Genomic DNA, 144,179 nt, shown 5'->3' with positions numbered 1-144,179 from the left:
TGGTGCAGGTTACTCAGTGACGCTGCGTCTGTATTACATGTACACCGGTAGCAGAGACGGCTGGATTAGGTGTTATACACAGCTATTAATCTGGAGCAGGTTACTCAGTGACGCTGCGTCTGTATTACATGTACACCGGTAGCAGAGACGGCTGGATTAGGTGTTATACACAGCTATTACTCTGGTGCAGGTTACTCAGTGATGCTGCGTCTGTATTACATGTACACTGGTAGCAGAGACGGCTGGATTAGGTGTTATACACAGCTGTTACTCTGGTGCAGGTTACGCAGTGACGCTGCGTCTGTATTACATGTACACCGGTAGCAGAGACAGCTGGATTAGATGTTATACACAGCTATTACTCTGGTGCAGGTTACTCAGCGACGCTGCGTCTGTATTACATGTACACCGGTAGCAGAGACGGCTGGATTAGGTGTTATACACAGCTATTACTCTGGTGCAGGTTACTCAGTGACGCTGCGTCTGTATTACATGTACACCGGTAGCAGAGACAGCTGGATTAGATGTTATACACAGCTATTAATCTGGAGCAGGTTACTCAGTGACGCTGCGTCTGTATTACATGTACACCGGTAGCAGTGATGGCTGAATTAGATGTTATACACAACTATTACTCTGGTACAGGTTACTCAGTGACGCTGCGTCTGTATTACATGTACACTGGTAGCAGAGACGGCTGGATTAGGTGTTATACACAGCTATTACTCTGGTGCAGGTTACTCAGTGACGCTGCGTCTGTATTACATGTACACCGGTAGCAGAGACAGCTGGATTAGATGTTATACACAGCTTTTACTCCGGTGCAGGTTACTCAGTGATGCTGCATCTGTATTACATGTACACCGGTAGCAGAGACGGCTGGATTAGGTGTTATACACAGCTATTACTCTGGTGCAGGTTACTCAGTGACGCTGCGTCTGTATTACATGTACACCGGTAGCAGAGACGGCTGGATTAGGTGTTATACACAGCTATTACTCTGGTGCAGGTTACTCAGCGATGCTGCGTCTGTATTACATGTACACCAGTAGCAGAGACGGCTGGATTAGGTGTTATACACAGCTATTACTCTGGCGCAGGCTACTCAGTGATTCTGCGTCTGTATTACATGTACACCGGTAGCAGAGACGGCTGGATTAGGTGTTATACACAGCTATTACTCTGGAGCAGGTTACTCAGTGACGCTCTGTATTACATGTACACTGGTAGCAGAGATGGCTGGATTAGGTGTTATACACGGCTATTACTCTGGTGTGGGTTACTCAGTGACACTGCGTCTGTATTACATGTACACCGGTAGCAGAGACGGCTGGATTAGGTGTTATACACAGCTATTACTCTGGTGCAGGTTACTCAGTGATGCTGCGTCTGTATTACATGTACACCGGTAACAGAGATGGCTGTATTAGGTGTTATACACAGCTATTAATCTGGTGCAGGTTACGCAGTGATGGTGTGTCTGTATTACATGTACACCGGTAACAGAGACGGCTGGATTAGGTGTTATACACAGGTGTTACTCTGGTGCAGGTTACTCAGTGACGCTGCGTCTGTATTACATGTACACCGGTAGCAGAGACAGCTGGATTAGATGTTATACACAGCTATTACTCTGGTGCAGGTTACTCAGCGACGCTGCGTCTGTATTACATGTACACCGGTAGCAGAGACGGCTGGATTAGGTGTTATACACAGCTATTACTCTGGTGCAGGTTACTCAGTGACGCTGCGTCTGTATTACATGTACACCGGTAGCAGAGACGGTTGGATTAGGTGTTATACACAGCTATTACTCTGGAGCAGGTTACTCAGTGACGCTGCGTCTGTATTACATGTACACCGGTAGCAGAGACGGCTGGATTAGGTGTTATACACAGCTATTACTCTGGTGCAGGTTACTCAGTGACGCTGCGTCTGTATTACATGTACACCAGTAGCAGAGACGGCTGGATTAGGTGTTATACACAGCTATTACTCTGGTAAAGGTTACTCAGTGACGCTGCGTCTGTATTACATGTACACCGGTAGCAGAGACGGCTGGATTAGGTGTTATACACAGCTATTACTCTGGTGCAGGTTACGCAGTGATGCTGCGTCTGTATTACATGTACACCGGTAGCAGAGACGGCTGGATTAGGTGTTATACGCAGCTATTACTCTGGTGCAGGTTACTCAGTGACGCTGCGTCTGTATTACATGTACACCGGTAGCAGAGACAGCTGGATTAGATGTTATTCACGGCTATTACTCTGGTGCAGGTTTCTCAGCGACGCTGCGTCTGTATTACATGTACACCGGTAGCAGAGACGGCTGGATTAGATGTTATACACAGCTATTACTCTGGTGCAGGTTACTCAGCGACGCTGCGTCTGTATTACATGTACACCGGTAGCAGAGACGGCTGGATTAGGTGTTATACACAGCTATTACTCTGGCGCAGGCTACTCAGTGATTCTGCGTCTGTATTACATGTACACCGGTAGCAGAGACGGCTGGATTAGGTGTTATACACAGCTATTACTCTGGTGCAGGTTACTCAGTGATGCTGCGTCTGTATTACATGTACACCGGTAGCAGAGACGGCTGGATTAGATATTATACACAGCTATTACTCTGGTGCAGGTAACTCAGTGACGCTGCGTCTGTATTACATGTACACCGGTAGCAGAGACAGCTGGATTAGGTGTTATACACAGCTATTACTCTGGTGCAGGTTACTCAGTGACGCTGCGTCTGTATTACATGTACACCGGTAGCAGAGACAGCTGGATTAGGTGTTATGCACAGCTATTACTCTGGTGCAGGTTACTCAGTGACGCTGCGTCTGTATTACATGTACACCAGTAGCAGAGACGGCTGGATTAGGTGTTATACACAGCTATTACTCTGGTGCAGGTTACTCAGTGACGCTGCGTCTGTATTACATGTACACCAGTAGCAGAGACGGCTGGATTAGGTGTTATACACAGCTATTACTCTGGTACAGGTTACTCAGTGACGCTGCGTCTGTATTACATGTACACCGGTAGCAGAGACGGCTGGATTAGATATTATACACAGCTATTACTCTGGCGCAGGTTACTCAGTGGCGCTACGTCTGTATTACATGTACACCGGTAGCAGAGACAGCTGGATTAGGTGTTATACACAGCTATTACTCTGGTGCAGGTTACTCAGTGACGCTGCGTCTGTATTACATGTACACCGGTAGTAGAGACGGCTGGATTAGGTGTTATACACAGCTATTACTCTGGTGCAGGTTACTCAGTGATGCTGCGTCTGCATTACATGTACACCGGTAGCAGAGACGGCTGGATTAGGTGTTATACACAGCTATTACTCTGGTGCAGGTTACTCAGTGATGCTGCATCTGTATTACATGTACACCGGTAGTAGAGACGGCTGGATTAGGTGTTATACACAGCTATTACTCTGGTGCAGGTTACTCAGTGACGCTACGTCTGTATTACATGTACGCCAGTAGCAGAGACGGCTGGATTAGGTGTTATACACAGCTATTACTCTGGTGCAGGTTACTCAGTGACGCTGCGTCTGTATTACATGTACACCGGTAGCAGAGACGGCTGGATTAGGTGTTATACACAGCTATTACTCTGGTGCAGGTTACTCAGTGATGCTGCGTCTGTATTACATGTACACCGGTAGCAGAGACGGCTGGATTAGGTGTTATACACAGCTATTACTCTGGTGCAGGTTACTCAGTGATTCTGCGTCTGTATTACATGTACACCGGTAGCAGAGACGGCTGGATTAGGTGTTATACACAGCTATTACTCTGGCGCAGGCTACTCAGTGATTCTGCGTCTGTATTACATGTACACCGGTAGCAGAGACGGCTGGATTAGGTGTTATACACAGCTATTACTCTGGTGCAGGTTACTCAGTGATTCTGCATCTGTATTACATGTACACCGGTAGCAGAGACGGCTGGATTAGGTGTTATACACAGCTATTACTCTGGCGCAGGCTACTCAGTGATTCTGCGTCTGTATTACATGTACACCGGTAACAGAGACGGCTGGATTAGGTGTTATACACAGCTATTACTCTGGTGCAGGTTACTCAGTGACGCTGCATCTGTATTACATGTATACCGGTAGTAGAGACGGCTGGATTAGGTGTTATACACAGCTATTACTCTGGTGTGGGTTACTCAGTGATTCTGCATCTGTATTACATGTACACCGGTAGCAGAGACGTCTGAATTAGGTGTTATACACAGCTATTACTCTGGTGCAGGTTACTCAGTGATGCTGCGTCTGTATTACATGTACACCGGTAGCAGAGACGGCTGGATTAGGTGTTATACACAGCTATTACTCTGGTGCAGGTTACGCAGTGATGCTGCGTCTGTTTTACATGTACACCGGTAACAGAGATGGCTGTATTAGGTGTTATACACAGCTATTAATCTGGTGCAGGTTACTCAGTGATGCTGTGTCTGTATTACATGTATACCGGTAGTAGAGACGGCTGGATTAGGTGTTATACACAGCTATTACTCTGGTGTGGGTTACTCAGTGATTCTGCATCTGTATTACATGTACACCGGTAGCAGAGACGTCTGAATTAGGTGTTATACACAGCTATTACTCTGGTGCAGGTTACGCAGTGATGCTGCGTCTGTTTTACATGTACACCGGTAACAGAGATGGCTGGATTAGGTGTTATACACAGCTATTACTCTGGTGCAGGTTACTCAGTGATGCTGTGTCTGTATTACATGTACACCGGTAACAGAGACGGCTGGATTAGGTGTTATACACAGGTGTTACTCTGGTGCAGGTTACTCAGTGACGCTGCGTCTGTATTACATGTACACCGGTAGCAGAGACGGCTGGATTAGATGTTAGACACAGGTGTTACTCTGGTGCAGGTTACTCAGTGATGCTGCGTCTGTATTACATGTACACCGGTAGCAGAGACGGCTGGATTAGGTGTTATACACAGCTATTACTCTGGTGCAGGTTACTCAGTGACGCATCATCTGTATTACATGTACACTGGTAGCAGAGACGGCTGGATTAGGTGTTATACACAGCTATTACTCTGGAGCAGGTTACTCAGTGACGCTGCGTCTGTATTACATGTACACCGGTAGCAGAGACAGCTGTATTAGTTGTTATACACAGCTATTACTCTGGTGCAGGTTACTCAGTGACGCTGCGTCTGTATTACATGTACACCGGTAGCAGAGACGGCTGGATTAGGTGTCATACACAGCTATTACTCTGGCGCAGGTTACTCAGTGATGCTGCGTCTGTATTACATGTACACCGGTAGCAGAGGCGGCTGGATTAGGTGTTATACACAGGTGTTACTCTGGTGCAGGTTACTCAGTGACGCTGCGTCTGTATTACATGTACACCGGTAGCAGAGGCGGCTGGATTAGGTGTTATACACAGGTATTTCTCTGGAGCAGGTTACTCAGTGACGCTGCGTCTGTATTACATGTACACCGGTAGCAGAGACGGCTGGATTAGGTGTTATACACAGCTATTACTCTGGTGCAGGTAGTCTCACCATGACGCTGTGTCTGTATTACATGTACACCGATAGCAGAGACGGCTGGATTAGGTGTTATACACAGCTATTACTCTGGTGCAGGTTACTCAGTGACGCTGCGTCTGTATTACATGTACACCGGTAGCAGAGACGGCTGGATTAGATGTTATACACAGCTATTACTCTGGTGCAGGTTACTCAGCGACGCTGCGTCTGTATTACATGTACACCGGTAGCAGAGACGTCTGGATTAGGTGTTATACACAGCTGTTACTCTGGAGCAGGTTACTCAGTGACGCTGCGTCTGTATTACATGTACACCGGTAGCAGAGACGGCTGGATTAGGTGTTATACACAGCTATTACTCTGGAGCAGGTTACTCAGTGACGCTGCGTCTGTATTACATGTACACCGGTAACAGAGACGGCTGGATTAAGTGTTATACACAGCTATTACTCTGGTGCAGGTTACTTAGTGATGCTGAGTCTGTATTACATGTACACCGGTAGCAGAGGCGGATGGATTAGGTGTTATACACAGGTGTTACTCTGGTGCAGGTTACTCAGTGACGCTGCGTCTGTATTACATGTACACCGGTAGCAGAGACGGCTGGATTAGGTGTTATACACAGCTATTAATCTGGAGCAGGTTACTCAGTGACGCTGCGTCTGTATTACATGTACACCGGTAGCAGAGACGGCTGGATTAGGTGTTATACACAGCTATTAATCTGGAGCAGGTTACTCAGTGACGCTGCGTCTGTATTACATGTACACCGGTAGCAGAGACGGCTGGATTAGGTGTTATACACAGCTATTACTCTGGTGCAGGTTACTCAGTGATGCTGCGTCTGTATTACATGTACACTGGTAGCAGAGACGGCTGGATTAGGTGTTATACACAGCTGTTACTCTGGTGCAGGTTACTCAGTGACGCTGCGTCTGTATTACATGTACACCGGTAGCAGAGACAGCTGGATTAGATGTTATACACAGCTATTACTCTGGTGCAGGTTACTCAGCGACGCTGCGTCTGTATTACATGTACACCGGTAGCAGAGACGGCTGGATTAGGTGTTATACACAGCTATTACTCTGGTGCAGGTTACTCAGTGACGCTGCGTCTGTATTACATGTACACCGGTAGCAGAGACAGCTGGATTAGATGTTATACACAGCTATTAATCTGGAGCAGGTTACTCAGTGACGCTGCGTCTGTATTACATGTACACCGGTAGCAGTGATGGCTGAATTAGGTGTTATACACAACTATTACTCTGGTACAGGTTACTCAGTGACGCTGCGTCTGTATTACATGTACACTGGTAGCAGAGACGGCTGGATTAGGTGTTATACACAGCTATTACTCTGGTGCAGGTTACTCAGTGACGCTGCGTCTGTATTACATGTACACCGGTAGCAGAGACAGCTGGATTAGATGTTATACACAGCTTTTACTCCGGTGCAGGTTACTCAGCGATGCTGCGTCTGTATTACATGTACACCAGTAGCAGAGACGGCTGGATTAGGTGTTATACACAGCTATTACTCTGGAGCAGGTTACTCAGTGACGCTCTGTATTACATGTACACTGGTAGCAGAGATGGCTGGATTAGGTGTTATACACGGCTATTACTCTGGTGTGGGTTACTCAGTGACACTGCGTCTGTATTACATGTACACCGGTAGCAGAGACGGCTGGATTAGGTGTTATACACAGCTATTACTCTGGTGCAGGTTACTCAGTGATGCTGCGTCTGTATTACATGTACACCGGTAGCAGAGACGGTTGGATTAGGTGTTATACACAGCTATTACTCTGGTGCAGGTTACTCAGTGACGCTGCGTCTGTATTACATGTACACCGGTAGCAGAGACGGCTGGATTAGATATTATACACAGCTATTACTCTGGCGCAGGTTACTCAGTGGCGCTACGTCTGTATTACATGTACACCGGTAGCAGAGACAGCTGGATTAGGTGTTATACACAGCTATTACTCTGGTGCAGGTTACTCAGTGACGCTGCGTCTGTATTACATGTACACCGGTAGCAGTGATGGCTGGATTAGGTGTTATACACAGCTATTACTCTGGTGCAGGTTACTCAGTGATGCTGCGTCTGCATTACATGTACACCGGTAGCAGAGACGGCTGGATTAGGTGTTATACACGGCTATTACTCTGGTGTGGGTTACTCAGTGACACTGCGTCTGTATTACATGTACACCGGTAGCAGAGACGGCTGGATTAGGTGTTATACACAGCTATTACTCTGGTGCAGGTTACTCAGTGATGCTGCGTCTGTATTACATGTACACCGGTAGCAGAGACGGTTGGATTAGGTGTTATACACAGCTATTACTCTGGTGCAGGTTACTCAGTGACGCTACGTCTGTATTACATGTACACCGGTAGCAGAGACGGCTGGATTAGGTGTTATACACAGCTATTACTCTGGTGCAGGTTACTCAGTGACGCTGCGTCTATATTACATGTACACCGGTAGCAGAGACGGCTGGATTAGGTGTTATACACAGCTATTACTCTGGTGCAGGTTACTCAGTGACGCTGCGTCTATATTACATGTACACCGGTAGCAGAGACGGCTGGATTAGGTGTTATACACAGCTATTACTCTGGTGCAGGTTACTCAGTGATGCTGCGTCTGTATTACATGTACACCGGTAGCGGAGACGGCTGGATTAGGTGTTATACACAGCTATTACTCTGGTGCAGGTTACTCAGTGATTCTGCGTCTGTATTACATGTACACCGGTAGCAGAGACGGCTGGATTAGGTGTTATACACAGCTATTACTCTGGCGCAGGCTACTCAGTGATTCTGCGTCTGTATTACATGTACACCGGTAGCAGAGACGGTTGGATTAGGTGTTATACACAGCTATTACTCTGGCGCAGGTTACTCAGTGACGCTGCGTCTGTATTACATGTACACCGGTAGCAGAGACGGCTGGATTAGGTGTTATACACAGCTATTACTCTGGTGCAGGTTACGCAGTGATGCTGCGTCTGTATTACATGTACACCGGTAGTAGAGACGGCTGGATTAGGTGTTATACACAGCTATTACTCTGGTGCAGGTTACGCAGTGATGCTGCGTCTGTATTACATGTACACCGGTAGCAGAGACGGCTGGATTAGGTGTTATACACAGCTATTACTCTGGCGCAGGTTACTCAGTGATGCTGCGTCTGTATTACATGTACACCGGTAGCAGAGGCGGCTGGATTAGGTGTTATACACAGGTGTTACTCTGGTGCAGGTTACTCAGTGACGCTGCGTCTGTATTACATGTACACCGGTAGCAGAGGCGGCTGGATTAGGTGTTATACACAGGTATTTCTCTGGAGCAGGTTACTCAGTGACGCTGCGTCTGTATTACATGTACACCGGTAGCAGAGACGGCTGGATTAGGTGTTATACACAGCTATTACTCTGGTGCAGGTAGTCTCACCATGACGCTGTGTCTGTATTACATGTACACCGATAGCAGAGACGGCTGGATTAGGTGTTATACACAGCTATTACTCTGGTGCAGGTTACTCAGTGACGCTGCGTCTGTATTACATGTACACCGGTAGCAGAGACGGCTGGATTAGATGTTATACACAGCTATTACTCTGGTGCAGGTTACTCAGTGACGCTGCGTCTGTATTACATGTACACCGGTAGCAGAGACTGCTGGATTAGGTGTTATACACAGCTATTACTCTGGTGCAGGTTACTCAGCGACGCTGCGTCTGTATTACATGTACACCGGTAGCAGAGACGTCTGGATTAGGTGTTATACACAGCTGTTACTCTGGAGCAGGTTACTCAGTGACGCTGCGTCTGTATTACATGTACACCGGTAGCAGAGACGGCTGGATTAGGTGTTATACACAGCTATTACTCTGGTGCAGGTTACTCAGTGATGCTGCGTCTGTATTACATGTACACTGGTAGCAGAGACGGCTGGATTAGGTGTTATACACAGCTGTTACTCTGGTGCAGGTTACGCAGTGACGCTGCGTCTGTATTACATGTACACCGGTAGCAGAGACAGCTGGATTAGATGTTATACACAGCTATTACTCTGGTGCAGGTTACTCAGCGACGCTGCGTCTGTATTACATGTACACCGGTAGCAGAGACGGCTGGATTAGGTGTTATACACAGCTATTACTCTGGTGCAGGTTACTCAGTGACGCTGCGTCTGTATTACATGTACACCGGTAGCAGAGACAGCTGGATTAGATGTTATACACAGCTATTAATCTGGAGCAGGTTACTCAGTGACGCTGCGTCTGTATTACATGTACACCGGTAGCAGTGATGGCTGAATTAGGTGTTATACACAACTATTACTCTGGTACAGGTTACTCAGTGACGCTGCGTCTGTATTACATGTACACTGGTAGCAGAGACGGCTGGATTAGGTGTTATACACAGCTATTACTCTGGTGCAGGTTACTCAGTGACGCTGCGTCTGTATTACATGTACACCGGTAGCAGAGACAGCTGGATTAGGTGTTATACACAGCTATTACTCTGGTGCAGGTTACTCAGTGATGCTGCGTCTGTATTACATGTACACCGGTAGTAGAGACGGCTGGATTAGATGTTATACACAGCTTTTACTCCGGTGCAGGTTACTCAGCGATGCTGCGTCTGTATTACATGTACACCAGTAGCAGAGACGGCTGGATTAGGTGTTATACACAGCTATTACTCTGGCGCAGGCTACTCAGTGATTCTGCGTCTGTATTACATGTACACCGGTAGCAGAGACGGCTGGATTAGGTGTTATACACAGCTATTACTCTGGAGCAGGTTACTCAGTGACGCTCTGTATTACATGTACACCGGTAGCAGAGACGGCTGGATTAGATATTATACACAGCTATTACTCTGGCGCAGGTTACTCAGTGGCGCTACGTCTGTATTACATGTACACCGGTAGCAGAGACAGCTGGATTAGGTGTTATACACAGCTATTACTCTGGTGCAGGTTACTCAGTGACGCTGCGTCTGTATTACATGTACACCGGTAACAGAGACGGCTGGATTAGGTGTTATACACAGCTATTACTCTGGTGCAGGTTACTCAGTGATGCTGCGTCTGTATTACATGTACACCGGTAACAGAGACGGCTGGATTAGGTGTTATACACAGCTATTACTCTGGTGCAGGTTACTCAGTGATGCTGCGTCTGCATTACATGTACACCGGTAGCAGAGACGGCTGGATTAGGTGTTATACACGGCTATTACTCTGGTGTGGGTTACTCAGTGACACTGCGTCTGTATTACATGTACACCGGTAGCAGAGACGGCTGGATTAGGTGTTATACACAGCTATTACTCTGGTGCAGGTTACTCAGTGATGCTGCGTCTGTATTACATGTACACCGGTAGCAGAGACGGTTGGATTAGGTGTTATACACAGCTATTACTCTGGTGCAGGTTACTCAGTGACGCTACGTCTGTATTACATGTACACCAGTAGCAGAGACGGCTGGATTAGGTGTTATACACAGCTATTACTCTGGTGCAGGTTACTCAGTGATGCTGCGTCTGTATTACATGTACACCGGTAGCGGAGACGGCTGGATTAGGTGTTATACACAGCTATTACTCTGGTGCAGGTTACTCAGTGATTCTGCGTCTGTATTACATGTACACCGGTAGCAGAGACGGCTGGATTAGGTGTTATACACAGCTATTACTCTGGCGCAGGCTACTCAGTGATTCTGCGTCTGTATTACATGTACACCGGTAGCAGAGACGGTTGGATTAGGTGTTATACACAGCTATTACTCTGGTGCAGGTTACTCAGTGATGCTGCGTCTGCATTACATGTACACCGGTAGCAGAGACGGCTGGATTAGGTGTTATACACGGCTATTACTCTGGTGCAGGTTACGCAGTGATGCTGCGTCTGTATTACATGTACACCGGTAGCAGAGACGGCTGGATTAGTTGTTATACACAGCTATTACTCTGGTGCAGGTAGTCTCACCATGACGCTGTGTCTGTATTACATGTACACCGATAGCAGAGGCGGCTGGATTAGGTGTTTATACACAGCTGTTACCCTAGTGCAGGTTTCTCAGCGACGCTGAAGCCGGGGATGAGAGATCCCAAAGTAATAGGAATAAAGAGCTTTGTTTCGAGTAACATAAAAGTGTGGATAACTCAGAATGTGATGCGTTTCAGTGCAGACCAGCACATTCCTCAGGGAGATTTATAGTCCTGTTCCAATGCCAATACTTAAGGATGACGGAAACAATCAACGTAATAACTTAATTCCAAATCACCTGCAAAAATGAAGCAATGTGCAGCCAGAAAATACCATATACAGCGATGAGTAACAAACACTTTCCCTCTTCCAGTCTCTGTTCCCATTATCTCACCAGTCACATTATTTCCCCTATGGTCAGTGCAGTCCGTTATTACATCTGTCAGTGCTTCTATTTTGCCCTTCTATTACATTGTTCCATCATCATATCTTCGTTATATACATCGAATCATACACTAATATATTGGCTCCTTCACCTTACCTCATTGGATGTAACTCAACAGTTTTCAATTTTTGATATTTGATTTTTTGTTTTGTTTTATTTTATGCATTTACTAAACTCAGGCGGATGTATATATTTTACGTACACTTTATCATGGCTTGTTTTTATAAGTAACTATCTACATACAGTAACTCTGTGATGGGCATCTGGATGTATACAGCCCTACAATATTCTAATCCACATCAACCTTCATTTAGAAAACAACTGAAAACTATTTTGGCAAACCCACATGAGTCATCCAAAAATGCCCCGTGCTTGCTCCAAAAAATCCCAACATGCCAACAAATACTCCCTCAGATCCAACAACTACTGTATACCATTAAGACCTATAAACATTCCTGCACAGACACGCTCTTGTATCACACAGATACCCCCATATGCCAATCAGTTCTTCCTTATGTGACTTCTCTGATGTTTAACAAGAGCTGAATTCTGTGTAAAACATTTCCCACACTCAGAACATGGAAATGGTTTCTCACCTGTGTGACTTCTCTGATGTAGAATAAGATGCGATTTCTGTATAAAACATTTCCCACACTCAGAACAGGGAAATGGCCTCTCATCTGTGTGAAGTCTTTGATGTACAATAAGATTTGATTTCTGTGTAAAACATTTTCCGCACTCAGCGCATGGATGTGGCCTCTCACCTGTGTGACTTCTCTGATGTGTAACAAGATCTGATTTCTGTGTATAACATTTCCCACACACATCACATGGAAATGGCCTCTCACCTGTGTGAGTTCTCTGATGTTTAACAAGATCGACTTTGTATGTAAAACATTTCCCACACTCATCACATGAAAATGGTTTCTCACCTGTGTGACTTCTCTGATGTTTAACAACATCTGTTTTCTGTGTAAAACATTTCCCACACTCACCACATGGAAATGGTTTCTCACCTCTGTGATTTCTCTGATGTCTAGTAAGATTTGATTTCTGACTAAAACTCTTCCCACACTCAGAGCATGGAAATGGCCTCTCACCTGTGTGATGTCTCTGATGTGTAACAAACGCTGACAGACATACAAAAATTTGTCCACATTCAGAGCAGGTAAAAACTGAATCACCTGTATGAGCAGCACTATGTGTAACAGTATTTGAGTTATCAAGAGAACATTCCCCATGATCAGATGGATCAGATGATATATCAGCGCTGGGATGTACAGGATGTATATTTAGAGTAATGGGGATGTCTCCAGGAGAATCCTGTGTGATGTTATCTTGTATTTTAATATCTGAAGACAAAATTAAATCTCCCTCTGAGGTCTTCCTGCTTGTGTCTCCATCTCCTGGAAATAAATGTATGACAATAGAATTTTGTTACCCTCAGGAGCAATTTATCATACTATTATACCCCTTTCAGACTGACAATAGCCGGGTCGCACCTGGGAATGTGTACACGGTGCTTCCCAGGTGCGACCCGGCTTGAGACCCCTTCAGACTTGTGGCCCGAGTTGGTGACGTCACCGCTGACGCTACCGGAGGCGGTGCTTTTAGATAATCATCTCCAAGCACCGCCTCCTCCTATGCAGAGAACGGGTGCCGGGTCGCCTTGACCTGGCTTACCCGTTCACACTGCACCGCATCTCGGGATTCAACCCATGTCGAGACCTGGGATGAAATGCCGGGACGCTCGACCCGGAATATTCTTTCAGGACCCTTTCACACTGAGCTAATTCCAGGGTTGATGCGCGTTCATGTGCAATAACCCAGGAAATATTCGTCAGTGTGAAAGGGGTATCAGTGAGTTCAAGATGTTCAGTTGTTTTACCAACTACAGGTTATTACAATTATACATGTACATACAGTAAATAGAACTCTATTGCTGCACATATAAAGCAGTGACTTAAAATAGAGCCGAATCCATCAGATAAGTGTGCGAGCTATCACACTTGTCCTAGTAGCCTCCAAGAAAGCCCAGGCTATGAGCTAAGGAGTTTTCCTTCATAAGTGGAAAGCAATATAGAAGGAGGCTCCTCACATGCTAGTATAGCTCTACATGTATCAGTGCCCAACTATCACAGTGCGGATGGTAGTTATGTGATACCGCTACTGCTTTATGTACAGAGGGGGCATCATCTTCATAGGTCCCATATGTCTCACAAATGGTGTCCACAAGTGATGGTGATCCCTTCATGGTGCAGATATTCCTACTATGAGAGCGGTTACACCATCACGTTTCTCTTGGTAGGAAGCATCCTCCTCCTCAGAAGCATATATGACTTATTTCTCTATGCCAGGGCTATAGGGAACGGAGAATGTGATACTGAGTAGTCTATGTTCTATTCTGGTACCATCTAGGTCTGATGAAGAAGCCCCCACTCCCTCAGGCCTCAGATATCACCAATATCCTCTTATACAGGATCATTACTCTGGGCAGTGAGATGTAGTTTCCCCTTACTGGCCCATGTTGTGCATAGTCCCTGATACATATGCTGCAGTGTCAGTATAGGTGTATTATATCACATGGCCTGGGACCTCACAGCTTCACATCACACACCCATAATGTGCATACTGTTACATAGATTGGCTTGGATTAAAAAAAAATAGGAATTTAATAACTACCGGCAATTCCTTTTCTCGTAGTCTGTAGTGGATACTGGGGAATGTACTTTAGAACCCCAGGGAAGTCCCAAAGCTCCCAAAACGGGTGGGAGAGAGCTAAGACCCCTGCAAAACCGCCTGACCAAACTGAAGGCCAAGGTGTCGAACCTGTAGAACTTTACAAACATGTTTGACCCAGACCAAGTGGCTGCACGGCACAACTGTAAGGCCGAGACACCCCGGGTAGCCGCCCAGGAAGAACCCACCGACCTTGTGGAGTGGGCCTGGATAGAAGCCGGCAGCAGCAATGCTGCCAAAGAATAAGCTTGTTGAATGGTCAACCTGAGCCAACGAGCAATGGACTGCTTAGAAGCAGGACGACCAATCTTGGTAGCGTCATAAAGGACAAACAGTGAGTCCGATTTTCTGTGACAAGCAGACCTCTTGATGTAAATTCTCAAAGCCCTCACCACATCCAATTATTTTGGAGCAACTGATGTGTCAGCCATCACTGGAACCACTATAGGTTGATACGTGAAAATCCAGTACTACTTTCGGCAAAAAATAAGATTTTACTTACCGGTAAATCTATTTCTCGTAGTCCGTAGTGGATGCTGGGGACTCCGTAAGGACCATGGGGAATAGACGGGCTCCGCAGGAGACATGGGCACTTTAAGAAAGAATTTAGATTCTGGTGTGCTCTGGCTCCTCCCTCTATGTCCCTCCTCCAGACCTCAGTTAGAGAAACTGTGCCCGGAAGAACTGACAGTACAAGGAAAGGATTTGGGAATCCAGGGTAAGACTCATACCAGCCACACCGTATAACTTGTGAAAACTTTACCCAGTTAACAGTATGAACAACAACAGAGCATCAGATCAACCCTGATGCAACTATAACATAACCCTTATTTAAGCAATAACTATATACAAGTATTGCAGAAGAAGTCCGCACTTGGGACGGGCGCCCAGCATCCACTACGGACTACGAGAAATAGATTTACCGGTAAGTAAAATCTTATTTTCTCCAACGTCCTAGTGGATGCTGGGGACTCCGTAAGGACCATGGGGATTATACCAAAGCTCCCAACCGGGCGGGAGAGTGCGGATGACTCTGCAGCACCGATTGAGCAAACATAAGGTCCTCCTCAGCCAGGGCATCAAACTTGTAGAACTTTGCAAAGGTGTTTGAACCTGACCAAGTAGCCGCTCGGCAAAGCTGTAATGCCGAGACCCCTCGGGCAGCCGCCCAAGAAGAGCCCACCTTCCTTGTGGAATGGACCTTAACTGATTTAGGCAGCGGCAACCCAGCCGCAGAATGAGCCTGCTGAATCGTGTTACAGATCCAGCGAGCAATAGTTTGCTTTGAAGCAGGCGCCCCAAGCTTGTTGGAAGCATACAGGATAAACAAAGATTCTGTTTTCCTGACCCTATCCGTTCTGGCTACATAAACCTTCAAAGCCCTGACCACATCCAGTAACTCGGAATCCTCCAAGTCAGTAGTAGCCACAGGCACCACAATAGGTTGGTTTATATGAAAGGATGAAACCACTTTCGGCAGAAATTGTGGGTGGGTCTGCAATTCTGCTCTATCCGCATGGAAAACCAGATAAGGGCTTTTATGTGACAAAGCCGCCAATTCTGACACACGCCTAGCCGAAGCCAAGGCTAGTAGCATGACCACCTTCCACGTGAGATATTTCAATTCCACCGTTTTGAGTGGTTCAAACCAGTGTGATTTCAGGAAACTCAACACCACGTTAAGATCCCAAGGTGCCACTGGAGGCACAAAAGGGGGATGAATATGCAGCACTCCCTTTACAAACGTCTGAACTTCAGGTAGAGAAGCCAGTTCTTTTTGAAAGAAAATGGATAGGGCCGAAATCTGGACCTTAATGGAACCCAATTTTAGGCCCAAAGTCACTCCCGACTGTAGGAAGTGAAGGAAACGGCCCAGCTGGAATTCCTCCGTAGGGGCATTCCTGGCCTCACACCAAGCCACATATTTTCGCCATATACAGTGATAATGTTGAGCCGTCACGTCCTTCCTATTCTTTATCAGCGTAGGAATAACTTCATCCGGAATGCCTTTTTCTGCTAGGATCCGGCGTTCAACCGCCATGCCGTCAAACGCAGCCGCGGTAAGTCTTGGAACAGACAGGGCCCCTGTTGCAACAAGTCCTGTCTTAGAGGCAGAGGCCACGGGTCCTCTGTGAGCATTTCTTACAGATATGGATACCAAGTCCTTCTTGGCCAATCCGGAACAATGAGTATTGTTCTCACTCCTCTTTCTTATGATTCTCAGCACCTTGGGTATGAGAGGAAGAGGAGGAAATACATAGACCGACTGGAACACCCAAGGCGTCACCAGTGCGTCCACAGCTATCGCCTGAGGGTCTCTTGACCTGGCCCAATACCTCTGTAGTTTTTTGTTGAGGCGGGATGCCATCATGTCCACCTGTGGCAGTTCCCACCGACTTGCAACCTGCGTGAAGACTTCTTGATGAAGTCCCCACTCTCCCGGGTGAGGTCGTGCCTGCTGAGGAAGTCTGCTTCCCAGTTGTCCACTCCCGGAATGAACACTGCTGACAGTGCGCTTACGTGATTCTCCGCCCAGCGAAGAATTCTGGTGGCTTCTACCATCGCCACCCTGCTCCTTGTGCCGCCTTGGCGGTTCACATGAGCCACTGCGGTGATGTTGTCTGACTGAATCAGAACCGGTTGGTCGCAAAGTAGGGACTCCGCTTGACGTAGGGCGTTGTATATGGCCCTTAGTTCCAGGATGTTGATGTGAAGGCAAGTCTCCTGACTTGACCACAGACCTTGGAAATTTCTTCCCTGTGTGACTGCCCCCCACCCTCTGAGGCTTGCATCCGTGGTCACCAGGACCCAGTCCTGAATGCCGAATCTGCGACCTTCGAGAAGGTGAGCACTCTGCAGCCACCACAGGAGACACACCCTGGCCCTGGGGGATAGGGTGATTAACCGATGCATCTGAAGATGTGATCCGGACCACTTGTCCAGTAGATCCCACTGAAAGGTCATCGCACGGAACCTGCCGAAGGGAATGGCCTCGTATGATGCCACCATCTTTCCCAGGACTCGCGGGCAGTGATGCATCGACACCTGTTTTGGTTTTAATAGGTCTCTGACCAGTGTCATGAGCTCCTGAGCCTTCTCCATTGGGAGATAAACCCTCTTCTAGTCTGTGTCCAGAATCATGCCCAGGAAAGGCAGACGAGTCGTAGGAATCAACTGCGACTTTGGAATATATAGAATCCAGCCGTGTTGTTGTAACACTTCCAAAGAGCGTGCTACGCTGATCAGCAACTGCTCTCTTGACCTCGCTTTTATGAGGAGATCGTCCAAGTATGGGATAATCGTGACCCCTTGCTTCCGCAGGAGTACCATCATTTCCGCCATTACCTTGGTAAATATTCTCGGTGCCGTGGACAGACCAAACGGCAACGTCTGGAATTGGTAATGACAACCCTGTACCACAAATCTGAGGTACGCCTGATGAGGTGGATAAATGGGGACATGAAGGTATGCATCCTTTATGTCCAGAGACACCATAAAATCCCCCCCTTCCAGGCTTGCGATGACCGCTCTGAGCGATTCCATCTTGAACTTGAACCTTTTCAGGTATATGTTCAGGGATTTTAAATTCAATATGGGTCTCACCGAACCGTCCGGTTTCGGTACCACAAACATGGTCGAATAATAACCCTTTCCTTGTTGAAGGAGGGGAACCTTGACCACCACCTGTTGAAGATACAATTTGTGAATTGCAGTTAACACTATTTCCCTCTCTAAGGGGGAAGCTGGCAGGGCCGATTTGAGGTAACGGTGAGGGAGCATCTCTTCGAACTCCAGCTTGTATCCCTGAGACACAATCTCTATTGCCCAGGGATCCAACTGGGAGTGTACCCGCTTGTGGCTGAAATTTCGGAGACGCGCCCCCACCGGGCCTAGCTCCGCCTGTGGAGCCCCAGCGTCATGCGGTGGATTTAGTGGAAGCCGGGGAGGACTTCTGTTCCTGGGAACTAGCTGCGTTGTGCAGCTTCCTTCCTCTGCCCCTGCCTCTGCCAAGAAAGGACGCACCTCGGACTTTCTTGCCTTTTTGTGATCGAAAGGACTGCATTTGGTAATACGGTGCTTTCTTAGGTTGTGAGGAAACATATGGCAAAAAATTTGACTTTCCAGCAGTAGCTGTGGAGACCCTCCCCAAACAATTCCTCACCCTTGTAAGGTAAAACCTCCATGTGCCTTTTTGAGTCGGCATCACCTGTCCATTGCCGAGTCCACAGGACCCTTCTGGCAGAAATCGACATAGCATTTATTCTAGAGCCCAGTAGACTAATGTCTCTTTGAGCATCTCTCATATATAGGACAGCGTCTTTTATATGCCCCAGGGTCATTAATATAGTATCCTTGTCTAAGGTATCAAGTTCCTCAGATAAGGTATCCGTCCATGCTGCTACAGCACTACACACCCAGGCCGACGCAATTGCCGGCCTTAGTAAGGTACCTGAATGTGTATAAATGGACTTCAGGGTACCCTCTTGCTTTCTATCCGCAGCATCTTTCAGGGTGGCCGTATCCTGTGACGGCAGGGCTACCCTCTTTGATAAGCGTGTTAAAGCTTTGTCCACCCTAGGGGAGGATTCCCAGCGTAACCTGTCCGTTGGCGGGAAAGGATACGCCACAAGCATCTGTTTAGAAATCTGCAGTTTTTTATCTGGAGATTCCCAAGCCTTTTCACATAACTCATTTAGCTCATTTAGCTCGTGTGAAGGGGGGAAGGTCACCACCTGCCTTTTTTCCCCATACATATGAACCCTCTTGTCAAGGACATCCTTAATTGCTATAATCATATAACGGATGGATTTAGCCAATTTAGGCTGTAACTTTGCATCATCGTAATTGACACTGGAGTCAGAATCCATGTCGGTATCAGTGTCAACAATTTGGGATAGTGGGCGCTTCTGAGACCCTGACGGCCTCTGCGACATAGGATCAGGCACGGGCTGAGACCCTGACTGTCCTAAGGCTTCAGCTTTATCCAACCTTTTATGCAAGGAATTAACATTATCATTTAAAACCTTCCACATATCCATCCAATCAGGTGTCGGCGCCGTCGGCGGAGACACCACATTCATTTGCTCCCGCTCTGTTTCCACCTAGCCTTCCTCGTCAAACATGTCGACACAAGCGTACCGACACACCACACACACAGGGGATGCTCTTTTTGAAGACAGTTCCCCCACAAGGCCCTTTGGAGAGACAGAGAGAGAGAGTATGCCAGCACACACCCCAGCGCTATATGTCCCAGGAATCACACAGTAACTTAATGTTAACCCAGTAGCTGCTGTTATAATGATTTTTGCGCCTAATTATGTGCCCCCCCTCTCTTTTTACCCTCTTCTACCGTGTATCTGCAGTGGAGAGCCTTTGTGAGCTTCCTCTCAGCGGAGCTGTGGAGAAAAAATGGCGCTGGTGAGTGCTGAGGAAGAAGCCCCGCCCCCTCAGCGGCAGGCTTCTGTCCCGCTTTAATGTACAATATTTTGGCGGGGGCTCATACATATATACAGTGCCCAACTGTATATATGCCAAACTTTTGCCAAGAGGTCCTAATTGCTGACCAGGGCGCCCCCCTGCGCCCTTACAGTGACCGGAGTATGTGGGTGTATGTGGGAGCAATGGCGCACAGCTGCAGTGCTGTGCGCTACCTCAGTGAAGACTGGAGTCTTCTGCCGCCGATTTCGAAGTCTTCTTGCTTCTTATGCTCACCCGGCTTCTGTCTTCCGGCTCTGCGAGGGGGACGGCAGCGCGGCTCTGGGATCGGACGACAAGGGTGAGATCCTGTGTACGATCCCTCTGGAGCTAATGGTGTCCAGTAGCCTAAGAAGCAGGACCTATCTGTAGAGAGTAGGGCTGCTTCTCTCCCCTCAGTCCCACGATGCAGGGAGTCTGTTGCCAGCAGAGCTCCCTGAAAATAATAAACCTAACAAAATACTTTCTTACAGCAAGCTCAGGAGAGCTCACTGAACAGCACCCAGCTCGTCCGGGCACAGATTCAAACTGAGGTCTGGAGGAGGGACATTGGACATACCTCCCAACTTTGTCCCCTTCCAAAGAGGGACACACGCGTGCTCCCGAAAAAAGGGGCGTGTCCTAAGTAAAGGGGGCATGGCTTCGCAGGAGGACCTGCGATCGCGAGACACGCCCCCGTTTTCGTCACTGAGGGGGCATGCCCAGCGCTCTGTGAGCCGCCGGCATGCCCCCTCTCCCTCTGACTTCAGTGAATAGACGCTGTGCGCATGCGCACAGCGTCTATTCACCGCTGCTCTGCTAAGCAGGGCAGCGACAGAGCCTCCCAACTGCCCCCCCCCCCCCCACCGCGGGACACTGCGGCCCGCGGGTGGGACAGCGGGACAGTCCCCCAAAAACGGGACTGTCCCGCGAAAATCGGGACAGTTGGGAGGTATGATAGAGGGAGGAGCCAGAGCACACCAGAATCTAAATTCTTTCTTAAAGTGCCCATGTCTCCTGCGGAGCCCGTCTATTCCCCATGGTCCTTACGGAGTCCCCAGCATCCACTAGGACGTTAGAGAAACGGTGGTTGAGTCGTGAGCTCCGCCCTATCCTCATGAAATATCAAATACGGCTCTTACAGGATAAGGCCCCCAATTCTGAGACACATCTTGCCGAGGCTAACACCAGCAACATGACAGTGGAGGGTGTAGGATAAGAGATTGCTGTAGTGACTGAGGAAGGAGAATATGTGATTTTTCTGTAATAAGTGTGTATTACTCACTTGTGCTGATATCATCTGTAGGGATTTTCTCCTCCTTACACTGCTGATCACCCCTCACATACGTCTCTTCTTCCTCTATATCTTCTGCCTTCATATCAGTCACATATGTCTCTTCTTCTCCCTCTATATCTTCTTCCTTCATATCAGTCACATACGTCTCTTCTTCTCCCTCTATATCTTCTGCCTTCATATCAGTCACATACGTCTCTTCTTCTCCCTCTATATCTTCTGCCTTCATATCAGTCACATACGTCTCTTCTTCTCCCTCTATATCTTCTTCCTTCATATCAGTCACATACGTCTCTTCTTCTCCCTCTATATCTTCTACCTTCATATCAGTCACATACGTCTCTTCTTCTCCCTCTATATCTTCTATCTTAAAACAAGTAATATACTCATCCTAATACAAAAAAAACCACATTAAAATAACATCTTACTAATAACGGTCATTGAGTTAAGCAGTAGAATTACACATCATATAGTGACAGTCACTTAGGTAGTTATTGAGACCAGAGACCATATGTAATGGAGTCAGAGTTGGCCAGAGGTACGGGTTTCTGGTCGAACTCGAACGTTTTTTTAAAGCGGAAATCATGTACAATCATGTACGTGTTTTCAGCTTTAAAACAACCTCAGAGTTTGGCCAGTAACCCGCACCTCCGGCCAACTCTGACTTCATTACATATGGCCCCTTAAAACCCACCTACCTGATGCTCCTGTGGGATCCTGTGATTCTTCTCTGTACAATCCTGGGAATACAGAGAACGGGGACATCTCTCTGGGGTATCTCTGTTACTGGGTCCATCTGTAGGAGACACACAGTGACCGAGTACAGTGTATATATGTGAGTATCAGGTGATGTGTATATATAGGGGCCCCCATACCTGCTCTCCCCTGTACAATACATGACAGTCTCCTCTTACCCAGTGATGTGAGGGGCCGATGATTCTCCATCATCACGTCCTTGTACAGACCCCTGTGTTCCTCTATATATTTCCACTCCTGCATGGAGAGAGAGACAGTGACATCCTGACACCTTATAGGAACCTGACACACACACAATAATACAGTCATCACACAGACACCTCCCCTGGTGTTACTGTATAATGCCCCGTTCCCAGCAGTCACCTCTCCAGTCAGCAGCTGAATGATCTTGTTGGTGAGTTCCAGGATCTTCTGGTCATTGTGCCTCTCATATATCAGTGAGTGAGGTGGAGGCACCGTGATGGGGCTCTGGGTCCTGCTCAGTCCTCCTGACACACGGGGTCGGCTGCTGGGTGTCTCACCGGATGTCTTCTTCACTACTGTGTAATCCTATGTATTGGGGGGAGACATCAACGAATAGCTGAGCTATCTATATGGAGTTGAAATTTTAGAAATTGTCCCTAATACACAAGAGACTCTTATACAATACAACCCCTCTTCCGTTTGTAACCAATTCCAATATACAGATATTAAAAGTTATGGCAGACCTACCCATGTTAACTCTATTTCTTTAAAGTCCATAGGGTCCACATGGATACCATGGGTTTGTTGGTTGGAAAGTTTCGGCACCAAACAGTTAAAGCTTTAGATCCCAGGATGTACTGGTTCTGCTCCCCTGTAACCCCGCCTCCAGCCCAGGCAGTATTGTGAACAAGCCCTAAGGCAGGAGCAGGCAGAGGAGAAGGAAGAATTGTACACTCAAGAAACACACTCACAGTAGAGGAGAACTTAGTGACCTAAAATAAATACCCATAGAAGCCAGGTGCATCAGGGTGGCTGCTCTGTGGATCCTATGGACTTTGAAGAAAAAGAGTTAACCAAAGGTAGGTTCTACCATCTAATTTTCTTCTTCTTCTTCAAGGTCCATAGGGAGTCCACGGGGATACCATGGAGATGTTCCAAAGCAGTTTCCCCTAAGGCTGGGGACGCGCCTGAGCCTGTAGAACTCATTTCCCAAAGGCAGCATCCTGAAAAGCAAATGTATCATAGGAGTAGATTCTAAGAAAAGTGTGGAGGGAAGACCATGTGGCGGGTCTGCACAACTGTTCAGCAAACTCCCCACGGCAAACTCCCCACGGCTAGCCAACCACGAAGACCCCACCGCTCGAGTGCTCTAAGAACAAGAAGATCCACTTCTACTGTATGTATGCCTGAGAGATGAGCATATGGATCCATCAAGCCAAGCTCAGCTTGCTAGCAGACCAGCCTCTGTCGTGAAAATCATTCAAAACAAAACATGAAAAAACATCAGATTTACGGGCAGACCTAGTATGCTCCACAAAAATTTTAAATGCTCGTACCTCATCCCCCAACACATAATTTGGATACCACCTTAGGAAGGTATCCAGACCTAGTCCTGGGGACAGCTCCGTCTGGATTCAAAATCAAAACAAGGAGAGCGACACAAAAGTGTTACTATATCAGAAGAGTGTCTTCTGCGTCAGCCACTTTAAATCCAGAGTACAATGGTTCCAACAGAGCTGCTTGTAGAACCAAAGACAAATCCCATGTAGTCACTGGAGGGACAACGGAGGCTGAGTGTGGAAATCCCCTGAAAGAAAGTTCTGATATTCAGTATAGGAGCAATTTTACTCTAGAACCTCACGTACAGGGCAAATACGTGTACCTTGAGGGACACCAGGTGAAGACCTAAGTCCAATCCTGCTTCTTGCAACTCTGAAAGCAGAAGGATTGTAACTTCTATTTGAATATCACTTGAAGTAAGTGTGCCAAATCCTGTAATAAATCCTTGCTGAAGCAGGCTTGCGGGCTTTAAGCATTGTCTGGACAACCGAGCTTGAGAAACCCTTATACTTTAAAAGGGATGTCTCAAGAAGCAAGCCGTCAAAGACAGCAGAGGTCCTGGTATAGACACAGAATCTGCATCAACAGATCTTGTCATAGAGGAAGTCTGAGAGGAGTGTCGATTGACAGACCCTTCAAGTCTACAAACCAAGGACATCGAGAGCTATAAGGAGCATGATGCCTCTTTTCTGCTTGAACTTGTAAAGCACTCTTGGAAGGAGTGGGAGGAAGGGAGATGTATGCCAGACTGAAGATCCACAGGACAAACAGAGCATCAACAAAGATGGCTGCAGGATCCCTGGTCCTGAACCCATATACTGGAAGTCTGTGGTTGCGGTGAGCTGCCATGAGATTCACATCTGGTAGGCCCCTCTTGCTGGTCCTGGACCCATATACTGGAAGTCTGTGGTTGTGGTGAGCTGCCATGAGATTCACATCTGGTAGGCCCCTCTTGTCCACCAGATCCTGAAAGGCTTCTGGATGTAGAGCCCACTCTCCTGAGTGGATGTCCTGTCGGTTTAGGAAGTCCGCTTTCCCAGTTGACAACTCCTGGATTGAACACTGCCGATACTGCTGGAAGATGATGCTCTGCACAAGTCAGGATGTGCGTCACTTCTCTCATGGTGGCTAGACCTCGCATGCCTCCCTGATGGTTGAGGTAGGCTATTGTAGTTGCGTTGTCATATTGGACCTGAACTGTCCTGTCCTGAAGAAGGTCCTGTGCCAGATTGAGAGCTTTGTACACTGCCCTAAGTTCCAGTATGTTGATGGGCAGGTGACTTTCGGGGACTGTTCAATGCCCCTGAAAAGACTGTTGGCTGTCACTGCTCCCCATCTGCGGATGCTGTATCCATGGTGAGTAGTACCCCATCTGAGAGCCAAAAAGGGACAGCCCTTGTCCCAGTGGGACATTTGTAGCCACCGTCAGAGGGAGAACCGAACCTCCAGTGACAACACCATTGTCTGAGAAGATAATGATGTCTATTCCCACGTGACAGAATCAGGTGATAAAGAGGTCTGGAGTGAAACTGCATACTCCATCCTGTCAAAGGTGGAGACCCTGAACACATAGGCTTCTAACGGTCTGACGTGGGAGTGAACCAAAAGCTGTTAGCAGGAGACAGGCATCCCAGATGCTGGACTATAGAGACACACGCCACCATGCCAGCTTCCGGAGAATCTAGGATGGATCCCAGATATAATATCCTTTGAGACAACAGGGTATATTTCTTCCTTCTTTTTAGTTGATGATCCAACCATGTCTGCAGGATGGCAATGGTCAGACGGAGATGTTGTTGCAGAACCTCTGGAGACTGAGCCATGATCAGTAGGTTGTCTAGGTATGGGAAAATGTGGACCCTGTGACGCCTAATATGTGCAGCCATGATTGCCATAATCATGGTAAAAGACCTGAGGAGCCACAGACAGTCCAAAGGGCAGAGCCCGGAACTGATCATGTTAGTGAAGAACAGCAAACCTGAGGTATCACCAATGGTTGGCCTTAATAGGTACAAACAGGGAAGCCATAAAGTCCCCAGGTTTTAATGCCAAGACACTGGAACTGAGGGTTTCCATGTGAAACTAGAGCACTCGTATAAATTTATTGATAGACCTGAGGTTGAGCATTGGTCGTGTTTGCAGGCCAGGAACAGTGTGGAGTAAAAGCCGGTCGGAACTGCCTGATTGTAAAAGGGCCTGAATTACCTGTTGCTGAGCCAAGGTGACAGGACACCTGTACAGAAAAATTGTTTCGGAAGATGTCTCTGAAAATGAGAGAGCATATCCGTGGTAAACCACTTCTCGTACCAAGGCATCTCGGTAGTCTGATGCCAGGTATCTGTAACTGAAGGAGTCGTCCTCCCACCCTGTGATCCCCTCTCTTCAGGCAGAGGACTTATCTCCCGTCCGACCTTCCTTTGCAGCCGGATATTTGGTAGCCCATGGCTGCTTGGAGCGAGGCTTGTACTTAAAAGAGCTGGTTTGTTTGGGAGCAGTCTCCGATTTTTCTGTCAGTTGCATCCTTGAGGGAGGATTCTGGTATCTGAAAATTGCTTGTTAGGCGTAACCCAGGCTTTATCGATATAACTGCCTGCACTAAAGCAGGAACATCAAGCTTTAAATTGTGTTTCTCAGATGAAGCAGACACAGACTCTAAAGCTTTGGTCTATGTGCCCTAGCCCCCTCCAGCCTTAAGGCTGGTAGGATCAAGGTAGTATAACCTGGCCAGAGAAGAGCGGTATACAGGAAGACAAAAAACCCACTTCTCCTGTGTCAAAGTCAGAAAAATATCCCTATACACGCTGCCATATTTGCACCTCATGCTGGTCCGTGCTGCGCATGCGTGCGCTTTCCCGTGATAGCGCATACCCGCTGATGCGTGCACCCGCTCGCATCGGTATGCGTATTTACGGTAAAGAGTATGTAGTCGTAGCGTGCGACCCAATCGTTACATATTTCCACAATTAATGTAGTTTGTAGATCATGGTCCCTTTGATAGATTCTGAAAGTTTGGTTAATATAGAATGTCCCTGACTGGAGGAATCCCTCTTTGTATTGTGCGAAGGGTCTAACAGGAATCATACAGCAGTGTTTGGTACCCATCGGAAGAGTATTTAATTAGCAATATTCCGGTGTTGGTTTGGAGCGTATTAATCGCTCGTGCGAATAGTTATGGACATAAGAAGTTTATGTCCATTACTATTATTTACGCATACTCAGGTATGCGGCGGGAAACCTAGTTTCCCACCCACCTGAGCTGTTTGAAATCGTCACAGCCCACCTGTATGAATCACCCTATGACCTTTTGTTATAGTGCAAAGCCGAATTCCTGTGTCCAATGGACGATCAGATTGTAGGGACCATTAGATTGCATTGTGTGTGGGGCATAAATAGGCAGGCCGACCACATCCAGCTCTCACTCTTCAACGGTTCTCATTGCTGAAAATCGGGTGCTGGATGTCCAGGCGCATGCGATCGTTTCCCCTTGTGCGTAAGTTTCACTCCGTAATCATATTGTCTTACTGTGAGCCAATCTCTCTCTTTCCGTCTCTCTCTCTCTCTCTCTCTCTCTCCTTTCTCTTTCTCTCGTATCTCCCATTGACTAGTATTGTATTAGATCAGCATAGTATTGTATTGTATTTCTTGTATAGTTATTTGGTTAGGAAGTCTCCGTTATATTGTAGTGTATCATTTGTACTGTGATTCCTTTTACAAGTATATTAGTTATAATACAGTTAATAGGCTTTGGACCCTAAACCAGTATCTGTGTATTTCCTATAGTTTCAAGTGTTCACTTGAGCGTCGGTGACGCTCAAGCAGCTTTGTAGTTAGTCAGGTTACACAAGGTTGCACTTACACCCTGTATTCACATTAAGGTATTCTGTGTATTTCATTAATAATAGGTTTAGACATAAAGGTATAGCGTTGTGAGCGTCTGCGCCGCTGGTGATCTCCTCGTGGTCTCGAGCGTCCGCTACGCCATAGCGAATCATTACTCTAGTCATCACCAATAACGTGCTGTCCTGTGATCACTGGGCCGTGAGCGAACGTGACGCTTGAGCGTCTCGCCTACGGCTAAGCGATCGTTACGCAACAAGCGTACCCTTACGGTACTTCTTAAGTAAACAGCGTACTGTGTTCTTAGACTTCATTAAGGGTTGTTTATACGACAAAGGAATTTAACATTGTCAATTGGGGACTCGTCCTGTCCTTCTCATATCTGCACTAGGTAGATCAGCAGACATTATCCCCCAGCAAAGGGTGGGAGGTTGTCTCACAGTGCTGACGGGATAAGCGTCTGCTTCACTTAGATAAAGAGTGCTGAAGGAATCCGGGAACCGGAAGTAAGAACAAAACGCTTGTGTCTTTTAAAACTGTTTATTTCTTTTCTGTCTTGCGTATACACGCACGCATACATATATATCTGCATTTCTTTTTCAAATTTTCGTATATCACTATTCCTGTTTGCCAATTTTTATAGTTGAAAGAAAAGTGCTAAAAGAGACTTGCTGTTATTTCATAGTTTAAGAATAGAGGTAATAGTTAAAAGTGTAAGACAAACACACAGGTTTGCCTGGGAGATAAGGCAAAGCCAGTGGGGTACGCGGTAGATGATCAGGGATCGTTTACATTGATAAAAGTATATTGTGTTACGGTGGATCTTTGTTTTGAGTACACGTGTCTCTAACAAAGACTAGCGTACGCAATCCAAAGGCCGACGCACGCAGCGTTCATTACGCAACGTGGCGTCCGGTTACGCCCACGTAGCTCAAGTCACGATAAGCGATAAGTAGCGCAAAGCGGTAGATAACGCGACGCGGTAAATAACACAAGTCTATTTTTGAAAAATTTGAAATTTAGTTTAACAGATCCTGCTCCTAATTGGTAACACAGCTGGGCTAAAGAAAATTTCTGCGCAGAAATAGATATAGAAACGAAAGTGTACATGTGTTGAGTGAGTGTGTTTTTATTACATAAGTTTATATAACTTAGAGGTTGAACCAATAGAAATCAGGTAGGACATACGTGTAAGTGACATATACGGTGGCTAAGGAGGCATCCTTGGTTAAATAAAATAAGAGCATTAGAGTATAGCGGACCACAAGGTAACAAGACCAGGAGGTCACAAGGTACAAGAAGGTCCGCTATAAAGGTACAAGAAGTACAACCCCGGGGGTTGGTGCTAAAACCCATAGAGGCCATTGGAAGCTCTGGCTGAAGGAATTCGCAGCCGCAATTTTCGATTCCACTGATCTCTCAGTACATAACAGGTAGTGCTTATGTACTGAACGATTGTACCGCACGTAATTGTGTGCAGTAGTTAGTAATCTGACCTAATACCATTAGAGTAAAGTGGTCACAAACGCTATCTGTACATTCTGACGTGATTTGTGTAATTTTTTATTTTTAAAGGGAAGTTCGCTGGTCACTCAGGAACTATCTAACAACCCCACCTTTATTGGAAAGAGTAAGTGTCCTGCGGGTAACCCTCATATGTTCCAGTAAACAGAAGGTTTTTCTGGTAGGGCCCTGTATCGAGTACGCCAGCACCATATCGGTGTGATCAGGTCGTATTGGTCGAGGTGGGCGAGTGAGTGGGGTACTCGGTAAACCGCCACCGCCGGCCTATTTTGAATAATTTGGTTTGCTGTAAGGGTTCGCTGAAGACCGTGATATAAAGATCAAAGGAGTAGTAAGCAACACCTGCAGATTATGGGGGCCAATTGTTCAGGTAGGGGGCGATCAACCTCGGTTCGGGTTGATTCAGTGGTCCGACCAATTGGGTCGGCCAGGTACATCATGTGTGAAAAATACGGAAGTCACACAGAGGTTTTATGTGATGAATGGGAGAGAATGACTGTACAAGACAGGGAGAAATTCCCAAGAATAGGTAGCTTCAGTCCAGAAGTGTTACAAAATTTAAGGAGGAGGATATGTCTCATAAAATCAACAAAGAGACGAATTCAGCATCATGATTATTTACAGTTGTGGCAACAGGAAGGTGAGATACAGAGAGGTTTGGCTCTGGCGGCGGGATCTGGGGCAGTCAGGAAACTGATCGCCACAGCCCCGCCACCACCATACATAGCAGGAGAGAAGTTGATTACGGAGAGAAACGCACTGGGTTGTAAAACACAAACACTTAGTAACCCTGTAAATGTTAATGATGTTAACCAAGTAACTCATGCAAGTATTAACCCGTGCAAGTTGTACCCTGTTTTGAACCTTCCTCAGGAGTGTGATCAAGAAGACGATCCGGCAACAATTTCAGCTCTCTCTCTCGCAGCCACCATAGCAGAGACCACAGTAGGCACAGCAACACCCACAAGATTAGCGAAGGCCCCTAGCGGAGGGATAGGTGAGGTCGTGTCAACGGGTAAGTACGGCACCATGTATTATACTGAAACAATTTCACCACAAGTTGTAGAATCTACACAGAATGAGGTTGTTAGAGTTAACCCTGTTAGAGTAATAGCAGTTCCCAATGGGAAAACAGATGTATCAGGAGCCACTCCCATAAGGAACATTGCCATGTACACTCCATTTTCCCGAATGGAATTAAGAACAATAGTGTCCGAATTTCCTGACCCCAGGAAAGACTTAGTTGCTAGCCAAAAATACATCAGGGATCTAGGTAACACTGTAGAACCCAACAACAAGGATTGGCAGATACTGCTAAGAGCTTGTTTACCTTCAAATGTCGACTCAGTTCAATTCTTAGCTGACTGTGGACTAGATAAAGATGTACCTCTTACAGATGTGTACAACCAAGATAATGTGAAAAGAATAAACTTGCAGCTAAAAGAATATTTCCCAGCAGTAGCAAAATGGAATAAGATATTCTCCATTAAACAGAAGGAGTCAGAGACAGCTGCAGAGTATTTTCACAGAGCATTATTAGAAATGGCAAAATACACAGGTATAGAGGACATTAAAACAGACACAAACCATCGGGAAGTAGCAGTATCGGTACTGATGGATGGTTTAAAAGAGTCATTGAAGACTAGGGTACAGACCACGCAACCTTGTTGGCGAGGTCTGTCTGTGGCTACTTTGAGAGAGGCTGCTATTGATCACGACAGGAACATCACTAGACACAGGGAGTCGCAAAGTGATAAGTTGATGTCAGAAAGTATACAGGCGCTGACCACAAGGCAGCCTGCGTATGTACCACCGAATCCTGTGGGTAAGTCAAGTGTAATAACATGTTTTTCTTGTAACAAACAGGGACACTATGCACGAGACTGTAGAACAAAGAGTGTACAAAGATCTTTTCAACCCCCTAGACAACGACACGACACACGACATTGGGAGCAGGGTCCACAGAAGCGGAGTTTTGAGCCACATACAGGGGAAACAAAAAGATACCCCCCGAACAGAGATTGGCATGCCTCTGGTAGTTCCCAGCTAACTCCCTCACAAGTAGTTGCTGCCAGCGGGATTCAGGGAGGTCAGCATACCCAATAGGGGTGTGGCCATACCTGTAATCTGCAGCCAGTTAAATTGATTGCCAGTCTTGGAAGTGAACCAGAGATTGCAATCAATGTAGCTGGTAAAACCTTAAACTTTCTTGTAGACACAGGGGCGGCCAAGTCAGTGATAAATTCGACAGTGGGCATGAGAACCACTGGTAGGACAGTTCCAGCCATGGGAGTAACAGGAGTAGTCCAGCACTACCCTGTTGGCAAACCAGCCGAGATTACAATAGGGCCTTTGCATACCAAGCATTCGTTTTTGCTAGCTGCATCGGCACCAACCAATCTCCTGGGAAGAGACTTACTATGTAAAATGGGTTGCGTCATTTATTGTACTCCTGAAGGTGTATTCTTGGACATTCCTGAGAATCACGCTCAGGAAGTACGAGACATGTTAGACTCTCCATCAAAATTAATGTCACATCCCATTATGACAAATAGGAATCCATCCCAAATAGAAGAGATGACATCTCAGATACCAGAGTCACTTTGGACAAAAGATGGACAGGACACTGGATTAATGGCAAACGTAGCTCCAGTAGTTGTACAAGTAAAAGATGGTAGGATAGCTCCAAAAATCCCACAGTATCCTCTGAAGCCAGAGGTGGAGTTAGGAGTTTTCCCAGTAATAGAGCGCTTGCTACAACAGGGCATTCTAGTAAGAACGTCCAGCACAGCAAATAGTCCCATCTTCCCTGTTAAAAAGAATGGGGGGAGGGGTTACAGGCTAGTGCAGGATCTAAGGGGGATTAACAAAATAGTTGAGAGTCAGTTCCCCGTAGTGCCTAATCCAGCTGTCATCCTAATGCAAATTCCTCCCACTGCCAAATTTTTCACTGTTATTGACCTCTGCTCCGCATTCTTTTCGGTACCTCTGCACCCTGACAGCCAATATTTGTTTGCATTCACATACAGAGGAGTCCAATACACGTGGACTCGATTGCCCCAAGGTTTCATAGATAGTCCAAGTATATTTTCTCAGGCTTTGCATGATTGTTTACAGTCTTTCCAACCAGACAGTGGATCAGTATTGATACAGTATGTGGACGATTTATTACTGTGTTCAGATTCACTGGAAGCATCTCTGAAGGATACGAAACAGCTCCTGTTTCATCTTTCAGACACCGGACACAAGGTGTCCAAAGACAAGTTGCAATTATGCCAAACTAAGGTAAAATATTTGGGACACTGTCTAACACAAGGACTGAGACACCTGACCGCTGATAGAATCCAAGCCATTAGAGACATGACACTGCCACAAACCCAGCAACAGATCAGGACGTTTTTAGGAATGTGTGGGTATTGCCGTAATTGGATCCCAGGGTTTTCCATATTGGCGTTACCTTTGCAGGAAATGGTCTCCTCAAACAAACCTGATAGGATCTCGCATACAGACGAATCCGAAACAGCATTTGAGAGACTCAAACAGTGCCTAACGCAGGCGCCAGCACTAGGTATGCCAGACTATGGGAAACCCTTTGAACTATACGGAACAGAAAGTGCTGGTTGCGCAGCAGGTGTACTAACCCAAAAACACGGTGATGCCAGCAGGCCAGTTGCATATTACAGCGCTCAGCTAGACACGGTAGCACGATCCCTCCCCACATGCTTGCGTAGCGTTGCGGCGATAGCATTGCTAGTGACAAAAAGCGAAGATGTCGTGCTAGGCCACAACCTCACAATCCATACACCACATGCGGTATCTGCCCTATTAAATTCTGCCCAAACCAGACACGTCTCATCAGCGAGGTTTACAAGATGGGAATTGGCACTAATGGCCCCAGTAAACATCACCATAAGGAGATGCAGCGCATTAAATCCTGCAACATTTCTCCCAGGTGTGCCTGGTCAGACACAAAGGGTGGAAGGTGAGAGTGATGGGGAAGGAGGATTTAATACAAAGGAAGATACACATGATTGTATGGAATATTTGACCCAAAATTTTACCGCAAGGCCTGACATCAGTGACAATCCACTGGAAGATGCAGAACTCACGTTCTACACGGACGGTAGTTGTCATAGACAGTCAGACTCGGGAGACTTGTGTACTGGATACGCAGTCGTAGATGACCAAGACACCATAGAAGCGGAACCGCTAGGTCCACCTCACTCAGCCCAGGTTGCTGAACTGGTCGCCCTAACCAGAGCATGTGAATTGGCTAAGGGTAAGTCAGCCAATATCTACACCGATTCTAGATACGCCTTCGGGGTAGTACATGATTTCGGAGCCCTATGGCGCCTCAGAAATTTCATGACGGCAGCTGGTACACCGATAGCGCATGCAGCTTATATAAAAAGGCTTCTAACAGCGATACAGGAACCCGACAGAGTGGCTGTTATCAAATGTAAAGCACACACATATAGTCAAGACCCGGTATCCCTTGGTAACAGCCGAGCAGACGAAGCCGCAAAGCTTGCAGCTGCTACCCCCATACAGACAGACACCACACAATTGATGGTATTTAATACCATCAACACACAGAAGTTGTGTGAGATGCAGAATTTGTGTTCCACACAGGAAAAGGCAGTCTGGAAGGCAAAGGGATATGGCCAGGAGTCCTCAGGGCTCTGGACGGATGGACATGGTAAACCAGTGGCCCCCAGGACATACCTTCCATGTCTGGCTGAAGCAGCTCACGGGCTGACTCATCTAGGCAGGGAGGGGATGTGCAAATTGGTAAGAGCATACTGGTGCGCCCCAGGATTCTCCTCTCATGCGGGTAAAAGAGCAATGTCATGCCTTACCTGTCTGAGAAAGAATATTGGAAAAGCAATACCTACAGAACCATCCCATGTCCCACCTGCCGGCGGCCCTTTCCAGGTAATACAAATTGACTTCATTCAATTACCCCCATGTCGAAATTTGAAATATGTACTTGTTTGTATAGATGTTTTCTCGAATTGGGTCGAAGCATTTCCAGCAGCTACAAATACCGCTATGTTTACAGCTAAGAAAATTGTGCAGGAATTTGTATGTAGATATGGTATCCCTAGAATCATTGAAAGTGATAGGGGTACCCATTTTACCGGTGATGTCTTTCAAGGAATGTGTAAACTAATGGGTATTGATAGCAAGCTGCACACTCCGTACCGTCCACAGGCGAGTGCGAAGGTCGAAAGAGTGAACAGCACTATTAAAAATAAATTGAGTAAAGTAATGGCAGAGACAGGATTGACGTGGCCAGAAGCTTTACCCATTGTTTTGTATAGCATCAGAACCACTCCCAGGTCCCCTCTTAACCTGTCCCCTTTTGAAATTCTGTTTGGTCGACAACCGCATGTCATGATTAACCCTCAGGATGATTTGAAATGTAACAATGAAGTGACTGTAAAATACTTGATTAACATGAGTAAGCAGTTGAGGAATCAAAATTATAATCTGAAGTTGGTGATTCCTGATTTACCAGATAGTAATTGTCATGACATTGAACCTGGGGATTATGTAATGATACGAAATTTTCTACGCTCAGGTTGTCTTATTGATAGATGGGAAGGACCATACCAGGTCTTATTGACTAGCACCACAGCATTGAAGGTTGCTGAGAGAGAGACTTGGGTCCATTCATCCCACTGCAAAAAGGTTGCTGATCCAGAGAAGTCCCGTGATAAGGAACAGACGGTAGAGGTTGTATCACTGGAGTGTCTGTTCCAGGAGGACTGAGGCGGCACCTGAGCCTTGAAGACCGAAAGCAGTTGTTGACTCCCTTCTCCCTTTTATTGTTTTCTCCACTTCCCATCCCCTCTCCCTTAAAAATTTCTTTTTCCCCCTTCTCATTCTTCTCTATTTCCTCCTCAAAGATGGACTTGCCCCAAGAGACTGTGATCCGGATTTTGATGTTAACCATGATGTTGACCAGAGCAGTCTGTTCCGGCGAGAGTACCATAGAGGTCGAGAGAGGTTCTGGAATGGGTTCCGATTATGATGATGGAGGCGCAGTTTTCCAAGATCAACCAAACCAACAAGCAAAGGCGAGTATCAGAAAACGATCCGATAGAAGAAATTGTGATGGATTGTTAGCTGAAGAAAACTGTATCTGTAGGCTCTGTGACAATTTGATTGAGGATGGGTGCATAAAGAAATGCCAATCCAGTTTTAATATCCATATGGACCGGCATCCATTGAGTGACTATCACTCCTTAGTGGGTAACGTATTAAACCAAACAGATTGTTGGGTATGCTCTCAAGTACCTCAGGGTCATAGCAAATCAGGGCTAGTGCCATTTCCTTTAACGTTAGGGGAGGTACTTGAGCTAAGTGGTGGGAGACCGGTGGACCGGAGGTTTAACATTTCCAGCCCTCCTAGTTTGAAGCTCCACCAATACCATGTGGATAGGTCCCTCTTATGTTTTAATATCTCCAATCCCCGTAAGCCGGGAAATTGGGAAGTGTCATGGAGCAACCTTACCATGACCTTTTCACACAGAGCAGATAGAATGCCTACAGATACAGAGCTTGTACGCCACATAGCCAGTAGAGGAAAATCTTTCCGGTATCGATATACCTTAGGAAATAGGATTACTAGAGTTGGAGAAGTATCACCAGGATACTGTGCACATATCGTACAAACCGATACGTGCATTAAGCAGATGGAAGAATTAGGGTCAGGAGAGTTCACCTGGAAGGTGTGTAATATGGTAATGTCCTTCTCTGTCCCATATGTTCTCCCCGATGATGCATATTTCATATGCGGGAGAAAGGCGTACAAGTGGCTTGCCCCAAACTCTGAAGGATTGTGTTATATTGGAAAAGTATTGCCTGAAGTGATGACTGTTACACATGACAAAATGAAGGACATACACCGTGGTGCCCAAGCTCCTTATACTCACACTCATTACGAGCACCGAGTTAAAAGACAACTGTCAGAAAGGTTAGAGCATCCGGCCTCTGATCTTATCCATGAATCCACCGGGATTCAGGTTCTGGTAGCGTTAGATTTCACTCGCACCGCTCGAGGAGTGATGAATTATAGATACATTTCCGCACTCGCCAATTTGTTAGATAATATCACTGAAATGTATGATGACACGTTCAGATACACTGGAAGAGAACTTCAAGCTTATAAAACAGAACTAGTTCAGCATAGGATGGTTCTTAATTATCTTACAGCAGTAACAGGCGGATATTGTGTTACATTGGCAACACAGTACGGCATAAAGTGTTGCACGTATATCACAAATAGCACCGAGGATCCGGTAGAGGTCATAGACCAAAAGATGGACGATATTCTCCAATTGAAGTGGGAATTTCGTCGAAAACACAATCTCACCCTTGCTGCTGTAGGTAATGAGCTGACTGGTTGGGTGTCATGGTTGAACCCGCGAAACTGGTTCTCCGGTTTAGGAGACTGGGCTCAAGGAGTCATAATGGATGTTGGAAAGTTCCTCCTATGTATCTTAGGTGTTGTTATATCTATTGGATTGATATTTAGATGCGGGCAGGCTTTAATGAGGTGCAAACAAAGTACAAAAGTGATGAGCTTGAGGAGTGAGGAAACTGTAATTAACCTGGATTTGATTTATGACCCAATGATAGAAACCAGGATGTGATGAAAAATGCGATTATACGGTCCGTTTCTTTCACCTGTTTTTCTGCTTTTCTCCAAGATACAAAGACCCCCTTGGACGAGGAAGTTGACGAGACGCTATACAGACAACAGACAAGCACCAAAGATGAAGTTTTGACCACTTGAGAAATGGACATTTGATGAACTTTGCCATGGATCCCCAGTTTCCCTAGTATTTTTAAACTCACGCTAGCCCAACATTTTTTGTAAATCTGATGGCACTGACAAAGCTATTTGCTCATGCCCAAGGAGCAATACAGCGCAAAGAAGACGACTCTCAACAGATACCGAACAAAACTTCAACGACAGATGTACATTTACCTGACATAGAATATCATTGCATTCCCCATAAGTGTTCTTTATCTTCATCTCTACAACCCTCAGGTAATAACACACATAGTAAAGGGAATACAGGCACAGGTATCAGCAATCACATATCCCCCCCATTCATGTATCATCAACTAAAATGTGCTCCCCATTTTGTTCAAAATCCGAAAAGAGCTCGGTAAAGTTTGACAGCCCATCCACAGACCCGTACCACGGGATAAGAAGGAATTCAAATGTATACTTCGCAATACCTCGAAGCTTGATTTACAACACGTACGGCACGATGATACATGACCCTCCAAACATGGACTCATACACACATGCTTCTGCTATCACACTAGGTCATACCCTCTTCACACCTACTCCTCTCTCCTCCCTCACCCAACCATGGAAATGAATTAACCCCTGACATATATTTTTCTCCTTTTGAAATGTTTTAGAAGGTGGCAGTTATTATTGACTGCCAAAGGGTGGACTGTCAAAGTCAGAAAAATATCCCTATACACGCTGCCATATTTGCACCTCATGCTGGTCCGTGCTGCGCATGCGTGCGCTTTCCCGTGATAGCGCATACCCGCTGATGCGTGCACCCGCTCGCATCGGTATGCGTATTTACGGTAAAGAGTATGTAGTCGTAGCGTGCGACCCAATCGTTACATATTTCCACAATTAATGTAGTTTGTAGATCATGGTCCCTTTGATAGATTCTGAAAGTTTGGTTAATATAGAATGTCCCTGACTGGAGGAATCCCTCTTTGTATTGTGCGAAGGGTCTAACAGGAATCATACAGCAGTGTTTGGTACCCATCGGAAGAGTATTTAATTAGCAATATTCCGGTGTTGGTTTGGAGCGTATTAATCGCTCGTGCGAATAGTTATGGACATAAGAAGTTTATGTCCATTACTATTATTTACGCATACTCAGGTATGCGGCGGGAAACCTAGTTTCCCACCCACCTGAGCTGTTTGAAATCGTCACAGCCCACCTGTATGAATCACCCTATGACCTTTTGTTATAGTGCAAAGCCAAATTCCTGTGTCCAATGGACGATCAGATTGTAGGGACCATTAGATTGCATTGTGTGTGGGGCATAAATAGGCAGGCCGACCACATCCAGCTCTCACTCTTCAACGGTTCTCATTGCTGAAAATCGGGTGCTGGATGTCCAGGCGCATGCGATCGTTTCCCCTTGTGCGTAAGTTTCACTCCGTAATCATATTGTCTTACTGTGAGCCAATCTCTCTCTTTCCGTCTCTCTCTCTCTCTCTCTCTCTCTCCTTTCTCTTTCTCTCGTATCTCCCATTGACTAGTATTGTATTGTATTAGATCAGCATAGTATTGTATTGTATTTCTTGTATAGTTATTTGGTTAGGAAGTCTCTGTTATATTGTAGTGTATCATTTGTACTGTGATTCCTTTTACAAGTATATTAGTTATAATACAGTTAATAGGCTTTGGACCCTAAACCAGTATCTGTGTATTTCCTATAGTTTCAAGTGTTCACTTGAGCGTCGGTGACGCTCAAGCAGCTTTGTAGTTAGTCAGGTTACACAAGGTTGCACTTACACCCTGTATTCACATTAAGGTATTCTGTGTATTTCATTAATAATAGGTTTAGACATAAAGGTATAGCGTTGTGAGCGTCTGCGCCGCTGGTGATCTCCTCGTGGTCTCGAGCGTCCGCTACGCCATAGCGAATCATTACTCTAGTCATCACCAATAACGTGCTGTCCTGTGATCACTGGGCCGTGAGCGAACGTGACGCTTGAGCGTCTCGCCTACGGCTAAGCGATCGTTACGCAACAAGCGTACCCTTACGGTACTTCTTAAGTAAACAGCGTACTGTGTTCTTAGACTTCATTAAGGGTTGTTTATACGACAAAGGAATTTAACATTGTCACCTGAGACCTGCTACAGCAGGCAGCTGAATGCAGTGAGCACCTGCTCTGACATACAAGTCATATTGAACAACACCCTGCTGAGATAAACCAGCTGAACAGGAGCTATCAAAACACTGGATCAACTACACAAGCCTGAAAGGCTGTTAGGATCACTGCAGTATAACCTGACCCTGGGGGAGAGGTATACAAGGAAGCAGAACCTGACTTCCGAGACCTGATACAGCAGGCAGCTGAATGCAATGGCTTCAAGCATATCATTTCACACACAAATCATCCTCCTGATGGGATAAACTAGCTGAACAGGGTTTGCATGCAATCAAGGAGGGAGCCTCAACCCCCTTCCCTTATACCGCTTTCAGATCGCAATAGTGGGTCGCACCCGGAACTTGTACACGGCTCCTTCCCCAGCAGATATATACATACTGTAAGTCACATATAATGCATAAATAATTTAGGCAATGAATCAACTATACAAGTCACTGGTAGGATTCATATGATGTATAAACCTCGTCCCCCCCCCTGGTGGCTGCTCTGCTCCTGAAACCTGCTGCAGGAAGCACATGCAGCAACTGAACGTCTCACTGGTGAGGATTCAAATACACAGCTCAAAAGGCAGGAAACCTCTGTGAGGATTGCGCTCTGAGCTGGGGGGAGGAGCTATCGGGGAAGAGCCTTCCTCCCCTTGCTTACATTAACACCATGGCTACTGGCCTCATATGATCACCGATGCCTTTTAAAACCTCTGGTGCTATAGTGGAACGAGCGGATGAACAGGGTGACCTTATCGGCGCCTCCAGTGGACTCCATACTGGAGGTCAAGGCTGCACATACCGCTTTACCTGCTCCCTGTTGATTAGCTGCAGCCTGAGCTTCTCGGTAGCGGTGCTGCGTTGACGCTTGCCGAAATCCCTGGACCAGTTACCAGCGTTGCGGACGCCGATGGGGAGTTGTCAGAGCAGCAGCGCCAGCGCCCTATGGACTGCCCAGCGCTGCTTGCTCAAAAAAACATACTAAAATTAAAATAAAGTATATGAGCTTGGGACTGCAAAGCAGTCCCCCTGTCTAAAGGTGCCTCTCCTGCCAGCACCAAACAAATACTGACTAGGCCTCTGGCTGCGGGTGTGGTTATAGGGGAGAGGGACAAGGGCATCCTGGGAGCTAAAATTTTAACTGTTTAGTGCCCAGACCTCACCCACCAACTGTACCTTTTTTTTTTTATGGTCTGTGCCTGCCAAAAAGGGCTTTGTACCGATTTTTGACTCTCCAAATGAACATTGAAAGTATAGAAAAGAGGGTGTGGTCCTAATTTGTACCAGTTTTCATGTGTAAAATGTTGGAGGGTATGCAACAACCCCATGGTTGTGGACTCTCTATGGACCCTGAAGAAGAAAAAGAGAGTGCATGCAACACCTCTCATGTCATCTTCATTTTATATGACAGAATAAAAACCGTACTGTGACCAATGTAATTTATCCTAGCTACAGTGAGGACTGAGGCACTCATACTATATCTGAGAGCGGCTCCCATTGGCTTGGTTACAGCTGTGCTGATGATTGGACTGAGGCGCTGATACTATATCTGAGAGCGGCTCCCAGCTGCCTGGTAACAGCTGTGCTGATGAGAGGACTGAGGCACTGATACCATATCTGAGAGCGGCTCCCTGCTGCCCGGTTACAGCTGTGCTGATGAGAGGACTGAGGTGCTGATACTATATCTGAGAGCGGCTCCCTGCTGCCCGGTTACAGCTGTGCTGATGAGGAGACTGAGGCACTGATACTATATCTGAGAGCGGCTCCCTGCTGCCCGGTTACAGCTGTGCTGATGAGAGGACTGAGGCACTGATACTATATCTGAGAGCGGCTCCCTGCTGCCTGGTTACAGCTGTGCTGATGAGAGGACTGAGGCACTGATACTATATCTGAGAGCGGCTCCCATCGGCTCGGTTACAGCTGTGCTGATGAGGAGAGTGAGGCACTGATATTATATCTGTGAGCGGCTCCCTGCTCCCCGGTTACAGCTGTACTGATGAGAGGACTGAGGCACTGATACTATATCTGAGAGCGCCTCCCTGCTGCCCGGCTACAGCTGTGCTGATGAGAGGACTGAGGTGCTGATACTATATCTGAGAGCGGTTCCCTGCTGCCTGGTTACAGCTGTGCTGATGAGACTGAGGCACTGATACTATATCTGAGAGCGGCTCCCTGCTGCCCGGTTACAGCTGTGCTGATGAGAGGACTGAGGTGCTGATACTATATCTGAGAGCGGCTCCCTGCTGCCTGGTTACAGCTGTGCTGATGAGAGGACTGAGGCACTGATACTATATCTGAGAGCGGTTCCCTGCTGCCCGGTTACAGCTGTGCTGATGAGACTGAGGCACTGATACTATATCTGAGAGAGCCTCCCTGCTGCCTGGTTACAGCTGTGCTGATGAGACTCAGGCAATGATACTATATCTGAGAGCGGCTCCCTGCTGCCCGGTTACAGCTGTGCTGATGAGAGGACTGAGGTGCTGATACTATATCTGAGAGCGGCTCCCTGCTGCCTGGTTACAGCTGTGCTGATGAGAGGACTGAGGCACTGATACTATATCTGAGAGCGGTTCCCTGCTGCCCGGTTACAGCTGTGCTGATGAGACTGAGGTACTGATACTATATCTGAGAGAGCCTCCCTGCTGCCCGGTTACAGCTGTGCTGATGAGGAGACTGAGGCACTAATACTATATCTGAGAGCAGCTCCCTGCTGCCCGGTTACAACTGTGCTGATGAGACTAAGGCACTGATACTATATCTGAGAGCGGCTCCCTGCTGCCTGGTTACAACTGTGCTGATGAGGAGACTGAGGCACTGATACTATATCTGAGAGCGGCTCCCTGCTGCCCGGTTACAGCTGTGCTGATGGGACTGAGGCACTGATACTATATCTGACCTAAAGGACCTCATAAAATAACACACATAATATTGGCAGATACACTCAAACTCCTGATATACAAAGTAGTTTCACAGTATCTTCTCTACACTTGGGTGTGGCCTCTCTGAGATCAGGAACACAGAACTCTCATAGGGCTGTCTCAGAGACAGTAATCACAAAGGGCGGAGTTCTCTCCCAGATCCCCTCACCTCCCCAATCATGTCCCTGTATTATTACTATAAAGTGATGTCACTGTGACGCTCCCAGATCCCCTCACCTCCACAGTCATGTCCCTGTATTATGACTATAGATAAGTGCTGACTGTGACACTCCCAAATCCCCCAACCTCCCCAGTCATGTTCCTGTATTATTACTATAGATATGTGACGTCACAGTGACGCTCCCAGATCCCCTCACCTCCCCAGTCATGTCCTTGTATTATTACTATAGATATAAGTGACGTCACAGTGACACTCCCAGATCCTCTCACCTCCCCAGTCATGTCCCTGTATTATTATTATTATAGATATAAGTGATGTCACTGTGACACTCCCAGATCGCCTCACCTCCTCAGTCATGTCCCTGTATTATTACTATAGATATAAGCGATGTCACTGTGACGCTCCCAGATCCCCTCACCTCCCCAGTCAGCAGGTAGATGATCTCCAGAGTGAGATGTATTATCCTCTCAGTCACAGTACCGCTGTCCATGTCCATCCTCAGTGAATCAGTGATTTATACAGGACAGGTTACACCCTCCTGTGATCCCCAGTAAACCAGGCTCTCGGTCCTCACTGCTAAGTAGTCTAGGAAGAAACAGAATTATTATTAGTATAATAAGAATCACAGATTACACTGAGTGACCATCAAATCTTATTTTCCTAGAGCCACAGAGCCCCGGTCAGCACTTCAAAGAAGTTTACCAGATCCAGGTTCATAGAACTGCTCAGTGACCATTACACAATGCTGTATTGTTTAAGGTAAAACCAATAAAACTCTTGTGGCTTTTTCTCTTTCCAATCCTCAGAGACTAGAGCTGGACTGGCTCACAGGTTATTGCAGGTATCCGCTGCCAGAAATACACAAACTAGATTTGCTGATCATTTTTATTTTATTACAGAAATTGAGATCATTTTGATCTAAAAAAAAAAAAATCACATCCACTCTGTATAGACCACATTGCTGCAGGAAGCAGTCAGGAGAAATTGACACCTTCTATATATGGGGACAGGCTATACAGTATGTAGCTTTCTCCAGCTAAAATACACTTTATGTATATACACCCCTCTGTCTGCTCGCCCATACCTTTGGTAAAGGTTTCCCTCCGACTCATACTAGCTTCAGCAGGTTTCCGTACCTTTGCTCATTGTTATCTGTACGACGCCCTAATCCCAACACAAAGTCACACATCCCAGTAATTATCGGTAATACCTTGCTCCCAGTATCAGTCCCACCCTCTCCCAGTACCAGTCACCCTTCTCCCAGTCACCCCCCCTCTCCCAGTACCAGTCCCCTCCTCTCCCAGTACCAGTCCCCTCCTCTCGCAGTACCAGTCACCCCCCCTCTCCCAGTACCAGTCACCCCTCTCCCAGTACCAGTTCCCTCCCTCTACCAGTATCAGTCCCCCCCTCTCCCAGTACCAGTCACCCTTCTCCCAGTCACCCCCCCTCTCCCAGTACCAGTCCCCTCCTCTCCCAGTATCAGTCCCCCCCCTCTCCCAGTATCAGTCACCCTTCTCCCAGTCACCCCCCCTCTCCCAGTACCAGGCCCCTCCTCTCCCAGTACCAGTCCCCCCCTCTCCCAGTACCAGTCCCCTCCTCTCCCAGTATCAGTCCCCCCCCTCTCCCAGTATCAGTCACCCTTCTCCCAGTCACCCTTCCTCTCCCAGTACCAGTCCCCTCCTCTCCCAGTATCAGTCCCACCTCTCCCAGTACCAGTAGTCCCCTCCTCTCCCAGTATCAGTCCTCTCCCCCCCTCTCCCAGTATCAGTCCTCTCCCCCCTCCCCTCTCTCCCAGTAGCAGGCAGACAGGGGACAGGCAGAGGAAGGACAGAACTCACTGTAGCAGAGGAGCCCGGTCACTGGCAGCAATCACCAGGCGGAGGAGAATGAGAGAGGTCAGAGGGCGCGCAGCTGGGAGCGAGGCTTGGCATACAGGAAGTGCGGGTCACGTGGGGGGGGGGGGAGTGGCGGCAGAAGCGAGGCTCGGCATACAGGAAGTGCGGGTCACTGTGGAGGAGTAACCATAGAGACGAGGCTGGGATACAGGGAGGGGGGGGGAGCAGCGGGTGATGGGGTGTATGTGCAGGAATAGCGGGTGAGATGGGAGCATGTAGCTGATGTGCGGTGACTGCTCCCCCCCTGCAGCCTGCCCGCTGCCCCCAGCTGCTGCGTGTCTCCCCATACAGGGGCTGCGGCTGCAGCAGGACAGGGAGGAGGAGGGCGGGACAGATATATGGAGATGCACAGATATATAGATAGATACAGGTCTATAGAGATATCTATAGACAGACATACAGGTATATAGGGCTATATATATATATATATATAGATAGATAGAGATACAGGTATATAGGGATATATATATATAGATCGAGATACAGGTATATAGAGATATCTAGATAGAGATACAGGTATGTAGAGATAGAGGAGGAGGGAGCTAAAGAGTAAGGGATACAGGTATATATAACAGACCCTCCAACATGACCCGCCCCACTAGGTACAAAATGCTCTGTTTCTGGACTTCCCTCTTAATTTATGATTTCCATCACCTGTGTTGAACTAGTTAAATGATAAGAAAGCTGTTTCTTCACAGGTGATGGCAATAATAAATTAAGAGGGAAGTCCAGAAACAGAGCATTTTGTACCTAGTGGGGCGGGTCATGTTGGAGGGTATGATATACTAGATTAGAATGATATGTATAGAGGCAGATAGATGCCTGTATCCTAATATGTATCTGTGGCTACAGGGAGAGAGATGTGTATAGATAGAGAGGGTTAATGAACTATATTCTATCCATGTGCATATTGCTGGTGAGCGAGCCGCCCCTTCGTTGTGATGTGTACCCAGGATCTGATGGGTCGATATATTGGCTGGGTCCACGTCACTCGGGGTGTACCTGGCTTTAGAGATTTTGAAGGGCTTCTATGAAAATCTTTATTCTAAGAGTCCAGTAATCTCACACAATAGGCTGTTTTCTGGGATGGCTTCCCCCGATGAACAATGCCCAGATGGATTACTCCTTGCTCCCATAGACAGGAGAGAAATCCTGCAGTCATTTAAACATTTAAGGTTCCATTCCTGATGGGTTCTCTGGAGAATTCTGTGTGATACTCTGCAAGAACTGCTCAGTAGTATTTCTAAGTCCCTTTTAAAAAAAATATTTATAAATTGAACTGCAAAAGAAAATATAATAAGAAACTTCCAAATGAAATAGGGAGACATTGTAGTATAAAATATATACCTCCAGAGTATACAATAGCAATAGTACCAAAACAATGGCAGTAACAGAGCTAGACAAATATAAACAATATAATAACACAATGTAGGGAGTGATTCAGACCTGAATGTAGATGTGCGGAAAAAAAACGCTCATCTACGATCAAATTCTTTGAATAGCGGGGTGACGCCCAGCACAGGGCAAGCCGGGTCCTCTTCCCTCCCTCCTGCAGACATGTGAAGGCAGATGGCTACCCGCCTTGTTTTGGGTCACAGCAGCTGCGTGTGATGTCACGCAGCTGCCGCAACCCACCCCAGCAACGGTCCGGACAAGCCTCCGTTGTCCGGACCGCATCCCTTAAACGGAGTGTTGACACCCACAAAACAAGTTTTCCCTTATGTCCTAGAGGATGCTGGGGTTCCATTTAGTACAATGGGGTATAGACGGGTCCACTAGGAGCCATGGGCACTTTAAGAGTTTGATAGTGTGGGCTGTCTCCTCCCTCTATGCCCCTCCTACCAGACTCAGTTTAGAAAATGTGCTCGGAGGAGCCGGTCACAGCTAGGGGAGCTCCTAGGAGTTTTCTTAGTTTTTTTGTTTTCAGAGTTAGGTTACAGGCAGGGCCAGCTCTACCATTAGGCAGCTTTAGGCGGCTGCCTAGGGGTGCCGGCCCTTGGGGGGCGCCACTGAATTAATTTAGCAAAAAACTGAAGGATGCCTCTGTATGCAGCCTCCTTTTACACTGTGCTGACCGCTGCTGTGGGTTTAATCTGGTGCAGCCACCACTATCAGGCTGTGCCACATAGTGCCTCAGCGCTTCCTCCATGCTGACATGTGTAACATCAAGTCATATGAAGCCACATAGGTGGTGAATGTAACTTGGCGCAACCCCGCGACATTGGCCTTGGTAACCTATATGATTCCTAACATGCGGGCTAGCATGTATACATAAAGATTAGACAGCACTCAAGGACTTTTAAAGTGAAAGTGTATTTGTTTTTCTCTTACGTCCCAGAGGATGCTGGGGACTCCAAAAGGACTTTGGGGTATAGACGGGATCAGCAGGAGACATGGGCACACTATAAGACTTTGAATGGGTGTGACATGGCTCCTCCCTCTATGCCCCTCCTCCAGACCTCAGTTAGATTCTGTGCCCAGAGAGACTGGACACACACTAGGGGAGCTCTACTGAGTTTCTCTAGAAAATACTTTATGTTAGGTTTTTTATTTTCAGGGAGACCTGCTGGCTAAAGGCTCCCTGCTTCGTGGGACTGAGGGGAGAGAAGTCAGACCTACTTCTTCTTAGTTCAAAGGCTCTGCTTCTTAGGCTACTGGACACCATTAGCTCCAGAGGGTTCGATCACTTGGTGCGCCTAGCTGCTTGTTCCCGGAGCCGCGCCGTCACCCCCTAACAGATGCCAGAAGAAAGAAGCCGGGTGAGTATTCAGAAGAAAGAAGACTTCAGTGATGGCAGAAAACTTCGGTAACGGAGGTACAGCGCATTGGTCGCGCTGCGCCCCATGCTCCCACACATACACCAACGGCACTCGCAGGGTGCAGGGGGGGGCGCCCTGGGCAGCAGTTACTAAAGTTTTTTTTTAAACTGGCAAAGAGTATATTTTAAGTGCCTAGGCACTAAATATAAGAACCCCGCCAGTATAAATATTTAAAATTGAGCGGGACTACAGCGTGCCGGAAGGGAGCGTGGCTTAGCCCTCACAGCTTACCAGCGCCATTTTCTCTCTTCACAGATACTGCAGAGATGCTGGCCCAGACCTCCACTCTCCTTAGCAAGTACAGGGAGCAAAACGGGGGGGGGGGGGGGGGGGGGGGGCACAGTCAATTGGTGCTATTTATGCAGCCCCTATTGCCAGTGTGTGTGTGTGTGTGTGTGTCGGTACAGTGTGTCGACATGTCTGAGGCTGAGTGCTCCTCCCCGGAGGAAGTTACTGGGGGCGCAGAGAAGGATTTGGGAGTGACTCTGTCAGCACAGCCGACTGCGGATTGGGTGGATATGTTGAGTACATTGAATGCAAATGTGGCGTTAGTGTCTAAGAGGCTGGATAAATCTGATTCTCAGACACAAACATGGAGAAAATCCATGGAGGGCGCCTTGTCTCAGGTACAGGCCCCCTCAGGGTCACAAAAGCGTTCATTCACCCAGATGGTGGATTCTGATACTGACACGGACTCTGATTCCAGTGTCGACTTTAGTGTGACCAGTTTACATCCAAAATTGGTTAAGAGTATTCAGTACATGATTGTGGCTATTAAAGATGTTTTACATATTTCTGAAGTGCCTGCTGTTCCAGATACGAGGGTTTTTTTGTATAAGGGAAAAAAGCCTGAGGTGACGTTTCCCCCCTCTCATGAACTGAACGCTCCTTGTGAAAAAGCTTGGAAATCGCCTGACAAAAGGTGGCACATTCCCAAGAGAATTTTTATGGCTTATCCTTTCCCCTCTGACGACAGGGAAAAGTGGGAGTTATCTCCCAATGTGGACAAGGCTCTGTCCCGACTGTCCAAGAAGGTGGTGCTTCCGTCTCCTGACACTGCTGACCTCAAGGATCCTGCGGATCATAAGCAGGAAACGACATTAAAGGCCATTTATGTCACTACGGGTGCGCTCCTCAGACCTGCCATGGCCTCGGCATAGGTGAGTAGTGCTATTGCTAAGTGGGGTGATAATTTGGCTTCTGACATGGATACCCTCGATAGGGATAACATTCTTTTGACTCTCGGTTATATCAGGGACGCTGCAGCTTACCTAAAGGATGCGGCGAGGGATATTGGACTCTTTTGGATCAAGGGCCAATGCCAGGGCAGTCTCAGCCAGGAGAGCGCTGTGGATTCATCAGTGGAATGCTGATGCCGACTCCAAGAAAGCTATGGAAGCTCTCCCTTATAAAGGTAGTGTCTTGTTTGGTGACAGCCTCGCTGACCTGGTGTCTACCGCTGCAGTGGGTAAGTCATCTTTTCTTCCTTATGTTCCAGCACAACAGAAAAAGGCACCCCATTATCAGATGCAGTCCTATCGGCCTAATAAATACAAAAAAGGAAGAGGATCGTCCTTCCTTGCTTCAAAAGGTAGAGGGAGAGGAAAAAGGTCGCCTGCTGTGTCAGGCTTCCAGGACCAAAAGTCCTCCCCGGCCTCTGCCAAGTCCACCGCATGACGCTGGGGCTCCCCTACGGGAGTCTGTGCCGGTGGGGGCCCGTCTCCGACTCTTCAGTCAGGTCTGGTTTCACTCGGGCCTAGATCCTTGGGTCTTAGACATAGTGTCCCAAGTGTACAAACTGGAGTTTCAGGAGATGCCCCCCCACCGATTTTTCAAATCTGCCTTGCCAGTTTCTATCCCAGAAAGGGAAGTAGTGAGTGCTGCGATACAAAAGTTGTGTCAACAGAGTGTCATTGTCCCGGTACCCCCGTCCCAACGGGGAGAAGGGTTTTATTCGAGCCTCTTTGTCGTGCCAAAGCCGGACGGCTCGATCAGACCGATCCTGAACCTAAAATCCCTCAATCTGTATTTGAAAACTTTAAAGTTCAAGATGGAATCTCTTTGAGCAGTGATCTCCAGTCTAGAAGGGGGGGATTTTTTGGCATCAGTCGACATAAAAGATGCCTACTTACACGTCCCGATATATCCTCCACATCATGCTTTCCTGAGTTTTGCGGTGCAGGATTGTCATTACCAATTTCAGACGTTGCCGTTTGGGCTTTCCACGGCCCCGAGGGTCTTCACCAAAGTCATGGCGGAAATGATGGTACTCCTACGCAAGCAGGGTGTCACAATTATCCCGTACTTGGACGATCTCCTGATAAAGGCGAGATCGAAGGAGCAGCTGCTAAGAAATGTGGAACTCTCCCTGACGGTTCTGCAACATCATGGTTGGATTCTAAATTTGCCAAAGTCTCAGTTGATTCCGACAACTCGGCTGCCTTTCTTGGGCATGATCCTGGACACGGAACTGCTGAGAGTGTTTCTTCTGGCGGAAAAAGCTCTGGAAATCCAATGCATGGTCAAAGAGATTCTGAAACCGGCAAGAGTGTCGATTCATCAATGCACTCGAGTTCTAGGGAAGATGGTTGCGGCGTACAAAGCCATTCCATTTGGCAGGTTTCATGCCCGGGTGTTTCAGTGGGACCTGCAGGACAAATGGTCCGGGTCTCACCTACACATGCACCGGAAAATAAGTCTATCTTCCAGGACCAGAATTTCTCTCCTATGGTGGCTGCAAAGTTCTCACCTTCTAGAGGGACGAAGGTTCGGGATCCAGGATTGGGTCCTGCTGACCACGGATGCATGTCTCTGAGGCTGGGGAGCAGTCACACAAGGAAAAAGTTTCCAGGGAAAATGGTCAAGCCAGGAAACTTGTCTCCACATGAACGTTCTGGAGTTAAGTGCCATTTACAACTTCCTTCTGCAAGCGGAACACCTTCTTCGAGGTCTACTCGTCCTGATTCAGTCGGACAACATAACAGCGGTGGCGTACGTAAACCGCCAGGGCGGAAGAAAGAGCGGCGATGGCGGAGGCCACAAGAGTTCTCCGCTGGGCGGAACAGCACGTGAGCGCTCTGTCAGCAGTCTTCCTTCCGGGCATTGATAACTGGGAAGCAGACTTCCTCAGCAGACACGATCTATCAAGGAGAGTGGGCTCTTCATCAAGAGGTATTTGCAGAAGTGACAAGACGTTGGGGAATTCCTCAAATAGACTTGATGGCGTCTTGCTTCAACAAGAAGCTTCCGAGGTATTGTTCCAGATCAAGGGACCCCCAAGCCAGTGCAGTGGACGTCCTGGTAACTCCGTGGGTGTTTCAGCCGGTATATGTGTTCCCTCCACTTCCTCTCATTCCAAAGGTGTGGAGGATCATAAGACGAACAAGGGTTCAGGCAATACTCGTCGTTCCAGATTGGCCACGGAGGGCCTGGTATCCGGATCTTCAGGAATTGCTCATATAAGATCCTTGGCCGCTTCCTCTCAGAGAGGACCTGTTACTGCAGGGTCCATGCGTATTTCAAGACTTACCATGGCTGCGTTTGACAGCGTGGAGGTTGAACGCCAAATCCTAGCTTGAAAGGGTATTCCCGGGGAAGTCATCCCCACTCTCCTTAAGGCTAGAAAGGAGGACACGGCGAAGCATTATCACTGTATTTGGAGGAAATATGTGTCGTGGTGTGATGCCAAGAAAGCTCCTGCGGAGGACTTTCAGCTGGGTCGTTTCCTCCATTTTTTGCAGGCAGGCGTGGATGCAGGCCTGAAATTGGGTTCCATCAAAGTGCAGATTTTGGCCTTATCTATTTTCTTTCTAAAATAATTGGCCGCCCTTCCTGAAGTTCAGACTTTCGTGAAGGGAGTGCTGCATATCCATCCTCCGTTTGTGCCACCGTGGGATCTTGACGTGGTGTTACAATTTCTTGTGTCTCACTGGTTTGAACCTTTGCGAAAGGTTCAGTTGAAATTTCTCACTTGGAAAGTGGTCATGCTTTTGGCCTTGGCGTCCGCAAGACGGGTGTCGGAATTGGCGGCTTTGTCTCACAAGAGCCCATATTTGATTTTTCATGTGGATAGAGCGGAATTGAGGACTCGTGAACAATTTCTGCCGAAGGTGGTTTCTTCATTTCACATAAATCAACCTATTGTGGTGCCTGTGGCTGCGGATGCCGTGACGGTGCCAAAATCTCTCGATGTCGTAAGAGCTTTGAAAATTTATGTCGCCAGAACGGCTCTGGTTAGGAAAATGGAGGCTCTGTTTGTTCTGTATGCTTCCAACAAGATTGGAAATCCTGCTTCCAAGCAGACTATTGCACGCTGGATTTGTAATACGATTCAGCACGCTCATTGTACGGCTGGATTGCCGTTGCCGAAGTCAGTGAAGGTCCATTCTACGAGGAAGGTGGGCTTATCTTGGGCGGCTGCCCGAGGGGTCTCGACACTTCAACTTTGCCGAGCAGCTACGTGGTCGGGTTCAAACACTTTTGCTAAGTTCTACAAGTTTGATACCCTGGCTGATGAGGACCTCATGTTTGCTCAGTCGGTGCTGCAGATTCGTCCGCACTCTCCCGCCCGGTCTGGAGCTTTGGTATAGACCCCATGGTCCTTTTGGAGTCCCCAGCATCCTCTAGGACGTAAGAGAAAATAGGATTTTAATACCTACCGGTAAATGCTTTTCTCCTAGTCCGTAGAGGATGCTGGGCGCCCATCCCAGTGCGAACTGTTACTTGCAGTTGTATTGTTAGTTGTTGTTTTCGGTTACACAAAGGTTGTGTATCGGTTATGTTCAGCTTGTTGCTGTTTTTCGTTCATACTGTTATCTGGGATTCCTGTTGATCCAGTTGTACGGTGTGTTTGCGGTGTGAGCTGGTATGTATCTCACCCTTAGTGTAACTAAAATCCTTTTCCTCGTAATGTCTGTCTCCCTGGGCACAGTTCTTATAACTGAGGTCTGGAGGAGGGGCATAGAGGAAGGAGCCAGTTCACACCCATTCAAAGTCTTATAGTGTGCCCATGTCTCCTGCGGATCGCGTCTATACCTCATGGTCCTTTTGGAGTACCCAGCATCCTCTACGGACTAGGAGAAAAGGATTTACCGGTAGGTATTAAAATCCTATTATTAAATACATTATCATTTTAAAAGTCCTTGAGAGTTGTCCCTTTTCTCTGTATATGTAATGATACAATTCATCCCAGTCCGCCTAGTGACCACTTGCATCTCCCCTCTGGGAGGTAGGTGTGTGTGTGTACACTGGTCACTGTTAGCAGAGGCAAATCCCACTGTTAACACACAAAATCCTCAGGCCAGTACAAAAAATTTGTGTGGGAAGCCGTGCGCCATTACAAGGGGAGGGGCTTCTTCTCAGAGTGGATCCAGCACTCACCAGTGCCATTTTCTCCCTGCAGATCACAGAACAAGGACGCTGACAAGGAACGCTGCCCTCCACATAACTCCAACACTACCTCTGCGGTACCAGGGTGTTACAGACAGGGGGGGAGTGTGATTATAGTACTAATTACCCTATTAAGGTTAGTCAGCGCTGGGCTTTCTCTAACGTCCTAGTAGATGCTGGGGACTCCGTAAGGACCATGGGGAATAGATGGGCTCCGCAGGAGACTGGGCACTCTAAGAAAGATTTAGTACTACTGTTGTGCACTGGCTCCTCCCTTTATGCCCCTCCTCCAGACCTCAGTTATAATCTGTGCCCGGCCAGAGTTGGGTGCTTTTAGTGGGCTCTCCTGAGCTTGCTAATAAGAAAGTATTTTAGTTAGTTTTTTTATTTTCAGAGAGCTTCTGCTGGCAACAGACTCTCTGCTACGTGGGACTGAGGGGAGAGAAGCAAACCTACTAACTGCAGCTAGGTTGCGCTTCTTAGGCTACTGGACACCATTAGCTCCAGAGGGATCAAACACAGGACCTGATCTTGTCGTCCGTTCCCGGAGCCGCGCCGCTGTCCCCCTCGCAGAGCCAGAAGACAGAAGCCGGCGGGTTGAAGCAAGAAGACGTCAAAATCGGCGGCAGAAGATTCCTGTCTTCATATGAGGTAGCGCACAGCACTGCAGCTGTGCGCCATTGCGCCCACACTAACCCACACACTCCGGTCACTGTAGGGTGCAGGGCGCAGGGGGGGGCGCCCTGGGCAGCAATTGATTACCTCCTGGCAAAAAGCAGCATATATACAGTTGGACACTGTTATATGCATGAGCCCCCGCCATTAATTTTACACAAAATCGTGGGAGAAGCCCGCCGCTGAGGGGGCGGGGCCTTCTTCCTCAGCACTCACCAGCGCCATTTTCTCTCCACAGCTCCGCTGAGAGGAAGCTCCCCAGGCTCTCCCCTGCAAGATAGGGAGGGAGAAAAAGAGAGGGGGGGGCACATAAATTTGGCGGAAAAACAATATATACAGCAGCTACTGGGTTAACACTAAGTTACTGTGTGATTCCTGGGTCATATAGCGCTGGGGTGTGTGCTGGCATACTCTCTCTCTGTCTCTTTAAAGGGCCTTGTGGGGGAACTGTCTTCAAATAGAACATCCCCTGTGTGTGTGGTGTGTCGGTACGTGTGTGTCGACATGTCTGAGGTAAAATGCTCCCCTAAGGAGGAGATAGAGCAAATATGTGTATGAGAGGGTGTCTCCGTCGACAACGCCGACACCTGTATGGATATGTGTAAGTGCTGAGGTGAATTTATTGCACAAAAGATTAGAGAACAGACAGAAAATCTACCCGTGTCTGTCCCTATGTCACAGAGACCTTCAGAGTCTCACAATGCTCACTATCCAAAATAATAAGTACTGATATCGACACAGAGTTTGACTCCAGTGTCGACTACGATAATGCAAAGTTACAGCCAAAATGGCTGAAAGGTATTCAATATATGATTATTGTAATAAAAGATGATTTGCATATCACTGAAGACTCATTTGTCCCTGATACAAGAGTACACATGTTAAGGGGAAGAAAGCTGAGGTAAATTTCCCTCCTCTCATGAGGAAAAAGAGCGGGAATCTCCAGACAAGAGACTGCAGCTTCCCACAAAAGATTCTCAGGCAGTATCCTTTCCCCACTAGGGCCAGGATATGTTGGGAATCTTCCCCTAGGGTGTCCTGTTTGCACAGAAGGTAGCACTAGCTATTCTCAGGGATCCTACAGATAGCGTGCACATTCTAGTATACTACTTAGACCGGCGATTGTGTCGGCATGGGTTTATAGCACTGTGGCAGCGTGGACAGGTACCTTATCAGCAGAGATTGAGACCCAAGTATGCATATATATATATATATACATAGATATATATGTATATATAGAGATATATATATATATATTAAAGATGCTGTCTTAAGTGATAGGTATATATATATATATATAAAAAACATGCCCAAAGAGACATGAGTATACTGGGTCCTAGAGTCAAAGCTATGTCGATTTCTGCTTGACGTGTCCTGTAGAATATGCAATGGACAGATGATGCCGACTTAAGAGGCATGTGGAAGGCTGAGGATTGTGTGGAGAAGGGTTCTCGGACCTGGTCTACACAGCTATAGCTGGTAATTCTGATATTTTGCCTTATATTCCTGCACAGCCTAGGAAAGCAAGACATTATCAAATGCAGCCTTTCGAATAAAGAAACAAGAAAGTCTGAGGTGCGTCCTTTCTTGCCAGAGGCGGGGGCAGAGGAAAGAAGCTGCACAACACAGCTAGTTCCCAGGAACAGAAGTCCTCCCCAGCCTCTACAAAAATTCACTGCATGTCGCTGGGGCTCCACAGGCGGAGCTAGGCACGGTGGGGGCACGCCTTCGTAAGTTCAGCCACAAGTGGGTTCACTCCCTGTTAGATCCCTGGGCAATAGATATTGTGTTTCAGGGATACAAGCTGGACTTTGAGAAGATGCCCCCCTCACCGACGGCCCTGCCGGCTTCCCCCCACGAGAGGGCAACAGTGTTAACTGCAATTCATAAATTGTATCTTCAACAGGTGGTGGTCAAGGTTCCCCTCCTTCAACAAGGAGGGGGTTATTATTCGACCATGTTGTAGTCCCGATACCAGAGGGTTTGGTCGGACCCATATTGAATTTAAAATCACTGAACATATACCTGTAAGGGTTCAAGTTCAAGATGGAATCGCTAAGAGCGGTTATTGCAAGCCTGAAACGGGGAGATTTTATGGTGACTCGGGACATAAAGGATGCATACCTTCATGTCCCCATTTATCCACCTCATCAGGCGTACCTCAGAATTGCGGTACAGGATGGTCATTACTAATTTCAGACGTTGCCGTTTGGTCTCTCCACGGCCTTGAGAATATTCACCACGGTAATGGCGGAAATGATGGTGCTCCTGCGGAAGCAAGGTGTCACTATTATCACGTACTTGGACGATCTCCTCATGAAAGCGAGATCAAGAGAGCAGTTGCTGAACAGCGTATCACTTTCTCTGGAAGTGAAACGGCAACACGGCTGGATTCTATGGGGTATATGCAATTCACGGCGAATCGCGGCAAATTATCGCCGTTTTTTAATTCGACACAATTCGACAGGTGAAATTCCGGCAGGTGGCTGCCGGAATTCACCATATTCAATGAAAAACGGATTCGACAGTCCCGCGGGCGAAAAACGTCCGATTTGCCGGATTTTGCCGCAATTTAAAAAAATGGGAAAAACGGGGGGAAAAAACGAAAAAAAATGGCGTGGGGTCCCCCCTTCAAAGCATAACCAGCCTCGGGCTCTTCGAGCTGGTCCTGGTTTTAAAAATCCGGGGAAAAAATTAACAGCGGATCCCCCGTATTTTTAAAACCAGCACCGGGCTCTGCGCCTGGTGCTGGTGCCAAAAATACGGGGGACAAAAAGAGTAGGGGTCCCCCGTATTTTTAACACCAGCATCGGGCTCCACTAGCTGGACAGATAATGCCACAGCCGGGGGTCACTTTTATGCAGTGCCCTGCAGCCGTGGCATTAAATATCCAACTAGTCACCCCTGGCCGGGGTACCCTGGGGGAGTGGGGACCCCTTCAATCAAGGGGTCCCCCCCCCCAGCCACCCAAGGGCCAGGGGTGAAGCCCGAGGCTGTCCCCCCCCATCCATTGGCTGCGGATGGGAGGCTGATAGCCTTGAGTAAAATGACAGAATATTGTTTTTCCCAGAAGAACTACAAGTCCCAGCAAGCCTCCCCCGCAAGCTGGTACTTGGAGAACCACAAGTACCAGCATGCGGGAGAAAAACAGGCCCGCTGGTACCTGTAGTTCTACTGGAAAAAAATACCCAAATAAAAACAGGACACACACACCGTGACAAGTAAAACTTTATTACATACTGCCGACACACACATACTTACCTATGTTCACACGCCGACATCGGTCCTCTTCTCCATGTAGAATCCACGGATACCTGAAAAGAAAAGATCAATATACTCACCTCAGCCAGGGTACAGAGATAAATCCACGGACTTGGCAAAAAAAAAAACCGGACACCCGTACCATGCCGAATTGAAAGGGGTCCCATGCTTACACATCAGACCCCTTTCACCGAATGCCGGGACACCACGTGACTCCTGTCACTGAAGTCCCTTCAGCCAATCAGGAAGCGCTACTTCCGTGGCGCTCACCTAATTGGCTGTGCGCTGTCTGTGCTGTGACAGCGCATCGCACAGCTCTCTCCATTACTTACAATGGTGAGAACTTTGCCGTCTGCGGGGGTTACCCGCGGTCAGCCGCTGACCGGCGGGTGACCTCACCACTAGCCGCAAAGTTCCCACCATTGAAAGTAATGGACGGAGCTGTGCGATGCGCTGTCTTGTGGTTCTCCAAGTACCAGCTTGCGGGGGAGGCTTGCTGGGACTTGTAGTTCTTCTGGGAAAAACAAGGGCCCTCATTCCGAGTTGTTCGCTCGGTATTTTTCATCGCATCGCAATGAAAATCCGCTTAGTACGCATGCGCAATGTTCGCACTGCGACTGCGCCAAGTAACTTTGCTATGTAGAAAGTAATTTTACTCACGGCTTTTTCATCGCTCCGGCGATCGTAATGTGATTGACAGGAAATGGGTGTTACTGGGCGGAAACACGGCGTTTCAGGGGCGTGTGGCTGAAAACGCTACCGTTTCCGGAAAAAACGCAGGAGTGGCCGGAGAAACGGTGGGAGTGCCTGGGCGAACGCTGGGTGTGTTTGTGACGTCAAACAGGAACGACAAGCACTGAACTGATCGCACAGGCAGAGTAAGTCTGAAGCTACTCTGAAACTGCTAAGTAGTTAGTAATCGCAATATTGCGAATACATCGGTCGCAATTTTAAGAAGCTAAGATTCACTCCCAGTAGGCGGCGGCTTAGCGTGTGTAACTCTGCTAAATTCGCCTTGCGACCGATCAACTCGGAATGAGGGCCAATATTCTGTCATTTTACTCAAGGCTATCAGCCTCCCATCCGCAGCCAATGGATGGGGGGGGACAGCCTCGGGTCCTGGGACATCATTCGAGGCCATTCCATTCGGGAGGTTCCATACGAGGACCTTCCAAGGGGACTTACTGGACAAGTGGTCCGGATCACATCTTCGGATGCATCGGTTAATCACCCTATCCCCCAGAGCCAGGGTGTCTCTCCTGTGGTGACTGCAGAGTGCTCACCTTCTCGAAGGTCACAGATTCGGCATTCAGGACTGGGTCCTGGTGACCATGGATGCAAGCCTCTGAGGGTGGGGGGCAGTCACACAGGGAAGAAATTGTGTCGGCATGGGTTTATAGCGCTGTGGCAGCGTGGACAGGTACCTTATCAGCAGAGATTGAGACCCTAGTATGCATATAGATATAAATATATTAAAGATGCTGTCTTAAGTGATAGATATATAATTATAAAGCATGCCCAAAGAGACATGAGTATACTGGGTCCTAGAGTCAAAGCTATGTCGATTTCTGCTTGACGTGTCCTGTAGAATATGAACAGATGATGCCGACTTAAGAGGCATATGGAAGGCTGAGGATTGTGTGGAGAAGGGTTCTCGGGCCTGGTCTCCACAGCTATAGCTGGTAATTCTGCTAGTTTGCCTTATATTCCTGCACAGCCTAGGAAAGCACGACATTATTAAATGCAGCTTTTCGAATAAAGAAACAAGAAAATCTGAGGTGCGTCCTTTCTTGCCAGAGGCGGGGACAGAGGAAAGAAGCTGCACAACACAGCTAGTTCCCAGGAACAGAAGTCCGCCCCGGTCTCTACAAAAATCCACTGCATGTCGCTGTGGCTCCACAGGCGGAGCTAGGCCCGGTGGGGACACGCCTTTCGGAAGTTCAGCCACAAGTGGGTTCACTCCCTGTTAGATCCCTGGGCAATAGATATCGTGTCTCAGGGATACAAGCTGGACTGTGAGTAGATGCCCCCCTCACCGACGGCCCTGCAGGCTTCCCCCCAAGAAAGGGAGCCAGTGTTAGCTGCAATTCACAAATTGTATCTTCAACAGGTGGTGGTCAAGGGTCCCCTCCTTCAACAAGAGGGTGTTATTATTTGACCATGTTGTAATCCCGAAACTAGACGGTTCGGTCAGACCCATATTGATTTAAAATCCCTGAACATATACCTGAGAAGGTTCAAGTTCAAGATGGAATCGCTAAGAGCGGTCATTGCAAGCCTGAAAAGGGGGAGACTTTATCGTGAATAGGGACATAAGGGATGCATACCTTCATGTCCCCATTTATCCACCTCATTAGGTGTACCTCAGAATTGCGGTACGGGATTGTCATTACCAATTTCAGACTTTGCTGTTTGGTCTCTCCACGGCCCCGAGAATATTCACCAAGGTATTGGCGGATATGATGGTGCTCCTGCGGAAGCAAGGTGTCACTATTATCACGTACTTGGACGATCTCCTCATAAAAGCGAGATCAAGAGAGCAGTTTCTGAACAGCGTATCACTTTCTCTGGAAGTGTAACGGCAACACGGCTGGATTCTATATTTTCCAAAGTCGCAGTTGGTTCCTACAGCTCATCTGCCTCTCCTAGGCATGATCCTAGACACAGACCATAAAAGGGTTTATCTCCCGATAGAGAGAGCTCAGGAGCTCATGACACTGGTCAGGAATCTATTAAAACCAAAACAGGTGTCAGTGCATCACTGCACTCGAGTCCTGGGAAGGATGGTGGCATCATAAGAGGCCATCCCCTTAGGCAGGTTCCATGCGAGGACCTTCCAATGGGACTTACTGGACAAGGGGTCCGGATCACATCTTCAGATGCATCGGTTAATCACCCTGTCCCCCAGAGCCAGGGTGTCACTCCTGTGGTGGCTGCAGAGTGCTCACCTTCTCGAGGGCCGCAGATTCGGCATTCAGGACTGGGTCCTGGTGACCACGGATGCAAGCCTCCGAGGGTGGGGGGCAGTTACACAGGGAAGAAATTTCCAAGGTCTGTGGTCAAGTCAACAGACTTGCCTTCACATCAATATCCTGGAACTAAGGGCCGTATACAACGCCCTAAGTCAAGCGGAGAGCCTGCTTCGCGACCAACCGGTTCTGATCCAGTCAGACCGCAGGGGCTCATGTAAACCGCCAAGGCGGCACAAGGAGCAGGGTGGCGAGGGTAAAAGCCACCAGAATTCTTTGCTTGGCGGAGAATCAAGTAAGCGCACTGTCAGCAGTGTTCGTTCCGGGAGTGGACAACTGGGAAGCAGACTTCCTCAGCAGGCACGACCTCCACCCGGGAGAGTGGGGACTTCATCAGGAAGTCTTCACGCAGTTTGCAAATTGATGGGAACTGCCTCAGGTGGACTAGATGGCGTCCCACCTCAGTAAAAAGCTAAAAAAGGTTTTACACCGGGTCAAGAAACTCTCAGGCGATAGCTGTGGTCGCACTAGTAACACAGTGGGTGTTCCAGTCGCTCTATGTATTCCCTCCTCTTCCTCTTATACCCAAGGGCTAAGAATTGTAATAAAAGGAGGAGTGAGAACAATATTCTTTGCTCCGGATTGGCCAAGAAGGACTCGGTACCCGGAACTGCAAGAAATGCTCTCAGAGGTCCCATGGCCTCTGCCTCTCAGACAGTACATGTTGCAACAGGGGCCCTGTCTGTTCCAAGACTTACCGCTGCTGCATTTGACGGCATGGCGGTTGAACGCCGGATCCTATCGGAAAAGGGCATTCCGGATGCAGTTGTTCCTATGCTGATAAAGGCTAGGAAAGACGTGACAGCAAGACTTTTTAACTGTATATGGCGAAAATAGGTTGCTTGGTGTGAGGCCGGGAAGGCCCTACAGAGGAATTCCAGCGGGGTCGATTCCTGCACTTCCTACAGTCAGGAGTGACTATGGGCCTAAAATTAGGATCCATAAAGGTTAAGATTTCGGCCCTATCCATTTTCTCTCAAAAAGAACTGGCTTCACTGCCTGAAGTTCAGACGTTGTTACGGGGGTGCTGCATATTCAGCCTCCCTTTGTACCACCAGTGGCACCTTGAGATCTTAATGTTGTGTAGGATTCCTGAAATCCCACTGGTTTGAGCCACTTAAGACCGTGGAGCTAAAATATCTCACGTGGAAAGTGGTCATGCTTTTGGCCTTAGCTTCGGCTAGGCGTGTCAGAATTGGCGGCTTTGTCATGTAAAAGCCCCTATCTGATCTTCCATATGGAAAGGGAAGAATTGAGGACTCGTCCCCAAGTTCTCCCTAAGGTGGTATCATCGTTTCATTTGAACCAACCTATTGTGGTGCCTGCGGCTACTAGGGACTTGGAGGATTCCAAGTTGCTGGACGTAGTCCGGGCTTTGAAAATTTATGTTTCCAGAACAGCGGGAGTCAGAAAGTCTGACTCGCTGTTTATTCTGTATGCAGCCAACAAGGTTGGCGCTCCTGCTTCAAAGCAGACTATTGCTCGCTGGATCTGTAGCACGATTCAGCTGGCTCACTCTGCGGCTGGATTGCCGCATCCAAAATCAGTAAAAGCCCATTCCACAAGGAAGGTGGGCTCTTCTTGGGTGGCTGCCCGAGGGGTCTCGGCTTTACAGCTTTGCCGAGCTGCTACTTGGTCGGGTTCAAAACACGTTGGCTAAGTTCTACAAGTTTGATACCCTGGCTGAGGAGGACCTTGAGTTTGCTCATGTGGTGCTGCAGAGTCATCCGCACTCTCCCGCCCGTTTGGGAGCTTTGGTATAATCCCCATGGTTCTTACGGAGTTCCCAGCATCAACTAGGACGTCAAAGAAAATAAGAATTTACTCACCGGTAATTCTATTTCTCGTCCGTAGTGGATGCTGGGCGCCCGTCCCAAGTGCGGACTCTCTGCAATACATGTATATAGTTATTGCTTAACTAAAGGGTTATTGTTATGAGCCATCCGTTAAATGAGGCTCAGTTGTTGTTCATACTGTTAACTGGGTATAGTTATCACAAGTTGTACAATGTGATTGGTGTGACTGGTATGTCAGCTCTTCCGGGCACAGTTTTCCTAACTGAGGTCTGGAGGAAGGGCATAGAGGGAGGAGCCAGTGCACACCAGATAGTACCTAATCTTTTCTTTTAGAGTGCCCAGTCTCCTGCGGAGCCCGTCTATTCCCCATGGTCCTTACGGAGTTCCCAGCATCCACTACGGACTACGAGAAATAGAATTACCGGTGAGTAAATTCTTATTTTCTAATAATAAAGAACATGTAGAGCAGAGGTTCTCAAACTCGGTCCTCTGGGGCACACACAGTGCATGTTTTGCAGGTCTCCTCACAGAATCACAAGTGAAATAATTAACTCTACCTGTGGACCTTTTAAAATGTGTCAGTGAGTAACTAATACACCTGTGCACCTGCTGGGTTACCTGCAAAACATGCACTGTGTGTGCCCCCGAGGACCGAGTTTGAGAACCTCTGATGTAGAGGATGTTCATTTGTTTTGGGCTGCGGCTAAGCCGGTAGTCAGAGGTCAGATTACAGACTGTGGCCAGGAAGCGTAAAAAGATGAATTTTCTTATAGCAGACTATAGTAGTAGATTAACGTCTTCATATGATGATCTGCTTTTAACCAATTCAGTTGATGCTCGAAAATCCTATTTGGATGCTAAGCATGCTTATGATACACTATGCACAGAGAGGGCCCAATTTACTCAGAATATTCAGTGTGACAAATATTTTCTTGGCTGTAATAAGTCAGGGCAGTTATTGGCCAATCTGGCGCACACCCAAACCACACCTTCACATATCCTAAAAATTGTCTACCCCTCAGGGTCCCTGGCTATGGACACACTGGAAATTTCAGAAGTGTTCCAGACTTATTACAAACATCTATATGAGGGTCAACCTCTTGAGGGTATGCAGTTCCTTCAGAAGGCTGATTTGCCGTCACTTACTGTTGAGGAGAGGGACTCGTTAAATTTGCCTGTGACCGAACAGGAATTAATTTCTATTATTAATGGTGATAATAATTAAAACATTAGGCGATATGCCGCAGAGGTGCCCGACGGTCGACCCAGCGGCGCGGGGGGGGGGGGGGGGTGAAGTTTCACAATGCATGCTAATATGGACGAGATTGTCTATATTGGACTGCATGTATATGCAGCCCAGTACCAACGATGAATGAGCGCGGGGCCGCGCATCGTTCATCGTTGGTGCCTACACACTGAAGGTTCTGAATATCTCGTTCATTAATGAACAAGATCGTCTAAATCTTTCAGTGAAATCGCCTAATGTGTAGGGCCTATAACTCTTTAGTTAAAGATAAATCCCCCAGAAAAGATGGCTTTGGGGCCGAATACTATCAAATGCTAAAAGACCATTTGCTCCCCTATCTCCTATCTTTTTATTTCACTTTACTCTCTGGAAATGTACCCCTCCCCCCGCACTTTCACTGAAGCTCGGATTGTGGTATTTCCAAAGCCAGGTACTCAGGTACAATCCTATGGGCCTATTTCTTTGCTAAGCCAAGATCTAAAAAATTGCCATGCACCAGCTCCGTCAACTTAGAAATAGGGAGGCTATTATTGTTAGCTGGACGTGGACAAAGCTTTTGATAGTGTCTCCTGGTCACATATTCTGAGAATACTACAAATCCAACAGTTTGGCCCTGATCTTATAGGGATATTTAAAATGTTGTATTCTTCTCCAGAGGCCCACGTTATGATTAATGGTCTGAACTCACCTTCTTTCCGTTTGTCTAGGGGAACCCGTCAAGGTTACCCCTGGTCTCCATTTTTGTTTAATTTGGCCCTTGGCCCCTTAATCCAAACTTTCTATCATGATGTCTCTTGGCAGGAAGTGGCACTGGACAATGTGGAAGTGAAGGTGTCGGCTTTCGCCAATGATTTCTTTTGTACTTTAGTAACCCGAAGTTAGATCTGCCTGGTCTACAAACTATGCTGAGAGCTTTTCATGATATCTCAGGCTTTTTTTGTTAATTTTCATAAAACGGAGGCGTTGGCGTTGTATCCAGATGCACAATTGGTATGGGGATCTTCGTTCCCTTTTTTACTGGGCTTCTGAGTTTTTGGTGTATTTAGGTCTGCTATTTCCCAGTAATGTCTTAGACCTTTACTCTGTAATTTTTTCTCATTTCATTTCTCAAATGCGGTCTGATTTTGATCAATCTAAGCATCTGCCACTTTCCTATTTTGGCCGTTGTCATTTGTTTAAGATGGTCTCCTTTCCCGGACTTCTCTATCTGGTCCAGATGCTGCCTTTTCTTCTGAGTAAACGTGATATTGCTGTTATTGAGAGGACTCTTGCCAAATTTATTTGGGCCAGCAAACGTCCCAGGATTTCGCTGTTGAAATTACAACAGGCGTTACTGCTAGGAGGTATTAACCTTCCGAGTATTCAAGATTATGCCCTGGCGTCAAATTTAAGGTATGCATTGGATTGGATAGGGGATGTGGATAATTATGTCTATAAGTCTTTGCATCAAGTCTTTCTCTTGGATATTACTTTGGATGCATTGCTACGTAAACCGATGGACTCCTTTCCGGTAGCGGTAAGAGATAATCCTTTGCTATTTACCCCTTTTCTCTAACGTCTTAAGTGGATGCTGGGGACTCCGTAAGGACCATGGGGAATAGCGGCTCCGCAGGAGACTGGGCACAAAAGTAAAGCTTTAGAACTACCTGGTGTGCACTGGCTCCTCCCCCTATGACCCTCCTCCAAGCCTCAGTTGAGATTTTGTGCCCGAACGAGAAGGGTGCACACTAGGTGGCTCTCCTGAGCTGCTTAGTGAAAAGTTTAGTTTTAGGTTTTTTATTTTCAGTGAGACCTGCTGGCAACAGGCTCACTGCATCGAGGGACTAAGGGGAGAAGAAGTGAACTCACCTGCGTGCAGAGTGGATTGGGCTTCTTAGGCTACTGGACATTAGCTCCAGAGGGACGATCACAGGCCCAGCCATGGATGGGTCCCAGAGCCGCGCCGCCGGCCCCCTTACAGAGCCAGAAGAGGTCCGGAAAATCGGCGGCAGAAGACGTCCTGTCTTCAACAAGGTAGCGCACAGCACTGCAGCTGTGCGCCATTGCTCTCAGCACACTTCACACTCCGGTCACTGAGGGTGCAGGGCGCTGGAGGGGGCGCCCTGAGACGCAATAAAAACACCTTGGATGGCAAAAAATGCATCACATATAGCTCCTGGGCTATATGGATGCATTTAACCCCTGCCAGAATACATAGAAAAACGGGAGATAAGGCCGCCGATAAGGGGGCGGAGCCTATCTCCTCAGCACACTGGCGCCATTTTCCCTCACAGCTCCGTTGGAGGGAAGCTCCCTGGCTCTCCCCTGCAGTCACTACACTACAGAAAGGGTTTAAAAAGAGAGGGGGGGGCACTAATTACGCGCAGTATTAAAGATACAGCAGCTATAAGGGGAAAAACACTTATATAAGGTTATCCCTGTATATATATAGCGCTCTGGTGTGTGCTGGCAAACTCTCCCTCTGTCTCCCCAAAGGGCTAGTGGGGTCCTGTCCTCTATCAGAGCATTCCCTGTGTGTGTGCTGTATGTCGGTACGTTTGTGTCGACATGTATGAGGAGAAAAATGATGTGGAGACGGAGCAGATTGCCTGTAATAGTGATGTCACCCCCTAGGGGGTCGACACCTGAGTGGATGAACTGTTGGAAGGAATTACGTGACAGTGTCAGCTCTGTATAAAAGACAGTGGTTGACATGAGACAGCCGACTACTCAGCTTGTGCCTGTCCAGACGTCTCATAGGCCGTCAGGGGCTCTAAAGCGCCCGTTACCTCAGATGGCAGATATAGACGCCGACACGGATACTGACTCCAGTGTCGACGGTGAAGAGACAAATGTGACTTCCAGTAGGGCCACACGTTACAGGATGGAGGCAATGAAAAATGTTTTACACATTTCTGATAATACGAGTACCACCAAAAAGGGGTATTATGTTCGGTGAGGAAAAACTACCTGTAGTTTTCCTGAATCTGAGAAATTAAATGAGGTGTGTGATGATGCGTGGGTTTCCCCCGATAACAACTGATAATTTCTAAAATGTTATTGGCATTATATCCTTTCCCGCCAGAGGTTAGGGTGCGTTGGGAAACACCCCCTAGGGTGGATAAAGCGCTCACACGCTTGTAAGGGCTCTACCCTCTCCTGAGATGGCCGCCCTTAAGGATCCTGCTGATAGAAAGCAGGAGGGTATCCTAAAATGTATTTACACACATACTGGTGTTATACTGCGACCAGCAATCGCCTCAGCCTGGATGTGCAGTGCTGGGTTGGCGTGGTCGGATTCCCTGACTGAAAATATTGATACCCTAGATAGGGACAGTATATTATTGCCTATAGAGCATTTAAAAGATGCATTTCTATATATGCGTGATGCACAGCGGAATATTTGCCGACTGGCATCAAGTCTACGTGCGTTGTCCATTTCTGCCAGTAGAGGGTTATGGACACGACAGTGGTCAGGTGATGCGGATTCCAAACGGCATTTGGAAGTATTGCCTTATTAAGGGGAGGAGTTATTTGGGGTCGGTCTTTCAGACCTGGTGGCCACGGCAACAGCTGGGAAATCCACGTTTGTACCCCAGGTCGCCTCTCAACATAAGAAGACGCCGTATTATCAGGCGCAGTCCTTTCATGGGCAAGCGGGCAAAAGGTTCCTCATTTCTGCCCCGTGACAGAGGGAGAGGAAAAAGGCTGCAGAAATCAGCCAGTTCCCAGGAACAGAAACCCTCTCCCGCCTCTGCCAAGCCCTCAGTATGACGGTGGGGCTTTACAAGCAGAATCAGGCACGGTGGGGGGCCCGTCTCAATGAATTTCAGCGCGCAGTGGGCTCACTCGCAAGTAGACCCCTGGATCCTTCAGGTGATATCTCAGGGGTACAAATTGGAATTCGAGACGTCTCCCCCTCGCCGTTTCCTAAAGTCGGCTTTACCGATGTCTCCTTCTGACAGGGAGACAGTTTTGGAAGCCATTCACAAGCTGTATTCCCAGCAGGTGATAATCAAGGTACCCCTCCTGCAACAGGGAACGGGGTATTATTCCACACTGTTGTGGTACCGAAGCCGGACGGCTCGGTGAGACCGATTCTAAATCTAAAATCTTTGAACACTTACATACAGAGGTTCAAATTCAAGATTGAGTCACTCAGAGCAGTGATTGCGAACCTGGAAGAAGGGGACTACATGATGTCTCGGGACATCGAGGATGCTTACCTTCATGTCCAAATTTACCCTTCTCACCAAGGGTACCTCAGGTTTATGGTACAGAACTGTCACTATCAGTTCAGACGCTGCCGTATGGATGGTCCACGGCACCCCGGGTCTTTACCAAGGTAATGACCGAAATGATGATATTCCTTCGAAGGAAGGGAATTTTAGTTATCCCTTACTTGGACGATTCCCTGATAAGGGTAAGATCCAGGGAACAGTTGGAGGTCGGTGTAGCACTATCTCAGGTAGTGTTGCGGCAGCACGATTGGATTCTCAATATTCCAAAATCGCAGCTGGTTCCGACGACTCGTCTTCTGTTCCTAGGGATGATCCTGGACACAGTCCAGAAAAAGGTGTTTCTCCCGGAGGAGAAAGCCAGGGAGTTATCCGAGCTAGTCAGGAACCTCCTAAAACCGAGCCAAGTCTCAGTGCATCAATGCACAAGGGTTCTGGGTAAAATGGTGGCTTCCTACGAAGCAATCCCATTCGGCAGATTCCACGCAAGAACTTTCCAGTGGGACCTGCTGGACAAATGGTCCGGGTCGCATCTTCAGATGCATCAGCGGATAACCCTGTCACCAAGAACAAGGGTGTCCCTCCTGTGTTGGTTGCAGAGTGCTCATCTTCTAGAGGGCCGCAGATTCGGCATTCAGGACTGGGTCCTGGTGACCACGGATGCCAGCCTGCGAGGCTGGGGAGCAGTCACACAGGGAAGGAATTTCCAGGGCTTATGGTCAAGCCTGGAGACATCACTTCACATAAATAATAAGAATTTACTTACCGATAATTCTATTTCTCGGAGTCCGTAGTGGATGCTGGGGTTCCTGAAAGGACCATGGAGAATAGCGGCTCCGCAGGAGACAGGGCACAAAAAGTAAAGCTTTAGGATCAGGTGGTGTGCACTGGCTCCTCCCCCTATGACCCTCCTCCAAGCCTCAGTTAGGATACTGTGCCCGGACGAGCGTACACAATAAGGAAGGATTTTGAATCCCGGGTAAGACTCATACCAGCCACACCAATCACACTGTACAACCTGTGATCTGAACCCAGTTAACAGTATGATAACAGCGGAGCCTCTGAAAAGATGGCTCACAACAATAATAACCCGATTTTTGTAACTATGTACAAGTATTGCAGATAATCCGCACTTGGGATGGGCGCCCAGCATCCACTACGGACTCCGAGAAATAGAATTATCGGTAAGTAAATTCTTATTTTCTCTATCGTCCTAGTGGATGCTGGGGTTCCTGAAAGGACCATGGGGATTATACCAAAGCTCCCAAACGGGCGGGAGAGTGCGGATGACTCTGCAGCACCGAATGAGAGAACTCCAGGTCCTCCTTAGCCAGGGTATCAAATTTGTAGGATTTTACAAACGTGTTTGCCCCTGACTAAATAGCCGCTCGGCAAGGTTGTAAAGCCGAGACCCCTCGGGCAGCCGCCCAAGATGAGCCCACCTTCCTTGTGGAATGGGCATTTACATATTTTGGCTATGGCAGGCCTGCCACAGAATGTGCAAGCTGAATTGTATTACACATCCAACTAGCAATAGTCTGCTTAGAAGCAAGAGCACCCATTTTGTTGGGTGCATACAGGATAACAGCAAGTCAGTTTTCCTGACTCCAGCCGTCCTGGAACCTATATTTTCAGGGCCCTGACAACATCCAGCAACTTGGAGTCCTCCAAGTCCCCAGTAGGCGCAAGGCACCACAATAAGCTGGTTCAGGTGAAACACTGACACCACCTTAGGGAGAGAACTGGGGACGAGTCCGCAGCTCTGCCCTGTCCAAATGGACAAACAGATATGGGCTTTTTTGAGAAAAAAACCACCAATTTGACACTCGCCTGGTCCAGGCCAGGGCCAAGAGCATGGTCACTTTTCATGTGAGATGCTTCAAATCCACAGATTTGACTGGTTTTAAACCAATGTGATTTGAGGAATCCCAGAACTACGTTGAGATCCCACAGTGCCACTGGAGGCACAAAAGGGGGGTTGTATATGCAATACTCCCTTGACAACTTCTGGACTTCAGGAACTGAAACCAATTCTTTCTGGAAGAAAATCGACAGGGCCGAAATTTGAACCTTAATGGACCCCAATTTGAGGCCCATAGACACTCCTGTTTGCAGGAAATGCAGGAATCGACCGAGTTGAAATTTCTTCGTGGGGCCTTTCTGGCCTCACACCACGCAACATATTTTTGCCACATGTGGTGATAATGTTGTGCGGTCACCTCCTTTCTGGCTTTGACCAGGGTAGGAATGACCTCTTCCGGAATGCCTTTTTCCCTTAGGATCCGGCGTTCCACCGCCATGCCGTCAAACGCAGCTGCGGTAAGTCTTGGAACAGACATGGTACTTGCTGAAACAAGTCCCTTCTTAGCGGCAGAGGCCATAAGTCCTCTGTGAGCATCTCTTGAAGTTCCGGGTACCAAGTCCTTCTTGGCCAATCCGGAGCCATGAGTATAGTTCTTACTCCTCTACGTCTTATAATTCTCAGTACCTTAGGTATGAGAAGCAGAGGATGGAACACATACACCGACTGGTACACCCACGGTGTTACCAGAACGTCCACAGCTATTGCCTGAGGGTCTCTTAACCTGGCGCAATACCTGTCCCGTTTTTTGTTCAGACGGGACGCCATCATGTCCACCTTTGGTATTTCCCAACGGTTTACAATCATGTGGAAAACTTCCCGATGAAGTTTCCACTCTGCCGGGTGGAGGTCGTGCCTGCTGAGGAAGTCTGCTTCCCAGTTTCCATTCCCGGAATGAAACACTGCTGACAGTGCTATCACATGATTTTCCGCCCAGCGAAAAGTCCTTGCAGTTTTTGCCATTGCCCTCCTGCTTCTTGTGCCGCCCTGTCTATTTACGTGGGCGACTGCCGTGATGTTTTTCCCACTGGATCAATACCGGCTGACCTTGAAGCAGAGGTCTTGCTAAGCTTAGAGCATTATAAATTTACCCTTAGCTCCAGTATATTTATGTGGAGAAAAGTCTCCAGACTTGATCACACTCCCTGGAAATTTTTTCCTTGTGTGACTGCTCCCCAGCCTCTCGGGCTGGCCTCCGTGGTCACCAGCATCCAATCCTGAATGCCGAATCTGCGGCCCTCTAGAAGATGAGCACTCTGTAACCACCACAGGAGAGACACCCTTGTCCTTGGATATAGGGTTATCCGCTGATGCATCTGAAGATGCGATCCGGACCATTTGTCCAGCAGATCCCACTGAAAAGTTCTTGCGTGAAATCTGCCGAATGGAATTGCTTCGTAGGAAGTCACCATTTTTACCAGGACCCTTGTGCAATGATGCACTGATTTTAGGAGGTTCCTGACTAGCTCGGATAACTCCCTGGCTTTCTCTTCCGGGAGAAACACCTTTTTCTGGACTGTGTCCAGAATCATCCCTAGGCACAGCAGACTTGTCGTCGGGATCAGCTGCGATTTTGGAATATTTAGAATCCACCCGTGCTGTTGTAGCAGTATTCGAGATAGTGCTACTCCGACCTCCAACTGTTCCCTGGACTTTGCCCTTATCAGGAGATCGTCCAAGTAAGGGATAATTAAGACGCCTTTTCTTCGAAGAAGAATCATCATTTCGGCCATTACCTTGGTAAAGACCCGGGGTGCCGTGGACAATCCAAACGGCAGCGTCTGAAACTGATAGTGACAGTTCTGTACCACGAACCTGAGGTACCCTTAGTGAGAAGGGCAAATTTGGGACATGGAGGTAAGCATCCCTGATGTCTCGGGACACTATATAGTCCCCTTCTTCCTGGTTCGTTATCACTGCTCTGAGTGACTCCAACTTGATTTGAACCTTTGTAAGTGTTCAAATTTTTTTAGATTTAGAATAGGTCTCACCTAGCCTTCTGGCTTCAGTACCACAATATAGTGTGGAATAATACCCCTTTTCTTGTTGTAGGAGGGGTAATTTGATTATCACCTGCTGGGAATACAGCTTGTGAATTGTTTCCCATACTGCCTCCTTGTCGGAGGGAGACCTTGGTAAAACAGACTTCAGGAGCCTGCGAAGGGGAAACGTCTCGACATTCCAATCTGTACCCCTGGGATACTACTTGTAGGATCCAGGGGTCCTGTACGGTCCCAGCGTCATGCTGAGAGCTTGGCAGAAGCGGTGGAACGCTTCTGTTCCTGGGAATGGGCTGCCTGCTGCAGTCTTTTTCCCTTTCCTCTATCCCTGGGCAGATATGACTCTTATAGGGACGAAAGGACTGAGGCTGAAAAGACGGTGTCTTTTTCTGCAGAGATGTGACTTAGGGTAAAAACGGTGGATTTTCCAGCAGTTGCCGTGGCCACCAGGTCCGATGGACCGACCCCAAATAACTCCTCTTCCTTTATACGGCAATACACCTTTGTGCCGTTTGGAATCTGCATCACCTGACCACTGTCATGTCCATAAACATCTTCTGGCAGATATGGACATCGCACTTACTCTTGATGCCAGAGTGCAAATATCCCTCTGTGCATCTCGCATATATAGAAATGCATCCTTTAAATGCTCTATAGTCAATAAAATACTGTCCCTGTCAAGGGTATCAATATTTTTAGTCAGGGAATCCGACCAAGCCACCCCAGCTCTGCACATCCAGGCTGAGGCGATCGCTGGTCGCAGTATAACACCAGTATGTGTGTATATACTTTTTATGATATTTTCCAGCCTCCTGTCAGCTGGCTCCTTGAGGACGGCCCTATCTATAGACGGTACCGCCACTTGTTTTGATAAGCGTGTGAGCGCCTTATCCACCCTAAGGGGTGTTTCCCAACGCGCCCTAACTTCTGGCGGGAAAGGGTATACCGCCAATAATTTTTTATCGGGGGGAACCCACGCATCATCACACACTTCATTTAATTTATCTGATTCAGGAAAAACTACGGTAGTTTTTTCACATCCCACATAATACCCTCTTTTGTGGTACTTGTAGTATCAGAAATATGTAACACCTCCTTCATTGCCCTTAACGTGTGGCCCTAATAAGGAATACGTTTGTTTATTCACCGTCGACACTGGATTCAGTGTCTGTGTCTGTGTCGACCGACTAAAGTAATTGGGCGTTTTAAAACCCCTGACGGTGTTTTTGAGACGTCTGGACCGGTACTAATTGTTTGTCGGCCGTCTCATGTCGTCAACCGACCTTGCAGCGTGTTGACATTATCACGTAATTCCCTAAATAAGCCATCCATTCCGGTGTCGACTCCCTAGAGAGTGACATCACCATTACAGGCAATTGCTCCGCCTCCTCACCAACATCGTCCTCATACATGTCGACACACACGTACCGACACACAGCACACACACAGGGAATGCTCTGATAGAGGACAGGACCCACTAGCCCTTTGGAGAGACAGAGGGAGAGTTTGCCAGCACACACCAAAAACGCTATAATTTTATAGGGACAACCTTATATAAGTGTTTTCCCTTATAGCATCTTTTTTATATATTTCTAACGCCAAATTAGTGCCCCCCCTCTCTGTTTTAACCCTGTTTCTGTAGTGCAGTGCAGGGGAGAGCCTGGGAGCCTTCCCTCCAGCCTTTCTGTGAGGGAAAATGGCGCTGTGTGCTGAGGAGATAGGCCCCGCCCCTTTTTCGGCGGGCTCGTCTCCCGCTCTTCAACGGATTCTGGCAGGGGTTAAATATCTCCATATAGCCCCCGGAGGCTATATGTGAGGTATTTTTTGCCAAAAAATAGGTTTACATTGCCTCCCAGGGCGCCCCCCTCCCAGCGCCCTGCACCCTCAGTGACTGCCGTGTGAAGTGTGCTGAGAGCAATGGCGCACAGCTGCAGTGCTGTGCGCTACCTTAAGAAGACTGAGGAGTCTTCTGCCGCCGATTCTGGACCTTCTTCTCTTTTCAGCATCTGCAAGGGGGCCGGCGGCGAGGCTCCGGTGACCATCCAGGCTGTACCTGTGATCGTCCCTCTGGAGCTAATGTCCAGTAGCCAAAGAAGCCAATCCATCCTGCACGCAGGTGAGTTCACTTCTTCTCCCCTAAGTCCCTCGTTGCAGTGATCCTGTTGCCAGCAGGACTCACTGTAAAATAAAAAACCTAAGCTAAACTTTTCTAAGCAGCTCTTTAGGAGAGCCACCTAGATTGCACCCTTCTCGGCCGGGCACAAAAATCTAACTGAGGCTTGGAGGAGGGTCATAGGGGGAGGAGCCAGTGCACACCACCTGATCCTAAAGCTTTACTTTTTGTGCCCTGTCTCCTGCGGAGCCGCTATTCCCCATGGTCCTTTCAGGAACCCCAGCATCCACTAGGACGATAGAGAAATCCTGAAGCTAAGGGCCATTTACAATGCTCTAAGCTTAGCAAGACCTCTGCTTCAAGGTCAGCCGGTGTTGATCCAGTCGGACAACATCACGGCAGTCACCCACGTAAACAGACAGGGTGGCACAAGAAGCAGGAGGGCAATGGCAGAAGCTGCAAGGATTCTTCGCTGGGCGGAAAATCATGTGATAGCACTGTCAGCAATTCCGGGAGTGGACAACTGGGAAGCAGACTTCCTCAGCAGACACGACCTCCACCCGGGAGAGTGGGGACTTCACCCAGAAGTCTTCCACATGATTATAAACCGTTGGGAAAAACTCGACAGGTATTGCGCCAGGTCAAGGGACCCTCAGGCAATAGCTGTAGACGCTCTGGTAACACCGTGGGTGTACCAGTCAGTGTATGTGTTCCCTCATCTGCCTCTCATACCCAAGGTACTGAGATTGATAAGATGGAGAGGAGTAAGCACTATATTCGTGGCTCCGGATTGGCCAAGAAGGACTTGGTAACCGGAACTTCAAGAGATGCTCACGGAGGATCCGTGGCCTCTACCTCTAAGAAGGGACCTGCTCCAGCAAGGACCCTGTCTGTTCCAAGACTTACCGCGGCTGCGTTTGACGGCATGGCGGTTGAACGCCGGATCCTGAAGGAAAAAAGGCATTCCGGATGAAGTCATCCCTATCCTGATCAAAGCCAGGAAGGATGTAACCGCAAAACATTATCACCGCATTTGGCGAAAATATGTTGCGTGGTGCGAGGCCAGTAAGGCCCGACGGAGGAAATTCAACTGGGTTGATTCCTACATTTCCTGCAAACAGGAGTGTCTATGGGCCTGAAATTGGGGTCCATTAAGGTTCAAATTTCGGCCCTGTCAATTTTCTTCCAAAAAGAACTAGCTTCAGTCCCTGAAGTTCAGACGTTGTAAAAGGGGTACTGCATATACAGCCTCCTTTTGTGCCTCCAGTGGCACCTTGAGATCTCAATGTAGTTTTTGGGTTCCAAAAGTCACATTGGTTTGAACCACTTAAATCTGTGGAGTTAAAATATCTCACATGGAAAGTGGTCATGCTGTTGGCCCTGGCCTGGGCCAGGCGCGTGTCAGAATTGGCGGCTTTATCCTGTAAAAGCCCTTATCTGATTTTCCATTCGGACAGGGCGGAATTGAGGACTTGTCCTCAGTTTCTCCCTAAGGTGGTTTCAGCGTTTCACCTGAACCAACCTATTATGGTGCCTGCGGCTACTAGGGACTTGGAGGACTCCAAGTTGCTAGACGTTATCAGGGCCCTGAAAATATATGTTTCCAGGACGGCTGGAGTCAGAAAATCTGACTCGCTGTTTATCCTGTATGCACCCAACAAGCTGGGTGCTCCTGCTTCTAAGCAGACTATTGCTCGTTGGATTTGTAGTACAATTCAGCTTGCACATTCTGTGGCAGGCCTGCCACAGCCAAAAATCTGTAAATGCCCACTCCACAAGGAAGATGGGCTCATCTTGGGCGGCTGCCCGAGGGGTCTCGGCTTTACAACTTTGCCGAGCAGCTACTTGGTCAGGAGCAAATACGTTTGTAAAATTCTACAAAATTGATACCCTGGCTGAGGAGGACCTGGAGTTCTCTCATTTGGTGCTGCAGAGTCATCCGCACTCTCCCGCCCGTTTGGGAGCTTTGGTATAATCCCCATGGTCCTTACGGAGTCCCCAGCATCCACTTAGGACGTTAGAGAAAATAAGAATTTACTTACCGATAATTCTATTTCTCGTAGTCCGTAGTGGATGCTGGGCGCCCATCCCAAGTGCGGATTGTCTGCAATACTGGTACATAGTTATTGTTACCAAAAAATCGGGTTATTGCTGTAGTGAGCCATCTTTTCTAGAGGCTCCTCTGTTATCATGCTGTTAACTAGGTTTAAATCACGAGTTGTACGGTGTGATTGGTGTGGCTGGTATGAGTCTTACCCGGGATTCAAAATCCTTCCTTATTGTGTACGCTCGTCCGGGCACAGTATCCTAACTGAGGCTTGGAGGAGGGTCATAGGGGGAGGAGCCAGTGCACACCAGGTAGTTCTAAAGCTTTACTTTTGTGCCCAGTCTCCTGCGGAGCCGCTATTCCCCATGGTCCTTACGGAGTCCCCAGCATCCACTACGGACTACGAGAAATAGAATTATCGGTAAGTAAATTCTTATTATTTGGCTTGGCGCATTTCTCATGAGAGATTGCACTTGTCTTGTACTAGATCTATTTTTTTGCCTTTGATTCATAATATTGAGTTTCAAGATGCAGTTGTTTTTACTACTTGGCACCTCCAGGGACTTCGTCTAATACATCAATCTTTGGTTGAGGATTGTTCCTTGGTCTTTGATCTGTCCAGCCTTAAGGAATTACATCTCCAGGTTCCCATCCCTTTATTTGCCTACTTTCAATCCCGTAGCTATATTTTGAAATTATTATTTGAACTCCCAGTGCAACCTGTGGCTCTTGAGCCGCATGCTGCTCTTTCTTTATTCAAATGTGGCTCCCGACACTCAGTCACCTGACCACAACAGATCCTGGAAACTGGTGCACTCCAACCAGACACACAGCAGCACTACGGCGAAATTGAGGGAGCCAGATACTGGGCTGTAGTGACATATGAGGGTGGGCTGGAGTGACACAGAAGGATCCTGGTAGGAGAAACATAATGGGGAAGCTGACTGGAGTGACACAGCAGGGGGCTGGCAAGAGTGACACAGGAGGGTGCTGGCAAGAGTGATACAATGTGGAGCTGGCTGGAGAGACACAGGAGGGTGCTGGCTGGAGTGACACATGGAGGAGCTGAAGTGTATTATGTGAATATGGTTTTTTCAATATATTTTATGTGGATCTGGATTTTTTAATTATTTTATGTGGAAGTGTCTTTTTCAATGTATTTTATGTTGATTCTGGCTTTAAAATGTATTTTCTCATACGTCCTAGAGCAGGGCTTGCCAAACCGGTCCTCGAGATCTACCAACAGTTCATGTTTTCCAGGCCTCCTGGAGACCTGTAGAATTGTCAGTTAGGAATGAATGCAGCACATCTTAATTAGTAATGACTACACCTGTGCAACAGCTAGGTGATCTGGAAAATGTGTACTGTTGGTAGATCTCGAGGACTGGTTTGGCCAGCCCTGTCCTAGAGGATGCTGGGGACACAATAAGAACCATGGGGCATAGACAGGATCCGCAGGAGACATGGGCACTTTAAGACTTTGAATGGGTGTGAACTGGCTCCTCCCTCTATGCCCCTCCTCCAGACTCCAGTTTAGAATCTGTGCCCAGGCAGACTGGATGCACTCTGAGGAGCTCTACTGAGTTTCTCGTAAAAGACTTTGTTAGGTTTTTTTATGTTCAGGGAGCATTGCTGGTAACTGTCTCCCTGCATCGTGGGACTTAGGGGAGAGAAGTCAGACCTACTTCTAGTGATTTTAAAGGATCTGCTTCTTGGCTACAGGACACTATTAGCTCCTGAGGGTTTGGAACACTAGGTACGCCTAGGGGTTCATTCCCAGAGCCCGCCGTCACCCCCCCCCCCCTTGCAGAGCCAGAAGTCAGGTGACTAGAAGAAGATAGAAGACTTCAGTGACGGCTTCTGAGGTACCGCACAGCGATCGCGCTGCGCACTATGCTCCCACACACAGCGGCACTACTGGGTGCAGGGTGTGGGGGGGGGGGGGGGGGGGGCGCCCTGGGCAGCATTAAAAAAACTCTTTTGAGACTGGCAAAGTGAAATTAGAGTGTTCTTACCCCCGCCAGTATAATTAGTTGAAAAATAGCGGGCTGAAGTGCGACATAAAGGGGGCGGGGCTTAGCCCTCACAGCTCTCATCAGCGCCATTTTCTCTTCACAGAGCTGCAGAGACGCTGGTCCTTCCTCACCACTGCTGTACAAGTAACAGGGTGCAAAACGGGGGAGGGGCACAGTAAATTTGGTGCTAAAATAAGTTATTATAAAAGCGCTGCAGGGTCTGAGGCATTATATTAAGGTTTCAGAACCAGGTTAAGCGCTGGGTTGTGAGCTGGCAAACTCCCTCTGTGTTTCTCTGACAGGCTTTACTGTGGGTCTGTCCCCTATTGGCCCAGTGTGTCTGTGGGTGTCAGTACACGTGTGTTGGCATGTCTGAGGCGGAGTGCTCTTCCCAGGAGGAGACTGTGTTAGGGGCAGAAACGGCTGTGGGAGTGATCCTGTCGGCACCGCCGACTCCTGATTGGGTAAATGTGTTGAATGCCTTGAATGCTAATGTGGCTCTTATTAATAAGAGATTAGATAAATCTGAGTCTCAAAACCAGGTATGGAAGAAATCTGTGGAGGATGTGTTGTCACAGGTTCAGACCACCTCGGGGTCACAGAAACGTTAGTTAGTTTGCTCAGTTGGCAGACACAGATACTGACACGGATACTGACACGGACTCCAGGGTCGACTATAGTGATACCAGATTAGACCCAAAATTGGCAAAGAGCATTCAGTACATGATTGTGGCAATAAAAGACGTGTTGCATTTCACCGAGGACCCTGCTGTTCCTGATACTAGGGTCTGTATGTATAAGGGAAAGAAACCTGAGGTAACGATTACTCCCTCTCATGAACTGAATACCCTTTTTGAAAAAATGTGGGAAAATCCTGACAAAAAGTTTCTGATTCCCAATAGGATTCAAATGGAGTATCCGTTCCCCTCTGGGGATAGAGAAAAGTGGGAGTCAACACCCATTGTGGACAAGGCGCTAACACGGCTGTCTAAAAAGGTGGCTTTACCGTCTCCTGACACGGCAGCCCTTAAGGATCCTGCGGATCGTAGACAGGAAAATACGTTAAAATCCATTTACGTCACCACATGTACACTACTCAGACCAACTATTGCATCTGCGTGGGTGAGTAGTGCTTTCAAAAAGTGGGCAGATAACTTGTCATCTGATATAGATACCCTAGATAGGGATAACATTCTTTTAACGCTGGGTTAAATCAGGGAAGCTGCAGCCTACCTAAAGGAAGCGGCGAGAGATATTGGCCTTTTGGGATCAAGGGCCAATGCCATGGCAGTCTCAGCTAGAAGAGCACTATGGATTCATCAATGGAATGCTGATGCTGACTCTAAGAAAGCTATGGAGTCTCTACCGTATAAAGGTGGTGTATTGTTTGGTGAAGGTCTCGCTGATTTGGTATCTACGGCTACCGCGAGTAAGTCTTAATGTTTGCCTTATGTTCCTCCACAGCAAAAGAAAGCACACCACTTGCAGTGCAGTCCTTTAAGCCATACAATACTTTTGATGCTTTAATATTGGGTCGTAAAGTGGGTCCTTTCCTTCTTTACTTTATGACCAGATTAGGAAAAAGCTTGACCTCTCACGGGTTACCCCTGGTTTGGCCAAATGGTGTGATGCATTTTCTGATCTTTCAATACAATCAATAATTAAGTCCCCAGTATTGTTAAATAAACAATTGATTGCAGCCTCCTTCATGGAAATGCAATATAAAATACTACATAGTGCTTATTTTTCCCCTAAACTTCGTTACATAATTGGTGTGTCAGAAAATTAGAATTGTTTTAAACGCTCGCTCCCAGACGCTGATATACATCACTGTTTGTGGTCTTGTGATAATGTCAAATTATTTTGGAATGAAGTACAGTCTTATATTAACAATTCCTTACGCATACCATTCACAGCGAATGTTTCTTGGGCTTTATGTAATCATTATCCCTCCTCATGACCCCTTGAGCCACCTATTTGTGTCCGTCACTTATTGGCCAAAGTAGCTGCGGTTGCTAAAAATTTTTTTTTTCTCAAAATGGATCCATACTGACCGTATATCCTTGCAGTGTATGCTTCCTAGACTTAACTATGTATACCAAATGGATTGGGTTGAGTGTTCATTAGATGTTGAATCACGAGCGCATACATTTTTTGATATTCGGCTGCCCTATATTGTTTCATTTCCTCGTGCTGAAAAGGATAGAATTAGGCAATATGTGCATCTTACTACTTGGTATAAATTGGCTGTTCTGGAGGGTGATAGACCTCCTTTTTAACCTTCTCGATTAAGGACTTTTTGTTACGCATGTTCTTGTATGAGGAGTTTTCTGACGTCTTTTATTGGCCTCATAACATTCCATATCTATCTTCGATCAGGACATCTGTATTCTGACTGCTCTATTTCGACTGACCCCATTTCCCTGTGTGGATTTTTTCGGCCTCGTTGCCATGCCATGTCTGTACCTATGGGGGTATATGTAATTGCAGTCGAAAGCTGCAGTCTGTTGGAAAGAAGGCAGTTTTCGACTTTTTTAGGTCGGAAGGGGTTCCGACCTATTCAATACACCCCAGAATTTTCCGACAAGTCGGCAATTCCAACTTGTCAGAAAGCACGTGGATCGGCGGAATACCCGCCGATCCGCGTGCTTCTGTTGGAAACGTGGCTAAATCCGGCAGGTTTAGGCCCCATTTCCGACCATCCCAATCCGACTTTAAAAAAAGTCGGATTGAGATGAGGGAGCTGAGGGGAGATGGGGCAAAGAAGCGGCTCCAGCAGCATAGCAGGAGAATGGGGCACCACCGCCACTCATGGCAGTGTCCACCCGGCTCCAGCAAACGAGGTCCTAGAGCCGGGTGGACGCTGCCGTGAGGTCTGGTGGCTGTGCCCCATTCTACTGCTACGCTGCTGTAGCCGCTTCTCTCCCCGTCTCCTCCTCTCAGCTCCCTCATTTCAATCCGACTCTTTTTAAGGTCGAATTCGGATGGTCGGGAATGGTCAAATCCGACTGTTCATTGAATAGGTCCTGTCGGATCTATTCTGACAAATTCATGACGGAATGGATCCGACTTTAATTATATACCCCTATGTCTTTGTGTCTTTCATTTTACCTGTACTGTTTGCATTTTCTCAATGAATATATTATTCAAAAATAGCTGAGAAAGGTTCACCACCCCCGAGCACTTCAGGGATTTCTATAAAATATATATATTTTTAAAAGATAGCAGAGCAGGTTAAAAAAAAAAAAAAAAACAATCAAGGAAAGTCACATTTAGGGCATAATATGGTAGATGTTTTGATCCAAACACTCAATTTATTTATTTTTAACAGCTGATGTAAAATCACATGTCCACTTCAGTGGACATCATGCAATACAAAGTTCTTTACTGTGTGCAAGACAACTGAATATTACATTTGGGCGCCCACAAAACATTTGAATTGGCCCCATTAGGTACATCACACACCAATATATAACCCACTTTAACTTACATCATTGGATGTAACCCAACAGTTTTCAAGTTTAGTTATTTGATCGGTTTTTGGTTTGTTTTATTTTACGCATTTACTACACCACAGGTTCTCAAACTCGGTCCTCAGGACCCCACACAGTGCATGTTTTGCAGGTCTCCTCACAAAATCACAAGTGAAATAATTAGCTCCACCTGTGGACCTTTTAAAAAGTGTCAGTGAGTAATTATTACACCTGTGCACCTGCTGGGTTACCTGCAAAACATGCACTGTGTGGGGTCCTGAGGACCGAGTTTGAGAACCCCTGCACTACACTATCAGACTGATGTATATATTTTACCTACTTTATCATGGCTCGTTTTTTATCATTAACTTTATACATACAGTAACTTTGTGATTTGCATCCGCACCATGTGTGGAATTCATTCAAAAGGCACATATACATCCCTTTATTTCAAAACTAAAGAAAAAAAACTGAAAACAACCTGGGCAAGCCCACGCCATTCATCCTAAAATGTCCCACACTTGCTCCAAAGTAGTCCAACATGCCATAAAATACACCCTCAGATCCCACAAGTACTAAAAAGCTCCATTAAGACATGAATATTCCTGCTCAGACACGCACTCCTACAACCCAGACACTACATGACAATCAGTTCTTCCTTATGTGGATTTTCTGATGTATAACAAGATTTGACTTCTGTGCAAAGTATTTCCCACACTCAGAGCATGGAAATGGTCTCACACCAGTGTGAGTTCCCTGATGCCTAACAAGAACACATTTCTGTTTAAATCTTTTCCCACACACATAACATGGAAATGGCCTCTCACCTGTGTGACTTCTCTGATGTTTAACAAGATCGGCTTTGTATGTAAAACATTTCCCACACTCAGTGCATAGAAACGGTTTCTCACCTGTGTGACCTCTCTGATGTGTAACAAGAGCTGAATTCTGTGTAAAACATTTCCCACACTCAGAGCATGCATATGGTTTCTCACCTGTGTGAGTTCTCTGGTGTAGAGTAAGATTTGTTTTCTGTATAAAGCATTTCCCACACTCAGAGCATGGAAATGGCCTCTCACCTGTGTGAAGTCTTTTATGTAGAATAAGATTTGATTTCTGTGTAAAACATTTCCCACACTCAGGACATGGAAAAGGCCTGTCACCTCTGTGACATCTCTGATGTCTAACCAACATTGACTGACGTACAAAACCTTTACCACATTCAGAACAGGTAAAGACTGAATCACCTGTAAGAGCAGCACTGTGTGTAACAGTATTTGAGTTATCGAGAGAACATTCCCCATGATTAAAGGGATCAGACGATATATCAGCACTATGAGTCGCAATAGTTGAGTTATCGGGAGAACATTCCTCATGATCAGAGGGATCAGATGATATATCAGTACTGAGAGGTACTGGATGTATATTTAGAGAAATTGGGATGTCTCCTAGAGAATCCTGTGTTATGATAGCTTGTATTTTAATATCTGGAAATAAAATGAGATCTTCCTCCGAGGTCTTCCAGCTTGTGCCTCCATCTGCTAGAAACAAATATATGACAATAGAATATTGTTACCTTGAGGAAAAAATTATCATACTATCAGTGAGTTCAAGATGCTCAGTTGTTTTATTTTAATCTTACAACGACAGGTTATTACAATTATACATGTACATACATAAATAGGACTCTATTGCTGCACAGATAAAACATTGACTTATAATAGAACTGGATCCACCTGATAAGTGTGTGAGCTACAACACTTGTCCTAGTGGCCTCTGAGAAACCCCAGGATATGAGCTAAGGACTTTTCACCATCAGTGGAAGCAATATAGCAGGAGGCTCCTCATACACTAATATAGATCTATATGTATCAGTGTCCAACTATCACAGAGCAGGTGAGTAGTGTGGGTGTTATGTGATAACTCATTGTGAACAGAGGGGGCATCAACTTCATAGGTTCCATGTGTCTTATAAATGGTGCCCACAAGCTGATGGTGATCCCATCATGGTGCAGACATTCCTACTATGAGAGCGGTAACACCATCACGTTTCTCTTGGTAGGAAGCAGAAAAACTAAGTCCTGACATCCTCATCAGAGTCCTATAATTTATCATCTCTCTATGCCAGGGCCATGGGGAAGGTAGAATGTGATACGGAGGAGTCTGGGAGTTTCTCTGCTTCCAGCTAGGTCTGATGTCAGGAAGCCCCCACTCCCTCAGGCATCAGATATCACCAATACCCTCTTATACAGGATCATTACTCTGGGCAGTGAGATGTAGTTTCCCCTTACTGGCCCATGTTGTGCATAGTCCCTGATACATATGCTGTAGTGTCAGTATAGGAGTATTATATCACATGGCCTGTGACCTCACAGCTTCACATCACACACCCATAATGTGCATACTGTTACATGTATTAACGTAGGCAGTCGAATTGCAAGTATATGGCTTGGATTTAAAAAAATGTTTTATACATTACATAGTACAGTATATATATATATATATATATATATACATACACACACACACACACTAGTGATGAGCGGGTTCGGTTCCTCGGAATCCGAACCCCCCCCGAATTTCACCCATTTTACACGGTTCTGAGGCAGACTCGGATCCTCCCACCTTGCTCGGTTAAACCGAGCGCGCCCGAACGTCATCATCCCGCTGTCGGATTCTCGCGAGATTTGTATTCTATATAAGGAGCCGCGCGTCGCCGCCATTTTCACTTGTGCATTGGAGATGATAGGGAGAGGACGTGCAGCGTTCTCTCAGTTTCTGTGTTCAGTGTGCTGCAAATATCTGTGCTCAGTGTGCTGCAAATATCTGTGCTCAGTGTGCTGCAAATATCTGTGCTCAGTGTGCTGCAAATATCTGTGCTCAGTGTGCTGCAAATATCTGTGCTTGTTATGCACACCAGTGCCAGCAGGAATGTACTGGTGTCTGAACGGAGAGGGATGCAAAACAAATGAACTCACAGACAGACTGGGGAATATGACATTACATACACAGAAGGTGATAGGGTAACAAAATAAACACAAAGTGAACAGAGAAGCCCAAAGGCTAAGAAACTGGGTGTCTCCCTAGTGTTAGGAATGCTCAGATGGAAAGAAGCGAGATGTAGTGATTTAATACGTAGAGAACCCGAAATGCTGTTGCTAAGGGCAACAGCAAAACCCTAAAGGGTTACCAACGGGTGTGGCAGTAAACTCCTTGGTCAGAGATGGAATAATAGACACAAGGAGAGTCTCCACAATCCTAGTCCTCACTTGCAGTGCACTGGTTCAGCTTACTGCCACTAAACTGACACCTGAACACCTTGCACAGTGAGAAAGGATTTTGGCAGGCAAGTCTGAGAATACAGCCGCAAACTTGCTAGGTTCACAGAGTAGCAAAAGAACCCCAGCAGGTTAAACGACTGACTCCAGTCTTACTGCTAGGTCTGGATTGGCAGAGTGTAATACCAAATCCCAAGGCCTATTTGCAGTAAGCAACAAACAAATACAAAGTTTACACAGTACTAGCTAGCTTTCAGGAACTGACTAACCAACAAAGATTCAGCAGCATCTGCCTAACCTGAGAAGAGGGTTTATATAGCAGGTGCTGTCCACGCCCCACTCAGACCTCACAGACTGTGAGCACAAAAACCAGCACCGGATCCCCTGCCGTGCACAGAGCCTGTAACCACTGCACAGCAAAAGACCCGAACCGGAGTATCAGCTACGCTCAGGTTACTCCGCTAGCACTTGTCTCCCGGTTGCCATGACGACGTGGCAGCACAGAGCAGGAGACCCTAACAGTGCTCAGTGTGCTTGCAAATATCTGTGCTCAGTGTGCTTGCAAATATCTACGTTCTCTGCCTGAAAAACGCTCCATATCTGTACTGCATTGTAGTATATAGTAGGAGGACAGTGCAGAATTTTGCTGACCAGTGACCACCAGTATTATATAGCAGTACGGTACAGTAGTCCACTGCTCTACCTACCTCTGTGTCGTCAAGTATACTATCCATCCATACCTGTGGTGCATTTTAGTTGTGCACAGTATATATAGTAAGAGGACAGTGCAGAATTTTGCTGACCACCAGTATATAATATATAGCAGTACGGTACAGTAGTCCACTGCTCTACCTACCTCTGTGTCGTCAAGTATACTATCCATCCATACCTGTGGTGCATTTAAGTTGTGCGCAGTATATATAGTAGGAGGACAGTGCAGAATTTTGCTGACCACCAGTATATAATATATAGCTGTACGGTACAGTAGTCCACTGCTCTACCTACCTCTGTGTCGTCAAGTATACTATCCATCCATACCTGTGGTGCATTTTAGTTGTGCGCAGTATATATATAGTAGGAGGACAGTGCAGAATTTTTCTGACCACCAGTATATAATATATAGCAGTACGGTACAGTAGGCCACTGCTCTACCTACCTCTGTGTCGTCAAGTATACTATCCATCCATACCTGTGGTGCATTTTAGTTGTGCGCAGTATATATAGTAGGAGGACAGTGCAGAATTTTGCTGACCACCAGTATATAATATATAGCAATACGGTACAGTAGGCCACTGCTCTACCTACCTCTGTGTCGTCAAGTATACTATCCATCCATACCTGTGGTGCATTTTAGTTGTGCGCAGTATATATAGTAGGAGGACAGTGCAGAATTTTGCTGACCACCAGTGTATAATATATAGCAGTACGGTACAGTAGGCCATTGCTATTGATATATTACTGGCATATAATTCCACACATTAAAAAATGGAGAACAAAAATGAGGGTAAAATAGGGAAAGATCAAGATCCACTTCCACCTCGTGCTGAAGCTGCTGCCACTAGTCATGGCCGAGACGATGAAATGCCATCAACGTCGTCTGCCAAGGCCGATGCCCAATGTCATAGTAGAGAGCATGTAAAATCCAAAAAACAAAAGTTCAGTAAAATGACCCAAAAATCAAAATTAAAAGCGTCTGATGAGAAGCGTAAACTTGCCAATATGCCATTTACGACACGGAGTGGCAAGGAACGGCTGAGGCCCTGGCCTATGTTCATGGCTAGTGGTTCAGATTCACGAGGATGGAAGCACTCATCCTCTCGCTAGAAAAATGAAAAGACTTAAGCTGCCAAAAGCACAGCAAAGAACTGTGCGTTCTTCTAAATCACAAATCCCCAAGAGAGTCCAATTGTGTCGGTTGCGATGCCTGACCTTCCCAACACTGGACGGGAAGAGGTGGCGCCTTCCACCATTTGCACACCCCCTGCAAGTGCTGGAAGGAGCACCCGCAGTCCAGTTCCTGATAGTCAAATTGAAGATGTCACTGTTGAAGTACACCAGGATGAGGATATGGGTGTTGCTAGCGCTGAGGAGGAAATTGACAAGGAGGATTCTGATGGTGAGGTGGTTTGTTTAAGTCAGGCACCCGGGGAGACACCTGTTGTCCATGGGACGAATATGGCCATTGACATGCCTGGTCAAATTACAAAAAAAATCACCTCGTCGGTGTGGGATTATTTTAACAGACATGCGGACAACATTTGTCAAGCCGTGTGTTGCCTTTGTCAAGCTGTAATAAGTAGGGGTAAGGACGTTAACCACCTAGGAACATCCTCCCTTATACGTCACCTGGAGCGCATTCATCAGAAGTCATTGACAAGTTCAAAAACTTTGGGTGACAGCGGAAGCAGTCCACTGCCAACTAAATCCCTTCCTCTAGTAACCAAGCTCCTGCAAACCACACCACCAACTCCCTCAGTGTCAATTTCCTCCTTAGACAGGAAAGACAATAGTCCTGCAGGCCATGTCACTGTCAAGTCTGACGAGTCCTCTCCTGCCTGGGATTCCTCCGATGCATCCTTGAGTGTAACGCCTACTGCTGCTGGCGCTGCTGTTGTTGCTGCTGGGAGTCGATCGTCATCCCAGAGGGGAAGTCTGAAGACCACTTGTACTACTTCCAGTAAGCAATTGACTGTCCAACAGTCCTTTGTGAGGAAGATGAAATATCACAGCAGTCATCCTGCTGCAAAGCAGATAACTCAGGCCTTGGCAGCCTGGATAGTGTTAAACGTGTGTCCGGTATCCACCGCTAATTCACAGGGAATTATAGAATTTCTTGAGGTAGTTTGTCCCCGGTACCAAATACCATCTAGGTTCCACTTCTCTAGGCAGGCGATACCGAGAATGTACACAGACCTCAGAAAAAGAGTCACCAGTGCCCTAAAAAATGTAGTTGTACCCAATGTCCACTTAACCACGGTCATGTGGACAAGTGGAGCAGGGCAGACTCAGGACTATATGACTGACAGCCCACTGGGTAGATGTATTGCCTCCCGCAGCACGAACAGCAGTGGCGGCACCAGTAGCAGCATCTCGCAAACGCCAACTCGTTCCTAGGCAGGCTACGCTTTGTATCACCGCTTTCCATAAGAGGCACACAGCTGACAACCTCTTACGGAAACTGAGGAACATTATCGCAGAATGGCTTACCCCAATTGGACTCTCCTGGGGATTTGTGACATCGGACAACGCCACCAATATTGTGCGTGCATTACACGTGGGCAAATTCCAGCACGTCCCATGTTTTGCACATACATTGAATTTGGTGGTGCAGAATTATTTAAAAAACGTCAGGGGCGTGCAAGAGATGCTGTCGGTGGCCCGAAGAATTGCGGGCCACTTTCGGCATTCAGCCACCGCGTGCCGAAGACTGGAACACCAGCAAACACTCCTGAACCTGCCCCGCCATCATCTGAAGCAAGAGGTGGTAACGAGGTGGAATTCAACACTCTATATGCTTCAGAAGATGGAGGAGCAGCAAAAGGCCATTCAAGCCTATACAGCTACCTACGATATAGGCAAAGGAGGGGGAATGCACCTGACTCAAGCGCAGTGCAGAATGATTTCAACGTTGTGCAAGGTTCTGCAACCCTTTGAACTTGCCACACGTGAAGTCAGTTCAGACACTGCCAGCCTGAGTCAGGTCATTCCCCTCATCAGGCTTTTGCAGAAGAAGCTGGAGAGATTGAAGGAGGAGCTAAAACAGAGCGATTCCGCTAGGCATGTGGGACTTGTGGATGGAGCCCTTAATTCGCTTAACCAGGATTCACGGGTGGTCAATCTGTTGAAATCAGAGCACTACATTTTGGCCACCGTGCTCGATCCTAGATTTAAAACCTACGTTGTATCTCTCTTTCCGGCAGACACAAGTCTGCAGAGGTTCAAAGACCTGCTGGTGAGAAAATTGTCAAGTCAAGCGGAACGTGACCCGTCAACAGCTCCTCCTTCACATTCTCCCGCAACTGGGGCTGCGAGGAAAAGGTTAAGAATTCCGAGCCCACCCGCTGGCGGTGATGCAGGGCAGTCTGGAGCGAGTGCTGACATCTGGTCCGGACTGAAGGACCTGCCAACGATTACTGACATGTCGTCTACTGTCACTGCATATGATTCTGTCACCATTGAAAGAATATTGGAGGATTATATGAGTGACCGCATCCAAGTAGGCACGTCAGACAGTCCGTACGTATACTGGCAGGAAAAAGAGGCAATTTGGAGGCCCTTGCAGAAACTGGCTTTATTTTACCTAAGTTGCCCCCCCCTCCAGTGTGTACTCCGAAAGAGTGTTTAGTGCAGCCGCTCACCTTGTCAGCAATCGGCGTACAAGGTTACTTCCAGAAAATGTGGAGATGATGATATTCATCAAAATGAATTATAATCAATTCCTCCATGGAGACATTCACCAGAAATTGCCTCCAGAAAGTACACAGGAACCTGAGATGGTGGATTCCAGTGGGGACGAATTAATAATCTGTGAGGAGGGGGATGTACACAGTGAAAGGGGTGAGGAATCGGACGATGAGGAGGAGGTGGACATCTTGCCTCTGTAGAGCCAGTTTGTGCAAGGAGAGATTGATTGCTTCTTTTTTGGTGGGGGCCCAAACCAACCAGTCATTTCAGTCACAGTCGTGTGGCAGACCCTGTCGCTGAAATGATGGGTTTGTTAAAGTGTGCATGTCCTGTTTATACAACATAAGGGTGGGTGGGAGGGCCCAAGGACAATTTCATCTTGCACCTTTTTTTTCTTTCATTTTTCTTTGCATCATGTGCTGTTTGGGGACTATTTTTTGAAGTGCCATCCTGTCTGACACTGCAGTGCCACTCCTAGATGGGCCAGGTGTTTGTGTCGGCCACTTGGGTCGCTTAGCTTAGCCATCCAGCGACCTTGGTGCACCTCTTTTTTTCTTTGCATCATGTGCTGTTTGGGGACAATTTTTTGAAGTGCCATCCTGTCTGACACTGCAGTGCCATTCCTAGATGGGCCAGGTGTTTGTGTCGGCCACTTGGGTTGCTTAGCTTAGCCATCCAGTGACCTTGGTGCACCTCTTTTTTTTCTTTGCATCATGTGCTGTTTGGGGACTATTTATTAAATCTGCCATCCTGTCTGACACTGCAGTGCCACTCCTAGATGGGCCAGGTGTTTGTGTCGGCCACTTGGGTCGCTTAGCTTAGTCATCCAGCGACCTCGGTGCAAATTTTAGGACTAAAAATAATATTGTGAGGTGTTCAGAATAGGCTGGAAATTAGTGGAAATTATGGTTATTGAGGTTAATAATACTATGGGATCAAAATGACCCCCAAATTCTATGATTTAAGCTGTTTGAGGGTTTTTTGTAAAAAAACACCCAAATCCAAAACACACCCGAATCCGACAAAAAAATTTCAGGGAGGTTTTGCCAAAACGCGTCCGAATCCAAAACACGGCCGCGAAACCGAATCCAAAACCAAAACCCGAAAAATTTCCGGTGCACATCACTTATATACACACACATACATATATTACTATTACTGCACAGCAAGAGTCACCCTACTGATCAGTCAAAATCACTATGGTGACGCTCCTTGTACTGATGTATGAGATACACCAGAGAGTGTGGGGAGGAGACTGGTCAGATCTCTGGGCTGGTAACACACAGTGACATGATGTCTGGGGGGTGCAGGAGTATAATAGGAGCTGATGGCTCCTGATGTATGAGATACACCAGAGAGTGCGGGGAGGAGACTGGTCAGATCTCTGGGCTGGTAACACACAGTGACATGATGTGAGGGGAGACCAGGAGTATAATAGGGGATGATGGTTGCTGATATATGAGATACACCAGAGAGTGTGGGGAAGACACTGGTCAGATCTCTGGGCTGGTAACACACAGTAACATGATGTGAGGGGGAGAGCAGGAGTATAATAGTGGTTGATGGCTCCTGATGTATGAGATACACCAGAGAGTGTGGGGAGGAGACTGGTCAGATCTCTGGGCTGGTAGCACACAGTGACATGATGTGAGGGGGAGAGCAGGACTATAATAGGGACTGATGGATCCTGACTCCCCTACTGGGCAGACACTTATCTTCATTAGTCTGTACTGACAGAGGAGGGTGTAGTATAAGAGATTGCTGCAGTGACTGAGCAAGGAGAATATGTGACACTTTTCTGTAATAAGTGATTACTACTCACCTGTGCTGATATCTGTAGGGATTTCCTCCTCCTTACACTGCCGATCACCTCTCACATATGTCTCTCTTTCTCGCTTAATATCTTCTGCCTTAATATAAGTGATATACTCACTTAATAAATACATAAAACTTTGAAACATTTAGCCACTAAGTTAAGCAGTAGAATATCACTGTATAAGACACACACAGACACATTGCAAATCATACAGTGACAGTCACTTTGTATTTGACGAGACCCTAAATCCCACCTACCGGATTCTCCTGTGGGATCCAGTGATTCTCCTCTGTACAGTCCTGGGAATACAGAGGACGGGAACATCTCTCTGGGGTATCTCTGTTATTGGGCCCATCTGTAGGAGACACACAGTGACTGAGTACAGTGTATATATGTGACTTTCAGATTATGTGTGTATATAGGGTGCCCCCAAACCTGCTCTCCCCTGAACAATACATGACAGTCTCCTCTTACCCAGTGATGTGAGGGGCCAGTGATTTTCCATCATCACGTCCTTGTACAGACCCCTGTATTCCTCTATGTACTCCTCCTCCTGCATGGAGAGATAGACAGAGACATCCTGAAACCTTATAGGAATCTGACACACACAGTGATACAGTCATCACCCAGACACATCCCCTGGTGTTACTGTATAATGTTCCATTCCCAGCAGTCACCTCTCCAGTCATCACCCGGACATGTTCCCTGGTGTTACTGTATAATGTCCCATTCCCAGCAGTCACCTCTCCAGTCATCAGCCAGACACGTCCCCTGGTGTTACTGTATAATGTCCCATTCCCAGCAGTCACCTCTCCAGTCATCACCCAAACACGTCCCCTGGTGTTACTGTATAATGCCCCATTCCCAGCAGTCACCTCTCCAGTCATCACCCAGACACATCCCCTGGTGTTACTGTATAATGTCCCATTCCCAGCAGTCACCTCTCCAGTCATCACCCAGACACGTCCCCTGGTGTTACCGTATAATGTCCCATTCCCAGCAGTCACCTCTCCAGTCATCACCCAGACACATCCCCTGGTGTTACTGTATAACGTCCCATTCCCAGCAGCCCCCTCTCCAGTCATCACCCAGACACGTCCCCTGGTGTTACTGTATAATGTCCCATTCCCAGCAGTCACCTCTCCAGTCATCACCCAGACATGTTCCTTGGTGTTATTGTATAATAACCCCATTTCCAGCAGTTACCTCTCCAGTCATCACCCAGACACATCCCTTGGTGTTACTGTATAATGTCCCATTCCCAGCAGTCACCTCTCCAGTTAGCAGCTGAATGATCTTGTTGGTGAGTTCCAGGATCTTTTGATCATTGTGTCTCTCATGTATCAGTGAGTGAGGGCGAGGCACCGTGATGCGGCTCTGGGACATCCTCAGTTCTCCTGACACACATGGTCGGTTGCTGGGTGTCTCACACTCACCGGATGTCTTCACTACTGTGTAATCCTGTGTATTGGGGAAGACATCAACATAAAAGATCCCAGATCCTCTCACCTCCTTAGTCATGCCCCTGTATTATTACTATAGATATAAGTGATGTCACTGTGACACTCCCAGATCCACTCACCTCCCCAGTCATGTCCCTGTATGATGTCACTGTGACACTCCCAGATCTCCTCACCTCCCCAGTCATGTCCCTGTATTATTACTATAGATATAAGTGTTGTCGCTGTGACACTCTCAGATCCTCTAACCTCCCCAGTCATGTTCCTGTATTAAAAATAAATAAATTATATAAGTACAGGTTGAGTATCCCATATCAAAATATTCTGAAATACGGAATATTCCGAAATACGGACTTTTTTGAGTGAGAGTGAGATAGTGAAACCTTTGTTTTTTAATGGCTCAATGTACACAAACTTTGTTTAATACACAAAGTTATTAAAAATATTGTATTAAATGACCTTCAGGCTGTGTGTATAAGGTGTATATGAAACATAAATGAATTGTGTGAATGTAGACACACTTTGTTTAATGCACAAAGTTATAAAAAATATTGGCTAAAATTACCTTCAGGCTGTGTGTATAAGGTGTATATGAAACATAAATGCATTCTGTTCTTAGATTTAGGTCCCATCACCATGATATCCCATTATGGTATGCAATTATTCCAAAATACGGAAAACTCCCATATCCAAAATACCTCTGGTCCCAAGCATGTTGGATAAGGGATACTCAACCTGTATATAAATGTCTGGCACACACACGAGCTGTCTCTCCTAGCAGCTGTTGTGGGAGATAGTCAGTCTCCCTAATAAGGGATAAGAGGAAGACCATCAATAAATTAACAAAGGAGACCTCTATAATAATTAAAAAGAGGCCGATAAAGGTGGTGGTCTGGTAATCAAAGATCGAGTGGACTATATAAAAGAAGCTACCAGACAACTAGATGATTTATCTTTCTATAAGAAACTTCCTAGTGACCCTACTGCCAACTTTCTGGTGGAATTACAACAACTATTATCAGCTAATCAAGATGGAGTCATCTCTAAAGAGGAGTTGCGGTTTCCTCTTCCTTCTTTTCCTTCTATTTCCATCTATTATCACCTTCCCGAAATACACAAGTCCATTACTTCAGCCCCCGGATGTCCCATTATATTGGGTGTTATCTCCTTAACTTCTAATCTTTCCTTCTATATGGATAGTTATCTACAACTCCATGTCTCTCTGTTGAGGTCACACATCCGCGATACAACACACTTCCTGCAACTTATTCATAATATTGCGTGGAAACCATCATATGCTTTAACATTGGACGTACAAAGTCTGCATTCAAACATTCCCCACCTGTTAGGTTTACAAGTGATTAAGGAATGTCTATTTTTGGACAATGACCTCTCAGAGAGACACAGGGATTTTCTGAACAGCCATGGGAACCAGATTCGCGCCAACCTCTACATGGGCACGGCTGAGGACCAACTCGTGTGTGTGTGTGTGTGGGGGGGGGGGGGGGGGGCGGGTTTGGCGGACATCTGGTTCTCTATGGTCGTTACATAGATGATCTATTTTTTATTTGGGATCGGGAACTTAACACAACTTTAGATTTTGTTTCTTTTCTCAACACCAACACCTTTAATTTGAATTTTACACATACTTATAACTCGTCTGAGATCACATTCCTGGACGTGACTCTAAAAATATTGGATGGTCATATATACACCTCCAACCATTTTAAGGAGGTTGGCAACAATGCCTATTTACATTATAAGAGCGCATACTATGCCCCTTGGAAGACAAATATTCCTAAGGGGCAATTTATGCGCATAAGGCGGAACTATTCCTCTGATGACATTTTTTAAAAACAGTCAGCAGATATGGTGGCCGCCTTTCAGACAAGAGGTTACCCCAAAAATGTATTACAAACTGCATTTGAGGAAGTTTTTACTAATGGGTTGAATACTGTTACTATATTCTGAACCAAAGAAAATCCCCATTGCAACACAAATAGATTTACCTTATATCTCAACATTTAAAAACCAGTCAGGAGAGATTAAATGTATTATTAGTAGGAACTATAAAAACCAAATGCACTACTTGTCATCATGTAATTAATTAATTAATTCCATCAGATCTAGCAAACAAAGAATACGCCATTACTAGCTTTATAAATTGTGAGTCAAGCTGGGTAGTGTACCTACTTATCTGTTGGTGTAACATGAAATATGTAGGTAGAACTAATAGATCATTAAAATCTCACTTCATGGAACATAGACGAAACATTATTAATAAAGTTCAGAACCAAACTATCCAAAGGCATTTCTTTAAATGTCACAATGGTGTCTCTAAAAATAGGATTTTGGTACTTACCAGGTAAATCCTTTTCTTTGAATCCATAGGGGGCACTGGAGTACTCTTGGGGATATGGACGGCTTCCACCGGAAGAAGGCACTGAATAAATTAATTTTTGAGACTACTCCTCCCCTCCATATCCTCGAGCACTTCAGTGTTTTTTACTGAGCCGAACAGGATCGATAGAGAGATTGACCAAAGGAGAATTACATATAATCTCACGGACAACAATAAAGTTGACACAAAACGTAACAGACAACTAAACAGTTGACACCATAACTGATTAACCCTTGTTAAATTTAAACCAGTCGTGAAAGTGTGTTACCATAAGAACCACTGAACTTCCTAAAACAGGTAAACTGCTCTGGGTGGGCGTCCAGTGCCCCCTATGGATTCAAAGAAAAGGATTTACCTGGTAAGTACCAAAATCCTATTTTCTTTATCATCCACTAGGGGTCACTGGAGTACTCTTGGGATGTACCAAAGTTTCCTCCGTGGTGGGAGAGCTGTTTGGCACTTGTAACATTAAACGGCCAAAGCTAGATGCTGATGCCGCGAAAGTATCAAACTTGTAAAAGCGCACAAACGTGTGCACTGAAGACCAAGTAGCCGCACGGCAAAGCTGTGTCGTAGAAGCCCCACGACTCGCTGCCCATGACGTTCCCACAGAACGTGTGGAATGAGCTGTTACTGAAGTAGGTGGCTGTAACCTAGCATAAAGGTAAGCCTGACGTATGGTCAGTTTGATCCATCTGGATAAGGTTTGCTTAGAGGCTGGCCAACCCCTCTTAGCCGCATCATAGAGAACAAACAACGTATCCGTTTTACGCACAGTAGACGTTCGGGATACATAGATGCGCAATGCGCGAACCACATCCAACGTTCCAGAATCTCCTGTTAACACAGGAACTACTATTGGTTGATTGATGTGAAAAGACGACACTACCTTTGGTAGAAAAGCGGGATTCGTCCGAAGTTCCGCTCTGTCATCATGAAAAACTAAATACGGTGACTTGCACGACAAGGCACCCAGATCTGAAACACGCCTAGCCGAAGCTAAGGCTAAAAGAAAAATCGTTTTCCAAGTGAGAAATTTAATATCCACTTGTCGTAAAGGTTCAAAGTAATCGGACTGTAAGAAATCTAAAACCAGATTCAAGTCCCATGGTGCTGTAGGTGGAATGAAAGGAGGCTGTATCCTCTTTACACCCTGTAAAAACGTATGTATTGACGGCAACGAGGCCAATTTCCTTTGAAAGAAAATTGACAACGCAGATACCTGCACCTTTAGTGTGGAAAGACGTAGTCCTCCATCTAACCCCATCTGTAAAAATAACAAAAGACGGGATAAATTAAAAGATGATGTCGGAAATTTCCGAGCTTCACACCAACTTATATAAGTACGCCAGATTCTGTAATAATGAGCTGCCGTAACCGGCTTCCTAGCTCGTACCATGGTTGGTATAACAGACTCAGGAATGCCCTCTCTTCTTAAGATGGCCTTTTCAACAGCCACCCCGTCAAACGCAGCCGCGCTAAATCGGGGTAAAGGAACGGACCCTGTTGTAACAGGTCCGGACGTAGTGGGAGTGGCCACGGATCGTCTGCGAGTAACCCGAGGAGATCCGAGAACCAAGCCCTCCGAGGCCAATGAGGCGCTATTAGTATGACTGTGACGGACCCTCTCTTGATCCGTTTTAGCAACAGCGGGAGCAGCGGAAACGGTGGAAACAGATACACAAGGCTGTACGGCCACGTGGCTGTGAGAGCATCCACCGCCACTGCCCCTGGATCTCTTGTTCTGGACATATATCGTGACACCTGATGATTGTGGCGGGATGCCATCAGATCCACCTGAGGGTACCCCCACTTCTGGATCAACATCTGAAATACTTCTGGATTTAATGCCCACTCTCCTGGATGAAAATCCCGACGACTGAGAAAATCTGCCTCCCAGTTGTCCACTCCCGGAATGAACACTGCCGACAATATCACCTGGTGATATTCGGCCCATCTGAGGATCCGAGCTACTTCCCGCATTGCCATGCGGCTTCTCGTTCCTCCTTGTTTGTTTATGTATGCGACTGCCGTCGCATTGTCTGACTGCACCTGAACAGTCTGAAAACGAAACATGTACACTGCTTGTCTTAGAGCATTGTAAATCGCCCTGAGTTCCAGAACATTTATGGATAGCGATCTTTCGTGATTTGCCCAGAGGCCCTGGAGCCGATGACTCTGAACTACAGCTCCCCAACCTCTGAGACTTGCGTCTGTTGTCAGAATTATCCAATTCACGACGCCGAATCGTCTCCCTGCAGATAGATTGTGTATTTTTAACCACCAGAGAAGAGACACCCTGACTTGTGGCGACAATCTCACCCTGTGGTGCAACTGCAGATGTGATCCCGACCATTGCGCTAACACCTCCAGTTGAAACGGACGTGAGTGAAACCTTCCGAACTGAAGTGCTTCGAAAGCCGCCACCATTGTGCCTAAAAGGCGAATGCACAAATGTACTGAGACTGTGCGTGGCTTGAGCACTAATTGCACCAGATGACGAATGACCTGTACTTTCTGTTGTGGCAGGTAAACCTTTTGTTTTACTGTATCGAGAATCATCCCTAGGAATTGAAGTCGCTGACACGGAATTAGATGTGATTTCTTTAAACTGACTATCCAACCGTGCTGAACTAGTACATTGTACGTTAGCAAAGCATGCTGGAGAAGCAATTGTTGAGACGGAGCCTTTATGAGTAGATCGTCCAAATACGGAACAATTATTACCCCTAGGGACCTGAGATGAGCTATCATCACGGACATTACCTTGGTGAATACCCGAGGCGCTGATGAGAGGCCAAACGGGAGAGCCTGAAACTGGTAATGGTCTCGCCTTATCGCAAACCTTAAGAAACTCTGGTGAGGTGGCCAAATCGGAATGTGTAAGTACGCATCCTTGAGATCCAGCGCAATCATGAATTCCTGCGGCTCTAACCCTGCAATTACTGACCTGAGAGATTCCATCTTGAATCTGTGGTAAGTGACGTAATGATTGAGACCTTTTAGGTTCAATATTGGCCTGACTGAGCCATCTGGTTTTGGTACCAGAAACAGACTGGAATAATAACCCTGCCCCTGTTCCTGCACGGGGACCGGAATTACAACTGCAGCATTCAGCAGAGACTGAATGGCAACCTGCAGAACTGCTTTCTTGTCGTCCGACACAGGCAGTCCTGTCGTGAAAAATCTTCCTGTCGGAAGATAATCGAACTCTATTTTGTAACCCTCTAATACTAACTTGCGGATCCACCCATCTGTGGACGTCTGCAGCCACGCCCCCTGAAAGCTCTGAAGGCGTGCTCCCACAATTGGAGATCCGAGATGGGCTGGGAGCCCGTCATGCCACTGGTTTGTTAGTGGTCTTAGTGTCTTGACGACTTGCATTGGATTGTCGAGCACTACGTCCCCGACCTCTTCTACCAGGCGTGACTGCTCCTGTGCCCTGCCCACGAAAGGGCTGAGTTCTAAAGGATTTGAACGCCGGACCAGAATATTTCCGTTTAGGTATAGTTGTAGGCGATGGAAGAAACACAGACTTTCCTCCAGTAGCCTCAGAAATCCATTTGTCCAATTCAGGACCGAAAAGCTTCTCGCCATCATAAGGCAATGCCTCTATACCTTTTTTAACCTCCGTCTCCGCCTGCCAAGAACGCAGCCAAAGTGCTCGTCGTACTATGACTAGCGATGAGGACAGGCGAGAAGTAAGCTGACAGACGTCAGTAGAAGCTGTACCTAGATATTCAGCAGCTTCCCAGATTTGATCCGCGAGAAGTATAAGATGGTCATCTTGCAGAGCCGACTTGAGCTCCTTTATCCATACCATTAAAGCTTTAGTAACCCAAATGCCAACCAACCCAGGTCTCAGCAGCACTCCAGCTGCTGTATACATGGACCTTAGCATAGCCTCTATTTTACGATCTGCAGGGTCTTTAAGCGTAGTAGCAGTTGGTACTGGTATGGTTAACTTCCTTGTAAGTTTGGATACGGATGAATCCACCAATGGTGGGTTCTCCCAAGTAGCTGTCATGGACTCTGGAAACGGGTAACTCGATTTAAATCTACGAGGAATAGAAAACCGTTTATCCGGATTTTTCCGTGATTCCAGTAACATTTTATTAAGAGATTCCGAAATAGGGAAACACATCGGAGATCTCTGTCGTTTAGTAAAAACTACCTCATCATTCGTCAGGGGCTCCTCAGTTTCCGTAAACTCCAGCGACTGACGTACTGCTCTGATGAGATTGTCAATACCTGGGCTGTCAAAATCGTCACTATCTGACTGTTGCCCTATTTCGCCCTCCTCATACTCCTGTTCAGTGAGGTCTAGTATCCCAGAGACTGGAGAATTATTAGGAAAAGGAAATTTATCTTTCCCACTCAAGGTGGGCCTCTGACCAGATTGAGACTCTGGTAACTCAAATGGTCTCATTTTAAACTCAGATCTTGCCGCCTCTCTTTCTTCACGAGAGGCGGCCAGCTCTGATTGTAAACCAACTAATACATCTGCAAGTAAAGCCCATGGAGGGTCCAGAGATGGTGGTTTTACTTCTGAAATCGTATTTATGGCTGTATTAACAACACATGCTGTACATGTGGTGGATCCATCAGGCAACACACTCTTACAGACATGACATGAAAAATGTTTCTTAGATTTTGCTGGTGTCTTACTCATTATAAAAGACAGACAATACAAACTACACACAGACAGACTGCACGACTCAGTAATAACACCAAAGTTCCTGGTATATATCAGGCAAGTGCAGTGCCTGCCAGCAATAAGAAAACTGACCCCAAAATTCCCCTAGTACCACTCTTAGCCGAGATGTAATAAAGGAAACCTGGAATAGACAGGAGAACATTAACATATTAAGCATGCCAAATACTGCCAATGTCTCCCCCCCCCCCCACTCCCACGACCTCCGTGTACAGCACCGGGTCGGGGCCTGTGGAAGTCTGCATAGGGCCGTGTGAGCGGCCTGTACCTGTAGGCCCAGGCAGCGGGAACTCCTCGGCTGCTGCGGGCGGATAGCGGAAGCAGCGAGCGTGCTGCATAGAGCCCTGGAGCGGCCTATGCACACGCGCTCCCGCCCGCCACACACATTTTGCGGAGTGTCTGTGTAGCCAGGCAGCGCTGCTGCGGCGCCGGGGAGCAGCGGTCTGGTATTTAAGATGCTGGGAGCGGAGAGTGAGAGCGCGCCGCATGGAGCCGTGACGCGGCCCATGCACACGCGCTCCGGGCAGCGGTGAGTACCCAATACAATCCCCAACAGTGGAGCGGCAGCAAGAGCTGACCGCCCCTAACATACCTGGACCGTGACCAAAGTCTATGACGGGGCTTCTCATCCAAGCTCCGTCCAGCTTTTTGCAGGCAGCCTGCAGGTGGAGTGAGGGAGCTCTTTACAGAGAGGTCCGACACTCACGGCTGTTCTCAGCCGCTTCCACTGTCCCTGACCCACGCCTGTTAGAAGGGGGGAAAGGACGTGGAAATCCTTGAAAAGAAGAAAAACTTAGGAACTAAAAAAAAAAATTCCAATACTTCGTGGACGAGCTCCACTATGCCTTCTAACTGTGTCGAGCACAGAAAAAACACTGAAGTGCTCGAGGATATGGAGGGGAGGAGTAGTCTCAAAAATTAATTTATTCAGTGCCTTCTTCCGGTGGAAGCCGTCCATATCCCCAAGAGTACTCCAGTGACCCCTAGTGGATGATAAAGAAAGGTTATTGGTTTAGAACACATTTTTTCTACAAAACGAGGCAGCAATAGATTCGTTAAACTCTGCAGGCAGGAATTATATTGGACCTTTCAGTTAAATACATTACACCCAGAGGGTCTAAACGAAGCCCTAGAACTTAATTCTGTACTGTAACAGTTTGTCACTCACGGCGTATGCTGGGGTTCCGACAACCGAGCTTTGACTGAAGGGACAGCTGCCTGTGAAGAGAGTAGACGAGGTGGCCGAAAGTAGTTCCTACTCATGGGGTGGAGGCCTTAGTATAAGAGAGAAGGAGGAGGACTCTGAAGGAGGGTAACTGTAGTTTTAATGAGAAGTAAACTATACACGGATACTTCAGAGATTGCAAGACACCGAATAAAAGAACTGGAGTCTATGGTTAATTATTTGAAAAGAGGTTGAAGAACTCTGGTTTAGAAGGACTGTAGACTGTGATAGTGATCAGAAAGACGAGGCTGAAAAACACTGGTTTTGTAGAATTGAAGACTGTGGCTTGTGATTGAAAGACGAGGCTGAAGAACTCTGACTTGAAAAAAACAAAGACTGTGGCTTGTAACTGAAAGACGTCCGTTGGAACCACCTTTAGCACCTGAAGCTTCCTCTACAGCCTGGGTCCCTGTGAGCACTCCACGAGTGGCGACAGGCTTTAAGCAATGGGACTGCAGTGGCGATAGATATCAGACAGACAATAGCAACCAGAACCAGGGCAACCTGGGAGCACAGAGCTAGAGCACTTTTCACAAGAAAGTAACTTGAAGCACTGGCATCCTCTTTCTGAGCCAGCCCCCCTTTTATAAGGGCGGACTACACTGGATTGGCTAGACACAGAGTGGGAATTCCCATTGGCAGAACACAGGTCTTCAACATGGCGGCCCCCAGCACAGGGGACATTCACAGCTGCAGCACACAGCTTATCCAGCTCCGGCTTCTGACTCCCGGAAGCTGCGTTTCCACCAGAGGACCCTGCTGCAGCAGCTCCCCTCCGCAGCACTCGGCTCTCCAGACCCCGGCCCCTGGAAGCCGCACACATGTCCTGGAGAACCCTGCCGAACCCCACCGCAGCCACGTCAACCACTGGGAAGGTAACCCCCGGGGGACAATGCCAGAGGTAAGACTCTGGATGCTGACAGTACCCCCCCTTTTTAGGGTGGACTCCAAACACCCTTGTGCTTTGGTCGGGTTCTTGGCATGAAAGGTCCGGACCAATCTTGGGGCATGGACGTCCTCTGCGGAAACCCAGGACCTTTCCTCCGGTCTATATCCCTTCCTATTGGAGACGACCATATCTTCTACGGGAGTTAAGAATCCTGTGGACCTCAAATTCCTCTCCTTGAGGACCTTGACTCTTGGGAGGTTTAGGAAGCGCAGCCCGAAATCGATTAAGCATGAGAGGCTTCAGTAAGGAAATGTGGAAAGCATTAGGGATTTTTAAGTAGGGAGGCAACGTTACCTTGTATGATACTGGATTCAATACTCTTTCTATAGGATTTAGGCTCTCATTCCGAGTTGATTGCTAGCTGCCGTTGTTCGCTGCGTAGCGATCATTTTAAAAAACGACAAAACTGCGCATGCGTATGAACCGCAATGCGCACGCGCGGCATACGGGTAAAAGAGCATCTTAGTTTTGCACAGGTTCTAGCGACGCTTTCAGTCGCACTGGCGAACGCATGGAGATTGACAGGTAGTGGGAGTTTCTGGGTGGCAACTGACCGTTTTCTGGGAGAGTTTGGAAAAAATAAGATTTTACTCACCGGTAAATCTATTTCTCGTAGTCCGTAGTGGATGCTGGGAACTCCGTAAGGACCATGGGGAATAGCGGCTCCGCAGGAGACTGGGCACAACTAAAGAAAGCTTTAGGACTACCTGGTGTGCACTGGCTCCTCCCTCTATGACCCTTCTCCAGACCTCAGTTAGGATACTGTGCCCGGAAGAGCTGACACAATAAGGAAAGGATTTTAAATCCCGGGTAAGACTCATGCCAGCCACACCAATCACACCGTATAACTCGTGATACTATACCCAGTTAACAGTATGAAATATAACTGAGCCTCTCAACAGATGGCTCAACAATAACCCTTTAGTTAAACAATAACTATATACAAGTATTGCAGACAATCCGCACTTGGGACGGGCGCCCAGCATCTACTACGGACTACGAGAAATAGATTTACCGGTGAGTAAAATCTTATTTTCTCCGACGTCCTAATGGATGCTGGGAACTCCGTAAGGACCATGGGGATTATACCAAAGCTCCCAAACGGGCGGGAGAGTGCGGATGACTCTGCAGCACCGAATGAGCGAACTCTAGGTCCTCCTCAGCCAGGGTATCAAACTTGTAGAATTTAGCAAATGTGTTTGACCCCGACCAAGTAGCTGCTCGGCAAAGTTGTAAAGCCGAGACCCCTCGGGCAGCCGCCCCAGAAGAGCCCACCTTCCTCGTGGAATGGGCTTTTACAGAATTAGGATGCGGCAGTCCAGCCGCAGAATGTGCAAGTTGAATCGTGCTACAGATCCAGCGAGCAATAGTCTGCTTTGAAGCAGGCGCACCCAACTTGTTGGGCGCACGCAGGATAAATAGCAAGTCAGTCTTTCTGACTCCAGCTGTTCTGGAAACATAGATTTTTAGGGCCCGGACTACGTCCAGCAACTTGGAGTCCTCCAAGTCACGAGTAGCCGCAGGCACCACAATAGGCTGGTTCAAATGAAACGCTGAAACAACCTTTGGGAGAAATTGGGGACGAGTCCTCAATTCCGCCCTATACATATGGAAAATCAGATAAGGGCTTTTACAAGACAAAGCCGCCAATTCTGATACACGCCTGGCCGAAGCCAAGGCCAACAGCATGACCACTTTCCACGTGAGATATTTTAGTTCCACGGTTTTAAGTGGTTCAAACCAATGCGACTTTAGGAAATCCAACACCACGTTGAGATCCCAAGGTGCCACTGGGGGCACAAAAGGGGGCTGAATATGCAGCACTCCCTTAACAAATGTCTGAACTTCAGGTAGTGAAGCCAGTTCTTTTTGGAAGAAAATCGATAGAACCGAAATCTGGACCTTAATGGAACCCAATTTTAGTCCCATAGTCACCCCTGACTGTAGGAAGTGCAGAAATCGACCTAGCTGAAATTCCTCCGTTGGGGCCTTCATGGCCTCACAGCACGCAACATATTTCCGCCATATGCGGTGATAATGGTTTGCGGTCACTTCTTTCCTAGCTTTAATTAGCGTAGGGATAACTTCCTCCGGAATGCCCTTTTCCTTCAGGATCCGGCGTTCAACCGCCATGCCGTCAAACGCAGCCGCGGTAAGTCTTGGAACAGACAGGGCCCCTGCTGCAGCAGATCCTGTCTGAGCGGCAGAGGCCATGGGTCCTCTGAGGTCATTTCTTGAAGTTCTGGGTACCAAGCTCTTCTTGGCCAATCCGGAACAATGAGTATAGTTCTTACTCCTCTCCTTCTTATTATTCTCAGTACCTTGGGTATGAGAGGCAGAGGAGGGAACACATACACCGACTGGTACACCCACGGTGTTACCAGAGCGTCCACAGCTATCGCCTGAGGGTCCCTTGACCTGGCGCAATATCTTTTTAGCTTTTTGTTGAGGCGGGACGCCATCATGTCCACCTGTGGCCTTTCCCACCGGTGTACAACCATTTGGAAGACTTCTGGATGAAGTCCCCACTCTCCCGGGTGGAGGTCGTGTCTGCTGAGAAAGTCTGCTTCCCAGTTGTCCACTCCGGGAATGAACACTGCTGACAGTGCTAACACATGATTTTCCGCCCATCGGAGAATCCTTGTGGCTTCTGCCATCGCCATCCTGCTTCTTGTGCCGCCCTGACGGTTTACATGGGCGACCGCCGTGATGTTGTCTGACTGGATCAGCACCGGCTAGTGTTGAAGCAGGGGTCTTGCCTGACTTAGGGCATTGTAAATGGCCCTTAGTTCCAGAATATTTATGTGTAGGGAAGTCTCCTGACTTGTCCATAGTCCTTGGAAGTTTCTTCCCTGTGTGACTGCCCCCCAACCTCGAAGGCTGGCATCCGTGGTCACCAGGACCCAGTCCTGTATGCCGAATCTGCGGCCCTCTAGAAGATGAGCACTCTGCAGCCACCACAACAGCGACACCCTGGTCCTTGGAGACAGGGTTATCAGCCGATGCATCTGAAGATGCGATCCGGACCACTTGTCCAACAGATCCCACTGAAAAAGATCCTTGCATGGAACCTTCCGAATGGAATTGCTTCGTAAGAAGCCACCATCTTTACCAGGACTCGCGTGCAGTGGTGCACCGACACCTGTTTTGGTTTAAGGAGGTCTCTGACTAGAGATGACAACTCCTTGGCCTTCTCCTCCGGGAGAAATACTTTTTTCTGTTCTGTGTCCAGAACCATCCCCAGGAACAGTAGACGCGTTGTAGGAACCAGCTGCGACTTTGGAATATTCAGGATCCAGCCGTGCTGTTGTAGCACTTCCCGAGCTAGTGCTACACCGATCAACAACTGTTCCCTGGACCTCGCCTTTATAAGGAGATCGTCCAAGTACGGGATAATTAAAACTCCCTTTCTCCGAAGGAGTATCATCATTTCGGCCATTACCTTGGTAAATACCCTCGGTGCCGTGGACAGACCAAACGGCAACGTCTGGAATTGGTAATGACAGTCCTGTACCACAAATCTGAGGTACTCCTGGTGAGGAGGGTAAATGGGGACATGCAGGTAAGCATCCTTGATGTCCAGTGATACCATGGAATCCCCTTCGTCCAGGCTTGCAATCACCGCCCTGAGCGATTCCATCTTGAACTTGAACTTTCTTATATAAGTGTTCAAGGATTTTAAATTTAAAATGGTCTCACCGAACCGTCCGGTTTCGGTACCACAAACATTGTGGAATAGTAACCCCGTCCTTGTTGAAGGAGGGGTACCTTGATTATCACCTGCTGAGAATACAGCTTGTGAATCGCCTCCAGCACTGCCTCCCTGTCCGGGGGAGCTGTCGGCAAGGCAGATTTGAGGAAACGGCGAGGGGGAGACGTCTCGAATTCCAGCTTGTACCCCTGAGATTCCACTTGTAGAATCCAGGGATCCACCCGTGAGCGAGCCCACTGGTCGCTGAAGTTCTTGAGACGGGCCCCCACCGTACCTGGCTCCGCCTGTGGAGCCCCAGCGTCATGCGGTGGACTTAGAGGAAGCGGGGGAGGACTTTTGTTCCTGGGAACTGGCTGTATGTTGCAGCTTTTTCCCTCTACCTCTGCCTCTGGGCAGGAAGGACGCGCCTCTAACCCGCTTGCCTTTTTGGGGCCGAAAGGACTGTACCTGATAATACGGTGCTTTCTTTGGCTGTAAGGGAACATGGGGTAAAAATGCTGACTTCCCAGCTGTCGCTGTGGAAACGAGGTCCGAGAGACCATCCCCAAACAACTCCTCACCCTTGTAAGGCAATACTTCCATGTGCCTTTTAGAATCTGCATCTCCTGTCCACTGCCGAGTCCACAATCCTCTCCTGGCAGAAATGGACATTGCGTTTATTTTAGATGCCAGCCGGCAAATATCCCTCTGTGCATCTCTCATGTACAAGACAGCGTCTTTAATATGCTCTACGGTTAGCAATATAGTGTCCCTGTCTAGGGTATCAATGTTTTCCGACAGGGAATCTGACCACGCAGCTGCAGCACTGCACATCCATGCTGAAGCAATAGCCGGTCTCAGTATAATACCTGAGTGTGTATATACAGACTTCGGGATAGCCTCCTGTTTTCTATCTGCAGGCTCCTTTAGGGCGGCCGTGTCCGGAGACGGTAGTGCCACCTTTTTTGACAGACGTGTGAGCGCTTTATCCACCCTAGGGGATGTCTCCCAACGTGACCTGTCCTCTGGCGGGAAAGGGTACGCCATTAGTAACTTTTTAGAAATTACCAGTTTCTTATCGGGGGAAGCCCACTCTTCTTCACACACTTCATTTAATTCATCAGATGGGGGAAAAACCACTGGTAGTTTTTTTCTCCCCAAACATAATACCCTTTTTTGTGGTACCTGGGGTAATATCAGAAATATGCAACACATTTTTCATTGCCGTAATCATGTAACAGGTGGCTCTATTGGAATGTACACTAGTCTCATCATCGTCGACACTGGAGTCAGTATCCGTGTCGACATCTGTGTCTGCCATCTGAGGTAGCGGGCGTTTTAGAGCCCCTGATGGCTTTAGAGACGTCTGGGCAGGCACAGGCTGAGAAGCCGGCTGTCCCACATCTGCTATGTCGTCAAACCTTTTATGTAAGGAGTCGACACTGTCGCGTAATTCCTTCCACATAACCATCCATTCAGGTGTCGACCCCGCAGGGGGTGACATCACATTTATCGGCACCTGCTCCGCCTCCACATAAGCCTCCTCATCAAACATGTCGACACAGCCGTACCGACACACCGCACACACACAGGGAATGCTCTGACTGAGGACAGGACCCCACAAAGCCCTTTGGGGAGACAGAGAGAGAGTATGCCAGCACACACCAACAGCGCTATATAACACAGGGATTAACACTATAACTGAGTGATTTTTCCCAATAGCTGCTTGTATACACAATATTGCGCCTAAATTTAGTGCCCCCCCCTCTCTTTTTTACCCTATGTAGTCTGGAAACTGCAGGGAAGAGCCTGGGAGCGATCCTTCCAGCGGAGCTGTGAGGGAAAATAGCGCCAGTGTGCTGAGGGAGATAGCCCCGCCCCTTTTTCGGCGGACTACTCCCGCTTTTTTCTATGTATATCTGGCAGGGGTATTTTACACATTTATAGTCTCTATGACTATATTATGTGTTATTTGCCAGCCAAGGTACTCAATATTGCAGCCCAGGGCGCCCCCCCCCCCCCCAGCGCCCTGCACCCATCAGTGACCGGAGTGTGAGGTGTGCATGGGAAGCAATGGCGCACAGCTGCAGTGCTGTGCGCTACCTTGATGAAGACCGAAGTCTTCTGCCGCTGATTTCCAGGACCCTCTTCTTGCTTCTGGCTCTGTAAGGGGGACGGCGGCGCGGCTCCGGGACCGGACGACCGAGGCTGGGCCTGTGTTCGATCCCTCTGGAGCTAATGGTGTCCAGTAGCCTAGAAGCCCAAGCTAGCTGCAAGCAGGTAGGTTCGCTTCTCTCCCCTTAGTCCCGCGTAGCAGTGAGTCTGTTGCCAGCAGATCTCACTGAAAATAAAAAACCTAAAATAAACTTTCTTTTTCTAAGAGCTCAGGAGAGCCCCTAGTGTGCATCCAGCTCAGCCGGGCACAAAATTCTAACTGAGGTCTGGAGGAGGGTCATAGAGGGAGGAGCCAGTGCACACCAGGTAGTCCTAAAGCTTTCTTTAGTTGTGCCCAGTCTCCTGCGGAGCCGCTATTCCCCATGGTCCTTACGGAGTTCCCAGCATCCACTAGGACGTCAGAAAAAAGCAGGCGTGGCCAGGCGTTTGCTGGGCGGATATCTGACGTCATTACCGGGACCTTCATCGCAGCAATCATCGCACAAAATAAGTAACTACAGGGCTGGTCTTGTTTTGCACAAACTTTCAATCCCCACTGTATGATCAGTGATTACAGAAACTGGATGCTGAGCTCCCTCCAGCAAGTATCTCCACTCTTCGAAGGCCAATTTTAAGGCCAGCAGTTCTTGTTCCCCAATAGCGTAGTTCTGCTCCGCTGGGGAGAATCTCCAGGAGAAATAGGCACATGGATGAGCTTTCTGGTCCCCGAAAAACTGGGATAAAACTGCTCCTACTCCTACCAAAAAAGCTTCTACCTCCACCTGGAAGGGGCGATTGAGATCAGGTTGTCGAAGGATTGGAGCAGACATGAAGGCCACTTTCAGAAATTAGAAAGCTTTTAGTGCCTCATGTGGCCAAGCCGGATTTGATCCTTTCTTTGTCAATGCAGTAATAGGAGCAATGATGGAGGAGTAATCGAAATTAGCAAAACCCAGAAAACATTGGATTCCTTTTAGAGTAGCAGGAAGGGTCCAATCTCTAATTGCTTTGACTTTGGCAGGATCCATCTGTAGTTCCCTTCCGGAGATGTTATAACCTAAAAAGGGAATGGAGGAAGCCTCAAACGTGCATTTCTCTAATTTGCAAAAGAGCCGATTCTTTCTTAGACGATTCAAGACTTCTTTGACTTGTTCGCGATGGACCTTCAGATCTTTGGAGAATATCAGTATATCGTCAAGATACAAATACAAACACTTGTAGTGAAGATCTCGAATAAAAGCTCATTGACATAATTCTGAAAGACCGCTGGAGCATTGCACAAACCTAAAGGCATTACCAGATATTCGTAATGCCCATCACAGGTGTTGAACGTGGTCTTCCACTTGTCTCCCGTGCGAATGCGTATAAGGTTGTAAGCCCCACGTAGGTCCAGTTTAGTGAAAATAGTAGCTCCCTTTACTCGGTCGAATAATTCCGGGATCAAGGGCAAGGGGTACTTGTTTTTAACTGTAACCTCATTGAGGCCCCGGTAATCAATGCAAGGCCGCAGGCCCCCGTCCTTCTTTTTGACGAAGAACCCTGCCTCAGCTGGAGAAGAGGAAGGTCGAAGGAATACTTTGGCCAAATTCTCCTGTATGTACTCAGACATCACTTGGGTTTCCAGGAGGGATAAAGGATAAGTTCGGCCTCTGGGAGGTGTCTTACCTGGCATTAAATCAATAGGACAGTCCCAACTGTGGTGGGGAGGAAAGGTATCCACCCCCTGCTTACTGAAGACGTCTAAGAAGAACTGGTAAGCGTCGGGAAGACTAGAAGAGTGTAGTGTAAGAAGTGGCTTGATGGTGGACAGAAAACTCTGGGATCACGACTCCCCCCCCCATGCGAGTACATCCATAGGTTGCCAATCCAAACGAGGATTGTGCTTCTGTAACCACGGGAATACGAGGATTATTTTTTTTGAGAGACTTTGGGAATTACCAGGAAAGAGATGGCTTCAGAATGGAGAATACAAACTTTCATCTTCAGAGGAACAGGGATATAACTTCCATCTACCGCGGTGATAGAAATGGCTCGCTCTAAACAAACTGTCGGTATTCCAGAGTGTTGGACTAAGGCCGAAGTAATGAAACTTTCAGCAGCTACAGAATCCAGAAGTGCGGCAACATGAAGAGAAGAAGACCGACAACAGTGACTTCTTCCTGGTAAGTGGTTCGGGAAATGCCCCTAGCTTAACCTCTCCTGCGTAAGCTAGAAGTGGGAGTTTCCCAGCCGTTGAATGCAAGACTTAATGAAGTGGTCGGCCGCCCCACAATACATAGAGGTTGCCTTGTCTGCGTCTTTGACGGTCCTCGTTGGTGAGTCGAGAACGGTTGACCTGCATGGGTTCTTCGGTAGGTGAGGATGGTCTTGGAGAGGGACTGGCCTGAGGTTTGGGTGGGTCAAACCTTGTTCGCTCAAGACAGCGCTCTTTATATCTCAGATCTAGTTTATTGCACAAAGAAATTAATTGGTCGAGCTTAGTCCGGACGTCTTGAGAGGCCAGATCATCTTTAATTCTGTCAGAGAGACCATTCCAGAAGGCAGCAATGAGAGCCTTCACATTCCAGCTCAGTTCATGAGAGGGTATGGAATTGGATCACGAACTGGCTAACGGAGCGGGTTCCTTGACGCAGACAAAGGATCTCCAGGGAAGCAGAGGTGGCCCGACCCGGCTCATCAAAGATTTTATGAAAAGTTGCCACAAATTCCAGGTAGTTCGAGAGTACAGGATCAGTTCTCTCCCACAATGGTGAAGCCCAGTCCAGAGCTAGTCCGGTTAGGAGTGATATAATGTATGTCATTTTCGTCCGATCAGTTGGGAAATTGGCGGACTGTAACTCGAACTGGATCTCACATTGATTAAGGAAACTTCTGCATTGCCTTGGACTTCTGTTGAATTTACTATCTCGCGGCAGTTGTAAACGAGGGACTGGTGTCAACACAGGTGGGTTAGATGCTGGAGGATTCGGAGCTGGAGCAGGTGTCTGAGATGAGGATATGGCAGCATGAAGAGAATCTAAACAAGCGGACATATTCTGCATGAATTGTACAATCTGGGTCTGCGTGGCCTCCTGCTTGCTTAAACGAGTCAGGATATCTGCAGTGGCTTCGTCCCCAGTAGCCTGTTCACTTGTCAGATCCATGTGGCCAGTGCTTACTGTCATGCTCGGCGTAAGTTGGGGTTCCAACAACCGAGCTTTGGTTGAAGGGACAGCTGCCTGTGAAGGGAGTAGACGAGGTGGCCGAATATAGTTCCAACTCATGGGGTGGTGGTCTTAGTGTAAGAGAAGGAGGACTCCGAAGGACGGTAACTGTAGTTTTAATGAGAAGTAAACGATACACTAATACTTGAATGATTGCAAGACACTGAATAAAAGAACTGGAGTCTATGGTTAATGATTTGGAAAGAGGTTGAAGAACTCAGGTTTAGAAGGACTGTAGACTGTGAAAGTGATCAGAAAGACGAGGCTGAAAAACATTGGTTTTGTAGAATTGAAGACTGTGGCTTGTGATTGAAAGACGAGGCTGAAGAACTCTGACTTGAAGAAACGGAGACTGTGGCTTGTAACTGAAAAACGTCCGTGGGAACCACCTTTAGCACCTGAAGCTTCCTCTACAGCAGAGATTTTTAACCTTTTACAACTCGCGTCACACTGAACAAGATTTAAATATTGCCAAGGCACACTCAAATATAATGGTGATGCATGGTGCAGTTGCGTGTCCTAGGATGTCATGTCACAGCTTCTCCATAGGTAGCCCCTGAGCCACATCTGAGAAAGCCAGAAGTGCCCAACACTGCCCAGGCCCAAAATTAGAACTCCCATTGGCAGAACACAGGTCTTCAACATGGCGACCCACAGCACAGGGGACATTCACAGCTGCAGCACAGAGCTTACCCAGCTCTGGCCTCTGACTCCCGGAAGCTGTGTTTCCGCCAGAGGACCCTGCTGCAGCAGCTCCCCACCACAGCACTCGGCTCTCCAGACCCCAGACCCTGGCCTCCGGAAGCCACACATATGTCCCAGAGAACGCTGCCGCAAGCAGCTCCCCGCCGCCGCAGCCACGTCAACCACCGGGAAGGTAACCCTCAGGGGACCATGACAGAGGTAAGACTCCGGATGCTGACATAGTTCATAAATTACATCTCCATTACACTGAAGATACTATGGGTTTGTACTAGAATGCTTTGACGGATATTATTGGGACCAAAATAGTGTACAATAGTTTTAGAAGTGAAACAGGTCCCACTTGAGGTTCATTTGAATGGTCGAAGATCCATTATTCCTCCTTGTTTTTAGTGATAGGAAAATTCTATGTAATATGAAATATAGATAAAAATAAGATTTTACTTACCAGTAAATCTATTTCTCATAGTCCGTAGTGGATGCAGGGGACTCCGTAAGGACCATGGGGAATAGACGGGCTCCGCAGGAGACAGGGCACTTTAAGAAAGAATTAGGAATACTGGTGTGCACTGGCTCTTCCCTCTATGTCCCTCCTCCAGACCTCAGTTAAGGAAACTGTACCCGGAAGAGCTGACAGTACAAGGAAAGGATTTTGGAATCCAGGGTAAGACTCATACCAGCCACACCAATCACACCGTATAACTCGTGATAAACTTACCCAGTTAACAGTATGAACAACAACAGAGCATCAGACAAACCTGATACAACCATAACATAACCCTTATGTAAGCAATAACTATATACAAGTATTGCAGAAGAAGTCCGCACTTGGGACGGGCGCCCAGCATCCACTACGGACTACGAGAAATAGATTTACCGGTAAGTAAAATCTTATTTTCTCTAACGTCCTAGTGGATGCTGGGGACTCCGTAAGGACCATGGGGATTATACCAAAGCTCCCAAACGGGCGGGAGAGTGCGGATGACTCTGCAGCACCGAATGAGCAAACACAAGGTCCTCCTCAGCCAGGGTGTCTTTGCAAAGGTGTTTGAGCCTGACCAAGTAGCCGCTCGGCAAAGCTGTAATGCCGAGACCCCTCGGGCAGCCGCCCAAGAAGAGCCCACCCTCCTTGTGAAGTGGGCTTTTACTGATTTTGGAAACGGCAATCCAGCCGCAGAATGAGCCTGCTGGATCGTGTTACAGATCCAGCGAGCAATAGTTTGCTTTGAAGCAGGAGCACCCAGCTTGTTGGATGCATACAGGATAAACAGCGACTCAGTTTTCCTGACTCTGGCCGTTCTGGCTACATAAACCTTCAAAGCCCTGACTACATCCAGTAACTCGGAATCCTCCAAGTCACGAGTAGCCACAGGCACCACAATAGGTTGGTTCATATGAAAAGATGACACCACATTTGGCAGAAATTGCGGACGAGTCTGCAATTTGGCCCTGTCCATATGGAAAACCAAATAGGGGCTTTTATGTGACAAAGCCGCCAATTCTGACACACGCCTAGCCGAAGCCAAGGCTAATAGCATGACCACCTTCCACGTGAGATATTTTAATTCCACGGTTTTAAGTGGCTCAAACCAGTGTGATTTCAGGAAATTCAACACCACGTAAAGATCCCAAGGTGCCACTGGGGGCACAAACGGGGGCTGAATATGCAGCACTCCCTTTACAGACGTCTGAACTTCAGGTAGAGAAGCTAGTTCTTTTTGAAAGAAAATCGATAGGGCCGGAATCCGGACCTTAATGGACCCCAATTTCAGGCCCAAAGTCACTCCCGACTGTAGGAAGTGAAAGAAACGGCCCAGCTGGAATTCCTCTGTAGGGGCATTCCTGGCCTCACACCAAGCAACATATTTTCGCCGTATACTGTGATAATGTTTAGCCGTCACGTCCTTCCTAGCCTTTATTAGCGTAGGAATAACCTCATCCGGAATCCCTTTTTCTACTAGGATCCGGCGTTCAACCGCCCTGCCGTCAAACGCAGCCGCGGTAAGTCTTGGAACAAACAAGGTCCCTGCTGCAACAGATCCTGCCTTAGAGGCAGAGGCCATGGGTCCTCAGCGAGCATTTCTTGCAGCTCTGGATACCAAGTCCCTCTAGGCTAATCCGGAACAATTAGTATTGTTCTCACTCCTCTTTTCCTTACGATTCTCAGCACCTTGGGTATGAGAGGAAGAGGAGGAAACACATAAACCGACTGGAACATCCACGGTGTCACCAGTGCGTCTACAGTTATCGCCTGAGGGTCTCTTGACCTGGCGCAATACCTCTGTAGCTTTTTGTTGAGGCGGGATGCCATCATGTCCACCTGTGGCAGTTCCCACCGACCTACATTCTGCGCAAAGACTTCTTGATGAAGTCCCCACTCTCCCGGGTGGAGGTCGTGCCTGCTGAGGAAGTCTGCTTCCCAGTTGTCCACTCCCGGAATGAACACTGCTGACAGTGCTCATACGTGATTCTCCGCCCATCGAAGAATTCTGGTGGCTTCCGCCATCGCCACCCTGCTCCTTGTGCCGCCTTGGCGGTTTACATGAGCCACTGCGGTGATATTGTCTGATTGAATCAGCACCGATTGGTTGCGAAGCAGGGTCTCCGCTTGACTTAGGGCGTTGTATATGGCCCTTAGTTCCAGGATATTGATGTGAAGGCAAGTCTCCTGACTTGACCACAGCCCTTGGAAACTTCTTCCCTGAGTGACTGCCCCCACCCTCGAAGGCTTGCATCCGTGGTCACCAGGACCCAGTCCTGAATGCTGAACCTGCGGCCCTCGAGAAGTTGAGTACTCTGCAGCCACCACAGAAGAGACACCCTGGCCCTGGGGGATAGGGTGATCAGCCGATGCATCTGTAAATGCGATCCGGACCACTTGTCCAACAGATCCCATTGAAAAGGTCCTCGCATGGAACCTGCCGAAGGGAATGGCCTCGTATGACGCCACCATCTTTTCCAGGACTCTAGTGCAGTGATGCATCGACACCTGTTTTGGTTTTAAGAGGTCTCTGACCAGTGTCATGAGTTCCTGAGCATTTTCCGTCGGGAGAAAAACCTTCTTCTGGTCTGTGTCCAGAATCATGCCCAGGAAGGGCAGACGCGTCGTAGGAATCAGCTGCGACTTTGGAATATTCAGAATCCAGCCGTGCTGTTGTAACACTTCCTGAGAGCGTGCTACACTAATCAGCAACTTCTCTCTGGACCTCGCCTTTATGAGGAGATCGTCCAAGTATGGGATAATTGTGACTCCTTGCTTTCGCAGGAGCACCATCATTACTGCCATTTACTTTGGTAAATATTCTCGGTGCCGTGGACAGACCAAACGGCAACGTCTGGAATTGGTAATGACAATCCTGTACCACAAATCTGAGGTACTCCTGATGAGGTGGATAAAAGGGGACATGAAGGTAAGCATCCTTTATGTCCAGAGACACCATAAAATCCCCCTCCCTTGCGATGACCGCTCTGAGCGATTCCATCTTGAACTTGAACTTTTTAAGTACATGTTCAGGGATTTTAAATTCAACATGGGTCTGACCGAACCATCTGGTTTCGGGACTACAACATGGTCGAATAATAACCCCCTCCTTGTTAAAGGAGGGGAACCTTGACCACCACCTGTGGAAGATACAATTTGTGAATTGCAGTTAACCCTGTTTCCCTCTCGGGAAGGGGGGGGGGGGGGGGGGGGGGGGAAGCCGGCAGGGCCTTCAGTGAGGAGGCATCTTCTCAAAGTCCAGCTTGTATCCCTGAGACACAATATCTATTGCCCAGGGATCTACCAGGGAGTGAACCCACTTGTGGCTTAACTTACGAAGGCGTGCCCCCACCGGGCCTAGCTCCGCCTGGATTTTCGTAGAGGCCGGGGAGGACTTCTGTTCCTGGGAACTAGCTGTGTTGTGCAGCTGGTTTCCTCTGCCCCCGCCTCTGGCAAGAAAGGACGCACCTCGGACTTTCTTGTTTCTTTGTTCGAAAGGCTGCAGTTGATAATGACGTGCTTTCCTAGGCTGTGCAGGAATATAAGGCAAAATATCAGAATTACCAGCTATAGCTGTGAAGACCAGGTCCGAGAACCCTTCTCCACACAATCCTCAGCCTTCCATATGCCACTTAAGTTGGCATCATCTGTCCATTGCATATTCTACAGGATACGTCAAGCAGAAATCGACATAGCTTTGCCTCTAGGACCCAGTATACTCATGTATCTTTGGGCATGTTTTATGATATATATCTCTTAAGACAGCATCATTAATATATCTATAAATATATCTCTACATATATATATATATATATATATATATATATATATACACACATACTAGGGTCTCAATTTCTGCTGATAAGGGGTACCTGTCCACGCTGCCACAGCGCTATAAACCCATGCCGACACAATCGCTGGTCTGAGTAGTGTACCAAAATGTGCACGCTATCTGCAGGATCCCTGAGGATAGCTGTTAAATCAGGGCTACCTTTTGGGCAAACGTGACACCCTAGGGGAACATTCCCATCACATCCTGGCCCTAGTGGGGAAAGGATACTGCCTGAGAATTCTATGTGGGAAGCTGCAGTCTCTTGTCTGGAGATTCACGCTCTTTTTCTTCATGAGAGGAGGGAAATTTACCTCAGCTTTCTTCCCCTTAAAATAAGATTTTACTCACCGGTAAATCTATTTCTCGTAGTCCGTAGTGGATGCTGGGACTCCGTAAGGACCATGGGGAATAGCGGCTCCGCAGGAGACTGGGCACAACTAAAAGAAAGCTTTTGGTCTAACTGGTGTGCACTGGCTCCTCCCTCTATGACCCTCCTCCAGACTTCAGTTAGGATACTGTGCCCGGAAGAGCAGACACAATAAGGAAGGATTTTGTATCCCGGGTAAGACTCATACCAGCCACACCAATCACACCGTATAACTCGTGATACAATACCCAGTTAACAGTTTGACTACAACTGAGCCTCTCAACAGATGGCTCAACAATAACCCTTTAGTTAAACAATAACTATATACAAGTATTGCAGACAATCCGCACTTGGGATGGGCGCCCAGCATCCACTACGGACTACGAGAAATAGATTTACCGGTGAGTAAAATCTTATTTTCGCTGACGTCCTAAGTGGATGCTGGGACTCCGTAAGGACCATGGGGATTATACCAAAGCTCCCAAACGGGCGGGAGAGTGCGGATGACTCTGCAGCACCGAATGGGCAAACTCTAGGTCCTCCTCAGCCAGGGTGTCAAACTTGTAGAATTTAGCAAATGTGTTTGACCCCGACCAAGTAGCTGCTCGGCAAAGTTGTAGAGCCGAGACCCCTCGGGCAGCCGCCCAAGAAGAGCCCACCTTCCTTGTGGAATGGGCTTTCACTGATTTAGGATGCGGCAGTCCAGCCGCAGAATGTGCAAGCTGAATCGTACTACAGATCCAGCGAGCAATAGTCTGCTTTTAAGCAGGTACACCCAACTTGTTGGGCGCATACAGGATAAATAGCGAGTCAGTCTTTCTGACTCCAGCTGTCCTGGAAACCTAAATTTTCAGGGCCCTGACTACGTCCAACAACTTGGAAGCCTCCAAGCCTTTTGTAGCCGCAGGCACCACGAAAGGTTGGTTCAGATGAAAAGCTGATACCACCTTTGGGAGAAACTGGGGACGAGTCCTCAATTCTGCCCTATCCATATGGAAAATCAGATAAGGGCTTTTACATGACAAAGCCGCCAATTCTGATACACGCCTGGCCGAGGCCAAGGCCAACAACATGACCACTTTCCACGTGAGATATTTCAATTCCACGGTTTTAAGTGGCTCAAACCAATGTGACTTTAGGAAATCCAACACCACGTTGAGATCCCAAGGTGCCACTGAAGGCACAAAAGGGGGCTGAATATGCAGCACTCCCTTAACAAAAGTCTGAACTTCAGGTAGTGAAGCCAGTTCTCTCTGGAAGAAAATCGATATAGCCGAAATCTGGACCTTAATGGAACCCAATTTGAGGCCCATAGTCACCCCTGACTGTAGGAAGTGCAGAAAACGGCCCAGCTGAAATTCCTCCGTTGGGGCCTTCCTGGCCTCACACCACGCAACATATTTTTGCCAAATGCTGTGATAATGGTTTGCGGTCACTTCTTTCCTAGCTTTAATCAGCGTAGGAATAACTTCCTCCGGAATGCCCTTTTCCTTCAGGATCCGGTGTTCAACCGCCATGCCGTCAAACGCAGCCGCGGTAAGTCTTGAATCAGACAGGGCCCCTGCTGCAGCAGGTCCTGTCTGAGCGGCAGAGGCCATGGGTCCTCTGAGATCAATTCTTGAAGTTCCGGGTACCAAGCTCTTCTTGGCCAATCCGGAACAATGAGTATAGTTCTTACTCCTCTTCTCCTTATTATCCTCAGTACCTTTGGTATGAGAGGAAGAGGAGGGAACACATAAACCGACCGGTACACCCACGGTGTCACTAGAGCGTCCACAGCTATCGCCTGAGGGTCTCTCGACCTGGCGCAATATCTTTCTAGCTTTTCGTTTAGGCGGGACGCCATCATGTCCACCTGTGGCTTTTCCCAACGGTTTACAATCAGTTGGAAGACTTCCGGATGAAGTCCCCACTCTCTCGGGTGGAGGTCGTGTCTGCTGAGGAAGTCAGCTTCCCAGTTGTCCACTCCCGGAATGAACACTGCTGACAGTGCTAACACGTGATTTTCCGCCCATCGGAGAATCCTTGTGGCTTCTGCCATCGCCGTCCTGCTTCTTGTGACGCCCTGCCGGTTTACATGGGCGACTGCCGTGATGTTGTCTGACTGGATCAGTACCGGCTGGTTTTGAAACAGGGGTTTTGCCTGACTTAGGGCATTGAAAATGGCCCTCAGTTCCAGAATATTTATGTGTAGGGAAGTCTCCTGACTTGACCAAAGTCCTTGGAAGTTTCTTCCCTGTGTGACTGCCCCCCAGCCTCGAAGGCTGGCATCCGTGGTCACCAGGACCCAGTCCTGTATGCCGAATCTGCGGCCCTCTTGAAGATGAGCACTTTGCAGCCACCACAGCAGAGACACCCTGGTCCTTGGAGACAGGGTTATCAGCCGATGCATCTGAAGATGCGAACCGGACCACTTGTCCAACAGGTCCCACTGAAAGGTTCTTGCATGGAACCTGCCGAATGGAATTGCTTTGTAGGAAGCTACCATCTTTCCCAGGATCCGCGTGCAGTGATGCACCGACACCTGTTTTGGTTTTAGGAGGCCTCTGACTAGAGATGACAGCTCCTTGGCCTTCTCCTCCGGGAGAAACACTTTTTTCTGTTCTGTGTCCAGAACCATCCTCAGGAACAGTAGACGTGTCGTAGGGACCAGCTGTGACTTTGGAATATTTAGAATCCAGCCGTGCTGTTGTAGCACCTCCCGAGATAGTGCTACCCCGACCAACAACTGCTCCCTGGACCTCGCCTTTATCAGGAGATCGTCCAAGTACGGGATAATTAAAACTCCCTTCTTTCGAAGGAGTATCATCATTTCGGCCATTACCTTGGTAAATACCCTCGGAGCCGTGGATAGACCAAACGGCAACGTCTGGAATTGGTAATGACAATCCTGTACCACAAATCTGAGGTACTCCTGGTGAGGATGGTAAATGGGGACATGCAGGTAAGCATCCTTGATGTCCAGTGATACCATGTAATCCCCCTCGTCCAGGCTTGCAATAACCGCCCTGAGCGATTCCATCTTGAACTTGAATTTTTTTATATATGTGTTCAAGGATTTCAAATTTAAAATGGGTCTCACCGAACCGTCCGGTTTCGGTACCACAAACATTGTGGAATAGTAACCCCGTCCTTGTTGAAGTAGGGGCACTTTGACTATCACCTGCTGGGAATACAGCTTGTGAATTGCCTCTAACACTGCCTCCCTGCCTGAGGGAGTTGTTGGCAAGGCAGATTTGAGGAAAAACGGCGGGGGGGAGACGTCTCGAATTCCAGCTTGTACCCCTGAGATACTACTTGAAGGATCCAGGGATCCACCCGTGAGCGAGCCCACTGATTGCTGAAGTTTTTGAGACGGGCCCCCACCGTACCTGGCTCCGCCTGTGGAGCCCCAGCGTCATGCGGTGGACTTGGAGGAAGCGGGGGAGGACTTTTGCTCCTGGGAACTGGTTGTATGCTGCAGCTTTTTCCCTCTACCTCTGCCTCTGGGCAGAAAGGACGCGCCTTTAACCCGCTTGCCCTTATGGGGCCGAAAGGACTGTACCTGATAATATGGTGCTTTCTTTGGCTGTGAGGGAACATGGGGTAAAAATGTAGACTTCCCAGCTGTTGCTGTGGAAACGAGGTCCGAGAGACCATCCCCGAACAACTCCTCACCCTTATAAGGCAAAACTTCCATGTGCCTTTTAGAATCTGCATCACCTGTCCACTGCCGAGTCCATAACCCTCTCCTGGCAGAAATGGACATTGCACTTATTTTAGATGCCAGCCGGCAAATATCCCTCTGTGCATCTCTCATGTATAAGACTGCGTCTTTAATATGCTCTACGGTTAGCAATATAGTGTCCCTGTCTAGGGTATCAATATTTTCCGACAGGGAATCTAACCACTGCACATCCATGCTGAAGCAATAGCTGGTCTCAGTAGAATACCTGTGTGTGTATATACAGACTTCAGGATAGCCTCCTGCTTTCTATCAGCAGGTTCCTTTAGGGCGGCCGTATCCGGAGACGGTAGTGCCACCTTCTTTGACAAGCGTGTGAGCGCTTTATCCACTCTAGGGGATGTTTCCCAACGTAACCTATCCTCTGGCGGGAAAGGGTACGCCATTAGTAACCTTTTAGAAATTACCAGTTTCTTATCGGAGGAAGCCCACGCTTCTTCACACACTTCATTTAATTCCTCAGATGGAGGAAAAACTACTGGTAGTTTTTTTTTTCTCCAAACATAATACCCTTTTTTGTGGTACCCGGGGTAACATCAGAAATATGCAACACATTTTTCATTGCCTCAATCATGTAACGTGTGGCCCTATTGGAAGTTACATTAGTCTCATCGTCGTCGACACTGGAGTCAGTATCCGTGTCGACATCTGTGTCTGCCATCTGAGGTAGCGGGCGTTTTAGAGCCCCTGATGGCTTTTGAGACGCCTGGGCAGGCACAGGCTGAGAAGCCGGCTGTCCCATATTTGGTATGTCGTCAAACCTTTTATGTAAGGAGTCGACACTGTCGCGTAATTCCTTCCACATAACCATCCACTCAGGTGTCGACCCCGCAGGGGGTGACATCACATTTATCACATTTATGTGATAATGACATCACATTTATCGGCATCTGCTCCGCCTCCACGTAAGCCTCCTCATCAAACATGTCGACACAGCCGTACCGACACACTGCACACACACAGGGAATGCTCTGACAGAGGACAGGACCCCACAAAGCCCTTTGGGGAGACAGAGAGAGAGAGTATGCCAGCACACACCAGAGCGCTATATAACACAGGGATTAACACTATAACTGAGTGTTTTCCCTTATAGCTGCTTATATATATATATATATATATATATATATATATATATATATATTTATATTTATTTATATATTGCTGCGCCTAAATATAGTGCCCTCTCTTTTTTACCCTTTTGAAGTTTGAAACTGCAGGGGAGAGCCTGGGAGCGATCCTTCCAGCGGAGCTGTGAGGGGAAAAATGGCGCCAGTGTGCTGAGGGAGATAGCCCCGCCCCTTTATCGGCTGACTTTTCTCCCGCTTTTTTTATGGATTCTTGCAGGGGTATTTATCACATATATAGCCTCTGGGACTATATATTGTGATTTTTTGCCAGCCAAGGTATGAATATTGCTGCTCAGGGCGCCCCCCCCCCCCCCCAGCGCCCTGCACCCATCAGTGACCGGAGTGTGAGGTGTGCATGAGGAGCAATGGCGCACAGCTGCAGTGCTGTGCGCCACCTTGTTGAAGACCAAAGTCTTCTGCCGCCGATTTCCAGGACCATCTTCATGCTTCTGGCTCTGTAAGGGGGACGGCGGCGCGGCTCCGGGACCGAACGATCGAGGTCGGGTCCTGTGTTCGATCCCTCTGGAGCTAATGGTGTCCAGTAGCCTAAGAAGCCCAAACTATCTCCAGTCAGGTAGGTTCGCTTCTCCCCTTAGTCCCTTGTAGCAGTGAGTCTGTTGCCAGCAGATCTCACTGAAAGTATGCCTTTAAAAGCCACTAGACATGTGGCAGGCATACATTAAACCTAGTGGGCATATTTGCAGTTATATTATATGTGATACAGTTGCCAGGTTTTAATTCTTTAGGCTTTGTGATAGTGTAGGACCTGCATGAAGGTGGGGTACCTTGAAAATCGGTATGCAGGCTTCCGTGCATTGGCCAATCCACCAACTAAACCCCCATCATTTATTTATTTATTGATGTTGTGAGGACAAGTGAGCTTGCTATGGTGAGTGCTGAATTCTCTATTTTGTATGTATTTGGGTAGGTGGCCATGGGCTGCATGCACCCCACCCTATGAGTGGTGAGTGCAGACACTGCACCCCGCTTCTGGGGTGGCGAGTGCTGTGATTTTCTATATTTGTTTGTATATTTTGGGGTTAATCTTTGGTTAACTCTTATTAACCATGGTCACAGGCCTTTTCACGCACCCCTGTGTAATCTTAATTGTTCTAAACCTGTGTCAGCTGCTCCTTAGTAATTTTTCGGCTGTGTCAGGTGACTAGTATGCCTTTAAAAGCCACTAGACATGTGGCAGGCATACATTAAACCTAGTGGGCATATTTGCAGTTATATTATATGTGATACAGTTGCCAGGTTTTAATTCTTTAGGCTTTGTGAAGGTGTAGGACCTGCATGAAGGTGGGGTACCTTGAAAATCGGTATGCAGGCTTCCGTGCATTGGCCAATCCACCAACTAAACCCCCATCATTTATTTATTTATTGATGTTGTGAGGACAAGTGAGCTTGCTATGGTGAGTGCTGAATTCTCTATTTTGTATGTATTTGGGTAGGTGGCCATGGGCTGCATGCACCCCACCCTATGAGTGGTGAGTGCAGACACTGCACCCCGCTTCTGGGGTGGCGAGTGCTGTGGTTTTCTATATTTGTTTGTATATTTTGGGGTTAATCTTTGGTTAACTCTTATTAACCATGGTCACAGGCCTTTTCACGCACCCCTGTGTAATCTTAATTGTTCTAAACCTGTGTCAGCTGCTCCTTAGTAATTTTTCGGCTGTGTCAGGTGACTAGTATGCCTTTAAAAGCCACTAGACATGTGGCAGGCATACATTAAACCTAGTTGGCATATTTGCAGTTATATTATATGTGATACAGTTGCCAGGTTTTAATTCTTTAGGCTTTGTGATAGTGTAGGACCTGCATGAAGGTGGGGTACCTTGAAAATCGGTATGCAGGCTTCCGTGCATTGGCCAATCCACCAACTAAACCCCCATCATTTATTTATTTATTGATGTTGTGAGGACAAGTGAGCTTGCTATGGTGAGTGCTGAATTCTCTATTTTGTATATATATATATATATATATATATATATATATATATATATATATATATATATATATATATATAGGTGTCCACGAAGGTGGCGGGCGCACTCTCACAAATGTACAGATTCTTAAGTAATATCAACTATTCTTTATTGTAGCCTCATAAATCGACGTTTCGATCCTTTCACAGGATCTTTTTCAAGAAAGGCAGTACGATGTCATTGTTTCATGATTTGCAATCATTAATTAATGCCTAAAAAGAATATACAAATGAGAAAAGACTCAGCCTCCCAGGCCCCTTAAAAATGGCAGAAAATCTATGTAAACAGGGCTTCAATTGCCCCATTCACATAGTGTCTATGGTGTAAAATCAATATGATTATCATAATATTTAATAAACACCTTCAACCAAAGTGCAACTTTTCACCAAAGTGTTCACAGGGACCACCACTGTCCCTACGGCAAAGGTAATAATCATCTTTACAACTCCGCTCCTTTTTAAACTCCCTCCCCAAATCCCAGGTTATTCGCCAACTCACCCCCTTGGAGCGTCTATGTATTTACTCCCCTATGAGGCAGGGTATTATCTCTATACTCTATGGTTTACTACGATCCCTGAAGGCAACAAGCACCCTCCCCCATGAACAGAGGTGGGAGCGGGACCTAGGCCCTCCACCTGATGAAGACTCATGGGAAACCATTAGACAAAAAGTAGCCCAATCATCAATTTCCTCTCTTGTGAAGGAAAACTCTTATAAAGTCTACACCAGATGGTATCGGGTCCCAGCAACAATGCATAAGATCTTCCCCGGGTCCTCCCCACTGTGCTGGCGTGGTTGTGGCCAGATTGGAGACTTTAAACACATCTGGTGGTCATGCCCCAAAATCCATACGTTCTGGTCTCAGGTGGAGGCGCTCTTAGGCTCTGTCTTTTGTTCACGGATAACTCTGGGTCCCTGGTCAGCTTTGCTGGGCCTACCCTTACCCAACCTAGACAGCCAAGCTAATAGCTTAGTGCTCCAAATCCTACATGCAGCTCGCTGTGTAGTAGCAAAAAATTGGAAAAACACCAATGCTCCCCCTAGGAGCATGCTAATAGCAAAAATCTGGCATATCTCCACGATGGAGAAAATCACAGCCTCCTTACATGACAGATCGGACAAATTTAGGAGGATATGGGAACCATGGTTCACCTATACTACGCCCCCCGCTACTGGAACCTGACGAGATGTGTCACACGGTGAGGCAGTTCTCTATACCATACAGGACCCAATAAACATAAGAGATGTAATACAGACCCTGGGGGTACAGATGGTATGATTTGTAGCTGGGAAGTATTACCCTCCCATCTTATGTATTCACTTAGACCGCTTCTCTGACGAACCACCATTTTCCCATCCCCCTCCCCCCCTCCCTTTCCTCTCTTTCCCCCCATTATTTTTCTCTCTTCTCTTCTCAGAACCTTTCTTATTATTTTATTATTATTTTCTTTTTCTTTTTTTCTGCTTGTTTGATGTTTAAACATAAAAAATTATGATGGTCGTGACATGCATATACTGGATATTGTTACAATTTACCCTTGTTTCTGTAATATTTGGTTACCCCCCTAGGGGATAACTTGTATATGATTAAGCATCTACTTGGAGCTGTCATCTCTTGTCTGTTCTGTACCTGCATGCTCGACTTTTCTTTAATAAAAATATTAATTAAAAAAAAAAAAAAAGGTAATAATCATCCACCTAAATGTGCCTAATGAGACCATGTGACCCACATGTGTTTAAAGACTCTCAAGAAAACCAGAGATCACTTACATGCAGGCTTAAAGACAGAGGGACAGTATCCAGGGCCAGAGGACTGCCAACAACATGTGTAATCCTATAGCAGCTGCATGTATAATATGAGACTGTTAGACAATTGCATAACTCCACAATTTCAAAAGGCACTAACAAAGTGAAATAGCTATTTACCTATAGCATCACAATCTGAATTTAATATATCCTGGGTTCGTAGAGGTTAAATACGGCTGCTGGGCCCAACCTAGTGGAACAATATGTCTTATTCAAAATGTGCAAATCTCACAACTCGACATACTATATGCATAAAATCAGTCCTTACCATGTGCTGGAGCCTGCCATGTAATCCCAGGAGACATGCTGTGGACAGCCTTGCCCCGGAAGTATATATACGCCCCCAAACCGGAAGTGCGTCCACAACGGAAAACAAGCTACTAAGTCCACTGTGTGATTAAAATGTGCATTCACTGCATACACTCACCTCAGATAGGTGATTCCGAACAGACGCTGCTTACTACCAGTCGCTAAAGCCCTCATGCTTTCACATTCGGCCGCGACTTGCGTTCCATTAACCGGACGTGAACGCAGTGTTCACGTCCGGGGTTTGGAACGCATTGCGTTCCACTTCCGGTTAATGGAACGCAAGTCGCGGCCGAATGTGAAAGCATGAGGGCTTTAGCGACTGGTAGTAAGCAGCGTCTGTTCGGAATCACCTATCTGAGGTGAGTGTATGCAGTGAATGCACATTTTAATCACACAGTGGACTTAGTAGCTTGTTTTCCGTTGTGGACGCACTTCCGGTTTGGGGGCGTATATATACTTCCGGGGCAAGGCTGTCCACAGCATGTCTCCTGGGATTACATGGCAGGCTCCAGCACATGGTAAGGACTGATTTTATGCATATAATATGTCGAGTTGTGAGATTTGCACATTTTGAATAAGACATATTGTTCCACTAGGTTGGGCCCAGCAGCCGTATTTAACCTCTACGAACCCAGGATATATTAAATTCAGATTGTGATGCTATAGGTAAATAGCTATTTCACTTTGTTAGTGCCTTTTGAAATTGTGGAGTTATGCAATTGTCTAACAGTCTCATATTATACATGCAGCTGCTATAGGATTACACATGTTGTTGGCAGTCCTCTCGCCCTGGATACTGTCCCTCTGTCTTTAAGCCTGCATGTAAGTGATCTCTGGTTTTCTTGAGAGTCTTTAAACACATGTGGGTCACATGGTCTCATTAGGCACATTTAGGTGGATGATTATTACCTTTGCCGTAGGGACAGTGGTGGTCCCTGTGAACACTTTGGTGAAAAGTTGCACTTTGGTTGAAGGTGTTTATTAAATATTATGATAATCATATTGATTTTACACCATAGACACTATGTGAATGGGGCAATTGAAGCCCTGTTTACATAGATTTTCTGCCATTTTTAAGGGGCCTGGGAGGCTGAGTCTTTTCTCATTTGTATATTCTTTTTAGGCATTAATTAATGATTGCAAATCATGAAACAATGACATCGTACTGCCTTTCTTGAAAAAGATCCTGTGGAAGGATCGAAACGTCGATTTATGAGGCTACAATAAAGAATAGTTGATATTACTAAAGAATCTGTACATTTGTGAGAGTGCGCCCGCCACCTTCGTGGACACCCATATATTCAGCGGACTTCGTTCTGTTGGGATAGCACCCACCCTGGAAGATTTGATGCGAGTACAGGACTTTCTTTGTATATATATATATATATATATATATATATATATATATATATATATATATATTATATATTTATTTATTTATATATTGCTGCGCCTAAATATAGTGCCCTCTCTTTTTTACCCTTTTGAAGTTTGAAACTGCAGGGGAGAGCCTGGGAGCGATCCTTCCAGCGGAGCTGTGAGGGGAAAAATGGCGCCAGTGTGCTGAGGGAGATAGCCCCGCCCCTTTATCGGCTGACTTTTCTCCCGCTTTTTTTATGGATTCTTGCAGGGGTATTTATCACATATATAGCCTCTGGGACTATATATTGTGATTTTTTGCCAGCCAAGGTATAAATATTGCTGCTCAGGGCGCCCCCCCCCCCCAGCGCCCTGCACCCATCAGTGACCGGAGTGTGAGGTGTGCATGAGGAGCAATGGCGCACAGCTGCAGTGCTGTGCGCCACCTTGTTGAAGACCGAAGTCTTCTGCCGCCGATTTCCAGGACCATCTTCATGCTTCTGGCTCTGTAAGGGGGACGGCGGCGCGGCTCCGGGACCGAACGATCGAGGTCGGGTCCTGTGTTCGATCCCTCTGGAGCGAATGGTGTCCAGTAGCCTAAGAAGCCCAAACTATCTCCAGTCAGGTAGGTTCGCTTCTCCCCTTAGTCCCTTGTAGCAGTGAGTCTGTTGCCAGCAGATCTCACTGAAAATAAAAAACCTAAAATATACTTTCTTTTCTAGGAGCTCAGGAGAGCCCCTAGTGTGCATCCAGCTCAGCCGGGCACAAGATTCTAACTGAAGTCTGGAGGAGGGTCATAGAGGGAGGAGCCAGTGCACACCAGTTTGACCAAAAGCTTTCTTTTAGTTGTGCCCAGTCTCCTGCGGAGCCGCTATTCCCCATGGTCCTTACGGAATCCCAGCATCCACTTAGGACGTCAGAGAAACATGTGTACCCTTGTGTCAGGGACAGATGAGTCATCAGTGATATGCAAATCATCTTTATTACAATAATCATATATTGAATACTTTTCTGCCATTTTGGCTGTAACTTTGCATTATCGTAGTCGACACTGGAGTCAAACTCCGTGTCGATATCAGTGTTTATTATTTTGGATAGTGAGCATTGTGAGACTCTGAAGGTCTCTGCGCCATAGGGACAAACATGGGTAGATTTCCTGTCTGTTCTCTAATCTTTTGTGCAATAAATTCACCTTAGCACTTACACATATCCAAACAGGCGTGGTCGACGGAGACACCCTCTCACACACATATTAGCTCCATCTCCCCCTTAGGGGAGCCTTTTACCACAGACATGTCGACACACATGTACCGACACACCACACACACAAGGGATGCTCTATTTGAAGACAGTTCCCCCACAAGGCCCTTTGGAGAGAAAGAGAGAGAGTATGCCAGCACACACCCCAGCGCTATATGACCCAGGAATCACACAGTAACTTAGTGTTAACCCAGTAGCTGCTGTATATTGTTTTTACGCCAAATTTGTGTGCCCCCCCCTCTCTTTTTCACCCTCTTCTATCATGCTTCTGCAGGTGAGAGCCTGGGGAGCTTCCTCTCAGCGGAGCTGTGGAGAGAAAATGGCGCTGGTGAGTGCTGAGGAAGAAGCCCCGCCCCCTCAGCGGCGGGCTTCTGTCCCGCGATTTTGTGTCAAATAATGGCGCGGGCTCATGCATATATACAGTACCCAACTGTATATATGCCCACTTTGCCAAGAGGTCTCTAATTCCTGCCCAAGGCGCCCCCCCCTGCACCCTACAGTGACCGGAGTGTGTGGGTGTAATGTGGGAGCAATGGCGCACAGCTGCAGTGCTGTGCGCTACCTCATATGAAGACAGGAGTCTTCTGCCGCAGATTTTGAAGTCTTCTTGCTTCTCTCGCCGGCTTCTGCCTTCTGGCTCTGCGAGGGGGACGGCGGCGCGGCTCCGGGATCGGACGACCAAGGGTGAGTTCCTGTGTTCGATCCCTCTGGAGCTAATGGTGTCCAGTAGCCTAAGAAGCACGACCTATCCGCAGTTAGTAGGTTTGCTTCTCTCCCCTCAGTCCCACGTAGCAGAGAGTCTGTTGCCAGCAGATCTCTCTGAAAATAAAAAACCTAACAAAATACTTTCTTATTAGCAAGCTCAGGAGAGCTCACTAAAGTGCACCCAGCTGTGTCCGGGCACAGATTCTAACTGAGGTCTGGAGGAGGGACATAGAGGGAGGAGCCAGTGCACACCAGTATTCCTAATTCTTTCTTAAAGTGCCCTGTCTCCTGCGGAGCCCGTCTATTCCCCATGGTCCTTACGGAGTCCCCAGCATCCACTAGGACGTTAGAGAAATAGGATTTTAATTACCTACCGGTAAATCCTTTTCTCGTAGTCCGTAGAGGATGCTGGGCGCCCGCCCAGTGCTAATTTTTCTTGCAGAATTACGTTTTATCTTTTTACACAGGTTCTCATGTGTTAAGATGTTCACAGCTGTTACGTTAGCATGTTAGCATGGTTTATGTTGAAATCCGTGTTAGGCGGCATGTTTTGTATGGTGTGAGCTGGTGTGAATCTCGCCACTAGTTTAATGTAAATTCTTCTCTCGAAGTTGTCAGTCTTCTGGCACAGTTCCTTTACTGAGGTCTGGAGGAGGGTCATAGAGGGAGGAGCCAGTTCACACTGTTGAAAAGTCTTAAAGTACCTAAGGCTCCTGCGGACCCGTCTATACCCCATGGTACTAAAATGGACCCCAGCATCCTCTACAGACTACGAGAAAAGGATTTACCGGTAGGTAATTAAAATCCTATTTTATCTATATTTCATATTACATAGAATTTTCCTATGTTAAAGAACAATGTAATATGAAATATAGATCGTATGGGACGACTTTGAAGAAGGTGTGCCGCTTGATGAAGGCTGTTGTACACAGCTCTCAATTCCAGAATGTTTATGTGAAGGAGTACTTCTTGACTTGACCATCGTCCTTGGAAGCTTTACCCTTGCATGATTGCTCCCCAACCTCGGAGGCTTGCATCTGTGGTCACCAGGATCCAAGTCTGAAACCCGAACCTGCGTCCCTCCAGGAGGTGAGAACTTTGAAGTCACCACAAGAGTGAAATTCTGGCTTTTGTTGACAGGATTATCCTCTGGTGCATGTGTAGGTGCGATCCGGACCACTTGTCCAGTAGGTCCCATTGGAACACCCTGGCGTGGAATCGGCCAAATTGTAGAGCCTCATAGGCCGCTACCATCTTCCCCAGCAGGCAGATGCACTGATGAATCAATACGCGTGCTGGTTTTAAAACTTGTTTGACCATCCTCTGGATCTCCAGAGCCTTTTCCACCGGTAGGAAAACTTTCTGTGCTTCCGTGTCCAATATCATTCCCAGAAATGATAACCTCCTTGTGGGTTCCAATTGTGATTTTAAAAGGTTTATGATCCAACCGTGCTGTTGAAGCACCGTCAGGGAAAGTGCAATGTTCTGCACTAGTTTCTCCCTGGATCTCGCTTTTATGAGGATATCGTCCAAGTATGGGATGACTTTGACTCCTTTCTTGTGAAGAAGAACCATCATCTCTGCCATCACCTTGGTGAATATTCTCGGAGGAAAAGGCAATGTTTGGAACTGGTAGTGGCAGTCCTGCACCGCAAACCTCAGGTATGCCTGATGCGGCGGGTAGATGGGAACATGTAAATAAGCATCTTTGATGTCCATCGATACCAGAAATTCCTTTTCCTCCAAGCTGGAGATCACCGCTCTCAGGGATTCCATCTTGAATTTGAACCTTTTCAAATAAAGGTTCAGAGTCTTTAGGTTTAAAATCGGTCTGACCAAGCCATCCGGTTTCGGCACTACAAACAGGCTTGAATAAAACCCTTTTTCCTGTTGTGACACAGGAACTAAGGAAATGACATTGTCTTGACATAATTTCTGTATTGCGTTCAGCACTTTTGCTCTGTCCTGAACAGAAGCTGGTAAGGCTGATTTGAAACATTGGCATGGGGAAAGGTCCTGATATTCCAATTTGTACCCTTGGAATACTATCTGCAATACCCAAGGATCCAGATCTGAGTGAACCCAGACCTGGCTGAAAGACCGTAGACTTGCCCCCACCCGATCGTACTCCCGCAGGGAAGCCCCAGCGTCATGTTGAGGTTTTAGCAGAAGTAGCTGTTGACTTCTGCTCCTGCGAGCCTGATGGTGTTGTAGATTTTTTACCCCTTCCTCGCCCTCTTACTACGAAGAAGGGGGTACCCTTTGACTTGTTGGGCTGAAAGGATTGCATCATATGAGAATGAAATCCTTTCCTAGGTGGAGCAGCTGCGGAAGGCAGAAATGCTGACTTGCCTGATGTAGTTGTTGAAATCATGGCATCCAGCTCGTCTCCAAAGAGGGCTTCTCCATTGTAAGGAAGCGCCTCAATGTTCTTTTTTTATTCCGCATCAGCATTCCATTTGCGGATCCACAGCGCCCTGCGGGCTGAAATCGCCATAGTGGAGGATCTTGAACTAAGCAACCCAATATCCTTCATAGCTTCTGTGACCGGACGGTCTCGTCCCCAGTACACAGAATGGATGCTTAGGTCACACGGGACCTGACCACATAGGGGATTCCCACTTACCGTCAGTAACCGCCTGTTACTGACTCCACCCACTGTGCTGTTTATGCTGCCACCACCAAACTCCTAACCTGCCGTGGCATTTGGAACCACGGTTCTGCTCTGTATGTGCCGACACGCTGCCTTACCACACCTGTGTGGTATTGACGAATCCCCACTAGTCCTCTAACGGTAGCTGGCGGAAGGCGGAACTTGGAGACGTTGGGGTGCTCACGGGACAGCCGGAGAACGGGGCTATGTTTTGCATAGGCCTGCAGGTCACAAGATGACGCAATCTTCTTGAGGCAGATGATGTTTTAATGCCAAAAAATAGTTCTAAAGAGAACTCTTCCCTATTGCTAGGGGAAACAGCATACAGCAAGATGTTCACAGCAGAAAGTAGTTGGTATAATACACTTTTCATGGGGCAACTGCCCTCCTTTTATCCTACTCCAATACACACTACCACAGGGGGTAAGCCCGCCCTGTGGTTTACAGCCAATCAATGTTTACCCATGGGCTGTGCATGCCTTGGTCACATGCACAGCTCCCATTGTCCTCTATGGACAGTGGGGAGTGGTCACTCTCCTTTGACTGTCCCATCCTGGAGGATCAGGATACGCCCCAGTGCCGCTCAGTGTAGGCTGGGGGAAGCTTTCCCGCCTAAACTGACTTCCAGAAACCTGCCCGGGACCTAGCCCACTGTCTGCAGCCTGGATTCGGGCTCCAGAGCTGGGCAGCCTGCACAGCCATGGATTCCCCCCTCCTGGGACACACAACCAAGTAAGTGCATTTTACCTTTAAATACATCACATTTAAAATACACTATACATTCCCCTTTAAATATACCCTGAGCCTGTGCCCTGCACAGGCTCCACATACCCAGGCACTGCAGTGCCTCATAACACAATATATATATTATTATGTTTGAATACATTACTTTGTTTTAATACTGTGCCCAGCACTCAGCGCTGGGCTCCTCTAGCCCTGCAGCCTGGCTGCTAGGGCTCTCTCAGCGCTGGAGGTATGGGACTAACTTCCCCCATCCTCCAGCCTGCCTGCCTGCCACTGGGGTCCAGGGAGCTGGCTCTCCCTTTCCCCCAGTGTGGCACTAACTTGATGGCCTCGCTGCACAGTGCGGCGCACCCCCCTGATCTGAAGCCCGGCGGCTCAGGACGCTTGTCCCAGCCGCCGTGGATCTGTGCCCTCTGTAGCGCTGAGGTGCCGGGAGCGTAGCTCCCGGACCCCAGCACTCACCAGCCTGATCCTCCCCCCGCCGCTAGGGAGCCGGCTAGCCCAGTCCCCCATGAGCGGCGCAGAACTATGTGGCCTTGCCGCAGCGTCCGGCGGTGATCCGGGCTGCAGCGCACCCCCCCTGCCACCCAGCAGCCCGGGACGTTCGTCCCGGCTGCCCACCTCCGCTGGTGCTGAGGCACCGGGAGCAGTGCTCCCGGCCCCCAGCAGAGGCACGCACAGAGCGCGCTGCAGCGGGAGCTGAGCTCCCAGCTGCAGCGGCTCACCCTTCTCCCCCGGCGCACACACGCGGCTCAGTGCGCCGGGTGCGGTGCTCACCGCTGCCGGGAGCAGAGCTCCCGGACTCCGGCGGTCAGCGTCTCACACAGATCGCTGCAGCGGGAGCTGATCTCCTGGCTGCAGCGTTTCCCCTCTCCCCCGGCGCGCACACTCTGCTCAGTGCGCTGGGGGATGCCCTCACTGCCGCGGTCGCCGGAGAGGTCTGGAACCGCGGCACACATCCAAGTACATTAATAAAGCACACTGCGCCTAGCGCCCAATACATTTAAAATTGGCGCCAAGCACCCAGGGTCCCTTAATATGGCGCCGGGCATTGAGGGTTAACCCCTTCAGTGCTGCGGCTGCCATTGTCCACGTGGGCTGGGGGTCTCTCCGGCCACAGCTTCAACTAAGTAACCTGCAGCATCTTTGATATGGCCGAGAGTTAGGACTATTTCATCCCTGTCAACTGTGTCTATGTTAACAAGCAAGTTGTCAGATCATTTTTCCACAGCGTTACCCACCCACGCACAAGCAATGGTGGACCTGAGTAGTGTACCGTTAGCCGTATATATGGATTTCAGGGTTGTTTCTAATTTACGGTCAGCCAGATCTTTTAAGGCGGCTGAACCAGGGGCAGGCAAAACAATTTTCTTAGACAGCCGAGAAACTGAGGTTTCTATCATTGGGGGAGTCTCCCATTTGTGCCCGTCTTCCTCAGGGAAAGGGTACGCTACACGTATCCTTCTGGGAAGGGTAAATTTCTTCTCTGGGTTAGCCCAGGATTCTTCAAAGAACACATTCAAATCCTTTGAAGGAGGAAAAGTCACAACCTGCTTTTTATTTAATTTAAAATAATCCTTTTCCTCAGGGACCAGTGTTGTTTCAGGAAACTCCAACACTTCCTTTATAGCAACTATCATACATTGTATGCTTTTGGCTAATTTGGGGTCTACCCCTCTCAAATCCCCAGTGTCGACGTCAGAGTCGGAATCTGTGTCTGTGTCCCCTTGCATTATCTGGGCCAGAGACCTTTTCTGGAAACTGGATGGGACCCGAGTGGATGATATGGAGGGGTCAGTAAACAGTGCATCCTCCACAGACTGCCTCTAATATTTAGTCTGTTGTTCAGACTCAGAGAATTTCTTTGCAAACATTGACATATTCTTTTGCAACATTCTCACCCACATTACCCTCTTGTGTATCTAAAATGGGTTCTTCCTGGGAAGAACCCTCCCCAATGTCTGACATGTTACACACTTGTACACACACACACACACACACCCCTATCACACAGGGGAGCTATTGGGGACAGACCCACACTAAAGTCTGTCAGAGACACAGGGGGATTTGCCAGTCCACACACTACGCCTTATTGTGAATTGTGGAAATATTACCCACTTACAGTGCATATATCAATAATAGGCCCACAGACCTAATTATAATGAACACTCTGCCCCTTCTATAACACCCTGTACTTGTATCAGCGTTGTCATGAGGAGAAACAGCGTTCAGGAGCTTCACACTGGAGTTTCTGCAGGAGAAAATGGCACCCAGTGAGTGTTCTGGCAAGTCTGAGGAGAAGCCCCGCCCTTTAGCCTCAGCAATGTAATATTTATACTTGGCTGGGGATGGCACATCAGCGGCTGTACATGTATGTACCCTTTTTGCCAGTGAGAGTAAGGTTTTAAAACATGCCCTCAGGGCGCGCCCCCCCTGCGCTCTGCACCCTTGTGCTGAGAGACATGGCGCGCAGCGTCCCACAGCTGCGTGTGTACCTGTATGCCGCCAACGATGACCGGAGGATCCCCTCTCTGCAGGACTCCGGTAATATACTCACCAGCCTTCTGACTTCTGGCTCTGTTAGGGGGTGGCGGCAGTGCTGTGGGAGTGAACGCTGGGCAGGCTTGAGCTGTGTTCAGTTCCCTTCAGGAGCTAATGGTGTCCTGTCAGCGGAAGCAGAACCATGAACTAATTGAGAAGTTGGTTCCTACTTCCCCCCCTAAGTCCCACGAAGCAGGGAAGCTGTTACCAGCAGCTTCCCTGTAAAATAAAAAACCTGAGAAAGTCTTTTTCCAGCAAAGCTCTGTAGAGCTCCACTAGTGTGCATCCAGTCTCCTGGGCACATTTTCTAAACTGAGGTCTGGAGGAGGGGCATAAAGGGAGGAGCCAGTTCACACTGTTGAAAAGTCTTAAAGTGCTGAAGGCTCCTGCGGAACCGTCTATACCCCATGGTACTAAAATGGACCCCAGCATCCTCTAGGACGTAAGAGAAATGGTATTACTGGACCTTCAGCTCTTCATTATACTGTTATAATGGGTATTTGATGGCTCCTCAAGTAATGCCAAGTATGATAAATATACCTATCTTTTATTTTCATTTTTGCCTAAACTGGTTGTATATCACCATATGTCAAAAGTACTTATTGTTACATTCTAGTTTTGATTATTCATATAGGTTATATATTTGTATGTGCTGCTTTGTATACATATACGGATCATGTGATGATCACATGACCTGGTCCAGTAATATAGGAAGAAGCGGCTGTGATCTATTAGCCACGGGGTTAACCAGTTATCATCTACTACAGTGGTTCTCAACCTCCGTGCTCAAGTTCCCCCAACAGTTCATGGTTTCCAGGTCTCCTCACAGGATTGCAACTGTGTCAGTGAGTAATGAATACCCCTGTTCAACTGCTAGGTGACCTGGAAAACATGAACTGTTGGGGGTACTTGAGGATCGAATTTGAGAACCACTGATCATCACATGCACAGAAGTCAAATGCTGCTAAGATTTATATCGAAAGAAACTTATGTCTACTACATCCCCCGGCCACGTGGTCGCGATCCCGTTCACGTGACCGAGGGTTGAGTGCTTTAACAAGCATTGTGTATTTTGTCAATTGTAAGGGTGGGAACAATAAAGTTACTATTCGACTACAACCGGATCACGTGACCGCCATTTTGGCCATGTTGTCAAGTGCTATATATTGTACTGACTTCCTGTAAGGCAAATCCGATCACGTGGCCGCGATCCCGTTCACGTGATCGAAAGCGGAATTTAGCTTTGCAAAGTATGATTGGCCCATGTGATTGCTTTCCCTGTAATGTGACCGTAATGAATATATACAGAAAAAGCCTTCTTTGTCTATCGCTTTATTACAAATTCTTTATTCATTTAGAAATAAATTAATTCTTTATTATATTTATTTTAAATGATTTATACTACTGTTTTTATTCTCATCTTAATATGAAATTAACGTTTCTAAGGATTTATGTATGGTAATTAATCATGGTCCCTAATTGATGACATAATTTCCCCTTTATAAAAGAGGAGTTAGTTGAATTGACAAACACCTTTGAAAAAGCTGCCTGGTGCAGCGAAATGTGTCAGACTTTATACACAAGGTACTGGACCTTTCCACCTAGCACAAACCACCGATTGAGGAACCATCATATGGACAACAATACCAGCAGCATTATCCACTGTGAACCGGGATCCTACACCTTGCTTGCCGTCGGTGTACGAGCTAAACTTCACTTGGACCCTCAATTGGAACACAGTTTGGAAGTATTATACAGCTGAGAAATATGTTCCATTATCACAACATTGCCATGTGTGAGTAAAAATCAATCTTACATCGGATATCCTCTAATAGGGAGTGTATTAATTGGTGGACTGTATCCAGAGACTTCATAATATACCTGTGTATTATCAACAGATAACAGAGGAAACCGCTGTACAAAAAAACGATGCACGGTATCAACACAGCTAAAATCTAGAAGCTGATGGTAACTATAAACTGAATAGCTATTCTGTGTTACAACAAAGGACGGTGAGCATGCTTGCAATTAACACATTACACTATCCATTTATAACATCCAATGGATGGTGAAAACTTTTAGGTCAACATTCTGATCTCTAAAGACTATGCTACTAACAACAGACTGTGCTTACAAAACCATCATTGTTACTAAACAACAGCTTCTTTCTGCTTACCTATATACAGTATTATACAGTATGTACCTTCTGCAAGGACTTCTAACACTAGGAAAAACACCATTCTTGATTTACACTTGATTTTATGTGGCAGTTGCCAGTTATGTGCACTTGATCTAACCAATATTATATTTTTTAAATAGACTCTTACCTTATGTTCTAATAAAACAAAGATTCTATATGCTACCTGTTTTTGCATGTGTGACCAATTAGGCGCTGTACTTCTTTGTTTATATGTCCCTGTATTATTACTATAAATATAAGTGATGTCACGGTGACACTCCCAGATCCCTTCACCTTGCCAGTCATGTCCCTGTATTATTACTATAGATATAAGTGATGTCACTGTGATGCTCCCAGACCCCCTCACCTCCCCAGTCAAGTCCCTATATTATTACTATATAGAGATGTGATGTCATAGTGATACTCCTAGATCCCCTCACCTCCCCAGTCATGTCCCTGTATTAATACTATAGATATAAGTGATGTCACAGTGATACACCCAGATCTCCTCACCTCCCCAGTCATGTCCCTGTATTATTACTATAGCTATAAAAGATATAAGTGATGTCACTGTGATGCTTCCAGATCCCCTCACTTCCCCAGTCATGTCCCTGTATTATTACTATAGATATGTGATGTCACTGTGATGCTCCCAGACCCCCTCAGCTCCCCAGTCATGTCCCTATATTATTACTATATAGATATAAGTGATGGCACAGTGACACTCCTAGATCCCCTCGCCTCCCCAGTCATGTCCCTGTATTATTACTATAGATATGTGATGTCACAGTGATACACCCAGATCTCCTCACCTCCCCAGTAAGCAGGTAGATGATCTCCAGGGTGAGACTTAGTATTCTCTCAGTCATGTGACTCCTGTCTATGTCCATCCTCAGTGACTGAGATTTATACAGGACAGTTCACACCCTGATGTGATTCTCAGTAAAACAGGCTCTTGGTCCTCACTGCACAGTAGTCTAGGAATAAATATAATAATTATTAATATTATAAGCATCACAGATACATGGAGTAACCTCCTTATTTCCTTCAGTCACAGACCCCTAGGTAATTTCCCAGAAGTTCCCCTGATTCAGCTGCATAACACCGCTCAGTGACCATCACACGGGATGCGGTCTCTAAGTCGACAGTAACTAGGTCGACAATGTCTAGGTCGACCACTATTGGTCGACAGGGTGTCTAGGTCGACAGGGTCTTTAGGTCGACATGTTCTAGGTCGACAGGTCAAAAGGTCGACATGAGTTTTTCACAAATTTTTTTTTTTTTTAACCTTTTCATACTTAACGATACACGTGGACTATGATTGGAACGGTAATCTGTGCCGAGCGAAGCGAAGGCACCATGCCCGAAGCATGGTGAGCAAAGCGAGCCATGCGAGGGGACGCGGTGCACTAATTGGGGTTCCCGGTCACTCTACGAAGAACACAACACCAAAATAACATAAAAAACTCATGTCGACCCTTTGACCTGTCGACCTAGAACATGTCGACCTAAAGACCCTGTCGACCTAGTTACTGTCGACCAATAGTGGTCGACCTAGACATTGTTGACCTAGTTACTGTCGACCTTCCATACCATACCCCCATCACACAATAGGGGTAATTCAGACCTGTTCGCTAGCAAGCAATGTTTTCACTCCTGCGATCAGATAGTCGCCGCCCATAGGGGAGTGTATTTTAGCTGTGCAAGTGTGGGAACTCATGTGCAGCCGAGCGGTACAAACAGATCTTGTGCAGTCTCTGAGTAGCCCAGGACTTACTCAGCTGCTGCGAACACTTCAGCCTGTCCGGGACCAGAACTGACGTCAGGAACCCTCCCTGCAAACGTTCGTAGTCGTACACGCCTGCGTTTTTACAACCACTCCCAGAAAACGGTCAGTTGCCACCCACAAACGCCTTCTTCCTGTCAATCTCCTTGCGATCGCCTGTGCGAATAGATTCTTCGCACAAACCCATCGCTGAGCGGCGATCCGCTTTATACCCGTGCGGCGTGCCTGCGCATTGCGGTGCATACACACGCGCAGTTTAGACCTGATCGCCCGCTGTACAAAAACGCAGCCTAGCAATTACCCCCTTAAGGCAGTGGTTCCCAAACTGTGTGCCGTGGCTCCCTGGGGTGCCTCTGGACACTTGCAGGGGTGCTTTGGATTGGTGGTCCAGGACCAATTCAAATTACTTATGGTCAATATAATAGGCAAAACTAGTGCTAGTAGCTGTCAGTCATAAAATATGGGGACAAACAGAAGCAAATCTTGTCCCTCACCACACAACTGACCCTAAGGATGACATATAAACACAATCTGCTTAATGTAATATTTCTTTCTAAATTTCTCAATAAGAAATATTTGGCCTAGGGGTGCTGTGAAAAAAATTCTGATATTCTAGGGCGCCATGATTCAAAAAAGTTTGGAAACCACTGGCTTACGGTAAAACCAATGGTCGTCTCATGGCCAAGAGTTTCTCGGTTCCCCCTCAATCTTCTGAGACCAGAGTTGGACCGGCTCACCGGGGTATCACTGGGACGCACTGCCAGAAATGCGCCACTTTTGAAATATGGGGTTAGTCTTTATTTGTCCTACACCCCAATCCCAGCACACGTCACACCTTCTTCCCAGTGGGTATGGGTCGTTGGGTCGACTAAACTTAGGTCGACACTCATTAGGTCGACATGCATTAGGTCGACATTGTCATTAGGTCGACATGTACTAGGTCGACAGGACAACCATGTCGACATTCAGTGGTCGACCTAACGACCGTATCCCTCCCCAGTATCAGTAAGTCCCTGTTCCCAGTTATCTCACAACACCAGTCCCCACTTCTCCTGGTACCAGGATACATTCAGCATGTCGGTGGTCGGGATGCAGGCAATCAAAATCCCGACACATGGGCAGAATACCGGCACCGGAACTCCAACATGACTCAAAATGCCAACTCTGGTATCCTGACTGCCGGCTTCCTGGGACTCTTAAGGTTAGGCTGCGGGGTGGAGGGGGGGGGGAGGGGGTAGGCTTAGGGTTGATTCTATTTCGGAGTGGGAGAAGGGACCTTCTGACGTATCTAGGGGAGGAGACACGTCACCAGGGGGAGGAGCTACAGGCGAACAGGGTACCCGAAAAGTACGCTCGCCATGCTTCGGGCTCGGTGGCTCGCTCCGCTCCGCTTCGCTCGCCACCTGATTACTAGAGGTAATAGTTGGTGGCGTGGATACTAGAGCAACTGTCCCGCTGGTGTAGCTCCTCCCCCTTGTGTTGTGACTCCTCCCCCTTACAGAAAAGGTCCCTTAGCCCACTTGATTCTAGCATCTACCGTAGGCTTAGGCTGCAGGGAAGGGAGGGTTAGCTTTAGGGACCACCGGGGAGGATTAGGATTAGACTGCGGGGAAGGTGGGGGTTAGGTTCAGGCTGCAGGGAAGGTTAGGTTTAGACACCACTGGGGAGGGTTAAGGTTAGGTTGCGGGGGTTACAGTTAGGTAGCGGAGAGAGTTAGATGGGTTGGTGGGGAAAGTAAGCATCGTAAAACATATCACACCCCTCTCCAGACACCAGTAACACACGTCTCCAGGTAACAGTCACCCCACTCTCAGAACTGGTCAACACTTTTTCCCTGTATGAGTCAACTTTATCTCATTACCAGTTAAATATCACTCCCAGTTTCACCTCCCTCCTGGTATTAGTAATCCCATACTACAGGTATCAGGCCCCTCCCACGGTACCAGTCACCCGTCTCCCTTTACAAGTCCCCTCCCCTCTCCCGGTACCAGTCCCCCCACCCTCTCTCGGTACCAGTCACCCCCCCTCGCCCATTCACTCCACCCTCTCCCAGTACAAGTCAACCCCCCCTCTCCCAGTACCAGTCTCAACCCCTTCTCCCGGTACCAGTCACTCCACCCTCTCCCGGTACTAGTCACCCCCCCTCTCCCAGTACCAATCAACCCCCCCTCCTAGTACCAGTCACCCCCTCTCCCAGTACCAGTCACCCCCCTCTCCCAGTACCAGTCACTCCCCTCTCCCAGTACCAGTCACTCCCCTCTCCCAGTACCAGTCACTCCCCTCTCCCAGTACTAGTGTATACACACAAATACGTCACAAGGTCCCTTCAGCCCCTCCGATATAGAACCAATCATACACACACACCTACCTACACCTTGCAAAGGAAGGACAGAACTTACTGTAGCAGGGTAGCCCGGTCACTGGCAGCAATCACCAGGGAAAGGTGAGTGAAAGAGGTCAGAGGGTGCGCAGCTGGGAGCGAGGCTTGGCATACAGGAAGTGCGGGTCACGTGAGGAGGAGTGGCGGCAGGTGCGAGGCTCGGCATACAGGAAGTGCGGGTCACGTGAGGGTAGTAGCCATAGAGACGAGGCTGGGATACAGGGAGGGGGGAGCAGCGGGTGATGGGTGTATGTGCAGGAATAGCGGGTGAGATGGGAGCATGTAGCTGATGTGCGGTGACTGCTCCCCCCCTGCAGCCTGGCAGGGGGAGAGATATATAAAGAGTGTCAGATATAGATTATACGTATATTTATAGAGATATAGCTCCAGAATATATATGTATAGAGCTAGTTACTTATATATAGAGAGGTATATAGATAGACATACAGGTATAGATAGATAGATAGATATAGGTATATAGAGATATATAGATAGAGATACAGGTATATAGAGAGAGAGATAGAGATACAGGTATATACAGATATATAGATAGAGATACAGGTATATACAGATATATAGAGAGAGATACAGGTATATAGATATACAGGTATATAGATAGAGATACAGGTATATAGATATACAGGTATATACAGATATATAGATAGAGATACAGGTATATGGAGAGATATAGAGAGGGATACAGGTATATATAGATATACAGATATATAGATAGAGATACAGGTATATATAGAGAAAGATACAGGTATATACAGATATATAGATAGAGATACAGGTATATAGAGAGAGATACAGGTATATACAGATATATAGAGAGAGATACAGGTATATACAGATATAGAGATACAGGTATATAGAGAGAGATACAGGTATATACAGATATAGAGATACAGGTATATCGATAGATAGAGATACAGGTGTATAGATAGAGATACAGGTATATACAGATATATATATAGAGATACAGGTATATGGAGAGATATAGAGAGGGATACAGGTATATATAGATATACAGATATATAGATAGAGATACAGGTATATACAGATATATAGAGAGAGATACAGGTATATACAGATATATAGATAGAGATACAGATATATAGAGAGAGATACAGGTATATAGATATACAGGTATATACAGATATATAGATAGAGATACAGGTATATAGATATACAGGTAAATACAGATATATAGATAGAGATACAGGTATATAGATATACAGGTATATACAGATATATAGATAGAGATACAGGTATATAGATATACAGGTATATACAGATATATAGATAGAGATACAGGTATATGGAGAGATATAGAGAGGGATACAGGTATATATAGATATATAGAGAGAGATACAGGTATATACAGATATATAGAGAGAGATACAGGTATATACAGATATATAGAGAGAGATACAGGTATATACAGATATATAGAGAGAGATACAGGTATATAGAGAGATACAGGTATATACAGATATATAGATAGAGATACAGGTATATACAGATATATAGAGAGAGAGATACAGGTATATACAGATATATAGAGAGAGATACAGGTATATAGAGAGAGATACAGGTATATACAGATATATAGAGAGAGATACAGGTATATACAGATATAGAGATACAGGTATATCGATATATATATATAGATAGAGATACAGGTGTATAGATAGAGATACAGGTATATACAGATATAGAGAGATACAGGTATATACAGATATAGAGATACAGGTATATCGATATATATATATAGATAGAGATACAGGTGTATAGATAGAGATACAGGTATATACAGATATATAGAGAGAGATACAGGTATATACAGATATATAGATAGAGATACAGGTATATACAGATATATAGAGAGAGATACAGGTATATACAGATATATAGATAGAGATACAGGTATATACAGATATATAGAGAGAGATACAGGTATATACAGATATATAGATAGAGATACAGGTATATACAGATATATAGAGAGATACAGGTATATACAGATATATAGATAGAGATACAGGTATATACAGATATATATAGAGAGAGAGATACAGGTATATACAGATATAGAGATAGAGATACAGGTATATACAGATATATAGAGAGAGATACAGGTATATACAGATATATAGAGAGAGATACAGGTATATACAGATATATAGAGAGAGATACAGGTATATACAGATATATAGAGAGATACAGGTATATACAGATATATAGATAGAGATACAGGTATATACAGATATATAGAGAGAGAGATACAGGTATATACAGATATAGAGATAGAGATACAGGTATATACAGATATATAGAGAGAGATACAGGTATATACAGATATATAGATAGAGATACAGGTATATACAGATATAGAGATACAGGTATATCGATATATATATATATAGATAGAGATACAGGTGTATAGATAGAGATACAGGTATATACAGATATATAGAGAGATACAGGTATATACAGATATAGAGATACAGGTATATCGATATATATATATAGATAGAGATACAGGTGTATAGATAGAGATACAGGTATATACAGATATATAGAGAGAGATACAGGTATATACAGATATAGAGATACAGGTATATCGATATATATAGATAGAGTTACAGGTGTATAGATAGAGATACAGGTATATAGATAGAGATACAGGTATATGGAGAGAGATATAGAGAGGGATACAGGTATATATAGATAGAGATCCAGGTATATAGAGATATATAGATAGAGATACAGGTATATATGGATATATATAAATAGATAGATACAGGTATATACAGATAGATATAGATACAGGTATATAGATAGAGATAAAGGTATATAGAGATATATAGATAGAGATACAGGTATATAGAGATACATATAGGGAGAGATACAGGATATAGGGATGTGTCAGGTAAGTGTTAGAAGGGGAGAAGCATCAGAACCGGTATCAGACCCCATAGTGCTCCCAGCAGATGTGTTACCAGCCTGGTGTTGGTGACCGCACAATTGGGAGGACGGATGCCTCTCCCACAATCTACAGATGAAATGTCACTACCAGCACTAGGCTGTGGCCCCCACCATAGAGCTGAGGAAGCTCCAGGCAGGTCACTTTGGTGCAGTATTTCCTTAGGGGAACTCAATGTGGACTCCCCTCCGCCCCCACACACACCATGATAACCAACATAATACTGAAAGAACTGGGGCTGTTCCCAACACCCCTGAGTGGCAGAGAATTGGCCTTTTATTTTTCCCTGGCAAAGCACAAGTTCCAGAATGTCCAAGACGGCTGTATAGGTTTGGTGGTGCTTTTAGTGCTACAGACAACAGCATAACCTCATTTCTCTGACGTCCTAAGTGGATGCTGGGGACTCCGTCAGGACCATGGGGAATAGCGGCTCTGCAGGAGACAGGGCACAAAAATAAAAGCTTTAGGACTAGGTGGTGTGCACTGGCTCCTCCCCCTATGACCCTCCTCCAAGCCTCAGTTAGGTTTTTGTGCCCGGCCGAGAAGGGTGCAATCTAGGTGGCTCTCCTAAAGAGCTGCTTAGAATAAAAGTTTGTTAGGTTTTTTATTTTCAGTGAGACCTGCTGGCAACAGGCTCACTGCATCGAGGGACTAAGGGGAGAAGAAGTGAACTCACCTGCGTGCAGGATGGATTGGCTTCTTAGGCTACTGGACACTAGCTCCAGAGGGACGATCACAGGTACAGCCTGGATGGGTCACCGGAGCCGCGCCGCCGGCCCCCTTACAGATGCTGAAGAGAGAAGAGGTCCAGAAATCGGCGGCTGAAGACTTCCCAGTCTTCTTAAGGTAGCGCACAGCACTGCAGCTGTGCGCCATTGCTCTCAGCACACTTCACACCGCGGTCACTGAGGGTGCAGGGCGCTGGGGGGGGCGCCCTGGGCAGCAATGTAATTACCTTTACTGGCTAAAAATACATCACATATAGTCCCTGGGCTATATGGATGTATTTAACCCCTGCCAGGATTACAGAAAAAAACGGGAGAAGAGCCCGCCGTGAAGGGGGCGGGGCCTATCTCCTCAGCACACAGCGCCATTTTTCCCACACAGATCCGCTGGTCGGAAGGCTCCCAGGCTCTCCCCTGCACTGTACTACAGAAACAGGGTTAAAACAGAGAGGGGGGGCATATTTTGGCGATATAAATATATATTAAGCTGCTATAAGGGAAAACACTTACTATAAGGTTGTCCCTGTATAATTATAGCGCCTTGGTGTGTGCTGGCAAACTCTCCCTCTGTCTCCCCAAAAGGCTAGTGGGGTCCTGTCCTCTATCAGAGCATTCCCTGTGTGTGTGCTGTGTGTCGGTACGTGTGTGTCGACAGGTATGAGGACGATGTTAGTGGAGGCGGAGCAATTGCCTGTAATGGGATGTCACCCCCTAGGGAGTCGACACCGGAATGGATGGCTTTATTTATGGAATTACGTGATAGTGTCAACACGCTACAAGGTCGGTTGACGATATGAGACGGCCGGCAAACCAATTAGTACCTGTCCAGGCGTCTCAAACACCGTCAGGGGCTTTAAAACGCCCATTACCTCAGTCGGTCGACATAGACACAGACACGGACACTGACTCCAGTGTCGACGGTGAAGAAACAAACGTATTTTCCAGTAGGGCCACACGTTACATAATCACGGCAATGAAGGAGGCGTTACATATTCTGATACTACAAGTACCAAAAAAATGGGTATTATGTGGGGTGTGAAAAAAACTACCTGTAGTTTTTCCTGAATCAGATAAATTGATTGAAGTGTGTGATGAAGCGTGGGTTACCCCCGATAGGAAGTGCTAATTTCAAAGAAGTTATTGGCATTATACCCTTTCCCGCCAGAGGTTAGGGCGCGCTGGGAAACACCCCCTAGGGTAGATAAGGCGCTCACA

At 47.2% G+C, this 144,179-nt stretch overlaps 2 protein-coding genes across 5 annotated transcripts; both read right to left on the bottom strand.

Moving 5' to 3' along the window:
* Nucleotides 1-12,139: 12,139 nt before the first annotated feature.
* Nucleotides 12,140-44,142, bottom strand: LOC135054633 (oocyte zinc finger protein XlCOF7.1-like). Of its 2 annotated transcripts, none has more exons than XM_063957851.1 (7): nucleotides 44,016-44,142; nucleotides 42,596-42,762; nucleotides 22,621-22,806; nucleotides 22,416-22,494; nucleotides 22,200-22,297; nucleotides 21,493-21,892; nucleotides 12,140-13,420 (listed from the first exon to the last, which is right to left on the bottom strand). In XM_063957851.1, exons 2-7 carry the CDS (start codon nucleotides 42,671-42,673, stop codon nucleotides 12,516-12,518), a joined length of 1,746 nt encoding a protein of 581 aa, XP_063813921.1. In that variant the 5' UTR covers nucleotides 42,674-42,762; nucleotides 44,016-44,142; the 3' UTR covers nucleotides 12,140-12,515. The 2 variants fall into 2 exon arrangements, with proteins under 2 accessions (XP_063813921.1, XP_063813922.1); XM_063957852.1 differs by lacking the exon at nucleotides 44,016-44,142 and adding an exon at nucleotides 43,262-43,349.
* A 35,691-nt stretch (nucleotides 44,143-79,833) lies between these two features.
* On the bottom strand, nucleotides 79,834-139,480 carry LOC135054637 (oocyte zinc finger protein XlCOF8.4-like). 3 transcript variants are annotated; one of them, XM_063957862.1, is made up of 7 exons: nucleotides 139,270-139,480; nucleotides 135,897-136,061; nucleotides 90,783-90,971; nucleotides 89,985-90,063; nucleotides 89,768-89,865; nucleotides 89,517-89,604; nucleotides 79,834-81,550 (listed from the first exon to the last, which is right to left on the bottom strand). In XM_063957862.1, the coding sequence occupies exons 2-7, from the start codon at nucleotides 135,972-135,974 to the stop codon at nucleotides 80,661-80,663; spliced, it is 1,422 nt and encodes a 473-aa protein (XP_063813932.1). In that variant the 5' UTR covers nucleotides 135,975-136,061; nucleotides 139,270-139,480; the 3' UTR covers nucleotides 79,834-80,660. The 3 variants fall into 3 exon arrangements, with proteins under 3 accessions (XP_063813932.1, XP_063813931.1, XP_063813930.1); XM_063957861.1 differs by having other exon boundaries at nucleotides 79,834-81,553; nucleotides 139,239-139,478; XM_063957860.1 differs by having other exon boundaries at nucleotides 79,834-81,553; nucleotides 139,270-139,478.
* Between the last annotated feature and the right edge of the window lie 4,699 nt (nucleotides 139,481-144,179).

This window comes from Pseudophryne corroboree, chromosome 3, assembly GCF_028390025.1.
Source record: "Pseudophryne corroboree isolate aPseCor3 chromosome 3, aPseCor3.hap2, whole genome shotgun sequence".
NCBI classification, from domain to species: Eukaryota; Metazoa; Chordata; class Amphibia; order Anura; family Myobatrachidae; genus Pseudophryne; species Pseudophryne corroboree.
Note: the sequence above shows the minus strand (reverse complement) of the source record. Positions and strands in the feature narration are given on the sequence as shown.

What these genes read in the sequence shown, in the direction of transcription:
- LOC135054633 (XM_063957851.1), bottom strand. Translation starts at nt 42,673, where the DNA reads ATGGACATGGACAGCGGTACTGTGACTGAGAGGATAATACATCTCACT. An exon ending in TTCAGCTGCTGACTGGAGAG is followed by an intron (nt 22,495 to 22,620) that starts GTGACTGCTGGG and finishes CTCTCCATGCAG; the next exon opens with GAGTGGAAATATATAGAGGA. An exon ending in GGATCCCACAGGAGCATCAG is followed by an intron (nt 21,893 to 22,199) that starts GTAGGTGGGTTT and finishes TTTTTGTATTAG; the next exon opens with GATGAGTATATTACTTGTTT.
- LOC135054637 (XM_063957861.1), bottom strand. Translation starts at nt 135,974, where the DNA reads ATGGACATAGACAGGAGTCACATGACTGAGAGAATACTAAGTCTCACC. An exon ending in TCTACCTGCTTACTGGGGAG is followed by an intron (nt 90,972 to 135,896) that starts GTGAGGAGATCT and finishes CCCAATACACAG; the next exon opens with GATTACACAGTAGTGAAGAC. An exon ending in GGATCCCACAGGAGAATCCG is followed by an intron (nt 89,605 to 89,767) that starts GTAGGTGGGATT and finishes ACTTATATTAAG; the next exon opens with GCAGAAGATATTAAGCGAGA.